The 144,179-nt window shown below is 37.7% G+C and overlaps 1 protein-coding gene across 5 annotated transcripts; it reads right to left on the reverse strand.

Moving 5' to 3' along the window:
* Positions 1-6,386: 6,386 nt before the first annotated feature.
* On the reverse strand, positions 6,387-100,043 carry LEPR (leptin receptor). 5 transcript variants are annotated; one of them, XM_070786396.1, is made up of 20 exons: positions 99,767-100,043; positions 79,583-79,638; positions 78,505-78,597; positions 75,688-76,017; positions 72,966-73,089; positions 52,451-52,659; positions 47,859-48,004; positions 43,918-44,062; positions 36,983-37,273; positions 36,706-36,823; positions 33,814-34,013; positions 31,266-31,414; positions 30,037-30,196; positions 29,837-29,919; positions 24,590-24,806; positions 22,680-22,862; positions 21,182-21,277; positions 19,282-19,384; positions 18,355-18,430; positions 6,387-8,596 (listed from the first exon to the last, which is right to left on the reverse strand). In XM_070786396.1, exons 3-20 carry the CDS (start codon positions 78,527-78,529, stop codon positions 8,579-8,581), a joined length of 2,673 nt encoding a protein of 890 aa, XP_070642497.1. In that variant the 5' UTR covers positions 78,530-78,597; positions 79,583-79,638; positions 99,767-100,043; the 3' UTR covers positions 6,387-8,578. The 5 variants fall into 5 exon arrangements, with proteins under 5 accessions (XP_070642497.1, XP_070642492.1, XP_070642496.1 ...); XM_070786391.1 differs by lacking the exon at positions 78,505-78,597 and having other exon boundaries at positions 99,767-100,042; XM_070786395.1 differs by lacking the exon at positions 78,505-78,597 and having other exon boundaries at positions 79,583-79,654; positions 99,767-100,042.
* Positions 100,044-144,179: the final 44,136 nt, after the last annotated feature.

Here is a 144,179-nt window from a genome sequence, read left to right on the forward strand (position 1 = left end):
CATACCAAGAACTGGAATAAAAAATAAATATTAAAGTCTTTAAAGGCAAAGACAACATCTGTGTAATTCTCACTTAATTTTTATCCAGTATCAACAGTTCAGTTCAGTTCAGTAGCTCAGCCATGTCTGACTCTGCAATCCCATGGACAGCACCACGCCAGGCTTCCCTGTCCATCACCAACTCCTGGAGCTTGCTCAGACACATGTCCATCAAGTCAGTGAAGCCATCCAACCATCTCTGTCATCCCCTTCTCCTCCTGCCTTCAATCTTCCCCAGCATCAGGGTCTTTTCCAGTGAGTCAGTTCTTTGCATCAGGTGGCCAAATAATTGGAGTTTCAACTTCAACATCAGTCCTTCCAATGAATATTCAGGACTCATTTCCTTTAGTTATATTAGTTAATGAGTTCCAACTCATTAACTGGTTGGATTTCCTTGCAGTCCAAGGGACTCAAGAGTCTTCTCCAACACCACAGTTCAAAAGCATCAATTCTTTGGCACTCAGCTTTCTTTACAGTCCAACTCTCACATCCATATATGACTACTGGAAAAACCATAGCTTTGACTAGATGGAACTTTAATGGCAAAGTAATGTCTCTGCTTTTTAATATATTATCTAGGTTAGTCATAGTTTTTTTTTTTTCCCCAAGAAGCAAGCATCTTTTAATGTCATGGCTGCAGTCACCATCTGCAGTGATTTTAGAGCCCAAGAAAATAAAGTTTGTCACTGTTTCCATTGTTTCCCCATCTATTTGCCATGGAGTGATGGGACCAGATGCCATGATCTTAGTTTTCTGAATACTGAGTTTTAAGCCAGCTTTTTTACTCTCTTTTTTCACTTTCATCAAGAGGCTCTTTAGTTCCTCTTCACTTTCTGCCTTACCCTTTCTGATAAGGGTGGTATCATCTGCATATCTGAGGTTATAGATATTTCTTTGGGCAATCTTGATCCCAGATTGTGATTCATTCAGCCTGGCATTTCACATGATGTACTCTGCATATAAGTTAAATTAGCAGGGTGACAATATACAGCCTTAACATACTCCTTTCTCACTTTGGAACCAGTCTTTTGTCCCATGTCCAATTCTAACTGTTGCTTCTTGACCTGCATACAGATTTATCAGGAGGCAGGTCAGGTAGTCTGGTATTCTCGTCTTTTGAAGAATTTTCCACAGTTTGTTGTGATCTACACAGTTAAAGGCTTTGGTGTAATCAATAAAACAGAAGTAGATGTTTTTCTGGAACTCTCTTGCTTTTTCAATGATCCAGCGGATGGTGGCAATTTGATCTCTGGTTCCTCTGCCTTTTCTAAGTCCAGCTTGAACATCTGGAATTTCACAGTTCACATACTGGTGAAGCCTGGCTTGGAGAATTTTGAGCATTACTTTGCTAGCATGGGAGATAAGTGCAATTGTGGGATAGTTTAAACATTCTTTGGCATTGCCCTTCTTTGGGATTGGTTGAAAACTGACCTTTTCCAGTCCTGCAGCCACTGCTCAGTTTTTCAAATTTGCTGGCATATTGAGTGCAGCACTTTCACAGCATCATCTTTCAGGATTTAAAATAGTTCAACTGGAATTCCATCACCTCCACTAGCTTTGTCTGATGCTTTCCAAGGCCCACTTGATTTCGCATTCGAGGATGTCTGGCTCTAGGTGAGTGATCACACCATTGTGGTTATCTGGGTCATGATGATCTCTTTTGTATAGTTCTGTGTATTCTTGCCACCTCTTCTTAATATCTTCTGCTTCTGTTAGGTCCATACCATTTCTGTCCTTTATTGTGACCATCTTTGCAGGAAATGTTCCCTTGGTATTTCTAATTTTCTTGAAGAGACTGCTAGTCCATTCTATTGTTTCCCTCTACTTCTTTGCATTGATCACTGAGGAAGGCTTTCTTATCTCCCCTGTTCATTCAAATGGGTATATCTTTCCTTTTCTCCTTTGCCTTTTGCATCTCTTCTTTTCACAGCTATTTGTAAGGTCTTCTCAGAAATCATTTTGCCTTTTTGCATTTGTTTTTCTTTGGATGGTCTTAATCACTGCCTCCTGTACAATGTCGTGAACCTCCATCCATAGTTCTTCAGGCACTCTATCAGATCTAATCCCTTGAATCTATTTGTCACTTCCATTGTATAATCATAAAGGATTTGATTTAGGTAATACCTGAATGGTCTAGAGGCCTTCCCTACTTTCTTCAATTTAAGTCTGAATTCTACTTAAATTTTATTAGATTACAGGTCAGATCTTTTTTTTTTAATGGATGACAATGTAAGGTATGGGTTAAAAGCATAATCACTAGCTTAAAAAGTTCTGGGTTTATAACTGAATTCCACTACCTATGATCTTGGGGAAAATTACTTAATCTTCTAATTTTTAAAAGGAATATAATAGTAGAACATGTTTCATACAATTATTTCAATAATTAATTTACCTAAAGTAAGGAAAGTATTGGGGCTTCCCTGTTAGCTCAGCTGGTAAAGAATCTGCCGGCAATGTGGGAGACCTGGGTTTGACCCCTGGGTTGCGAAGATCCCCTGGTGGAAGGTATGGCAACCCACTCCAGTATTCTTGCCTGGAGAATCCCCATGGACAGAAGAGCCTGGTAGGATGCATTCCATGGGAGAGAAGAGCCTGGTAGGATGCATTCCATGGGATCGCAAAGAGTCAGACACGACTGAGTGACTAAGCACAGCACAGCAGCAAGGAAAGTATTAGCATAGTGGTTCGTTTATACATAGGGAGAATGCTCAGTAAATGAGAAAAAACTAGTGTATATGCAAGAGAGAATGAGGAAGACAAGGACTCCAGAGTCACATACAGTATTATCTAACTATCTAATTGTATCAGAAAATGAGCATGTCAACATCTTTATAAAGAAGAGTTAGTGAAGTTAAAGTCACTTAGCCGTGTCCAACTCTTTGCAACCCCATGGACTATACAGTCCATGAATTCTCCAGGCCAGAACACTGGAGTGGGTAGCCTTTCCCTTCTCCAGGGGATCTTCCCAACCCAGGGGTCGAACCCAGGTCTCCCACATTGCAGGCAGATTCTTTACCAGCTGAGCCACAAGGGAAGCCTAAAAATACAGGAGTGGGTAGCCTATCCCTTCTCAGAGGATCTTTCCAACCCAGGAATTGAACTGGGGTCTCCTGCATTGCAGGCAGATTCTTTACCAACCAACCTACCAGAGAAGCCAAGAAAAGTTAAGGCAGACAGTATATTTTCACAAATACGTGTTGCTACCAAAATACTTGTGGGTATCATCATTCTAATAGGTAGTTTCATTCTATGGTACAGATCTTAGATTTAATATATAAAGACTGATTTCTTATGTATCTTCACAAGTATATCCCCTTGCTGTTGCTAAGTCACTTCAGTCGTGTCCGACTCTGTGTGACCTCATAGATGGCAGCCCACCAGGCTCCCCCGTCCCTGGGATTCTCCAAGCAAGAACACTGGAGTAGGCTGCCATTTCCTTCTCCAATGCATGAAAGCAAAAAGTGAAAGGGAAGTGGCTCAGTCGTGTTTGACTCTTCACGACCCCATGGACTGCAGCCTACCAGGCTCTTCCGTCCGTGGGATTTTCCAGGCAAGAGTACTGGAGTGGGGTGTCATCGCCTTTTCCGAGTATATCCCCTAGCCCAGGGCAATATCCTCTATTTATCTACACATTTAGCTGAGTGTGGATCACAGAGTAAGCGCTCAAGGTAAGTCTGTTAAATAAAAACACTTTCAAATCACACAGTCTAACATCACAAAATACACATACATCACGTACATTTAAAATGCACAAGGATGCCTATTGGATATGATTGTATGTGTGTGTGTGTGTGTGTGTAAATGAGCGCACAGTAAAGACAACTGAAGGCAAAATAACCACACCCTTGAAAATAGTTACATTTTCACAAGTGTTAATGTGAAGTCTTTCAGATGTGAATGTAATTCAGATGATTAGCTCCTTCTATATAGGTTCTATGTCCCCAAATATACTACTGTTGAGTTTATGGCTAGCTAGACAAAAGTCTCTGGAGACTGTCCCACTGTAGCTGATTAGCAAAATCATTAGAAGAGTCAGTCTACATTGTTAGGCTCTTGAAGGCTTTCTCACAACCTTTGTCTGTATTATTTGAGTGAGTATGGCTACCATTAGTTCTGGAACAATCATTTTCAAATTTGACTCTGTTTTCTTTTCTACTCTCCTAACCAATGATGAAATATATTAACCTTCATATGACTCATTTACATCATAAATCTTAGATATTTCCAGAATGAAATTAAACAGTTAGGTCACACATCTTGTTTTCCATTATTTTCTGAGTCTGAGTGGAACAAGTCTGAAATTGAGGCATGTAAGATACAAAAGTCTTCTGACCAGAAGTTCCTAAGTTGAAGTTATTTTCTACAAGGTGTGAGCAACTGTCCTGGAGGATTCTGATGTCAGTGAATAAACAGTGGGCTGGGAATGGGGACAACACTCTTGACTCATTGGTCAAAAACACATCACTCTCTCTCTTTTTGATTGAAGTGACTCCTAAATAATAGACAGGCCTTTCATTATTATTTTCCTCAGGGAAATTTCCCTCAAGTTTCAAAAGTTCATCCAGGCCTTCTGAGAACGGAAGGTGTGGTGAAATTATATTGGGATGTTGATCTGACAATATAAAAAATGCCTGGGTTTCTATTTCCCATGATCTCTTAGAGGAAGAATCCTTTGGTGGAGAATTGTTGCTCAAAAAGCATTTGCTGACTGAGCTATTTATAAGTCCTTGCTCCTCCTCAGTTTCACCTGATTTAGAGTTGCTGAGCAGGGTGGCATATTTAACAGAGGGCTGTCTCCTGCTCTCATCCTCACAGGTTATGTCTGTGCTCTCAGCCTCAGAGAATTGAGCACTGCTGCATTGGTCACTAATACAAATAGAACCCTTTTCAAGATCTGGAGTCGTCAAAAGTAGAGCATCTGTAGTTGCTGGCACCATCTCATCTTTATTTTTCCATGATGTATCAACACTGATATCTTCTGAAATGGTTTCAGGCTCCAAAAGAAGAGGACCAAAGGTCGTTGATTCTGTATGCTTGATAAAAAGATGCTCAAATGTTTCTGGCTAAAAGAAAAGACATATTTTAATCCTCAATTGTATTGATTTCTGTTTTGTTTTGTTTTGCTTCACTATGATATCATGGAAGAAATGGAAGTGTGAAAGTTAGTATGAAAGGACATAAATCAACCATAAACTAATTGATTTTGGACTGAAATAAATAGATCAAAAATCGTAAGGGACAGGTAGTATAAGATACTGTTTAAAAGAGGAATGAGAAAGACTTAAATTTGAGCCCTTCTGTTTCTATGATCATGGACAAGTACATTAACCTCTCTGCCTTTCAGTTTCCTCATGTGTAAAATTGTGTTCAATATATACCTTGTAGCTTTGTACAAGGAATATATTAGATAGTACCTGAAAGTGCATAGCTCTCAATGGCTTCCCAGGTCGTGCTTGTGGTAAAGAATATGCCTGCCAATGCAGGAGACACAATAGACGTGGGTTCGATTCCTGGGTCAGGAAGATCCCCTGGAGAAGGGGATCCAGTATTCTTGCCTGGAAAATCCCATGGACATAGGAGCCTGACGGGCTATAGTCCATGAGGTTTCAAAGAGTCAGATGTGACTGAGAACACTGAAATTAGAAAGTGTTATCTCTAGAAGAATTTCTAATGTTGTATAGCAAATTACACTTCCACAAACTGAAATCTCTTACATCAAGTTTAAAAGGTAAATTGATACAAAATCGAATGAGCAGGCCTTCCTTGGTGGTGCAGTGGTAAAGAATCCACGTGACAATTCAGGAGACACAGGTTCCATCCCTGATGCTGACAGATCCCACGCGCCATGGAGCAGCTAAGCCCGTGGGCCGCAACTATTGAGCCTGCACTCTAGAGCCCGGGAGCCACAACTCCTGCAGCTACTGAAGCCCGCTCACCCTAGAGCCCGTGCTCTGCAATAAGAGAAGCCACCGCAACGAGAAACCCTGGCTCCACAACTAGAGAAAAGCCCGCATGACAGTGAAGACACAGCATAGACAGAAATGAATAAATAAATGTTTTCAAAAATCAAAGGAGCAATACAACTTGGCTACAGATAGCTAAAATAACTACTCCATGACCTAATATATGATATGAAAGTAAACTATATGTGATCTTATCTACCTTACATCATACTAAAAATCTATTTATGACTATCAGAAAATAAGAACTAAGAATATCTATTTGTTGAAAACAATTAAGGTGAAAGAGATGATCACAGCCTTTTAAATAACCATTCCTTATAAATAACTTCACATAAAAATATAAACTATAGGACATGTGGAATGAAGACAAAGATGCAAAACAAATGTACATCATAGTTTTATAAGAACAGTGGTTACATTACAACAACAAACCCTGCTAAGCAGCTACAAGCAAGCATCTATGTGCAAAAAAGCTCAACTCATACAATGTAAACATATTGAAAAAATAAATGCAAAATAAACAAAACTGTAGACACAGCAGATTGAAAAATTAACACAACTAAATGAAGTACTATAGAAAATGTGTTCAATTTTATGCTATACATATAATTAAAATTTTGAACTTTATAATTCTTAAACTAATAGAAGGAATTCAGATATATTGCTTGAAATAATGATATAATCAACATTCATAATGGCAAATATATTCCATATAAAAAGACAATTCATTTAACATAATGTTGGACTCAATGAAATATATGGGTGATAATAACCATAAAGGAATAAATATACCAAATACAATGGAATAGATTTATACAGAGATTAAAATACTATATAATAACAAATACTGTATTAACACAAAGTTTTCTATTATTCTATGAACATAATGTGTAAAGAGAAAACTATTCCTCTTCCTGTTTTCTTTCTGAGAGAAATATATAATTAAATTTATATAATTTCCTTCAAAAATTTTTTGCTCATTTTATTTTTTCTTAAGGTTACTACTATATATGTATTGATTTTCTTAAAATTTAAATGAACCAAGAAATTAAGATCTACAAATAAAGGAACTACATACTATTAACATTGAAAACAAAAATAAGAATAGCACATAACATGCAAACTCACAGATGTTCTTCAAATGACATGTTTGACATATTTCATGCCCTCTAAAACTTCATAATCGGTAATTAATCTGTTATACCAAATAATTTACTTCTTCAAATGCATTTGATGAAAGAGTTCACTAATAATGGAAGACAACAACAACAAACACATATTCATATATTATTAAAGTATATTTTATCAATGGGTCACAAACATTTATTAAGAGTATGTTTAAAAAATCATTTCAATTACCATATGCATCTAATATTTCAAGATTTTAGAACAGTCTGAGAGCATATTAAATATGTACTCAGTTAGAAGGAATTAATATCCTTTCATATTTTCACACTTCAATTACATTCCAATGACATCTCTTAAAAGTCAATGAAGTGGGGAAAGGACTCTTTCTTCTTGATTTTTAGGGTTGTTTTTTTTTTTAACATTCAAATCAAACTGTAAATGAAATCTAAAAGTAAGTGATGCATATGTATCCTAAATTTAAATATTATTTGGGTTAATCAAGCAGAGGCTTTGGTTTATTTTGAATGTGAGCAGCATAGCACACAAGGTAATTCATAGCATTAATGGTGGTCTTTTTTTCAGGGAGGAAAGTCCTGGGTTTGCTTTGAGCTATTACTAAAAGCTCTAGAGTCTCCCTTTTTGCATCACCGCCCACTTCCCTGCCTGCTAGAAGCTTTTGGTGGTTCAGTGTAAATAAATTAAATTTATTCAAGAATTTCACAAAGATGCTGAATTGGAAGCTGATGTGTTTTCTTATCTGGTCAGTCTGACCTGGATATGTCAGGTCAACCCAAAATGAACTGTAACTTCTACTGGCCTTGACCAGAACAAACTGTCTTTGAACTGAAATGGAAGTTAGCATTTAGGCCATTTTCAAGGCTAAAATGAAAATTCCCATATGGATCAGAGTTAAATATATATAAGATCTCCAAGACATTATAAAGAATACCGAAATGGTTCAATTTATAGGCTGAAGTGTCTATAAAAGGATATAAAATGGAAATTTTTGGACATAAAATGTAAACTAAAAACTTTTGCTACATTTTATATTTAGAGTCATTGTATTTGCAGTTACAGCATTATCTACTATAAATTTGATGGTAACTAATAGATATGTGCTGAGAGCAACAGTCATATTTTTTAATGTTTTATGACCAGACAAAGGACAAATCAAAAGCCAGATATCATAAATACTACTTTTGAGATGACCTGAGAAGTAATCATACATCCAAACTGAACTGGACTGAGATCAATGTCTTGAATTCCAAATTTACCCATCTATTTTAAGTTCTAAATCAACATAATTCACCATATTTTAGTTCTCAATAGTTTCACCAATCTTTTTTTAGATTGTCTCCCCTTCTTCAAAATGTAAAAATCTTCTAATACTCTATAGAATGTTGGGAAGCTGGCAGATTGGGTTCATCGGTAGTGATCGTGATTAGACTTCAAAGAATGTCCGTTCTCTGTTCAGATAAAATAAAACAAAATAAGGAAGCAAAATAAAAAAACACTCAGAAAGCAAAAGATAAAAGAAATCAAAGAGATGTTCTGTCAGGGATGGGTTGTGGATCATAAATTCTTGTGTTAAACTACAGTAATGTATGTTTTTAAGAAAAGATAACATTTTGAACTAAGGTGGTCTCTATCATTTTCTTAATGCAGGCCTTAATATCACACTCTAAGGATAGCCTTAGCGATCCCAGAAAAGAAAATCTATAGAGGAATAATAGAATAAGTAAAAGCAAAGAAGAACAAAGAGCTGAGAAAATTAAAAGCAAGTGGAGGAAAAACAGCAAATATTAGAGAATTTGGAACAAGAAAGAGTAAAGTAGTAGATCTCTGAAAATAATTTTTTTCAATTAAAATAGAGAAGACTTGAAATAGTAAAGAAGAATAAAATTATCATGTTTTTTTTAATCTAGAAAAAAGTTCAAAGAAATCATCTGGTCCACATTTCTCCCTTTATTATAGACAAAGCGATCAAGGCTTAAAGTTGTACAGCTAACCAAAGTAGAGTGAGGACTCTGAATGTTTTTCTAACCAAACAATGTCTATAATACAGTGGAAGATGAAAGATATTTTAAACACAAATAGGGAGGAGAACATGTTCTTTCTTTTGCTTTTTCTATTTGCTGTGATAGATTTGAGCTGATTAATTTACCATCTCTTCTGGTTCATTATGACCCAAGGGCACATATATAGATATTAAGAAGGACAAGAAAATAGAGAAAATGGAAATCATATTTTGGGGGACTACATTAGCTCTTTCACACTTCTGCAAGGCTGTTCTAGTAATTTCAGGGACAATCTGCCTCAGGTCCATGAGAACGGTATTAGGAGTTTATGGGTTGCTGCTGCTGCTGCTGCTAAGTCGCTTCAGTAGTGTCTGACTCTGTGCGACCCCATAGACAGCAGCCCACCAGGCTCCCCCATCCTTGGGATTCTCCAGGCAAGAATACTGGAGAGGGTTGCGATTTCCTTCTCCAATGCATGAAAGTGAAAAGTGAAAGTTGAAGTCGCTCAGTCGTGTCCGACTCTTAGCAACCCCATGGACTGCAGCCTACCAGGCTCCTCCGTCCACGGGATTTTCCAGGCAAGAGTACTGGAGTAGGGTGCCATTGCCTTCTCCATTATGGGTTGCTAAGCTTTTTCTTTTGAGAACTAGAACAGGTGGTGTAATCTCGGATAGTCTTTGACTCAAAAGAAAAAAAATCCATTTGGTTTTAGTTTAAACACTCCAAAGTATTTAGGTTGTTAAGTGGGAGTACACTTCGTGGAAATAGACATAAATGTAGACAACAAAGGAGCAGGGTTAGATCACACGCAGACACCTCAAATGTAGATGGTTTGGATTTAGAGGAAGAAACTAACAGATTAGACAAAATGCTAAACAAAGAGGTTAAAAAAAGTTTTGAATTAGAAGCAAAACAAGGCTATTGACTTACTGCAATATGTTTTCCTACAACAAGAATTTCAACCTTTGTTTAAAATTTTTATTTTTAAACTATTTCAGAACTTTTAAAAAGATTTTGATTTGTTTCATTTATTTTATTGAAGTATAATTGATTGCAATGCTGTTAAAGATTCTGGTTTTTAAAGTATTGTGAGAAATGGTGTAGGAAAGTATTGTGGTTCAAGATGGCAGTTTGAGCATGCATGTTTCTTTCTTATCTCTATAGAGGCTCTGTTAGAATGAAAGTGCATGAATAAATCAAATGAGATAATCTGAGAAGGTTAAGAGGGAATGAGATCTCAAATTTCTAATAGATGGAAAACAAGTGGAGGAGTGTAGTAGACCAAAGGAGATGAGCTGCAGACTGAAATACCTCCAGGGTGGGCTATAGCTGAAGAGAAAGGCAGTTTGCCCTGTTGCATATACTGGAGATGGGGGGGAAAGTGAAAAGTGAAAGTGAAAGTCACTCAGTCGTGTCTGACTCTTTGCGACCTGGGGGACTTTACAGTCCATGGAATTCTCCAGGCCAGAATACTGTAGTGGCTAGCCTTTCCCTTCTCCAGGGAATCTTCCCAACCCAGGGATTGAACCCAGGTCTCCCACATTGCAAGCGGATTCTTTACCAGCTGAGCCACCAGGGAAGCCCTAGATGAAGAGAAAGACAGTTTGCCCTGTTGCATATAGTGGAGATCATATATCAATAACCTCAGATATGCAGATGACACCACCATTACAGCAGAAAGCAAAGAAGAACTAACAAGCCTCTTGATGAAAGTGAAAGAGGAGAGTGAAAAAGTTGGCTTAAAACACAACATTCAAAAAACCAAAGATCATGGCATCCAGTCCCATCACTTCATGGCAAATAGATGGGGAAACCATGGAAACAGTGACAGACTTCATTTTCTTGGGTTCCAAAATCACTGCAGATGGTGACTGCAGCCATGAAATTAAAAGACACTTGCTCCTTGGAAGAAAAGCTATGCCCAACCTAGATAGCATATTAAAAAGCAAAGACGTTACTTTGCCAACAAAGGTCCATCTAGTCAAAGCTATGGTTTTTCCAGTAGTCATGTACGGATGTGAGAGTTGTACCATAAAGAAAGCTGAGCGCTGAAGAACTGATGCTTTTGAATTGTGGTGTTGGATAAGACTCTTGAGAGTCCCTTGGACTGCAAGGAGATCCAACCAGTCAATCCTAAAGGAAATGAGTCCTGAATATTCATTGGAAGAACTGATGTTGAAGCTGAAGCTCCAATACTTTGGCCACCTGATGCAAAGAACTGACTCATTGGAAAAGATCCTGATGTTGGGAAGGATTAAAGGCAGGAGGAGAAGGGGGTGACAGAGGATGAGATGGCTGGATGGCATCACTGTCTCGATGGACATGAGTTTGTGCAAGCTCAGGGAGTTGGTGACGGACAGGGAAGCCTGGAGTGCTGCAGTCCATGGGGTCACAAAGAGTTGGACACAACTGAGTGAACCAACTGAACTGATATAGTGGAGATGGGGGGAGGAGTGAAGAAAAGGCAGGTAAAAACACAGGAAGAAATGAGACCTTTGTCTGAAAATAGAAAATTCTTTATATGGAATGGGGCTCTTCTACTCCCTCTACTACACATGGAAAAGGCTTCATACTCCCCACACTCAAATTGAAGATTTGTTCTTAAAAGTAATTGGAAAATTATCTGGGGAGGAATCTAGCAGCTGAGGAGTATTGGTGTCTATGAACCTGTCTTTCCTCATCTAGCAGAGCTCTTTCTAACCCATTCAGGGAAGCAATCCCTTTCTTAAATATGAAAGAAAAACAAAGGATTACCACATATGTGTGGAAAGTGTGAGATTTTTTAAAAAGCCAAGATAAACAGGAGGCGAATATGATCCTAGCAGAAACAGAGTTCAAGGAATAAAAGAAAAGAGAATTTTTAAAACAAAGAATGATCCTCTGAATTGGTATTTTTTAGTAAGAAAATATTGCATGCATAAAGTCAGAACAGGATACACTGAAAATTAATAGTTGGAAATTTACAACTATAAAGAGCAAATGTTCAATAGAAGCACTGAAGGAACAGGGTATGGCAAGGTCTCAAATATAAATTAAAAAAAAGACAAAGAAACAGAACATATTAGAGAAGAGATAAGAAGTATATATCTATGCAGAGGGTCCAACATCCATGTAATATATATTCTAGAATGAGATCCAAAGAAATAAGAGGAGAGGAAGTTATCAAAGAAATAATATAATTTCTTAGAATTGACAGGGGATTGGAATCAAAAGTGTTTTCAAACAAGAACAAAGTTAAATGAAAAAGAATCTTCCTAAATAGGTTTAGACCTATCACTAAAATTTTAGAACATCAATTACAGGGATAATATATTAAAAGCAAGAAAACTGCATGATACCAGTGAGGAGTAAAAATCAGAGTGGCACTAGACTTCTCAGAAGTGATACCAGATGCTACAGGATAAGGCAGGAATTGTCTCAAAGTTTTATTGGAAAGGCTTGTCAACCTAGAACTTGCTATTCCACCAAAATATCAATAAAGGAAGGCACAATAAAAAGAATTTCAGGCTTGGAGAGACTTCAACTTACACAATATTTCCTGGCAGGTTATGTAAGGAAGTAGTTAATCAAAAAAGAGGAAGAAAAGAGTCTAGAGAACAGTTTTCCACTAGAAACCAGCTTTCCCTTCTCCAAGGGATCTTCCTGACACCAGAATCAAACCAGGGTCTCCTGCATTGCATCCCCCGACTAGAAACCAATTAAGGGAAAATTCAGAGGGATGGCTTGTAGTAATGTTAGAAAAGGCCTAATCCAGATCACAGTAGGAGGATAGAGGATTTCCTGGACAGAGTGCCTGGGGAACAGGTCTCCAGTGAAGATGCACATACAATGACAGCACACAGAAGGTTAAAAAAAAATTAAGAAGCAATTAGAAGCTCTAGAAAAAGCAAAACAAACACAAAACAAAGCATAAAAATTAAAAATGAGGCCAACTAAAATTTCACAAAATTCAGATCAACAGGGTGGAGTGTTTCTAAAATATTTTTTTTTAACTATTTTGTGTCATTGGAACCACAAAGTGTGGTAATATAATCTCATTATATTACTTGGTTCTGCAAGGAACAATATTTATAAACTCATAACAATGAAAATACAGTTTATTGGGTTTTCATTTTTTAAAATTAACTCCAGACAAATTATCGCACAGAACATGCTATCGACCCTGACTTAAGTGAAAATGTAAAGTTACAGTTGACAAAGATTGGAAAGTGGAGAGAGACATGGAGGGAAAGGTAAGAATACTAATGTCTTTATTTTATTTTAATAAAGGGAGGAGGTTCTAAGAAACAGTCTCTATTTCATGGAACAACAAATGGAGTTTTAGAAGACTATCCTGAGATTATAGACTGATTACTGAAGGAACTGAAAAAAAAAAGTGACTAACAATATGATATGGAAATAGCATGGGGAAAGAAGGGGAAAAAAGTATGTGCAGAATTAAGTCCTCATTACAGCCAGAAATCACTAAATATTTACATCTCATAATGACATAAGTATCTTATTTTTAGAAATACAAAGGTGACCGGCCAGAAAAATTAAGAGCAAATGGCTGCACCATTTTAACGTTCATGTTGGCAGTACAGGAAAGTTCCAGTTTCTCCACATTCTCACCAACACTTACTACCTGTTGTTTTTATTATACCATCCTAGCTAGCACAGAGTGCTAGCTTGTGCTTTTGGTTTACATTTCCCTAATCTCTTCCTAATCACATTGAACATATATTCATTTTTCCTTATTGGCTATTTGTACATCTTCTTTGCAGAAATGTCTATTCGGATTCTTTGCCAATTTTTTTGTGTTAAGATATACATAAAATTTATTATTTCAACTATTTTTAAGTGCACAATTTAGTGGCATTAAGTATATTTAGCAATCCATTGTTAACATGGACTTGATGGGAAGGGTATCAATGTGAGTACAATGAACCTGAGTTTAACCAAGGTTTTCACATCTACAGGCTGTCTGATCAAGACAAGCTGCTGAACCAATCTGTGCCTCAGTTTTGTAATCAGAAAATATAAAGCTATTAGGTCTATGACCAAATCAAATAAAATAATATGAATATGAAAGTTTGGAGCAGATAGTAAATTGTCTTGTCCTCTTTAGAAATATAATGTGAATTATACTGTATTATTTGTCCCCAAAAAAGTACTTTTAGTTAGGAGATTAAAGTAGAAGGTGAGATTTTAAGAAGTTATTGAATTTTAGAAGATTCGATTTTTATCATCAGTAAAACCTTTGAAATTTTTTACATTCTTCTTTACTCTTCAAATATTCCTGATACATTCCAAAAACTGCTTTATTCCTAACTGAGTACCTGTTAAGCCAAGTAATAAACTGAGTACCTTGAGGGCTCGTTATGCTTAAAGAATATCTTATAAGATTTTAAAGTCTAATATTTGCAAAAGTAAAAAAAAAATCAGTCTTACAGATAATGTCATTCACCCACCCTACTTAGAAATTCTTCACTCTTCCTCAGTTTACCAGAACCTGGGGACATGTGGTGATATTTCTGTCTACTGCACATGTCTGCCAGGCGATCTGCTCTGGCATGATGCTCCTCCTCAGGGAGCTACATGACACAGCGGGGTAGCCTGTAGGCTAGAGTCACTGACTCAGTCTACATTCTTTTGTGTCCAGCATTTTCTGGAAAATGGAAAAACTTGATGCAGGGTCAAACTACATTTTGCTGAGGTGGGCCTGACCATTTCCCTGCCCTGGAAAATACTTAGAAGCCATTATTCCTGGTGGTTCATAGAGATTTCAGAGCTTACCATTTTGAAGACTGAGTGTTTCAGCTTCTCTGAGACAGTAGGATTGTTATTTCCAGAATGTATATATACTGACATGGTGAAGTATTTACATTTTTAGTTAGATAAGTACTTCGATTTTTTTTTTTACAAAATTCCTCTCATATTCAAAGAAGAAAAAAACCTCAATATTTAAGAAAATAGTCTCCTTTTTACTCTTTTGTCTTTTAACCTCCCTATTTTCAGTTTGTGAATGTGCTAAGGTCCTTCCTACCACAGGGCTTTGTTTTCACAGGTGGACTTGCCTGGGCTCTCACCCTCCACCACAAATCCTGCTTGATCACCGTTCATCTCCCAGATCTTAGCTCAACTGTCACGTTCTTACCTTCACTCACTCACCACCCCTGATCCCACATAATACACTCAGCACACTGGGTCCCTTTATTTCACAACACGTTTATCATTATTAGTGTTTGTAATAGTATCATAATATGTATTGTATATAACACATATAGTTATTTCAGTTATAAACTGATTAATCTTATCTTTCCCATAGACCGTACACTCCAAGAGTTTTTATTTTCCCACCATTTTAACCCCAAGGCCTAGATGAGTGACTGGCATTAGGATAACTATTCAATAAATATCCCTTGAATAAATGCATGGGATGAATTAATGATTGAACTATAAATGAATAAACAGTTTTAGAGAGAGAAAAGAAGACAAGCTCATTCTATACTGCTTTTAGCCAGTCATTCCTGTGACCTCCCTGTCACTGCCTAGATGGTAAGAACGATATCTTAAAAATTGTTTTCCTAGCCTGCAATGAAGGAGATGCAGGTTTTACCCCTGGGTTGAGAAGATCTGCCGGAGGAGGACATGGCAACCCACTCTAATATTCTTGTCTGGAGAATTATGTGGACAGAGGAGCCTGGTAGGCTACAGTCCATGGGGTTGCAAAGAGTTGGACACGACTGAAGTGACTGAGCTCACACATGCTGTCAAATAATGTAGCTACTAGTCACATTTGGATACTGAATATTGAAATGTGACTAGTCCAAATTGAAATGTGCAGGAAGTCTAAAATACATAAAGGATTTTTGAGGCTTAGTTTGAAAAAAAAAAGAATGTGTACTATCTGATTAATAATTTTAAATTTGATTGTATTTGAAATGATACTATTTTGGACATTGGATTAAATAAAATAGATCATTAAAATAAAAAAAAAATTGTTTTCCCAGAGCCTAGCAACATCCTAGACTTACACGTAAATACTCATTCTCATTATGTGCTTGTTGAACAAAGGAATGAATGAATGACAAATAAATATACATGGCTGAAATGTCACTATCACTTCAATAACTGTCACTGTAAGAATTCATAATGGAAGAGAAAGGAGAGGAATAAATATTTTACTAATTGAAAAAATCATCAGGTCTGTTTTCATGAAAGGAGATTCTGTGGCTTATAGTAAGGGCATAGCTGAGAAGTGTATGGGTGTGGGGCTGGTTAGATTCAGGCAAAGTGAAGTTTCTGTAAAGATAATGTATCCATGTAAGTATGTGAAACTACAGTGCTACCATGTCTGAAGATAAAACACTGTCTCTTCTGCTAAAAGATTATAATTTAGTTGCTTGCATTGTTTTGCCCACAATATTACTTATTTTGCTCACTCACTTGTTCATTGGTAAACTGTAGAGCAGTGATTTTGTTATTGCAAATCATATTCATTAGTATGTGAATGAAGTTAGAGGGTTGTAACCAGTATTTTTTAAATGAAATAAAATTTTGAAGATAGAGGACACTGCAAATGCATATTATTTATATCTATACATTTACTAGGTTGCAAGGTAAAGCATATTTCTCACCAAGGGTCATGGTCAAAAAAAGGAAAGCCAGAGAGAACAATTACTAATAGAATAGGCTTAAAAATTAGACAAATTAGTAAACTAAGTCAGACTCTAAAACAAGTTACCTAACCAGTATAAGCTTTAGGTTTTTTCCTTCTATAAATGGAGATGCTAATACTTATTACGTGGGGTAACTGAAAGAATAATAATGTAAAACATGTAAATATGCAATATAATGATAATTTATTGAGACACTACTATTTGGAAGTACCATCTTCTTTACTCCCTGAAACAACTCAATGAGGTAAGTTCTATTAAACCTCACTTTACAGGAGAGGAAACTAAGCTACCAAGAACTGAAATAAAAATCTTAATGAATGTAAGGATATGTATCTCAATGATCTGCACATAAATAAATGGACATATTATATCAGCATTTTGTTAATTCTTTTGTGAATCTTGACTTTAGTATTTTGCGTTTAGCAGGAGGAGCTCAATAATATATGTGGTCTTTAAATACAGCCCTAGAACTCAGAACACTCTTCACAATAAATAATGAAATGCTCTGGAAACTTAGAGGGGGCAGAATTTCTTCTGAACTACATTGTTCACAGAAGGTTTGGGGAAAGAAGAGCTTAAAGCAAACTCTTCACTGACATAGAGGGGTCTGTAGAGGTGAGAGAAATAGTGTCAGCATGACTAAGGCCCATGGACAGGAAAAATGGAATATATAAGTTGATAACAGATTGTAGACAGAAGTCATTGAGAACCAGCTTAAAAGGACTATACTTGATCTTGTAGCTAAATAGAAACCACTGAAGACGTGTTACCGTGAAATACGATGACACAATTATTGAGACTGAATAACCCCATATGATTATTGTTCAAAACATCGTTTAGATATTTTGCCATGAAAACTGAATTTTATTTTCCCAGTTTTATAGGTAGAAAGCCAACCCTGCTTCAAGGAAAACTTGGGAAATTAATGATATATTTGTTAAATTCTAGAGTTTTCTGAGAAAATCTATTATAGACATAAGTGCAAATTATTAAAGTTGACTAATTGTTTCATAAGTAGCTTGAAAGGAGCTATCTTCATAAATGTAAGCTTTACTATGATAATTGCATTTTCAGATTGTGGCGTTTTAGGAAAGGATTATGTACTTTTTAATTGATTTAAGTAATTATGAAGATAATTACAAGGGTTAAAAATATTGATTCCAGCCTTTTCCAAAGAACAATCAATTTATACCCAAAAAGTATATATAAATATTTGTTCTTCATCAGATTTGACCCTAACATTCTAATATTTGTTTTATGATATACTATGACACAGAAGAAAGGTATGTATATTGTTAATTCAGATGATAAACTTTCTATTGAATTTTGTTTTGTCCTGGTTTCAAATCCCTGCATCTTCCTATCCATGAAAATAAGTAACAAATTAGACAGATTCATATTAAGATGAATTGAATAAAATAAAATTTAAACCTTATCCTTAAAAAAAAAGTTTTGAACCTCAAAAATGTTTGAAGTTCTAAAAGGTATACAGCATCTAAAATGAAATATTATATACTTGGGGTTTAAAAAAATTGAAAAAAGGACCTTCTGAAAATTAAGTCCTTGTGCCCAGGAACAGTTCTTGGGGTTTGGAACATCTTCCCAAAACAACTTTTTCATTCTACAAAGGATAAACAAGGCATTAGAATTAGAGAACATTCACATTGAAAATGTTAACAGTTTATAAGCGACCAACTAGAAACTAAGTCTACCAGACTGGTTATGCCACAGTAGGATCAAATTTCCTTTCATATGCCATCACAGGAAGATTTCTACCAACTTTATGTCTAGACCAAAGTTAATGATCACTATAATAATAATTAAAAAAATAGCTAACATTTATTGAAAACTGTATGCCTAGCCCTGTGCTAAATACTTTGCACAGGCCCCATCAGCTCACTTGATTGGAAGATGAATTCAGATTCTAAAATCACTTTTCCCTCTTCACTGCTAGAAGACAAAACTTTCTGTAGAGATTTGCCACATGTGAAATAACCTCAGTGTTCTGGACCTCTCAGCACAGAGTGATGGCGCACATAAAGAACCATTCAAGCAGTTCAAATGAGACAGAAGGGAGCCACACAGTGCTAAAATTTAAAAAGCGTAATGTTTACTAACCATAAGTGAATTTACTGTTCCAAATAAATTTTCGCAACTAAAAGTCCTCAACCTAGATTTACAATTCTGAAAGCCATTCCTGTCACCTCTATGAATATACTGCCTAGGCTTTTCTGTTATAAGCTTGTTATTTCATGAATGTATATAGTTTTATTAAAAATCTAATTTCTTCCCTGAGGCTTATGTGTGCTAGCAAAATGCAGTGTGGATTCCTGAAATAAGGAATCCTTTTTCTTCTTATGCCATCTTATTATATACTGAATACATATAAAATATTTAGCATATTTTAGTGTTTCTGATTTGGGTTTAAAATGGTTTAAATATGCTTGAGATTTTTAACACCACATACAATACCTTTGATGTGACACTGACAATATTCCAAGCAATAAGATTGAGGAGGAAATTATTATTGGCACGATTACATATAGATCTGCATCATGCTGGTGTTTTTCATCATCTGAAAAAGAAAAAAAATCACACAACTCAAAATCTTGAGGAAGTAAGTAATTTCTGTATCAAAAATCATAACATACCCTTTTCTGATTTCATCGTAAATCTGAATGACCTTTAAAGATACCAAAATCAGAAAGACATAAGCATAGCTTTGATCATAAAATAATTACTATTTTGTTCAGAGTTATGCTTCTTGTAATGTAGCAAACCATTTTCTCAAAAGTATTTATTTGCCAGCTCTCTCCATCTGATCACTTTTCAATTATATGAATCAAAGTGTCAGTTAAAGTTGTTATGATGGCTCTCTGCATCAGTCATCTGCTTCTGGAGAAGGCATTCTACAAGACCCATCAACTTCTATCTTGTTCACTTCAGACACATTGACTTCTTTGTTGCTTCTTGAACCACCAAGCATGCTCACTCTTCAGGGTCTTTGCACTTGCTGTCCCCTTGCTCAAATGTTCTTCCCCTTTGTCCTTGCAGGACTTACCACCTTCTTAGAGAAAAAGACCATCATTTTTGGCCACCATTACTGCTCAGACAGTAAAGAATATGCCTGCAGTGTGGGTAGACCTGGATTCAATTCCTGAATTGGGAAGATCCCTTGGAGAAGGAAACAAACGGCAACCTACTCCAGTATTCTTGCCTGGAAAATTCCATGGACAGAGGAGCCTGGTGGGCTAAAGTCCATTGGGTCACAAAGAGTAGGACATGATTGAGCGACTAACACACACACTAAAGCACCACATTTTAACTCTATCCCTTCATTTTACTTTTATTTTAATTTCATATACTTATTTCTATATGAGACTATATTATTTGTTTATTGTCTGTCATTTGAGTACTGGAGTTTAAGCTCCATTTAGGGCACAGACTGATGTTCAATATTCAATCCCCAATGCTTAGAACAGTGTTCAATATATATTTGTTGAACAGTACATGAATGAAGTTATATATAATTATTTTACTTCTAAAACCAAGTAAAATATTTCTCTCTTGAAACTTCATTATTGGGTTGCTTAGATTTTAAAACAACTTGAAAAATAATAGTAAAATAAAAATCTTCCCGCTCCAAGTACAGTAAGATGAGTTAGAAATATGACACCCAGTGAACTTTCTTCTATACCTGTCTCTCCAGTTTTATTTTCAGAAAAATTTTCCTTAGAAGATGATGAAAATTTAAAGACTCCATAAGTATGTCAAAGCTTATTGTTTGGGGTAGGTGTGTTTATATTAATTGTGCAGCAAATTAATATTTTTCAATTAACCTTTATGATGATATACTTTGTGGCATAGCTGGGTATTTCCATTTTTGTTTCCATCAACTTTCTGATGTGAAGAGCAGACTCATTAGAAGAGACTCTGACGCTGGGAAAGATTGACAGCAAGAGGAGAAGTGGGTAACAGGATGATATGGTTGGATGGCATCACTGACTCAATGGACATGAGTTTGAGCAAACTTTGGGAGATAGTGAAGGACAGGGAAGCCTGGCGTGATGCAGTCCATGGGGTTACAAAGAGTTGGAGACAACTTAGCGACCAAATAGCAATCAACTTTCTACCCAATTTGAGACTGAAAGTTTTACTTACCAATACAGAAACACAATATCGTGCCTGATTATTCTTAATGACACCATGGAACCATATACCCTTAATACAGTCACCCATGACACATCTACAGAAGACTCTGGGCTCTTCCATGATTCCATCAGAAAGAGAATAATCAGATGGCAGCATTATTGCTAACGAAGGAAGAAACCACATATCTGTGTAAAAGGAAACTAAAAGTAAAAATTTTTACCTTGAGCAAAACTATTAATTATCTTCGGTTTCCCTACTCCTTCCGTAAATATTGGGTAAAGACTGAACTGATATTTCTCAATGGGGATAAAATAATCTGAGGAGAAAAAAATATTTTAAAGAGTCATCCCTACTGAATTAATATTAATGAGTGAAATCTATATAAAAGTTTTAAGTGACTCATATTTTCATGCATATAAAACTGATGATTCATTGATTGAAACTGGATTGAAAACTGATGACTGCTATCTATGGACTGAAATATAATTGGGGAGTTTCAAAGAGAATCTGAGCACTCTAAATTCTCCTAGTAACACCAATAATTTTCCAAATAATGTTTTAAAAATTTTACCCAGAGATAGAAAATTGCAATTTTTCAAAGGCATGTTCCAGCGACAGTCAGTTTGTTCAAGTTCGGGCTGTATGAGCTGTTCCATTTCCCTTTCCTGGACAATCTGCTCTACCTCTTTTCCCACCAGATCAAAGCCAGCAATATTCCCTTTCCATAGGAATTCAGTTTACTCAGCTTCTCTATTCAAGGGAGTTGGGAGATTAAAGTCTTAGGAAATCCTATGTAAAGAACTTGGGAATGGGGACCAGGAATCTTTGTACATATCCAGGTGGCTAGATCTACGGAAGATGACCATCTCCATAGCAAAGCTCAAAATGGATCTATCGGTGATCTATCATTTTCACAAATGCTAATGACACACAAATATTACTCCACGAGAGATAAATCCCTTTGAAGCATAGAGTAACCACCTGGACAACAGTAATAATGAATTGAATGTAGTTCTCCATCAGTCATTTGTTTCTCTTTACTCTGATGCTAAATTCTAGGGTCTTGGAATGAAAAGTATGAGCCTTGGGATAACACTGTAAATAGCACTACGGCAATCCTTAGCGTCCCTGCTTAAAGCTTACTCAGACTTGGAGATTCTGTACTGTGCGCTTACATTGTGTACTTTATTCACCTTACAGGATAACTGGTCTACTTTTGGGAAATTATTCATCAGACCTTCAGCCTGGCCCTCCCACTCATTGTTAGTGGCATCATAAGTTGGTATACAATTTGGGAAAACAATCTGGCAGTAGATATCAAAAGCTCTTAAAACTCATTTTTTTTTAAAAGGTTAAACTGGATGCAACATAAAAGTTCTCAAATAAATAAATGGTTTAAGTATATTTTGTAGTAAAATGCTATATAATCATTAATGATGGTTAAAGGATTAGAGATAAAATAGAAACATGTTTGTGATATATCAAAGGAACCAACCAGAAGAAAAGTTATAAATGATACAATATGATTACAACTATAAATATTTAAGTGAAAAACAAATGAAATAGAATTAAATGCTGGTGACAAGGTGACAGAATTAAAGGTAATAATATGGATTATCTATATTTTTGAAGTTTCCATTAACTGTGTTATTTGAATTAATAATCTGTAGAGTCATATTAACTCATAGGAAAAACTTATCAAAATACAGTAAGCTTACCATGGACATAATACTTCTTAACAGAGGAAGGGATTCTAAGCCATTTAATTTCACTGTCTTCATTAAGAATTTTCCACTCAAGAATAAAATACATCAGATTGTAATCGCTGGGTGACAGCATCCAGGAAAGAATTACACAACTGCTGTTTAAAGGGTAAGCACTGAGTGACTGCACGATATTTACTGAGGGGAAAAGAAGAAAATTTATTTTTAACTTCAAAATGAATGAAAATCTCCAAATTGTCTTTAGAAACATAAAACTTAGTGAAAAAGGAAGAAGGAAGAGAAAGCAGATATTTACACAAATAAATATAAAACATGGCAATTATTTTTGTATCACAGAAGTCATATAAGCAGAGAGATGTGGAAATACATGCTATCGATAAATAAGATTCTACCTAAAATCCAGATTGGATATGGTCAAAAGATGTTCTCTTCTGTAGTAATGTACATGCCTATTAATCATCCTAATTCCCCCTAACTCTTCTCTCCCATTGATGGAATCATGCTTTCAAAGTATAAAACTAATCATTTTAACACCCTCTGTACAGAGTCCCACTTCAAAACCTCCAGACTTCCACAAGTGAGGACAAAATTCTCATCATACCTACAATGCCCCAAGGGCCGTGTCTCAGCACATCTGTCGGCTTTGCTGCACACACACACACACACACACACACACACACACACACGCATGCGCGCACGTGCGCCCCTGGTGATCCTCCTTCATGTCCCCTCCTGGACCGCAGGATTTTCGGTCAGACTGTTCCTCTCTCAGGGGAGCTCTTCTTCCCACCTTTCATGGAAGTTTAATTCCTATACCGCATCCTCAAGAAAACTTCTCTGACCCTCAATACTGGTTTAGGCTCCTATATTTTTTCTTTTATAAAATTATATTCCTTTCCTAGGAACATGCATCTCAGTTTGTAAATAGGCATTAACTTATACGATTATTTGACTAAAGTCTGTCTCATCTCACATATTAAAGTCTGTGAGACCATTATAATTTTACCCACATTCGAATTTCTACCACCTAGCATAGTGCAGCATTAAACAAATATTTCTATTAATAGAACATATTGATTGAGAATATTTAAGTGTAAAATACAGTGCAAATGCTGTGAAACTTACATAAAGTTTACACTATATGTACACAAGTAATTACTATACAAGGCAGGATATAAAATACCATAGAAAAGGTAGAAAGTATTCTGAGAACTAAAAAAAAGGATAGGACACATCTAAGTAAAGCAATAAGCAAATATTTCAGGAAGGTACATGATTAGTAGAGGGAAGTGAAATTTGAATTTTTCATTAAAAATTATACTTTGAATATACTATACAAGCTCCTATATAAAGTGGTTCTTAATTCCTTGATTAATCAAATATATCAAAATTAATATGAGGGTTCATCACATATTAAATGAAATACAAGTTATTTTCAAATCTAAGCAATTACTTGTACCTATCTAATGTTATACTATCACATATATATATATATATGTAGTATATATGACACACACATGTGTATTTTACCTATTAATATATGTGTGTGTATATATATGGACTCATTATATGCATATGTATATACATATATAAAGAGAGAGAGAGAGATTCATTCACCTACAACCCCCATTGGCCCAGAAGTTTTAAGTTTTAGATTTATCAGAACATTCACATTTATTACAATACTATTTCAACAATGTTCTACCATGTGAAAACCCAAGGACCACATCACATAATCAGGATATACACTTACATTGTTTTTTAGACAAAACAGAGATAAAAGGTAAAAAAGAGACTGATTCAGGGAATTGTAAGCTTCTTGGAAGATCATTTAGAATGGGAGGGGTTTGCAAAGATTAAATATTAAAAGGAGCACAGGTTTAATACCCTATAACTTTTCTTACCTTTGCTGATAGCCCGTGAGAATGTTAAATTAAAATTTGCAGAAGAAGCACCAATTGAATTGATGGCCAGCACCATAACAGAATGTGCTTGCTCTGTCCAAAGGAAAGTGAGTTTAGTGTGGTTTCCCACATCTTCCAACCACGTTCCATTGTGGGAAGTATGATGTTTTACCACATATCTTCTTACACTGCACAATGAGTCATTTTTCATCAGGGGCTACAATAAACACAAAAGTTGATTAGCTGAAGGGCTACAGTGCTTTTTATACAAGCCAAGCTCCTGGAACTCTGATTAAACATTTCCCATTGGTAGGCAGGGGCCAGACCAGAGCAACCTCTGATGAATTCAAGGCTGAAGTGTGGGCTGCTCTGACAGTCTCCCTGAAGCTGTCTGGGTGACTATGGAACATGGGAAACTTGTTTTCTCCTTATGGATTTTTTTTTCTTTAAGACTCAGAGAATAAATCACTTGAAGATAATGAAGTATGGATTATAAATAGGATACTTTTCTACCAGGAAGTTTCACTCTAATTTTAGAGAAAAGAAAGACTAATGGGGAGTTGAGCATTTCTTCATCTAAAAAGCAAAAAAAAAGGAGTAACCCTTTGTTTCTGTAAAGCAGAAATGAGAAAGAGCTGAAAAGAAATTAATCACCACTTCTATCAATCTTAGTAAGACTGGTCATTTTTTTTTCTTCCCATGACATGCTGACACTACAAGTCACAGAGAGCATCAGGACAGTGTACAAGGCACCCCAGAACATCTGTCTTGTAGTTAAAAAAATCATACCAGGTCACCGAGATGCCAGTGTAAAATACATTCTTAGTACAATTCTATCCTTCCATCCTACAGAGCATTAACAATACATCCCACTTTGCCATCACCTTCACCTGTTTCAGGTAAGATTTAAGTGCTACTAATACCTTGTCAGCCTTTAGCAAGCTTGACACTACACAACAGACTAGAGCAGTGCTTCTCATTTTTTGTCATTGAGATTCTTCTTCTAAAAGTCAGAAATTGAGAAACATAAATACAAACACACATAACTATATCCCTGCAGGTCTTGGAAGAACCTGGGTAGGTGGTGAGAAGATATTAGCAGCCACTGCAAGAAATAAGGGCTTCCCTGGTGGCTCAGACGGTAAAGTATCCGCCTGCAACATGGGAGACCTGGGTTCAATCCCTGGGTTGGGAAAGTCCCCTGGAGGAAGGCATGGCAACCCACTCCTTGCCTGGAGAATCCCCATGAATAGAGGAGCCTGGCAGGCTACAGTCCATGGGGTCACAAAGAGTTGGACACCACTGAGCGACTAAGCACAGCACAGCAAGAAATAAATGAAAAATCATACCTATGTTGCATTTTGTTTTTAAACAACCTGTCAGTTTTCATATACAAATGTTTACTTTTGTAACCCTCAAGTAAAATTGATGGTAAACTTCCTTACTTTCTAGTCCTGCAAGTTACTCTAGGCTCATCTTGTGTATTTCCTGCCCCAGACCTATTACCAAGCATTTTTTCACAGAGCCTTAGTTTCTTTATTGGAGAATAGTACTAGAAACAAATCTGAGAATGTTGCTTACTACCAGAATATGGCTTTCTCGGTTGACAGATTAAGGAAATGCATGTGTGTGTATTATATCTATATACACACATATCTATGAAAATTTCTCAATCAATAGCCAGACAAAAGAGAAAAGAGAACTATAATTACAAGCTGCAATGGAAACATAATTAACCTAACAATATAAAATAATTACATACAATTTAGGGGGTTAAGCAGAGTGATATGGTAAGTGGAAGTGCATACATGCATATGTTTTCATCCGCCCAGCCAGTTTGTCTTTTGGTTGGTGCATTTAACCCATTTACATTAAGGTAATTATTGATATGTATGATCTATTACCATTTTCTTAATTGTTTAGGGTTTATTTTGTGTAGGTCTTTTCCTTCACTTGTGATTCCTGCCTAGAGAACCTCTTTTATCATTTGTTATAAAGCTGACTTGATATTGCTGAATTCTCTTAACTTTTGCTTGCCTGGAAAGCTTTTGATTTCTCCATCAAATCTGAACAAGAGTCTTGCTGGGTAGAGTATTCTTGGTTGGAGGTTCTTCCCACTGAAAATTTCTATGTGAATCTATCTGTATCCATATTAAGCTAAACATGAGTTCATACCCTAGCCCATTACCACATGGATCATTCTTTGCTTATCTATAATCAGTTAAACAGTAACAAACTTGAGTCCTTCTTACCACCCATCATCCAGTACTTAATTGTTCAATTCCAATTTATATATCTAAGGAATGATGCTAAAGCTGAAACTCCAGTACTTTGGCCACCTCATGCAAAGAGTTGACTCATTGGAAAAGACTCTGATGCTGGGAGGGGTTGGGGGCAGGAGGAGAAGGGGATGACAGAGGATGAGATGGCTGGATGGCATCACTGACTCGATGGACGTGAGTCTGAGTGAACTCTGGGAGTTGGTGATGGACAGGGAGGCCTGGCGTGCTGCGATTCATGGGGTCACAAAGAGTCAGACACAACTGAGCGACTGAACTGAACTGAACTGAATGATACCAAAACTGTTAACCCATACCTTGTGAGAAAAATGACTTTACCAACTAGAATACAGTGGTTATGTATAGTTCCTTTTGACTTCATTCTTAAAAATCTACTCATTAAAAAGGTTGCCTAGGCCTGGACCTTTTTTGCCCAACTCCTTCAGTGAGGTTGTTTCATACACTTGTAGTACAGTTAGATTCTCTTGTTGCAGCCTGAACTCCATTCTAGGATTCTCCAGCCTCCTAATGATTTCTCTTTAATTTGCATACATTAAGGTTTTCTCTTTATGCTATAGGGTTTTATGAATTTTTAGAAATACATAAGGCTATGCAGCACTTAGTAGTGTTGGAATTATACTGTACATAGCCATTTCATATTGTCTTTTTAAATTTAGTCATACTAAATTTGAGGTTCCTTCATGCCTTTTTATGACTTTGATAGCTCATTTCTTTTTAGTGCTGAATAATCTTCCATTCGGAGAAGGCAATGGTACCCCACTCCAGTACTCTTGCCTGGAAAATCCCATGGATGGAGGAGTTTGGTAGGCTGCAGTCCATGGGGTCGCTAAGAGTCAGACACGACTGAGCGACTTCACTTTCACTTTTCACTTTCACACACTAGAGAAGGAAATGGCAACCCACTCCAATGTTCTTGCCTGGAGAATCCCAGGGACGGGGGAGCCTGGTAGGCTGCCATCTATGGGGTCGCACAGAGTCGGACACGACTGAAGTGACTTAGCAGCAGCAGCATGTACTCACTAGGACAATATTATACCAAATAATTTCACCATCATAAAAAATCCCCTGTTCTTCACCCATTCAAACATTTCCCCATCAACCAAACACCTGGAAACCATTGATCTTTTTGCTGTCTCTATAGTTACATCACTTCATGGGAAATAGATGGGGAAACAGTGGAAACAGTGTCAGACTTTATTTTTCTGGGCTCCAAAATCACTGCAGATGGTGACTGCAGCCATGAAACTAAAAGACGCTTACTCCTTGGAAGGAAAGTTATGACCAACCTGGATAGCATATTCAAAAGCAGAGACTTACTTTGCCAACAAAGGTCCGTCTAGTCAAGGCTATGGTTTTTCCTGTGGTCATGTATGGATGTGAGAGTTGGACTATGAAGAAGGCTGAGTGCCAAAGAATTGATGCTTTTGAACTGTGGTGTTGGAGAAGACTCTTGAGAGTCCCTTGGACTGCAAGGAGATCCAACCAGTCCATTCTGAAGGAGATCAGCCCTGGGATTTCTTTGGAAGGAATGATGCTAAAGCTGAAACTCCAGTACTTTGGCCACCTCATGCAAAGAGTTGACTCATTGGAAAAGACTCTGATGCTGGGAGGGATTGGGGGCAAGAGGAGAAGGGGACGACAGAGGATGAGATGGCTGGATGGCATCACTGACTCGATGGACGTGAGTCTCAGTGAACTCCAGGAGTTGGTGATGGACAGGGAAGCCTGGCATGCTGCAGTTCATGGGGTCGCAAAGAGTCGGACACGACTGAGTGACTGATCTGATCTGATAGTTACATCTATCTTTTCTTGAACGTCATCTAAGTGGAATTATAATGTAGCCCTTTACACAGGCTTCTAGCACTTAGCAACATTCATTTAAGACTCATCCATATCTTTTGTGGCTTTATATTCTTTTTATCACTGAATATTATTCCCAGGCAGCACTAATGGTAAAGAACCCGCCTGCCAATGCTAAGAAATGCAGGTTTGATCCCTGGGTCAGGAAGATCCCCTGGAGGAGAACATGGCAACCCACTCAACTCATTGTTTTCCAGAGAATCCCATGAACAGAGGCGCCTGGTGGGCTACAGTCCATAGCGTTACAAAGAGTCGACAGGACTGTAGAGACTTAGCACACACACATTATTCCATTATATGAAAGTACCAAAGTTTTTTTATAAGAATCTATCAAACTATATTCCAAAGTGGTTGTGCAATTTTGCATTATCGCCGGCAAAGAATAAAAGTTCCTGTTGCTTCACATTCTAGTCAGCAATTTATTGTGAGTTTTTTGGATTTTAACCACCCTAAAAAGTATGTATTGTGTCTTATTGTTGTTCTAGTATGGATTTCCCTAATGACAAATGATGTTTGTAAGGACTGAATGTTTGTATCCCCTGAAGATTCTAACAAAAAATAATACATTCACTTGGGACAGAAATCAATTCATTTGGGAGAAAGAATGCTTTCAAAATTGCTAAGTTCTATACTCATTGTTTTTAGAAATATCTGTTGTATACTTGCCATCATACAGAAAGAACAATCTCAATGTCCTTGAGGTATGTAGGGAAGGCCATGTTTACTCTGGTTAGGATTAAACACTAATGGAATTTTTTGGACTTGAAGGAACACTAGATAGTATCCAGTCCAATCTTATGTTGATAGAGATGAGGGAACTGCGGGTGAAAGGTCTAAGTGACTGTCAACATAGCACTGATTAACTACACCATGTCAAGCCAAAAACAGAATTAAAGTCTCCAAACTCCAGACCAGTGCTTCCTCCACTCTACATCTTGACTCTCTGTAATCAACATCTTCAAACAGAAATAAATTTGGGATTGCAGAGTTTACAAAAGATGGTATTATTGAGTAAATCTTTTTACAATGAAGCAAATCTTTCAGGATACAAAAGTAAAATTTTAAATAACATAAAAATCAGGAATACCTTCCAAAGCAAAGTGACATTTCTCTCTTTTTTAGTGGTGTCTTCACTAATTAGTCTCCAAAATTCAGGTCCTCTGATAGGAACTGCAAAATGACAAGGAGCCCAAGTTGTACATATGATCTTAGAAGGATTATCTTTCAGTCATATTTGAAGCACATACTTAGGCATTTTTAAGACACATTCACAAAATCTCTACAGACCTTTCACATCCATGACAACTGTGTGGGCTGGAGTACTCCAATTACTCCAATATCCCAGTCCATCTAGCCTCTTACAGCGCACCTGGACAGTATAGACTGCACAGAGGTCTGGCACTGGGAGACTGGCAGATTTTAATTTTGCATCATATACCTCAAACATCTGTAAAATAAGTCAAATCATTAGACACATATGTAGCTAAAAACCCTGAGGTGCATTTTATTTTACACTCTAACACTATTCCAAAACTAAGAGAGAACTGACTTTGTGTTTTCTGACTTTAGAAATTTACTAGGCTTGCAATGTGAGTTCCTTCAAGTTAAGGATTGCCTCAGCATCTTGTTGTTTCCATCTCATGACAAGACCAGGTAGGACAAGAGTTCTCTTGCAACCTCACTTCCCAATCACCCTCTTACCCTAGTGCTAACCTCTGTCCACAGACTTTTAATAATTTTAACCTAGTGGTTAGATATGGCCTACTCTACAGGGCCTGTCTGATATTCAGTCTCTTCAATAAGTAGGTAAACTGTCACATTCAGCTGAAATCACTGTGATCTAGACATAATGGGAGCTCCTGCTATTTCTAGGTTTTGCAGGCTGCTGTCAGAAAGCCGAAACACAAGGGGTATCATATATTCACTTGCCACTGTGGGTGTCATTCCGGTTGTTTGATAAAAGCAGCTTCCAAACTGTGTCCCATTGAATATGTGTGTTAGAGGAAAAGAGATTCCTTGGTAAAATGAGTTTGAGAAACAGGATGAAATGAAGTCACAAGTGTTTCTTAAATTCAGGACTTCTCCAAACCTTTAACATGCAAAGTATCATGATGCTACACTAGTGATGCAAGGTTTCCTAGACTTTATTTAATGTGATCTTTGTTCAAGAAACATTTTATGGGATCAATGTTCTATAAAACACACCTTGGGAAATGCTCAGTCACAGGACATTTCATTCCTTGAAAGGGTTAGCAGCTCAATGGATAGAACTTAGGCAAACTCCGGGAGATAGTGGAAGACAGGGAAGCCTGTTGTGCTGCAGTCAGTGGGATTGCCAAGAGTTGGACATGACTGAGCGACTGAACAACAACAAAAATTTAACAAAAAGAACTACAGAATACAGGAGGATGTATTTTTATGCCAGTAAAATAAATCTTATGCAATAAAATTCTTAAACAGTTATAAGAAATAATATTTAGTGAGGCAAGCTGAAGAAATTTCCAGGTAAAAAATACCTTCCATTGTACTTGTTTTCCACTTAAACCATAGCGAATCTGGAACTGAAGATTATTCTCTGGGAAGACCGGCTTTTCCCAAGATATTTTCAATAATCCAATTTTTACAGTAATTTCTGCTTTCACACTGGATGGAGGCAGTGGTTTCACTAGAAAAAAATTTAAAGTATTATGTAACAGTAATTTAAACAGTAACAATGTTTTTAAATGTTATTATGATTTTATAATCTTCCATTGTGCTTCCCAGGAGGCTCAGTGGTAAAGAATCCAGCTGCCAAGCCGGAGATGGAAGTTCAATCCCTGGGTCAGGAAGATACTCTGGAGAAGGAAATGGCAACCCACTTCAGTATCTTTCCTGGGAAATGCCATGGACAGAGAAGCCTGACAGGTTGTAGTCCATGTGGTTATAAAGAGTCAGATACCACTTAGCAACAATAACCTTCCATACCTTCTATTTATAAAGCAACATCTCTTTCTTAAAATTTTCTCATTCATTGTCTCATTTTATTCCTTACAACTGTATGTGATACATAAGAAAAAGATTATGTCTATTTTGCAAATAGAGCTATTGATTGAAAAAAGGTCAATTCATTGTCCATGTCACTCTCCAAATTAATAGTAAGACCTGATTAGAAATGGAGCTATTGTCTCCGCATGCAAAAGATACCATACTGAACACATAAGAAATTTAATAGCAAACTCTGTTCTATATAGAACTTTAATTAAAAGCAAAAAACTATACAGTGCATCCATTTCCACACATGTGGTTTCAAACTTTTCTGCTGTTTGTTAAAAGGTATTTTTAGGTTAAGGTCAGAGGTAGTCTTGCAGAGTAAAGCCTTGGTTCTCTACAGTCTGAGGAAAATAAGTTTTTTAAAGGTAGAAACAAAGGCAAAGAGAACCAGATGGCAAGAGATTTTTTAAAAAATAGTAAAAGACATTACTCAAACTCAATGTATTTGGGAACTAATATCTCAAAGCATAATCACTATAGTGTGAACATTTGAAGCTCCAGATTTCATCCACAATACTTCTTCAGACTGTGGATAACCAAAACTCCTAAACTTTTCTTATTATTACTCAGTATCTCATGCTTATTCAGTTCTTCATATGTCAAGAAGACATTCTTCACCAACCAGTATGATGACATATTTTTCCCCTTTTGAAAAGGTATTAATAATTCCTCCTCAAGAAAAGAAGTATGAGCTTCCAAAAGACCCTTAGGCATTAAATCTGTGATTGCACTTGACTGAATCATGTGCACATCACATCTATATATTCCATGAATGCCTAGTTTGTACAAGGAATGATTTGAAGTACAATAGTTCACGTGATCCCCAGAATACCGACCTTAGGGAAGAAGGAATTTTCTACATTTTATACATGATTAAATAGTCTCGGAGCATTTAAGCAACTAGCCCAAGTTAACAAAGCTAGTAAAATGAGGAGCTGTCATTCCTAAAGTTGAATTTTCACAGTGTCTTCTAGTATATAGTAGGCAATATTAAGTCCAACTTAAATGCCTTATATTAGTACTGAAAAAAGTAACATCAAAAACTGTTCAGATATCAAACTGAATCCATGTTGCAATTGTCACATAATAGATGCGAGGGTGTATCTGTGCATGTTTGTGGGGAGGGGTGTAGAAGAGTTCTTTGCTACCCTAGAATATTTAGTATCAGATAAGTACTCCTTACGATAAAATCACTTAAAATGGAACCAAACTAGTGAGGGGCCTGAAGAGGGCAGATCAATTAATTGGGACTTCATATTGAAAGAAAACTTTTTTGATTATGACAATTTCATCCTGTATCTAATAAAATTTAGATTTGAAGTCAGATATGTATTAATTATCTGAAAATACAATGGACCAATATTAATTTTTGGTATAATTTCCCAACAAAATAGTATACAGCATCAAAAGATACTCTACTGTCTTTGCCAGAGAATCATAAATGGGCCATTTTTCAAAGATTTCACAGTGATACTTGGAGCAATATACCAAAATTTCCAAGGGTTCTCTTTGTCCTTTGAAATAAAAATAACTTTTTAAAATACTATGGCGGATGTCATCGTCTTGATTATTTTCTCTTTATTTCACTTGAGTTATTTTGAATCCTTCTGCTTCCTACCCAGCCTTACAAATTTAAGCTTTGAGTTATGACTACTCAGATTTCAAAAACCATCAGAACATCCAATTAAACTTTTAAATTAAAAACATCAGATGTTGCCATATGTATATTGAGAAAAAACATAAAATAGTGTATTATTTAGAATAATATTAGTACCAAATTTCAAACCCAGTAACCAACATAACTCAGCAAATTATGTGCTAAACATATTCCTATTGTTAAAAATTGTGCTATAAGTAAAATAAAAATTGTAAAATTGTCTAAGGCTGATTGCCTTTTCAATCCCACTGCAAATAGGAAAATAATTTTTTAATCTAGTGTGATCAGAAAATAGCAAAATTCAACTGTTACCCTGAATCAGTCTGAATCCAAATCTGCTAATAAAAATGAAGACATACATATAGTTTTTGACGTACCCACAGAATCAGGAATGACACAAGCTGGTGGAGAGTCCAGTGAGCCCAACGTGTGATTAATTCTAATCCACATTGTATAGCCAGATAATAGAAAGATTGGCTGAAATATGCATTCATAAAAACCATCTCTCTGCAAGTGGCAATCTTTGGGTTCAGATACAGGATGAATAGACGGAACATCAGAACAGTACAGGCTGCTCCTTAAAAGATAAAAAAATAATCAATAAGTATACAACAATGATGAAAGCAATAAGATATCTGAGAAGACTTCTTTGTTGTTTAAAATACACAGTTTTTGCTCCATCTAAAAGTAGTTGTTCTTATTGAAAAGGCATTTTTGAATTCCCAGCTATATTACAATCTTTCCATTAAAATAGAAAACATTTATTAAATATTTCGCTTGACAGTAAGTGCGTATGCAATTCAAGTAAATGACAATTTTCTAATAAGGAGAGAAGGATCCAATTAGAGACAGGACTTACACCACTTTGGAAGCTATGCTAATATAGCTCAGTGATTGAATTTTTAAAATAAAGATCATAAGTGGTAATGGGACATTCCTGAGATGGAAAGAAAGATAAATTCCTTGCACTTTAAATTCTACCACAAATTGAAAACATAATTGATAGTAAATTATATCTTAATTGACATTTCCCTAATATATTCTAGTTCAAAGCAATATAATTAAAATAATACCAATTCTTGACTTATATATGGATCGTATAGTCAGGTGAGCTTCCCAAGTGACCCAGTGGTAAAGAATTCACCTGCCAGTACAGAGGAGACATGGGTTCAACCTCTGAGTTGGGGAGATACTCTGGAAAAGGAAATGGCACCCACTCCAGTATTCTTGCCTGAAGAATCCCATGGGTAGAGGAGCCTGATGGGCTACAGTCCATGAGGTTGCAAAGAGTTGGACACAACTGAGCATGCAGGCATATAGTCAGATATATCACTTATTTTCTCAGAGAAGAAAATTAAGAAAATATTTTTATCACCACATCCTAATCAACACTATACCTTAGAGAATATAAAGCATTTCACCTCTTCTTTGAAATAACTCTTCTGCCATTATTTGCTTTAAATATAGTAGTTAAGTGCTAAAAGTAGCAGTTACTATTTCCTTAGGAATGGGGGTAAGGAGGTTACGTGAAAATGGAAAATCAATATTCTTTTGTCCCTTATTTTCCATTTTTTGTGACACCTTTTTCTTCCTATTTCCTCAAAATTACAACCATGTGTGAGTTTGTGTATGTGTGTGTGAAAGCCTGTGATGGGTGACGTTAGATGAGAGAGTGGGATGAGGAGTCATCATCTTGTACAAAAGCACATTAGCAGTCCGCTTGGAATTCAAAGATTAGCATCGTTATCATTATGATAGATACAAACATTTATTGAATATTTACCAGAAGACATCATATCACTTAATTATAATTAAATAAGATATTATTAATTTTCACAGAAACCCTTCAAGTCCTATTATTTGTTCCATTGTACAGATAAGGAAAATGAAGCTTAGAGAGGTTAAAAATCTTGACCAGCTAGTTTCATGGTTCTTCTGAAAATACTAGGAAGATAAATGACTCAAATGCTTAGAGAACAGTCATCCACAAACGCCACTGAAAATGTCATGGAAAGAAAGTAAAGAGATTACAAAAGTAATGTGGTATACAGTGAACATTCTATTGATTTTAAAGTACTCATATCAGGTAAGATGAAGACAGCTATTATTCCCACATGAGAGATGAAGAAATTGCCCTGTTTTTTCTAATACTACGTAAGAATAGATTGGTAGCAATAGGAATAGATCAGAACACATTATTTGAGAAAATGGATTTTTCAAGTAGAAACTTTAGATTTTAAGAATAAATGAGCACAAGATATAAAACTAAAAGTCCTGATACAAATGGAGACAGGGTGTTTAAGAGTATACATGTCCTTGATAATTACTAAAGAGTATTATAAAAATTAAAATATGTCTATCTTGTCCTAATTGACACATTTTAGATAAAAGCACTTATAGAGAGAAGGAGAATACTATAGGAAGACAATAAACTTGAATTCTTTTTAAAACATAGAAGGGTAAAGAACAAATGAAATTACTCTTTACTAGAATAGTTTAATCATTGTGAAGTAAACAAAGTTATGGTTACCAAAGGGGAAAGGAGGGAAGAAATAAATAATTTTGGAGTTTGGGATTAACAGATACATACTACTATTTATAAAATAGATAAACAACAAGGATTTACTATATAGCACAGAGAACTATATTCAGTATCTTATAATAACCTATAATGAAAAGAATCTGAAAAAGAATAGATACACACACATATATATAGACATAACTGAATCACTTTGCAGCACACCTGAAACTAGCACAAGATTGTCAATCAACTATAGTTCAATTAAAAAAATAATCTTACCTATTTATAAAAACCATTCATATTGTCTCTCACAATCTCTGTGCCACTACCTCCAATTTTTTCTAAAACCTTAATCTTCAGCAAATGATATGAGGCTTCTATAATCCTTCATATTTTCCTCAGTCAATTCTCCAAGTCAAATTAAAAATGTATAGACATTAGTTTTGGGGATTTCATTCATTAACTACACATTAATTATTTCTCCACATTAAATGCAATTGTGGAGAATTAACTGATCATCAGGAAAAAACAATGACATAAAAACAAATTACAACTTTTTTTGTGTGTGAATTTTTTCAAGAATCACCCATTTATTTAACTCCTCAAAAATTTCCTAATTAAGTATATTCTACTTTCCTCTTTCAGGAGGAAAGAGGATACTACAAGAGTATCACTATCATGACATTTTCATAAGAAATGTTTATCTCACCATATCCACAGAAAAAAAAATAACAAAAATAATACATACCTATGATACCTCAGCTGCAAATTGCTTCCTGCAAGTGATTGGATTGCATTGGGTGACCATCTGCAAGTCATTTTAGTTAAGTACCCATCAGTTTCACATGATATATTGATATTGACATCTATTTAAAACACATTAAAATATTACTATAAAGCAAAAACACCAAAACATTTTTTAATGAAAATACAATTTCCTTAGCATCTTCAATGGAACTCTAAGATAGAGTCCATAATAAAAGTGTACCTCATGGGAAAAAAGAAGACAAGCCTGGGCTTCTTACCAATCACATATAACTCAGCATAGCGATGGTGGCACTCTTGCTCATTGCAGCAGTACACTGCATCATAGGTGAACTTTCCTCGGGGTTTGGTTGCATTCAAGTTGGGAAAAGTAACTTTGCTAATATGGTCATCCACAACATCATACTGGCTTTGAGGAATTTTCTCAGCTAAATTCAACCACCAAACAATCTTTTTTGAGGAAACGATCTTCTTTTCATTTTTATAGATACAGTGAAAAGAAATGTTAGACCCAACAGCTGTCAGAATTTTAGGTGGAAAATATATGACATCTGTAATGGGGGAAGAAAGATATGATATGAGATCAAGAAAGAAAACATCACGTAAGTAATTGATACCACACAAAAAGGATTCACCAGGCATTCAGGATTATACTGCCCCAAATAAAATGAGTGTGCTGAGAGACTGCAGAACTGTAGCTGTCCATTCATGTATAGTTAGTAAGCATCCCAAGCATTCTCATTCTCAAATGACTTGAATGCCCATAAATGCCTTCAGAATTTTCTAAGAACAGAGATTTATTCATTATAAAATATGTTTTAGTGAATAACTGTCACTTGCTGATAGGCAGAAAATTAGTGAAAATGAAATATAGTCTAATTCTACCATGGCATGTCTTCCATCAGACTCTGCTTTCAGAATCAGCAAACTTTAGGCAGGTTCTCAAATCAAATCCCTACAAAGCAAAATCCTGAAGAATAAATGGTGATAGCCCTTCTCGTATTTGAATACATGAAAATTTCAAGTAAGCGAGTAGAGAAATAAGCTTTAAATATGAAAACTTGTTAGGAAACGTAAAATCAATGATGCACCAACGCAGACAAAACTGCAAATACTGTTCTGTAACATCATTTTAAGTATTCAGTGCCAGTGTCGTGTGGCGAGGACAAGGGGAATCAATATTTCTCTAAAATATTATTCTTAACACCTATGCACTATTCCGTAGTACTGTTTCAGTCTCCTATTACTGGAAACATTTTCTTTTTCTTTGTGTGCTCAGTCGTCTCCGACTCTGTGACCCAATGGACTGTTGCAGGCTCCTTTGTCCATGGAACTCTCCAGGCAAGAGTACTGGAGTGGGTTGCCACTTATATTCCCGATCCAGGAATCAAACCCATGTCTCCTGCACTGGCAAGTGGATTCTTTACCATTGCGCCACCTGAAGCCATAGTTAAGTCTCTATTTTTTAATTAGAAACAGAATAAAAGTAAATGAATGTTTACACAGGAACAAATTATTTCTGCCATAGTGCATTACGAAAACAGGATATTTCAGTTGTAAAATTTAAGGTAAGCTATTTTCTGCTGAGGGAATATGAATATCTGTTTCCATATATATCCTTTGAATTACCCTCAAAACAAATCCAAAAACTTTGATTAGTTCTTATTATTTTTCTCTTTTCTGTAATAGCATGCTAACCTCCGAATCCATAGAAGATATTTGCATTTGCTATGTCTACAGTCAAGTATAAACAGGAAAAAACTTCATGGCATGAAATTACTGGACAGAAGTTAGGCCTTATATTTATGAATCTCACCTAGGGCGGCACTCAGGCTTCACTGGTAATTACTTACTTACCACACACCTCATTACCAACTGCCTCAAAAGTCTCAATTCAGTTTTTTAAAAAAGAGTACAAATAAGATTTCCAAAATTAAATTGACGCTTTAATTTGAAAGATAATAAAAAGCTCAAAGCATTTCACTTTGAAATTGAAGCCTAAGACTTAATTGAAAAACAGGATTAAAGTCACAGCATTTTCATGTAATTAAATGCTAAAATAGCTTTAAAAACAAGTTATTAAAAACCTGATGATCTATAAAATTTACATTGAACAAATGTGAAATTGATATGTGCTGACTGTTTAATTTTTAAAATAATATAAATATATCTATCTTTTATTCTCATGTGAGATACTACTATACAACAGTTTGTAAATTAAAACAACAATAATGATTTTCTTCCCATGACCAAATATCAATACCTTTACAGGATCTGCATTAATGAATTCTATTTAAAAAGGAAATTCTATTGACAAATATTAGTAAATTACTCAAAAGAACATAAATCATGAATCAAACATTTTAGATAAATTATTTTAAAATGCGTGTCTTTATCATAGCTCCATAAAATAGATTTTTTAATTCTTGGAGCAGATTACCTATTTTTCTTTAAGAAAAAAGTATTTTCTCTAACCTGGTATAAGAGCTGCACAAGAAATGTAGATATTATCTAACACGTGTTTCTCCTCTTCTTTCATAGCAACAAGAATGCAGTTAATAAAGTTACTACAGGAATTCAGCACTTCCAAAATTGTTTTTAGTATGTAAATTGCAATATTCATAAGTTCTGGGAAGGTCCTGGGTTTTCCTTGAAAAGCATCTCCCAGCAGCTATAGAGAAAGAACCTATTAAATTCACTCTAAAAGAATCCATAAGAATTCCTTGACTAGGAATAGTCAATGCTTCATTAACTATGCACTTGGTAGGTACAGCTTAAATGCATTAATGAATAAAATGTAGCAGTTACAAAGGTCCTGAGAATTAGTATTCTGTCTGCAGCAATATTTACATCAAGTAACCTTTAAGTGTTTGGAAATAATAAAACAGGTGTGATAACACATTCTAAGTAAATTAACGCCTCAATCTCATGGAATGTTGCTGTTTGCTGGACAGTGAACAATGGTAGTGAACCTAATCATATTAAGTAACTAGACTTAAGGGAGAAGGATTCGAATCTCTTTACACAGGAATAGGAAGTCCCCAAGTTTGGAGACATACTTTGCTGTTGCACAGCTTTCAGGAAATAAGTCTCAAGTGTGGTGCGGACATTGCAGCCAGCATAACTCAGCAAACCTAAACCAAAAAACCTAAGCAATGCTAAAACCTCATTTACCAGGAATCATGAAGGAAATGAGGTATTCCAATAAAATGCTCTATATAATTAAATTTACTGCTTACTAGCTTTGAGGGTCAATTTCTAGGGCTACCAGAAATCTTGTATAATTATACATTATGCACTTAATTGCCTTACTAGTGGTTATAAACATGAACTTTGGAGTTAGGCTATTTTGTAATTGTATCAACTGTTATAAGTACTTAACTCTATCTAATTCTCAACTTCATTTATAAAAGAGGGATAACAGTACTTATCCCACAGGTCCTTGAAAGGATAAAATGTTAGTACGTGCAAAGCACATAGTGCCTGAAACACAGGAAGCACTCTTTAAGTGTCAATATTATTATTTAAGAAGGAGTTCTCAATCTACTTCTACCTTTTATTTGTGATTTAATACATATTACATCATTACAGCAGATAATACTGGAATAGGAAAATGTGCTTGGGAGATGCTAAAGTGTATAAGCTCTCCTCCCCTCTACCTGTGTCCTGCTGCTGCTGCTGCTAAGTCGCTTCAGTCGTATCCAACTCTGTGCGACCCCATAGACGGCAGCCCACCAGGTTACCCCGTCCCTGGGATTCTCCAGGCAAGAACGCTGGAGTGGGTTGCCATTTCCTTCTCCAATGCATGAAAAGTGAAAAGTGAAAGTGAAGTTGCTCAGTCATGTCCAACTCTTAGCGACCCCATGGACTGCAGCCTACCAGGCTCCTCCGTCCATGGGATTTTCCAGGCAAGAGTACTGGAGAGGGGTGCCATTGCCTTCTCCACCGGTGTCCTAATCTACTTTCTATTTGACAAGTTTCTGTCTTTCCCTTGATAATCAAATGGTATCACTCATGGCATCTGAACTATCCAAGTTGGTTACATTAGTAAGCTTAACCTCACACTCTCTGCTACATCAACAAATTCTGGCCTTTGAGGTAGCTGTTTACTCACTGTCTGCATTCATTCCTCATTTTCAGGTTTTTCTGTTTGGAATGTCAACAGTCACTAAAGGGACACATCTGTGTTGAATAAGTAAAAGGCTAGCTATTAATGGTAATATTGTTTCTTGGTATCCAAAATCACTGCAGACGGTGACTGCAACCAAGAAATTAAAAGATGCTTGCTCCTCGGAAGGTAAACTATGACAAACCTAGACGGCATATTAAAAAGCAAAGACATCACTTTGCCAACAAAGGTCCATATAGTCAAAGCTATAATTTTTCCATAGTCATCTACGGATGTGAGACTTGGGACCATCAAGAAGGCTGAGCGCCAAATAATTGATGTTTTTGAACTGTGGTGCTGGAGAAAACTCTTGAGAGTCCCTTGGACAGGAAGAAGATAAAACCAGTAAATCCTAAAGGAAATCATTTAACTCTGAATATGCATTGGAAAGACTGATGTTGAAGTTGAAGCCCGAATACTTTGGCCACCTGATGAGAATAGCTGATTCACTGGAAAAGATGCTGGGAAAGAATGAAAGCAAAAGCAGAAGCAGGTGGCAGAGGATGAGAGGATGGGATAGCATCACTAACTCAATGAACACGAATTTGAGCAAACTCTGGGAGATAGTGAAGGACAGGGAAGCCTAGAGTGCTGCAGTCCCTGGAGTCACAAAGAGTTGGACATTACTTAGTGACTCAAAATGAGTTATGCAGCACCAAGTGATTTTGCTCAGTCGTGTCCAACTCTTTGTGACCCCATGGACTGTAGCCTACCAGGCTCCTCTGTCCATGGAATTTTCCAGGCAAGAGTACTGGAGTGGGTTGCCATTTCCTTCTCCAGAGGATCTTCCCGACCCAGGGATCAAACCCAGGTCTCCCACATTGCAGGCAGACGCTTTACCATCTGAGCCACCAAGGAATTTCTTCAGTGACTGAAGAACAACAATTATTGGATACTGCACAAGCAAATAAATTAGCAATGCTTCTTTTCAACAAAACATACCTTTATTACCTTCATGTAAACAAAACACATAATATTTGCCTATGAAAGGCCATATACATGCATACATATGTGTTTTATAGTATATATTAAAATATCTGGTTTATTATGAAAGCATAAAAATGATACAACATATTAGTAAACCAAGCAAATTTAATCCTACAGATACTGATATGAACTAGGAAAGAAATAGAAGTATAAAAGGGTTTAATAGAACTAGAAATAGTTCTATTAAAGCAAAATAGAACTAGAAATATGTCCATCGGAAGGTCTAAGAACCTAAGTTGAACAACCCAAAATAAAATTTTATATGAAATGTAATACAAGTAGTTATTATTCTGGATCAAAGATTTCATTTAATCCAACTGAATACATAACATTGCTAAGAATCATTATAGTAGGAAGGTATAAACGTATAACTTGAACATCAGAAAACTTTAAAACAATCATGATTCTTTTAGAATTTCCCTTTTCTTCAGCGAGGGTAGGTTCTCAGATCTTATTAAGAAGAATAACAGCAAAGAATGAAGCCATTTTCTTGTGGAAGAGAAACACTTCACCAGACAGCAAAATACAGGTACAACTTATAGGCCATTCAGAATGGGAGCAGGGGCTGCTGCCTCCACCTCCCTTATCAACTTCCCTACCCCACCACCCACTTCCCCCAATCCCACTGTATAAAAACCTCCATGGGACACTCATTGAAATTCGATGCTGTTAATTCACTCCACTCTATGTATTTCACAGCTGGTCATTAAGACCTATTAATCAATGATATATAATTCAAGATAGAACAAAAGTTGAATTTTCAGCATCCTATGACACACACTGTGATACTCAATAGTGATTTGAGGAATAGAGATGAGAAATCCCTGCCTTCTAAGTCTGTTCACTCAAGGTTCCTGACTTTTCAAGTGAGAATTAATCCCTTCTAATGCTTAGCACTTACTCTAGCTCTTCTCACAGTGTTATTTATGCTAAGCAATTAGATAAGTATCATGTCAGCCTCTAAATTTCATTAGACTTTGACATTCTAAATATTGTTTGTCAATTTACAAGCTAGATATTTATAAACTATGATCCATTATTTCACAAGTGCTTACTAAGAGTCAGGCACTGCAGTAAGCACTTTATGTGCATCATTTCATTCTATCCATATAAAAACTCCTTATTCTATAGATGAGGAAATTGAGGTATAGGGAGGTTAAGAAACTTTCCAAATAAGGGGGGTGGGCAGGACTCCTACAAAATTCTGTCAGACTCCAAAGTCAGTGCTTTTAAACTACTATTGATACTTACTTTTTAACAATCAATGCTTTTTAAATAATAAGCAATTAATAAATAAGCCTGTTTAGTGTTTTACATGTTTTACACGTTTACATGGTTTAATGTTTACATGGTACTTGCTTTCTCCGTGTATCTACTATCAACCTGAACAAGTTTGAGTGGGAATAACTTTGCACATTTGATAGATTGAAAACTAGTCAAAGAACTATGAACTGCCTTCCTGCATTCACAGCCTGGCTTGTGCCAGGGTTACCACCGTTAGACTCCTGGGCCTCTATGTAAAACAATGCACCTCAACTCCATGAGGAAGCTGTGAATAAATTGCAGTTTTTCTGACGTTAAAGATTATTTTAAAAACATGAAAACTGCAAGTAAAAGCTTTGCAAAGCGAGCATCTGGAGTGAAAAGAATTGCTTAATTATATAACATATATAATATTCAAATAAAATTTTAATATTTAAAACTTATACCCAATAAGTATATCTGATTTTCAAGTGTAAATTCAGGAAACATCAGTACAAGCAGTGTTCTGAATTTACAAATTTGGAACTTTTATATCAACTCTGTCTTTTGAGTAAGAAAGAGTAATTCAGCAAGATACTGCTATGAATCCATATAAATGAGGAAGCTCTCATACAACTTTTCACTAAAGGATGACCTTGTTCAAAGTTTAAATTAGAAGTTAATATGGTGTTCCTCCTGTTGATTTATCACCACAAACTTTAAGACAAGTATAATATGCCAAAGGCAATTCAGGAATCACACTCCCCTGTGAACAGAAGTGACTCTTAACAAACCTACCTTGTGTAGTAAAGGTAAGAAGGGCACTCCAATCACTCCAGATTCCTAGGCCATCCAATCTCTTGCACCTCACCTGTGCGCCATACGAAGACCCAGGAAGCACACTGTCTACTAGCAGAGACGTAGCTGAGACAATCTCATCAGTCTGTTAAATATCATTTGAAAACATCAGAGCATTAGGTTGATGTGAAACCTTTACCAAAATCGATTACAAGCAGGTCTCTACAAATTTCAAAGAATTAAAATCTTACAGAGTAGTTAGCTGGCCACAGTGGAATTTAACAGAGATCAATAACCCAGTAACACACGTTTGACTGACATTAGTCAATAGTATTTTTAAAAGCCTGTAAGTTCAAGGGAAAAAAATCACAGTGATAATCAGCATATATTTTTAACTGAATGATAATGAATATTGACTTTTCAAACTTTGAGAGGAACAGCTAAACTCAGTGGGAAGCTTCAAGCCTTTGCTGACATCGATAACATACAAGATATTAATAGACAACAATGCACAGAGGGACATCCTTGATCATCCAGTGGTTAAGAACCTGCCTGCAACGCAGGGGACACAGGTCTGATCCTTGGTTGGGGAAATAAGATCCCACATCCCATGGAGCAACTAAACCCACACAGCACAATGAAAGATCCCACGTGACACAGCAAAGATCCTGCGTGCAACAGTTAAGACCTGACGCAGCCAAATAAATAAGTAAATATTTTTTTAAAAGATGATGCACAGGGTAGGCATAGAGCTATAAACCTTCCTAGAGCAATGGGTCACAGAAGGAGGGCATGAATAATTTTAAGAACCCTGGTCTGATGATCAGCTGTGTGGGTTAATTGCTCAGTCGTGTCTGACTCTTTGCAACTCCATGGACTGGAGCCTGCCAGGCTCCTCTGTCCATGGAATTCTCTAGGCAAGAATACTGGAGTGGGTTGCCATTTCATTCTCCGTGATGATCAGCTACAGTCAATCAAAATACAGTTTAAAAACCAGAGTGAAAACATCTAAGAGACATAACTTCATAAAACAACCAATGAGGTATTTCAAAATTATTGAATTTCCTGGCCCATTTGACTGTGGGGCAACACAGACTAAAAATGGCAAAAAGCCTCAGCAATACATTAAACAATATCAGATCGCCTATATTTAAAATCCTGAAGTCAAGTGGCATTACGAAGCATCACGATGAACAAACCTAGTAGAGGTGATGGAATTCTAGTTGAGCTGTTTCAAATTCTAAAAGATGCTGCTGTTAAAGTGCTACCTTCAATATGCCAGCAAATTTGGAAAACTCAGCAGTGGCCCCTGCTGGAAAAGGACTGGAAAAGGTCAATTTTCATTCCAATCCTAAAGAAGGGCAATGTCAAGAATGTTCAAACTATTGCACAATTGCACTCATCTCACATGCTAGCAAAGTAATGCTCAAAATTCCCAAGCCAGGCTTCAACAGTATGTGAACCGTGAACTCCCAGATGTTCAAGCTGGATTCAGAAAGGGCAGAGGAACCAATGATCAAATTGCCAACATCTGTTGGATCATTGAAAAAGCAAGAGAGTTCCAAAAAAAAAAAAAAATCTGCTTTATTGACTATGCCAAAGCCTTTGACTGTGTGGATCACAACAAACTGTGGAAAATTCTTCAAGAGATGGGTATACCAGACCACCCTACCTGCCTCCTGATAAATCTGTATGCAGGTCAAGAAGCAACAGTTAGTACTGGACATGGACAAAAGACTGGTTCCAAATAGGGGAAAGAGTATGTCAAGGCCGTATACTGTCACCCTGCTTATTTAACTTATGTGCAGAGTATATCATGCAAAATGCAGTGCTGGAAGAAACACAAGCTGGAATCAAGATTGCCAGGAGAAATATCAATAACCTCAGATAGGCAGAGGACACCACCCTTATGGCAGAAGGTGAAGAAGAAATAACAAGCCTCTTGGTGAAAGTGAAAGAGAAGAGTGAAAAAGTTGGCTTAAAGCTCAACATTCAGAAAACTAAGATCATGGCATCTGGTCCCATCACTTCATGGCAAATAGATGGGGGAACAGTGGAAACAGTAAGAGGCTTTATTTTGGGGTGCTCTAGATCACTGCAGATGGTGACTGCAGCCATGAAATTAAAAGACACTTGCTCCCTGGAAGAAAAGCTATGACCAACCTAGACAGCATATTGAAAAGGAGAGACATTACGTTGCAGACAAATGTCCATCTAGTCAAACCTGTGGTTTTTCCAGTAGTTATATATGGATGTGAGAGTTGGACTATAAAGAAAGCTAAGTGCCAAAGAATTGATGCTTTTGAACTGTGGTGTTGGAGGAGACTCTTGAGAGTCCCTTGGACTGCAAGGAAATCCAACCAGTCAATCCTGAAGAAAATCAGTCCTGAATATTCATTGGAAGGACTGATGCTGAAGCTGAAACTTCAATACTTTGGCCACCTGATGCAAAGAACTGACTCACTGGAAAAGACCTTGATGCTGGGAAAGATTGAAGGCAGGAAGAGACAAGGATGACAGAGGATGAGATGGTTGGATAGCACCACTGACTTGATGGACATGTATGTGATCAAGCTCCAGGAGTTGATGATGGACAGGGAAGCCTGGCATGCTGTAGTCCATGGGGTCGCAAAGAGTCGTACACAATTGAGCAACTAAATTGCAAGTCTTAGAAAATTAGCCCAGATATAAAAAGACAAGTTTTCACCTCTAAGTTATATAACAGTTTTACAAATTAAAATGCCAAAGTTATGACCCATGAGGCTCTTGACGACTCCTCCTTCTCTCCTACCCCTCCACTACTGCTCTTAACTTCACTCACTGCCCTGACCTCCAACTTCCCATCCCTAAGGTCCTCTAAATCGCTATTTCCTCTATTTAGACCCTAATTTCCCTGCATCACCACCTCCTTCAAATCCCTGCTCAAATATCACTTTCTTAAAGAGATCTTCCCCTCCCTCTAATTAATAATACAACCCAGCCTCTACCACTTGCGACTGCAAGCTCCCCTATCCTGTTCTTCTAGTGTATCCTGAGTTCTTGGCACCTAGTGAGTGCACAACACTTTCTGAAAAAAAGATTTGACAGACTATACTATATAAATCCTGGAGAAGGCAATGGCAACCCACTCCAGTACTTTTGCCTGGAGAATCCCACGGATGGAGGAGCCCGGTAGGCTATAGTCCATGGGGTCGCTAAGAGTCGGACACGACTGAGCGACTTCACTTTCACTTTTCACTTTCATGCATTGGAGAAGGAAATGGCAACCCACTCCAGTGTTCTTGCCTGGAGAATCCCAGGGACGGGGGAGCCTGGTGGGCTGCCATCTCTGGGGTTGCACAGAGTCGGACACGACTGACGTGACTTAGCAGCAGCAGCAGCAGCAACTGTATAAATGCATGGAGTGCATGTAAACAAATATATTGAGTAATAAGAAAAAATAAGGATGGCATGTAAAATCAAAAGCCAGAGAAGGTCTTTAAGTGAAAATACTATGATTACGAATTCAGTAGTTCTGTATCTGGACTTCTTGTAGTCATTAGTCGTGTGTGTGTGTATGTGTGTCTGTGTTAACGAGACAAAAGACAATCTAATATACTAAGCTTTTGGAAAAGGAACTTTTTCTGGCAGTAAATTCTAAGAGAAATTTGCCAAGCTTATCAAAATATAACACAGATCCACATGTAAGAGATATTTAGTAACACTGAACAACTTTTCTAAAATCATTTTATAGAAGATGCAGAAATTTTGCGTACATGCTCATTTCTTTTGCTGATCTTGAATGAAAGCTTGAATGTACGATATTGAAGTATGACTGAATCTCCTCAAAAACAGTATACACATTTGATAGACAGAGGCATTCTCTATGGGACTTGGAGGGCATCTCACCTTTTCTTTAATTGCTTCTCAACTTTTCATTTTATTTACTAAAATATACTTACTTTTCTTATATATTTTGTAGAATTCTCTGAATATTGCACTTGATATTGAAGTTGAAATGGTACCAGTGTTGGGCTGGACCACGAAATCTTTAAACTACCAGTGTCTGTGATTTCCATACGCAAACCTAATGGTGGATCAGGCTTCACTTAAGGAAAAAAGAGAACACTTTTAAGTCAAGTTATTTTCATGATAATCATAAAATGAAGTCAAAATGAATTTTAGCATATCCTATTCTTTAACCTAAGGAGTCCTTATCCAAAGGCTAATTACAGAACCAAAATATTCTACTACTGTAACTTACCAAAGCAATCCATGTATTTTTGTTTCCTTCTCCCTACTTGGTAAAAACTATAAATCATAAAATGATGTTATTTTGACAAATGTGATTCCTGCTATAAAAAAAAAAACGCTGCTTAACTTTATTGAACCTAGATTTTCCCACACTTATTCGAAGCCTCACTTGATGAAACCCACTGTTTTAGTGAATGACAAGAAGAAAAAGCATTTTGCAGAGCACTACTTGGAAAATACATATAAATTTTGTATGCAATAATCAATGCATATAAGCATGCAGATTCATGTAAATCTGTATGTAAAACAGTAAACATTAATTTTTGAATTCAACAAATCGAGACATACCCACTCAAATAACCCATAGCATACACAATTTACATGCAGTAAACACAACATTAGCAGGACTTGGCTTGTCACCAGAAATGGAGATAGAGTTCTTATCCTAATGGTGTATTTAACTCACCATCTAATTTCTGAGTTTATTTGTCTATGTGTTTTATGTATGCACATGCATTTGTATATATACATTTGTGGAGATTTATGTCTGTGGAGTTTAAAACATACAACAAACTTTAAGTCATCTGTAGAAACAACGCAAACATCTTACAATAAAGAGCTGATTGAACAAATAATAGTTCATACCCTAAAAAGTAATCTATAGTCATTAAAATCATATTAGAGAACAACGTTGAAAAAGTTTAATATTGCTAGTTTTGAAAGTTTATTAAGCAATGTGAAAGTGAAAGTGTTAGTCGCTCAGTCGTGTCTGACTCTTTGTGACCCCATGGACTATACAGTCCATGGAATTCTCCAGGCCAGAATACTGGAGTGGGTAGTCATTCCCTTCTCCAGGGGATCTTCCCAACCCAGGGATCTAACCAGGTCTCCTACACTGCAGATTCTTTACCATCTGAGCCATCTTAATGGGCTTAAAGGGAAGCCCATTAGGCAATGTATTTACTTGAATTCATTAAAATTTGAACAAATAAAAGGATATGTGTAAATATGCATTAAAATAGAAAAAAATGCCAAAATAGTAGAAAATAAATGATGCATTTTTCTTCTGTGTGCATCTCTATGCTTTCAAGATTTTTACGATTAACAAGAGTTACTCATAAACATAGAAATCATCATTACATTGAAATATATACTGACATGTATTTTATTCAAAAAAAATAATGGCACATTAATATTTTCCACATTCCATAATTTCAAGAATTCAGTCATAGTTTTTTCCTTTTCCTCAAGTCAAAATTAATGAAGTTTTACTCTCTGTGACATAGTACAAATTTTAGTTACTTTAAAGCAGGAATGGCTAAACTCTAAAGTCTAGAAGTAACAGGTGAAATTCATGACCAAAAAGAGAAAACAAAATAGACACCAAACAGAAGTGAAATCATAAAATTATAAACTATTTTACATTTCTTATATGCATACACATATGCCTTTGTATTAGAAATCTAACAATAAATCTTTCCCTGGATCCCCTAGGTACTCAGTCAGAGACCACACATACTGGCTTCTTTCAGGGGAAAATTCCTCCAAAGAGCTGGCATTACTTACTCTCCATTTTGCACCCCATTTTCCTAACCAACCTATTCTGATCAGGTCTTCCTTCTTGCTAGTCCACTGAAACTACTCTTACCAAGGTTACTACTCTTTGCTGAATCCAGTGTCAATTGTCTGATTCATTTTGCTCCATCTCTCAGCAGTGTCCCAACTGCTTATTCTGTGAGTAGCAGACAAGTAGAAATACTTTGTCCACCAGGTTTCCAGCCGTCACATTCCTTTACTCCTCTTCTCTCTGATTGCCTCAGTCTTTCTTTCACTGGACTCTAAATATGTGACCTCATACAATCCCATAAACATCTGATGCTAGAAACTCCCAAATATATATCTCCCTGAACTCTAGAATCATATATCTAACTACCTACTCAACGTCTCTTTGATTTCTAATAAGCATCTCAAATATAATTCGTCACATACCTAATTATCTCCAATATCCCCATTTGGTAACACTATTCTGCTACTAACCAGGTCCAAGCCTAAGTGTCATCCTTGACTCCTCTCTGTCCTTCACACTCCATACCCAATCCACTTCAGTCTGCACCATCTCCTGAAAAGTGAAAGTGAAAGTCACTCAGTCGTGTACGACTCTTTGCAACCTCATGGATTATACAGTCCATGGAATTCTCCAGGCCACAATACTGGAGTGGCTAGCCTTTCCCTTCTCCAGGGGATCTTCCCAACCCAGGGATTGAACCCAGGTCTCCCACATTGCAGGCGGATTCTTTACCAGCTTAGCCACAAGGGAAGACCAAGAATACTGGAGTGGGTAGCCTACCCCTTCTCCAGTGGATCCTCCCAACCCAGTAATTGAACTGGGGTCTCCTGCATTGCAGGTAGATTCTTTACCAACTGAGTATGAGGGAAACACCATCTCCTAATAGATCCCAAGCCTGAACATTTCTTTACTTCACTACAGCAACCCCAAGCCAACTGGACAACTCTAGCAGCTGCCTATCTGACTCCTCTTCCATTCTTGCAAGTATCCTTTTTCCCTTCCCCATCAATTTATTTCTTCAATAGAGCATACATTTTAAACATGTGTATGAGCACGCATGTGTGCGTGTGTGTGCCCACACACACACACATACCCACATGTCTGATCACATCACTCTCCTGGTACAAAAGCTTACACTGCAATTAGAATAAAATCCAGACTTTGTAACCATAGCCTGTGGTATGATCTGAATGCAGATGACTCTCTAACCACATCTCTGAATGTTCTCCTACCTTAATTACTCCAAGCAAAAGGCTCTTGTCTTTGGTTCTTCCAAATTCTGAGCTCATTCTATCCCAGGAATTTTGTGAGTGCTGTTCTTACTGTTTAGAGCACCTTTTGTTCTGGATTTTTGCATAGTTATCTCTTTTTTTTTAAGTTTAAAATGCTATTTCCTAAAAGAGGACTTCCATAGCTGAAATAATAGACTCCTACACCTGATAGTCTCTATCGTACAATTTGTCTTATTTTATTTCTTTCAATTTTGGGATCTTAATCACATATACCCAAATACAAAAAAAGATTTTTTTCCCAAAAATTATCTGAAATAAGACAAAATTTTTAAAGTTTCTTATAAAGTCTATCACAACACCTTGTCTTAACTACTTTATTTTTAAAAACAATTTAATTCAATGTTGGCTCTAAATACTTCTTAAAAATCACTTGATAGAACTGGTTTTAAAAAGAGAAGATAATGACATTTTATAGATTTTTTTGTTTTTTCCCTATGGTATAACATCATGACTGAATTGCTTGGATATCATAGTAATCACATGGAAATCACAAATATATCCCTAAAAGACAAGTTATTTAAAAGTCCTAATGTTAAATATGACATCATAGGTAGATTCAAAAAATGCTATACCCTTAGTACTTAAAAAGAAGTGAGGATGAAGTTGTAAGGAATATGGTGTCAGATGTCTGAAAAAGTGGTTCCAGTGATGGCAAAAACAATGATGCAGAGAAGCACATAAAGAATTTGCAATAATTATTTCAGGAAATGTAAAACAGTAACACTATTAAATTATGTATCATATGTAACATAATTTAACACATACACACAAAACTGAGTTAATAAATTAATAATTTAGCATTCATCTATATTATTCACATTGAATAATGTAATTGAATACACTGAATATTTATAATTATATATTCAAGCTGATGAAAGAAATCTGGGGAATCTTTGCACTAATAATGTGGGCACTTGTCTATTATATAAGTTTTTCTTCTAATCAGATTTGTACAGCCAATTAGTTTGCTTATGTTTATATTGTTTTTCTCTGCCCAGTATTGTCTACCCCTGCTTTGTGAGGCAGGAACTTTGTCTCACTCACCATTGTTTCCCCCAGCTCCTAGATCAGTGACTGATACCCAGGAGTCTCTAAAAAATATTTATTGAAGACATAAAGTCAGGTAAAAAAGAGCTTTTAATTATTTTCAGAAATAGTTATCTGAGATGTGAAAAAGTCATAAACAAAACATATCCATTAGACTGACCTAGGATTTAAAGAAATCAAACTGTTTTCAAAATTAATTTGTTACAATTGCAGAAATATCTATACTGTTGTTAAATCATTCTAGAAGCTGCTTTTAATACCCCTTAGGACTACATTTATCATCATTACAGTGTCAGTCAAAGTGAGATAAGCTAATGAAACATCTTGTAAACAATTTTCAGCCTGTTTGAATGACTGATGTTTAAAGATATTATCTTTCTTAGGCACAACTTACCAACATTAATGGGCTGAGCTGACATTGGAGGTGAGTGAAAAACTGCTCCACCAGATGTGATTTTCAAATACATAAGAAGGGTGTCATTGAGCTTGGCTGTCGGCACAGGCACATGACATTCACAACATTCATGAACACTGCAGTTGCACTGAACAACCTGAAAACTGTCTTTCTGGGGGAGCAGAGGTGACTCTTCTAACACGTCAAGCCTATATGAGAAAAGAAGAGCTACGTATTAACATAGATGTGAAAGCACTAGATATGTTTAAAATGGAGGACACAAAATCCAAACTGAGGTAAACTGTTCTGCACACCCAGCTTATAGAGCTTCTCGGGGGGAAAGCTACATTATAGCAGAGACAGAAAGATAAGGGTTAAAGCAAGTTAGCAATCAGTATAAGTTAGAATCAATAAAGCAAGTTAGAAATAATATAAGCAAGAAGACAATGAGGCAACAGTGAAGTACTGAAAGAAAAATCGTGATTTTTAAATCCTATATTCAATAAAAATATCTGTCAAAATAAACATGTAATAAAGGCTTTTTACAGACACACCAAAATGGAAAGAATTTATCATCAATCAAAGTTGCAAAAACTTCCTTTAGAAAAAAAAATGCTGAAGGAAGTCCTTCAGACAAAAAGAAAATGATAGCAAATAGAAGTCTGGTTCCACACAAGGAAATGAAATTTAACTTAAAGGATAAATATTTATTGACTAATTAAAGCAAAAATAATAACCATAAAGTGTGGGGTTTATAACATAGGTAGAAATAAAATGTATGACATTAATACCAAACTTGGGGAAAGGGGAGACGTGTATATATACAGCTATAAATTTCTTCCACTATACATGTAGTGGTGAAATGTCAGTTGGAGGTATAACATCAGTTCGGCTATATTAAGTTAAAGACCTATATTCTAAATCCTAAAGCCACCACTAAAATAATAAAACAAGAAGTCACAATAAGCTACAATAATCAAGCCAAAGGAGTACGAACATAAAGAGAAAAAAATAGATTAATGGACAGAAGAAACCAACACCTATATGGACAATCAATTTTCTACAAAGGTGCAAAAGCAATTCTGTGGAGAAAGAGTAATCTTTTCAATAAATTGTGCTGAAACAGTGGGATACCTATACGCCCCCCTCCACACAAAAATTCAACTTTAATCCACACCTCACATAAGATTCAAATATTAATTCAAAATAGATCATTAATCTAAATGCAGAATTTAAAGCTATGAATCAGAAGAAACTTTGGGAAAAAAATTTGTGACCTTGTTTTAAATAATAATTTCTTAGATGCAACACAAAAGCACGAGTCACAAAATTACAAATTGATAATTTGATTTTTATCAATATTAAAAACTTCTGTTCTTCAAAAGATACTATGAAAGATAAAAAGATAACAAAAGGGTCAATCAAAAAATGGGCAGAAGATCTAAACAGACATTTCTCCAATGAAGACATACACATGGCCAAAAAACATATGAAAAGGTGTTCAACATCATTAATTATTAAAGAAATGCAATGTATTTGATTAAGATATTGGCTACATAGGTGAACATACTTCCCAAAATTCATCAACCTTATATTTAAGGTGCATTTTATTATATGCAAAATTTACCTTAAAATAAAAATACTGTGCCAAAAAAGTGTTTTTGAAAATTTCAAAATGCTATACACTCATAAAATTCCATTTTGAATTGAAGGTAGAATGACTTAGTACTTTCAACTTCACCTAAACCTTTAAACAATTCCAATAAAATGTGATTTTTAAAAATATCGCACCATGACTTTTATGTGTTTTCAAATATTAAAAGTTTTTATCAAAAGAGTATGGAACAAATTAAATAAATTGCAGTATTTTATGTCAGAAATATGCTTGCAGCTTATATTGTGTTTTGACTGAAAAACTTCCAAATTTTAAGGCAAAAAAGAACTGAACAGAAAACATATTCCCCACCAATATTTTTAAGAGGAAATTCTGGTGATTTTTTTCTTTTGTAAAATAAAAAGTTAGAATTATACTCTTACTTTAGATGGTCTCACCAATGCCATTTTTTTCTAAATACAGTAGATATTTATATAGGGCTGATTCCTAAAGAGATTAACTCTCTGGTTTCTCTACCACTTCACTGCTGTGTTCTATTTAATCAATCTCATTTTCATTTACTTTATAATTTCAGTATACACAAAAATATGCATAATATATATTTATAATGATGATATATAATGATTATGTATTATAGAATACATGTACTATACAATATATATCATAGTATTTCATAATTTATAGGGTTTTTAGTAAAAATCTCCACACAGTAATTTCCCAAATCATTCCAACAAATAATCCCATCATGAAACTCAGGGGTGAGGAAACTGTATCCCACAAGCCAAATACAATTGCTTTTGTACAGCCTATGAGCTAAGAAGCATTTCTTACATTATCTACTGGTTTAAAAAAAGAAGGAAGAATATCCCACAATCATGGAAATTATATAAAATTCACATTTAAGTGTCCATAAACACAGTCACGCTCATTCATTTACTAATTCATTCATTAGTAACTATGACCACAAGGTTGTGATACAGAGAGAACGGAGAGTAAAGCCTAAAATATTTATTATCTTCACCTTTTAAAAAAAAGATTTTCTATCCCAGCTATAGGCCAAAAACATTTCGTACTCCCTACTGCTAACTACCAGTATACCAGACCACCTGACCTGTCTCTTGAGAAATCTGTATGCAGGTCAGGAAGCAACAGTTAGAACTGGACATGGAACAACAGACTGGTTCCAAATAGGGAAAGGAGTACATCAAGGCTGTATATTGTCACCCTGTTTATTTAACTTATATGCAGAGTACATCATGAGACATGCGGGGCTGGATGAGGCACAAGCTGGAATCAAGATTGTCAGGAGAAATATCAGTAACCTCAGATATGCAGATGACACCACCCTTATGGCAGAAAGTGAAGAAGAACTAAAGAGCCTCGTGATGAAAGTGAAAGAGGAGAGTGAATAAGTTGGCTTAAAACTCAACATTCAGAAAACGAAGATCATGGCATCTGGTCCCATCACTTCATGGGAAATAGATGGGGAAACAGTAGAAACAGTGATAGACTTTATTTTGGGGGACTCCAAAATCACTGCAGATGGTGATTGCAGCCATGAAGTTAAAAGACGCTTACTCCTTGGAAAAAAATTTTGACCTACCTAGACATTATATTAAAAATCAGAGACATTACTTTGCCAACAAAGGTCTGTCTAGTCAAGGCTATGGTTCTTCCAGTGGTTATGTATGGATGTGAGAGTTGGACTATATAGAAAGCTGAGCACTGAAGAACTGATGCTTTTGAACTGTGGTGTTGGAGAAGACTCTTGAGAATCCCTTGGACTGTAAGGAGATCCAACAGTCCATCCTAAAGGAAATCAGTCCTGAATATTCATTGGAAGGACTGATGTTGAAGCTGAATTCCAATACTTTGACCACCTGATTCATTTGAAAAGACCCTGATGCTGGGAAAGATTGAAGGCGGGAGAAGGGGATGGCAGAGAATGAGATGGTTGAATGGCATCACTGACTCAATGGACATTAGTTTGAGTAAACTTCAGGAGCTGGTGATGGACAGGAAAGCCTGGCGTGCTGCAGTCCATGGGGTCACAAAGAGTCAGACTCGACTTGGGCGACTGAACTGAACTGGTGACTACTTGATGAAAAAAGGACACAAAAATATAGAAACCACATTAAATATACCATCAAATTTCACTATTTAGCATATCTATAATGCACACAAAACATCTTGAGGATCACTATCTACTTCAATTTTTCAAACCACTTTGCTGCTGCTGCTGCTGCTGCTGCTAAGTCACTTCAGTTGTGTCTGACCCCATAGACAGCAGCCCACCAGGCTCCCCCATCCCTGGGATTCTCCAGGCAAGAACACTGGAGCGGGTTGCCATTTCCTTCTCCAATGCATGAAAAGTGAAAAGTGAAAGTGAAGTCACTCAGTCGTGTCCGACTCTTAGCGACCCCATGGACTGCAGCCCACCAGGCTCCTCAGACTCCTCCATCCATGGGATTTTCCAAGCAAGAGTACTGGAGTGGGGTGCCATTGCCTTCTCCGTCAAACCACTTTATGAGGGAACTAATATTACCTATTTTACAAGTAAAAAACTGAGGCTCAAGGAGAACATGGACTGGAATTCATCTCAAGTCTCATGCTTCCATGTTCAGTACTCAATTCATTACATCCAAGATGCCTTATGATCACAAGGTAAGTTCACTGTTACCATTATCATTTTACTTAAGGGATTAGCAAAGATTTTAATGGCCACAACCAAAGAATAATTATAATCTGAATTGTTAATATTTCAAAAATTCAGAAAATTAGAAAATTATAGAATTATTTTCAATTATTTTTTCCTTGAGGAAAACACTAGATATTTCTCACATTTATTAAAGCAGTTTTTCCAAGTTTGTGCGAAACCTGGACTATACAGCCTTGTTACTTGTCAAAGTAAGCATAACAACTTCTTTTATCTTCCAAAAGATTTTCTAAAGTTTTAAGTATTTACATACATCAAATGATACTTCAGGGACTTCCCTGGTGGTCCAGTGGTTAAGAATACACCTGCCAATGTACGGGTCATGGGTTCAATCCCTGATCTGGGAAGATTCTACATCCCATGGGGCAACTAAGCCTGTGTGCCACAGCTACTGAAGCCCTCATGCTCTGGAGCCCATGATCTACAACAAGAGAAGCCTCCACTCACCACAACTAGAGAAAGCCCACACTTAGCAGCAAAGACCCAGTACAGCCAAAAATAAAATAAATAAATAAATAAAATTATTTCAAAGAAGAAAACAGAGTTTTAAAAGGTACTTCAAAATTTTGATAATATCAAAGTAGTGTAAATTATCAAAATTTCAAAGTAGTGTAAATCAAAATGGTGATCAAAATTTTAAAATAAGAAAGCAATACATTGGATTAAAATAATCAAAACTTAAGAATTTCTGACATTCTTGAAAAACGTTTATTCAGCAAAATATTTTATGCATTTGCCAGTACTCACACACATAAATTTAGTGCCACTATTTATTTAATCCCTCTATATATGAGGACTGCAAGGAGATCCAACCAGTCCATTCTGAAGGAGATCAGCCCTGGGTGATCTTTGGAAGGACTGATGCTAAAGCTGAAACTCCAGTACTTTGGCCACCTCATGCGAAGAGTTGACTCATTGGAAACGACTCTGTTGCTGGGAGGGATTAGGGGCAGGAGGAGAAGGGGACGACAGAGGATGAGATGGCTGGATGGCATCACTGACTCGATGGACGTGAGTCTGAGTGAACTCCGGGAGTTGGTGATGGACAGGGAGGCCTGGTGTGCTGCGATTCATGGGGTTGCAAAGAGTTGGACACGACTGAGCAACTGAACTGAACTGATACTTGCAAGTGAAAATAATAAAAAAAGTTGTCAAATAATTTTAAATTTGGTTTCTTTGCAAATTTCACAATTCAGGCAATATTTCTACTCAGAAGCTAGGTATATAATTAGTACTGAAATTTCATCTTTTAGTCACAGTGGTTTATAGAAAGCACATTCTATCCTCTGACCTTTGGTCATGTTACTTATTTCCCCCCAAAATTTTCTATCAATATTTTAAAACTTCTCTAAGAGAGATCTACACTAAATTATTATAGGAGTAACACCAAATGAGTGTTCTTTACTGTGACATAAACTGAGAGCAAAACATAGTTGGTGAACCATTAAATAACTGGAAAATTTAGCATTAGTTTTGTGAATAATTTAATCAAGTCACATTTTAAATCTCAGACTGGTAACCTATACAAATGTTACTCCCAAAAGTCTACTTTACCCATCAAAAGGAATTTCAAAAAACAGGTTAGCATCCCAGACTAGTTTCATCATAAAAATCACCTGGCACCTTTTAAAACTAGATTCCTGGACGCTCCATGGAATTCAGTATATCTGGGGCCAAGGAATCTGTTTTTAGTAAGTGTCATAGACCAGAGGTTCTCATAGTATGGTTCCCAAGCCAATAAGATTAGCATCATCTGGAACTTGATAGAAATGCAAACCCAGCCCAGACCTCATGAATTAGGTCCAGGTGAGAAGCTGACAAATTTCATCAAGGAGACAAATTTAAGAAGCATTCTGTATAACACAAAGCACTTGTCAGTTGTACGATATTACCAAACAAATGGAAAATCAACAAGGAGGAGATGAAGGAAGAAAAAAAGAAAAAAGAAATAAAAAAGGAATACAAACAAAAGCAAAGGGACCTAAATATATGTCAAGTTAACAACATAACCACGTGAAGTGGAAGGGGAGGGGATACCCTAGTTAACTGCACAGAATCTCGATCATGCAACCTTCAGCATTAGCAAAGGCAAGGTGAGTCAACACAGACACTGCGCTCTAGTCACTGTACGCCGGACTCTTTGTTTTCTACAGCAGTATGGCTTAGCTATTCCAAAATTACTTTGTGTGTATTTTAGGACTAAGCAACTAGATAACGTATTGTTGGGAAGCAAGATTTCTCACTTCTAGAAAAAGGTGTTTGTTGTTGCTCAGTCACTAAGTCACGTCCAACTCTTTGTGACCCCATGGACTGCAGCACACCAGGCTCCTCTGTCCTTCACTATCTCCTGGAGTTTGTTCAAGCTCATGTCCATTAAGTTGGTGATGCCACCTAACCATCTCATGTTCTGTTTCCCGCCTTCTCTGCCTGCCCTCAATCTTTTCCAGCCTAAGAGTCTTTTCCAATGAGTTGGCTCTTCACATCAGATGGCCAAAGTATTGGAGCTTCAGTTTCAACATCAGTCCTTCCAGTGAGTATTCAGGGTTGATTTCCTTTAGGATTGACTGGTTTGACCTCCTTGCTGTCCAAGGGACTCTCAAGAGCTTCTCCAGCAACACAATTCAAAGGCATCAATTCTTCAGCACTCAGCCTTGTTTATGGTCCAACTCTCACATCCATCCATGATTACTGGAAAAATCATAGCTTTGACTCTCTGGACCTTTGTTGGCAAAGTGATGTCTTTGTCTTTTAATATGCTGTTTAGGTTTGTCATGGCTTTCCTTCCAAGGAGCAAGTGTCTTTAATTTCATGACTGAAGTCACTATTGTTACAAGAAAAGAAAAGCACTGCTAGAATAGATCCTGCAGTTTTGAACTAGAACAAGAGATATCAGTATGAACACACGCTTTTTTGTTATGTATATACAGAGAGATACAAAAATATAGATTTCTGAGTATTATGTGTATTATGCACATTGTGTGTGTACGGTGTGTATGCATACATATAACAAACTCTGTAACTAAGGGGGCCTAGAAACAATGCCACTCAAGGAACAGTGAGCATTTAGCCCCCAGACACCACTTTGTGAACATCATTCTCCAACAAAATGGAATCAGGGCTCCTTGGAGAAATGGCCGATTCCAGTGTCAGAGCAGGAAAAGCATAAAATCAACCTGAAATTTCTTGTAGTGTTAGAAAGTAAGGAGTCCTATTTAAAAAAAAAAAAAAGATAGATGGAAAACATCAAAAGGACACAGAAGCCAGTTTAAATAAGCCCCAACTCGGCAAATGTTGGACAGTGTGATCAAAAAAATAAATAATAATAGTAACTAAATAGCTCATCAAATAAAATAATGATTTGTATAGCTCATCAAATAAAATAATAATCTGTGAGTCCATCTTGATGGGAAAGAAGGAAGGAAAAGGAGAAGGGGAAGGAAAGAAAAAAAGGTAAGAGCAAAAGAATGGAAAGTACTTCTCACAGAGCCTAGTATTGTGGCTTGCATACAGCTTCTTGATTAAATAACACTATGTCTAAAGAAACACTATGCCCAAAGAAAGGCAATGCCAAAGAATGCTCAAACTACCGCACAATTGCACTCATCTCACATGCTAGTACAGTAATGCTCAAAATTCTCCAAGCCAGGCTTCAGCAATACGTGAGCCGTGAACTTCCTGATGTTCAAGCTGGTTTTAGAAAAGGCAGAGGAACCAGAGATCAAATTGCCAACATCCACTGGATCATAGAAAAAGCAAGAGAGTTCCAGAAAAACATCTATTTCTGCTTTATTGACTATGCCAAAGCCTTTGACTGTGTGGATCACAATAAACTGTGGGAAATTCTGAAAGAGATGGGAATACCAGACCACCTGATCTGCCTCTTGAGAAATTTGTATGCAGGTCAGGAAGCAACAGTTAGAACTGGACATAGAACAACAGACTGGTTCCAAATAGGAAAAGGAGTTCGTCAAGGCTGTATATTGTCACTCTGTTTATTTAACTTCTATGCAGAGTACATCATGAGAAACGCTGGACTGGAAGAAACACAAGCTGGAATCAAGATTGCCACGAGAAATATCAATAACCTCAGATATGCAGATGACACCACCCTTATGGCAGAAAATGAAGAGGAACTAAAAAGCCTCTTGATGAAAGTGAAAGTGGAGAGTGGAAAAGTTGACTTAAAGCTCAACATTCAGAAAACAAAGATCATGGCATCCATTCCCACCACTTCATGGGAAATAGATGGGGAAACAGTGGAAACAGTGTCAGACTTTATTTTCTGGGCTCCAAAATCACTACAGATGGTGACTGCAGCCATGAAATTAAAAGACACTTACTCCTTGGAAGGAAAGTCATGACCAACCTAGATAGCATATTCAAAAGCAGAGACATTACTTTGCCAACAAAAATTCCTCTAGTCAAGGCTATGGTTTTTCCTGTGGTCATGTATGGATGTGAGAGTTGGACTGTGAAGAAGGCTGAGCACCAAAGAATTGATGCTTTTGAACTGTGGTGTTGGAGAAGACTCTTGAGAGTCCCTTGGACTGCAAGGAGATCCAACCAGTCCATTCTGAAGGAGATCAGTCCTGGGTGTTCTTTGGAAGGACTGATGCTAAAGCTGAAACTCCAGTACTTTGGCCACCTCATGAGAAGAGTTGATTCATTGGAAAAGACCCTGATGCTGGGAGGGATTGGGGGCAGGAGGAGAAGGGGACGACAGAGGATGAGATGGCTGGATGGCATCACTGACTCGATTGACATGAGTCTCAGTGAACTCCAGGGGTTGGTGATGGACAGGGAGGCCTGGCATGCTGCGATTCATGGGGTTGCAAAGAGTCGGACACGACTGAGTGACTGATCTGATCTGATGTCTAAAATTTCTCAATTAACACTGAGCACACTTGTTTACTTTACAAATAACGCATGTTTCTTCTCTCAAAATTTTAGTTGGTTCTTTTTTATACTGTCAATTTCTCTTATTATATTCATATTTTCTTTATATCCTTGAGTACATGGAGGATATCACTACTAATCATCTGCTGGTTCTATCATCTCGGCCATTTCTGAGTCCGCATCTATTGTCTATTTTTTTCTTTTTCTCTGGGTTATGGTTTACTTTTTCCTGTCCTTCATATATGCAGAATTTTTCACAGGATGCCAGACATGGTGAATATTACATTTTTGAGTGTTGGATCATGCTGTTTTTTCTTAGAGAATGTTGAATTTTGTTCTGGCAATTGGTTATTTGGGTGACTTAAGTGTGAACCTTTTAAGCTCTTTAGGGGGAAATGTAGATCAGCCTTGACGCTAGGGCTAATCTGGCCACTTTTTTTAAACTTTTTATTTTGGGTATTGGGGGATAGACTATTAATAATGTTGTGATAGTTTCAGATGAATAGTGAAGGGACTCAGTCATACAAAGACATGTATCAATTCTCCCCCAAATTGGCTTCTCATCCAGGCTGGCTGGACCGATTTTAAAGTGTGGATATTATGGGGTTTCTGCTGGTATTCAACACTTCAGTAGCTCAGTCATGTCCAACTCTTTGCAAACCCCATGGACTGCATCATGCCATGCTTCCCTGTCCATTACCAACTCCCTTGAACTTGCTCTAACTCATGTCCATTGAGTCAGTGATGCCATCCAACCATCTCAACCTCTGTCATCCCTTTCTCCTCCTGCCTTCAATCTTTCCCAGCGTCAGGGTCTTTTCCAGTGAGTCAGTTCTTCACATCAGGTAGCCAAAGTATTGGAGTTTCAGCTTCAACATCTCTCCTTCCAATGAATATTCAGGATTCATTTCCTTTAGGATTGACTGGTTGGATTTCCTTGCAGTCCAAGGGACTCTCAAGAGTCTCCTCCAACATCACAGTTCAAGAGCATCAATTCTTCAGCACTCAGCTTTCTTTATGGTCCAGATCTCACATCCATACATGACTACTGGAAAAACCATAGCTTTGACTAGACAGACCTTTGTCAGCAAAGTAAAATCTCTTTTTAATATGCTGTCTAGGTTGGTCATAGTTTTTCTTCCATGGAAAAAGTATCTTTAATTTCATGGCCACAGTTACCATCTGCAGTGATTTTGGAGCCTAAGAAAATAAAGTTTGTCACTGTTTCCATTGCTTCCCCGGAGAAGGCAATGGCACCCCACTCCAGTACCTGGAAAATCCCATGGACCGAGGAGCCTGGTAGGCTGCAGTCCTTGAGTTTGATAAGAGTTGGACACAACTGAGTGACTTCACTTTCCCTTTTCACTTTCAGGCATTGGAGAAGGAGATGGCAACCCACTCCAGTGTTCTTGCTTGGAGAATCCCAGGGACAGGAGAGCTTGCTGGGAGGCCATCTATGGGTTCGCACAGAGTCGGACATGACTGAAGTGACTTAGCAGCTTAGCAGCAGCCATTGCTTCCCCATCAATTTGCTGTGAAGTGATGCAACCAGATGCCATGACCTTAGCTTTTTGAATGTTGAGATTTAAACCAACTTTTTCACTCTCTTCTTTCACTTTCATCAAGAAGTTCTTTAGTTCTTCTTCACTTTCTGTCATAAGGGTGGTGTCATCTGTGTATCTGAGGTTATTGATATTTCTCCTAGCAATCTTGATTCCAGCTTGTGCTTCATCCAGCCTGGCATTTCTCATGATGTACTCTGCATATGAGGTAAATAAACAGGGTGACAACATACAGCCTTGACATACTCCTTTCCAAATTTGGAACCAGTCTGTTGTTCCATGTCCAGGTCTAACTGTTATTTCTTGACCTGCATACAGATTTCTCAGGAGGCAGGTAAGGTGGTCTGGTATTCCCATCTTTTGAAGAATTTGCCAGTTTGCTGTGATCTACACAAAGACTTTAGTGTGATCAATGAAGCAGAAGTAGATATTTTTCTGGAACTCACTTGCTTTTTCAATGATCCAACAGATATTGGCAATTTGATCTCTGGTTCCTCTGCCTTTTCTAAGTCCAGCTTGAACATCTGGAAGTTCATGGTTCACATATTGTTGAAGCATGACTTGGAGAATTTTGAGCATTACTTTGCTAGCGTGTGAGATGAGTGCAATTGTGCGATAGTTTAAACATTCTTTGGCATTGCCCTTCTTTGGGATTGGAATGAAAACTGACCTTTTCCAGTCCTGTGGCCACTGCTGAGTTTTCCAAATTGGCTGACATATTAAGTGCATCACTTTCACAGCATCACCTTTTAGGATTTGAAATTGCTCAACTGGAATTTCATCACCTCCACTAGCTTTGTGCATAGTGATTCTTCCTAAGGCCCACTTGACTTCACATTCCAGGATGTCTGGCTCGAGGTGAGTGATCACACCATCATGGTTATCTGGGTCATGAAGATCTTTTTTGTATAGTTCTTCTGTGTATTCTTGACACCTCTTCTTAATATCTTCTGCTTCTGTTAGGTCCATACCATTTCTGTCCTTTATTGTGCCCATCTTTGCATGAAATATTCCCTTGGTATCTCTAATTTTCTTGAAGAGATCTCTAGTCTTTCCCATTCTATTGTTTTCCTCTATTTCTTTGCATTGATCACAGAGGAAGGCATTCTTATTTCTTCTTGCTATTCTTTGAGACCCTGCATTCAAGTGGGTATATCTTTCCTTTTCTCCTTTGCCTTTCAACAAGGACTCTCCAAATCTCTTTATAAGAAACTAATTATTCCTGGCCCTGTGTGACTTCTGGGAATTCCTTAGCTTACAGTTCTACTGACTTCTTTTTCAAGAAGTTTTCTTTCCCAAGATCATGGATGGACTGGTATTTAGACAAAGAATCAAGGCAACCCCGATGCTAATTCCCAAAGAAAGGCAATCCCAAAGAATGCTCAAACTATTGCACAATTGCACTCATCTCACATGCTATTAAAGTAATGCTCAAAATTCTTCAAGCCAGGCTTCAACAATAAGTGAACCATGAACTTCCAGATGCTCAAGTTGGTTTTAGAAAAGGCAGAGGAACCAGAGATCAAATTGCCAACACCCAGTGGATTATCAAAAAAGCAAGAGAGTTCCAGAAAAACATCTATTTCTACTTTATTGACTATGCCTAAGCCATTGACTGTGTGGATCACCACAAACTGTGGAAAATTCTGAAAGAGATGAGCATACCAGATCACCTGACCTGCCTCTTGAGAAATCTGTATACAGGTCAGGAAGCAACAGTTAGAACTGGACATGGAACAACAGACTGGTTCCAAACAGGGAAAGGAGTACATCAAGGCTGTATATTGTCACCCTGCTTAATTAACTTATATGCAGAGTACATCATGAGAAACACTGGGCTGGATGAAGCACAAGCTGGAATCAAGATTGCCCAAAGAAATATCAATAACCTCAGATATGCAGGTGACACCACTCTTATGGCAGAAAGCGAAGAAAAACTAAAGAGCCTCTTGATGTAAGTGAAAGAGGAGAGTGAAACAGTTGGATTAAAGCTCAACATTCAGAAAATTAAGATCATGGCATCTGGTCCCATCACTTCATGGCAAATAGATGGGGAAACAGTAAGAGACTTTATTTTTTTAGGTTCCAAAATCACTGCAGATGGTGACTACAGCCATGAAGTTAAAAGATGCTTACTCCTTGGAAGAAAGGTTATGAGCAACCTAGACAGCATAGTAAAAAGCAGAGACATTACTTTGCCAACAGAGGTCTGTCTAGTCAAGGCTATGGTTTTTCCAGTGGTCATGTATGGATATGAGAGTTGGACTATAAAGAAAGCTGAGTGATGAAGAATTGATGCTTTGGAGAAGACTCTTGAGAGTCCCTTGGACCGCAAGGAGACCCAACAGTCCATCCTAAAGGAAATCAGTCCTGAATGTTCATTGGAAGGACTGATATTGAACCTGAAACTCCAATACTTAGGCCACCTAATGAGAAGAACTGACTCATTTAAAAAGACTCTGATGCTAGGAAAGATTGAAGGCAGGAGGAGAAGGAGACGACAGAGGATGAGATGGTTGGATGGCATCACTGACTCAATGGACATGAGTTTGAGTAAACTCTGGGAGTTGGTGACGGGCAGGGAGGCCTGGCGTGCTGCAGTCCCTGGGTTGCAAAGAGTCATACTTGACTGAGCGACTGAACTGAACTGTATGCTAATTTCTCTGTACCTCTCTACTTTGAGTATTCTGCTCCATTAATCAAGCCCAATTTTATTCTGAACTCTTCTCTCTTGTCTCCTCAGTTCAGCAATATTGTAGGGTTCTGTTTGAGTTCCCCCTCCTTGTATCATGTCCTGGAAGCTGCCTCCAGCCCAGAAAACGTTAATAATATAGAACTTGCTTTGTTTCCTTCTCTCAGGAATCACTGTTCTGTTTTGACTTTGTCCATTATCTGAAAATAGATGTTTCTTCTTTTATCAGGCTTTCTAATTGTTTATAATAGAGGAGTAATTCCAGAATATACTATTCCCTTATGGCCAGAAGACAGTTTTGTTGACCTTTTTATATTAACTTCTGAAGACTGTATTCACATAGTTCAAAACTTGGTTTTCTTTAAAGGCAGTAGTGAAACTGGGTAATTACTTGGTGGAAATTTGTGACCAAGGAAATCTATGTTTTAAATGGGAGTTATTGATTTGGTGTGTGTGTGTGTATATATATATATATGTGTGTAATTAAATGTTGCTCAGCCATAAAAAGGAATGAAATTGAGTCATTTGTAATGATTTAGATGAAGCTAGAGTCTGTCATACAGAGTGAATTATGTCAGAAACAGAAAAATAAATATTGTATATTAATGCATGTATATGGAATCTAGAAAAATGGTACTGATGAACTTATGTGTAGGGCAGGAATAGAGACAGACATAGAGAATGGACTTGTCGACACAGGAGGGGAAGGAGAGGGTGGGATGAATTGAGAAGCAACACTGACATAAACACACTATGATTGGAAGCTAATGGAGAAAAGATAATCTCTTTAACAAGTGGTGCTGGGAAAACTGGTCAACGACTTGTAAAAGGATGAAATTAGAAAACTTTCTAACACCAAACACAAAAACAAACTCAAAATGGATTAAAGATCTAAATGTAAGACCAGAAACTATAAAACTCCTAGAGGAAAACATAGGCAAAACACTCTCTGACATAAATCACAGCAGGATCCTCTATGACCCACCTCCCAGAGTAATGGAAATAAAAACAAACCATCTCTTGAAACTCTTGGCCTGAGTGTATACCAATGTTTAGACACAGATGTTAGCAGTTATTCAGCAACATGCAACATGCCCAGGAGGTCATATACTGGGTTAGTACAGACCATGCTCATACGAATCCAAACCAGGAGAGTAAGCATTGTGGTCTATACCTTACTGAGTTAAGGACTTGAGGAACAGGTACCATTAAGACTCATTTTACACAGGATGAAAATGAAGCACAAGGAATCCAAAAAATGGTTTAGGGCCATGCAGCCAAGAAGTTCCAGAATTAAGTCACGGGTCTTCTGCTAATTTCTGCCCCCACCCCTAGCTCAGGGTCCTGGTAGGCAAAAAATCCCACTCCAATGATTCATTGGAGCTTGGGCACCAAATGAATACTAAAATGGACATCTGCATTAAAGACATGTTAAAGTGCCAAAAAATAGATTTATAATATGCTTTTCACTTGATATTTGAAAATGTTACACTTCATACATTAAAAATCAATGGATTGGTTAAAAAATAAATAAATAAATACACTATCATGTGTAAAAGAGATAGCTAGTGTGAAGCTGCTATATAGCAGGGAGCTTAGCTTGGTGCTCTGTTATGACCTAAAGGGGTGAGATGGGGAGGTGGGAGGAAAGCTTAAGAGGGAGGAGGTATATTTATAATTAGAGCTTATTCACATTGCTGTACAGCAGAAACTAACAAAACATTGTAAAGTAATTATACTCCAATTAAAACATAAATTCAAAAGTAAATGAGAGTTATTGCAGCATATGTATTGGCTGAGAGGAAAACTTGATGATGCAGGAACGAGAGGAAATAACTGCAAGAACAAATTCCTTGAGTGACAACAGGGGATGGGACTCAAAACACAGAAGAAAGGGTTCATTTTATATTGGAGCACATTAGCAGTTAAAGATGACAAGGAAAACTGCACAGGCACAGACATCAGCAGGATGATAGATTTTGGTGAGAAAAGTGAAAATGAGAACTCGCACCCCCACTCCCGTTTTCCCAGTGGAAACCAAAAGCAAGATCATCAGTGAGTTTCTCAGGCTCCCTCCAAGGGAAGCCAGCTGCCATAGTGTGATGTGCTCCATGGAGAACCCATGAGACAAAGAACTGGGGGAGGCTTCCTGTCAAAGCCAGGGAGAGACAAAGGCTTTCTGACCAGTGGTCCCTGGGGACCTTGGAAGCTGAGGGAGTGAGCTCGCAAACAGATCCTCCTAAAATTGAACCTTAAAATAACTGCAGTCCTAGCTGACATCTGCATGGCAGCCTTGTGAAAGACACTGAGGCAGATGTCTCCAGATGTTGCAGCTGGGTTCTGGACCCATAGAAGCTATGAAATGATGAATGATTTTTGTTTTAGGCCACTAAATTTGGGGTAATTTATTATATGGCATAGATAGCCAAGGAAGATACCAGTACCTGGAAGTGGGGTGCTGCTATAATACCTAAAAAAGTGGCTGTGGCTTTCAAACTAGGTGATGGAGAGAGGCTGGAAGTATTTGGAGAAGCATGTGGAGAAAGCGTGAAATACCTTGAATAGACTGTTGGCAGAAACCTACATTTTAAGGACACTGCCAGTGAGGACATGAAAGGAAGTGGGAAATATGTGATTGGAGACTGGAGGAAATGGGGTCTTCTTTATGTTGTGGCCGAAAGCTATGTAACACATCTGCGGTTCTGTGGACAGAATAGAGGGTGCCTACTGAACTGGTGATCTCTCTCCAGGCAATTTCCAAACAAGTGTTGAAAGTGCCTCTTGTTTCTTCGTGCTGCAAGAGGAGAGATATTCCTTGAGAAAGGGCTGTTAGACAAAAGAATTTTTAATAGTACTTGAGAGTTGTGACATTCTCAGCCTCTCCAGTTGGCAAACAATGTTAGAACTATGAAATGGCTTCTGAGCAAAAATCAAAGGGAAGGCAGGGAAGAGCTTATTTCTAAGAGCTCTATGGGCTTTTATCTAATAGAGTGAATCCTAGTAAGATTCCCAGGCTGCTGTGTGATCTTGTGAGAGAAACACTTTGGCTTAGACTGCAGGAGGCTGAGGTAATAAAGGGAGTAGGCCTAATATGAGGGGTTGGGGGAGAGGTGGTCAAAGAGTAGGATCCTTGAAACTGAAATTATAAAAAAGATCCAGTTTATCAGCAGTGGCAAGATCCATGAGAATTGGTGAACTAGATGTGGTGAAAACAAGATGAGTCAAAATAAAGCTTTGAAGAAATTGAAGACCATTCAGGTGGGTGCTGAAATCACTGAGAATGCTGACAGAGCGATTCTGAAGAGACAAATAAACTGGGTGTTAGCAGTTACAAAAGTCCAAACTCCCTCGTCACCCTTGCCTATTCATCCACCTTGCTTTCTCATCATTCCCCAGCTTCCCAACCACACATTTGGGAATTTCAAGTTCTCAAATGTCTTTATTTGACTGTGTTTTATTGAAAATGCTCTTCACTCTCTCTGGTTCATTCTTCTCTCCCCGCTTAGAATCTAAACAGATACTTCTAGCATATGTTTCTGCAAGTCCCCATAGGTATTATATCACAGCATTTTCAAACTTTATGTTCTTTATCTTTACTATTAGGTCCAAGAGGGCAAAGGTTGAGTCTGAATTGCTTAACGCTGTTCCCTATACTCAGTTCAGTGTCTGATGTACTCATAGGCACTTCACAAAGGAAGAAGAGGATTTCCTTCCTAGGTTTAAGGGAAAATTTCAAAATAGCAAATATCTGTCATGCTGTACTTTGGATTCTCTGACAAACATTAATATCTGAGTTCAAACAATGCAAGATTTTAGTTCCCTTTAAATATATACTTATTTACACACAGAAGAATTTGAAAGAGTTCTCTTGTGAATTCTCTAACGCATCAGGGAGGTGCTTTTGATGAAAAACTTTTCTATAGTAATCATCATTATAGATTTCCTATTCCATAGAGGTTCCATCTGTTATATTGGTCAGTTCTTCCTCCTGAGCTGAAGAGTCTTATTTAAATTATTTGGAGATGTATTGCCCAAAGATGTACACAAAAATACCATTCAAGACAGAAACAGCATGTGAGAGTTGGTAAAATGGACATAGTAACCAAATTATACAGTGAAGACTACAAATAAAGTGGCAAATGGGAATTCCCTGGCAATCCAGTGGTTGAGACTCCACACGTCCACTGCAGGGGACCAGGGTTCAATCCTCAGCTGGCAAATAAAGATCCCACACACCACATGGTATGGCCAAAAATAATAAAAATTATTTCTTTTAATAAGTGGAAAGAAAAGAAAAACAAGACATTTCTCAAATGGTATGTAATAGGACACGTTTTCCTATATTCATATTTTTAGAAACCTGAGTTCAAAATAAAAGAAGGTTAAAAGAATGTACTAAATTCATCATATGAGCAAGTTGAAAAATCTGTTTAATATTATAATTTTCTCATTTTTCTGGGTCCATTTAGAAGAACAGACCAATGACCACTTAGCTGACTAAAGTTCAAATTCTCAGCTATTCCTAATTTACTATGCAATTTTGAAGTGCTCTGATATATTCATACATAGAATATATCATAGAATGCAGACCTCCAGACATAACTATGGCCCACACATTATAAAATATAAATCCTTACACATTGTCATAGAGCTATCAAACTGGGCACATTACCCTACCTCACTGATAAGATTTGAAATTCTCTCAAATGGCACCTAGTGAGACTTTGATCACCACCAAAGTATTCAGATCATCACAAAAATGTACTTCATTGTAAAGGAATTAGCTTCTCTGAGCTAAAATGTGTTTTGGTTAAATAAAGCAGGAAACTTTATGCCCCAGAGGTCAAATATATCTTCATCAACCACAATGCTTCCTTTCTTCGCTCAAGACCCAGAAGTTGTGGTGAGTCTCCTTTGCTCTAAGACCAACACTTCATCTGCGCTCTTTTTCTGGAATTTGCCTATTCAACTATTCACTCTCTGTCACAAATATTCAGTGTGTCCCCTTCTACCATATCTTCAATTTTTCTCTCTCTGCTGGGTCATTTTCTATAAACTAGAAGCAAGCTCATTCTTTCCCATCCTTTAGATGTTCTCCTTTGGCTGAGCATTGCCTATTACTCCTCCACCTTCCCCATTTTACTACTCAGCTAAGCTTCTTGGGCCTCTTGAGATTTGCAGCCCAGTCATTTCTGTTGTGGACATTTATCTACTAGCTGCCCCCAGCATCTGCCTGGAAAAACTACTCTTCTGGTAGACTGAAACACTGGCAGATAGATATAGCACATTCTCACCAATCAGATACGCCCAATCAAGACACTGGCCCTAATGAGACCTGCACTTGTTAAAGCAGCAGGGGTTTGCAGGGACTTCTAGACTTATCTAGTGATCAGCATCAGAGGTGAAAATTATCACACTCAATCTCCAGATGAGACAGCAGGGGGTGTCTTATCTGTTCTACTCCTAGGGTGACTTTAAAAATTAGTTCAGGGAACCCCCTGGCCGTCCAGTGGTTAGAGACCAGCACTCCCACTGCAGAGGGCACTGGTCTGATCCCTGGGCAGGGAACTAAGATCCTGCAAGCCACGTGGCAGGGCCAAAAGAAAAATCAGTCCAGCCATTTAACGTAAGTTGTAAATATTAACTACAGTCTGATAGTCAGTAGAAAAATAAGGATGATAGTAGCTTTGCTTCTTCTAAAATTTGTCTTATTTACCTTTATACAAGAAATTTTTCATATTTTGATTATTAGCTCACACATCCTTGAAATCTCAACTCAGCTGTCTCCTTCCTAGGGAAACCTTCACTCTTCTCTTTCCCCACCAGTACACTAGACTTCCCCACCTGAGGCTCTCACATCAGTCTTGTGCTCCCACATCAGTAATCACTAAAACTCAAATCCTATTTTGAGACATATTTGTACATATCTGTCCAAATCACTAATCTATGAATGGCTCAAGAGCAGAGACTATAACTATTCTTTTTTAAAATATAAGACAAAATACATTTTCAAAATTAAAAGCATGAGGCAAAACAAAGAATGATGTTGTGTAAGGTTAATGGGAAAGTATATCAAGAAGATGTAACAGTTATGAACATAGATCTATCCAACAATAGAGTCTAAAAATACATAGGACAACATACGGCAAACTAGTGAGAAGAAATATATAAATCAACCATTCCAGTTATCTTAAAAAGTTGAAGTAAAACACACATTTAGCGAAGTGTCTGAATACATCCTTTTGTTGACATCTGTGTTCTTTAAATTTTTTTACTGTGGTAAAATGTACACAACATATACCATTTTAAGTGTACAAAATTCAGTGACAGTACATTCACACTGTTGGGTAACCATCCTTACCATTCAACTTCAGAATTTTTGTCATCTTCCCAAACTGAAACTCTATACCCATTTAAACACGAATTCTTCATTACCCCTCCTCTAGTCCCCGGCAGCCATCATTCTGCTTTCTGTCTCTATTCATCTTTATATGGACAGTTTCTAGCACAGCACAGCCAAACAATTTTATTTTAATTCAAATAGGAATAGTAGGTATTATCACTGGAATTATTAGAAAAATTTGAATGACCTATTTACTGTAAGAATTGTAAGTATGGCTGTTCAAAACCACTGTTGTGGCTTTCTACCGAGCACAAACATATATTAGGCACACACATTTTCAAGACAATAAAAAGATCAAATATGAGAGAAAAACCTGCCAGAAAAATAAATATAAACTTTCCCCCTTTCTTCAGTCAAATATCTAAGACTCCTGAATTGAGTTTACACTTCTTTGCAAATATATGCCCATCCACATCTACAATGTCTTGCTACCTGAACCAATATGAGGAGAAAAGAGAAAACCAAATGGGAGGAGAAAATCATACAAAAAACACAGAAATGTACACTGATATAAAAGGAAATATAGGGATAGGAGAGCTTTTGTAATCTACTTCTGTATATGGAAGCTCTTGTATTACAGAAAAAAAAATTGTGTCATGGGAATGTCAAATTTTATTTATTTGGTACTTACAGAACATATAAAAGATGGACCTTAAGGTCATAATTCTTGAAAGGATTCTTAAATAATGACTCAATATTACAGATGAATAATTTCAAGTCCTCTTTCATCCAGCACTGTATGTTCCAGTTTGCACCTGAATTAAAAATAAACTAAATTAAATCTGAAAAAACCATTCTGAACAGCCCAATGAAAGGGAAGGGCTAAATTAAATTTACCAGTGTTCTGATACAACTACCACTGTCCATTCTGAGAGAAAAAGAACAAGCTCTAATTGGTCATATGTCTGTGCCCATTTAGTTCCTTTGGCCTTCAGTTTCCTTCTTCATAAAGCAAGAGAATTAAATTCAATTATTGTTTCTCAAATTTTTTAAAATCTTGAACCACTTATGTAGGACAGAAGACCCCAAAACTCACCTAGTTCAGTTCATCCCCACTTTCCAAGAGACAAGAGACCATGAACTATCAAAGTACAGCAAATTTAGTGTAGCATTTCTGTGTCTGCTTTAGCGGTAAAGCATGGTGATTCACACTGGAATCACCAATAAGATGCATATCTTAAATTTTTGTTATTATAATATTATAGGCCCCACATACAAATAAGGAGAGTATATTTCACTGTATACTGAAAAATTCACCTGATAAACTATTGGTGATTTGTAATTTAGAAAGCAGGCACAGCAACAGCTAAAAATTATGACTAATTTAATACAACACCAAAAGTATCTTAAGCAATACTAACATATTTCCCCATTTGGAGAATTTCTAGCTAGTAGTGACTTTGCATCAGTTGAGCCTTATGAAGTAAATAGCCCATGTGGCAGAAAATTACATGGAAATCCTCAGTAACCACCACTTAACCTAGTAACTTTAGTTACACAAAGTTAACTCAATAAACTAACTAGTTAATAGCCCTTGCTGCTAAGTCACTTCGTGTCCGACTCTGTGCGACCCCATAGATGGCAGCCCACCAGGCTCCCCCGTCCCTGGGATTCTCCAGGCAAGAACACCGGAGTGGGTTGCCATTTCCTTCTCTAGTGTGTGAAAGTGAAAAGTGAAAGTGAAGTCGCTCAATCGTGTCCAGCTCTTCTCGACCCCATGGACTGCAGCCTACCAGGCTCCTCCATCCATGGGATTTTCCAGGCAAGAGTACTGGAGTGGGGTGCTACTGCCTTCTCTATACATAAATTAAAATCTGCAGCATCATAATCATTTCACTTGATAACTGAAAAAAGTGCTAACATTTTTTGATCATTTCAAGGCTAGTCACAAGGACCTTCACATTTTAAGTCCATTCTTAATATATCCAACAATCACTGGAATGGTGAAGTTAAGCTCCCTTACAAATTAAAAAAAAGTGCTTCATTTAAAATTAAATGCCTAAAGACAGAGACACTAGGAAGTATTTGAAGAGAAGTTGCTCAGTCGTGTCCGACTTTTTGCGACCCCATGGACTGTAGCCTACCAGGTTCCACCATCCATGGGATTTTCCAGGCAAGAATACTGGAGTGGGTTGCCATTTCCTTCTCCAGGAGATCTTCCTGACCCAGGGATTGAACCCAGGTCTCCTACATGGTAGGCATTGTAGGCAGACGCTTTTACCGTTTGAGCCACCAGGGAAGATCAGTATTACCTCTAACTTGTTTTAAAACTCTGATCTTACTGAACAGTTATGCTTTATCCTTACTCCTAACCTGATCTCAACAAACTATTTCTTCCATCTAATCAGTGGTGCTTTGGCACTACAAGGGACATGTGGCAAAGTTTGGAGATCCATTTTGATTGTCACAACTGCTGAGTAAGTGTTACAGGCATCAGCTGGGTAGAAGCCAGGGATGCTTCTAAACATCCCGTGCTTGAGCTTAGCAGCTCAGTTATGTCTGACTCTTTGCGACTCTATGGACTGTAAACCGCCAGGCTCCTCTGTCCATGGGATTCTCCAGGCAAGAATACTGGAGTGGGTTGCCATTTCCTTCTCCAGGGAATCTTCCCAACCCAGGGATCAAGTCCATGGCTCCTGTGTCTCCTGCATTGCAGGTGGATTCTTTACCACTGAGTCACTGGTATAACGCACAAACCAGTCCCCCATAACCAAGAATCACCTGGCCCACAATGTCAAAAATTTTGAGGCTGAGAAATTCTGATGAACCCTACACAGGAGTACTATATTGATATATGCCTTTATTTTCATATTATAGATGTTTATGGTGCTAAGTCAATTGTCTCTGTTCTATTTAGCTCTTCCAGAAGGCTTGGAGATAATTTTGTTGTTTATATTTCCAGATGCAAAATTATTAATTACACTAGCTACATTCAGTATACATTACACTTAAATAACAAGAAAAAAGTGATTTAAAATATATGCATTGGCTACTCAGATTCCTTACTTGCTTCAGAATTTAATTCAACAGGATTATCTGCCATTTGATATTTTATCTATTTAAAAAGAATAAGATACACTTTTTATTTTAAAGCAAATTTAGAAGACTATAAAAATATATTTTAAGGTTAAAAAATTCCCTCATTTACATTTTTATTTCCATGGGACATAAAATAACTGGGGACTTATTAGTTTGGTCACATGATAATCCTAATTTTATCACTAATATAAAATGGTAATATTTACTCAGAATCACATCCAGAGACATCTATTTCACACAAGTTTCAGAGAATGAAAATATTTTATCCAATATAGTTAAGTAACAACTAATGCTTGGAACATTAAAATACTTACCTGTTTGCTGAAAAACTAAAGAATTTACTGTTGTAACAAATGCCTTCCCTTCAATGTCATCTGTATATACAGAGCAGTTTTTATCTTCCTCGCTCCAAAAGCAACAGTGGAAAGTTGTTCTGGATGATAAGTTAGATAAGTAGGTACCACTTGAATTAAGCTTAGTTTCAACAACTGCCTCATAACGTCCATTCAAATTTGAAGTGTTCTTTGAGATTCCAGGAGGAAAGAGGAAGTCATATGTTGTATTTGATGGCATGCAAGACAACTTAAATTTCCAGGGAGTAATTGGATATGCCAAGTTAAATGCAGTTATTACATAAATAAATTCTGTTAGGACATTTAAAAGACACAGAGAAAAGCAATTAATCATTTTGATTAAGATATCAATAGGAAGTATCTAAGAGTAAATGATGTAGTTCTCAATAGTTATTATTAAACTTTCTAAGTGCTCAATCAATGCCTAATGCATAACTCGGTGCTTCCATTGAACACTGTGTTATACTTAAGAGGGTACATTTACTTATGGAGATAACTTGACTCTTTAGCAACCCTTTTTGGAAATTCACACTTCATTTACCCCATTAATCTAACAATTCATATTTATATTTTAATGAAAGTAAATTACAGCTAAACTCAATTTCCTTTACCAAAAAAATAAATAAATTACTCTAATGGACTTCCAGCCTAATGGCATCTGGATGTGCAATTATATAAGCAAATATTAAAGGGCTGTTTTAATATTTCTTAAGGAGAATAATGCCAAAATGTTAACACTACTTTCAATGAGTGATTTTAGAAAGGGTCTGTCTTCAACATCAGAACAGCTGGATGATTTCCTGAATATGCCCATGATTCTCCAGATATACAATATCACGTAAGATATGTCCTTAGTATCCTCCAATAATTGATGAACAATGACAGACTTCTTACAGGAAACATTCACTGCTGATTAAAGATAATGTATCACTCACCCATAAAATTAAGAACAATTTTATAAACCTGTACCCTTCCAGAAAACCTTAAAAGTGATACTTGTTTTTTAAATAATTGTTTGAAAATAAAATAATTAATTCTCCATAATTCTTTCTTTTACAAGTTATTCTAATCATCCAACAATTGTGTTGCCTCATATACAAAGCAATGCAGAATGAGAATTCTAAGAATTTTGCATGGCGTCTATAGAGTGAGACCTTTGAAGGATTATGGTAAATGTTAAAATGTAAGAAAACAGAAATTTTTAAAATCAGTTCACAAAAGTGCTATTCTAAATTACAAAAGTAATACATGTAAAAATATTCAAATACACAAGTAATGACTCTTAACTTTGGTTTCTAGAGCATTCTATAAATATTAATAGAAATATGTATCAGATATAAAAATTAAGGCAAAAAGGACTATCATGAACTAATTTTATTTTTCCCACACTGAACAATTAGGTATCATAACATCATCAAAAGTGAATCATCACTGCAATTGTGATCCTTTGGACTCAATCCTACTAACACGTGTTTTTGAAATTAGAACTTCTCACTAAAAAGAAATTAGGGTGTTTCTTTCATTTTACAAAATAATAAATACTAATTAAAAACATTATATTCTCTAGCTGCACATGGAAGATTCAGTTGACTAAACTGAAATTAGCCTAAAATCCTCAAAGTATTTGAAAATTAAAATGTAATACTGAATGTCACATGGTAACTACTGAATCAGCTTAATTAAAAGATGATTCTATTTTGTTTACATGCTTCCTTTGCAAATGATATTTCTTTCCCCAAAAATGAACCCTAAATGGCAAGGAGTCCAGAATATTCATCTGAAGGCGTAAGTTTATGTTATCATATGATATGTATTGTCATATGTTATACATTAAGGACCCAGACATCTTCTGATTCACAAAACTTGACCAAACCACAAACCTTTTGAAAAACCAACGTAAAACATTACCATGGAACCTAATAAAAATTAGAAAATATAAAAGAGAATGTTATCTTTCTTTGATAGTCCCTTGTGGTCCAGTTTTTCTGAATTCTGTAACAGTGGAATTATTCTGGATATTTTCTGTAGCTACATAGCTGGCTACAATGACAAACAATAGTATGTGTAAGATAGAAGAGCCATAGGAAAGCTTCTCAGGGCACCTTTAAAGACTAGTGTAACCAAAGAGATGCTCAGAACCAGTTGATACACATGTAATGGTTGCTAGGGGGGAAAAAAAGGGTTTTCCTAAAGACAGCCTGACTTTAGTTTCAAAGACTTGGAACACAATCTAAATTAGATGATTTGAGTTTAAAGAAAATAAAAATATTTCTAGAATGCTGTAAGAAACCATTGAGAACAGTACAATGCACGGGTTCAGGCCATTGACCCTCTAAGCAGTGGAAAATTTGCATATAACTTGTAGTTGGCCCTCCCTATACACAGTTCCTCTGTATGCACAACTTCTCTGCATCTGCAGATTCCACTAACCTTGGACCCTGCAGTACCGTGGTATTCACTATTTTTAAAAAATCCAAGTATAAGTGGACCTGAGAAAACCACAGCTATATACTCAAAAGTTACTGGCATTGTGTGACTACTTTCAAACAGAAGCCTGTCATGCTTCACAGAAAGTTAAAACACAAGATTTTAAAAGAATGCTTTCTCTCCAGGATATTCCTGCAATAAGTAGGAGGAAGACTAGTATACATTTAATTTTTGAACATAATCTTCTGGTGGTAGTCAACGTGGGAATTCCCAAGGCATACACAATCCATTGATAATATCCCCTTATAACATTATCTTGTTATTGTTTACCAGAATCATAATGGGGAATACCTTTTAAATGACATTTCTTTTCCATTTTAGAATAAATCTGTTATTCTATAGGATAGCCATTTATTTTAAATATTATCGCCAAGTAAACCAGTCCTAGATAAAGAGAATTAAAGTTTTGATGATCATCTGATACATACATATTTGTAATTTAATAATGCTACATTTGCTAAATAAAATCAAAATATTTAAATGTCATTATACCTTATTTCCAAGTAAAGGAATGATAATGCATATCTTTGGCAGGAATGCAATCAAATGTGTATTAATCAGTCATGTCTGACTCTTTGTGACCCCATGGACTGCAGCCCACCAGGCTCCTCTGTCCATGGAATTCTCCAGGCAAGAATATTGGAGTGGGTAGCCATTCCCTTCTCCAGGGATCTTCATGACCCAGGGATTGAACCTGGGTCTTTACTGTCTTAACTACCACTTACATACTCATGTTGGACTGCAAAAGGCAAAAAGCTTGGAGGAGATTTCACAGTACCTATCAAATTCAAACTTGTATTTACTACTCAACATAGAAATTCCTCTTCATAAATTAACCTATAGAAATACTCTCCCAAATACACAAAGATGTATGTAATATGAATTTCAATGTAGCATAATTTATTACAGAAAAAGAAATGTCTAACAATGGGAATTGTTCAAATAAGTTTATAATGTAAGGTATATTCCTAAAGTTCATTGTTATGCAATCATTAAATAAATATGTATATTAATGAACACTAACAAGAAAAGTTATGAGGATAAACTGGAAAACTGTTAAGCAGGAAAAAGAAAAATACAGAATAGACAGACCAATTCTATTTTTGTGACTGGAGATATGAATGTGTGTGTGTGTGTGTGTGGTGGGGGGAGGGTATGTTTCTGGAAGGATACCCATCATACTGTTTCCAGGAGGCTGGGAAGAGTATTCATTTTCACACTTCTATTTTTGTTTGGTTTGCATTTTTAATCAAGGGCAAGAGAATTCCTAACTGGAAATGGGAAATTTAGTCAGCCAATAAACGAAACAACATCTCTAAGGGTAAAATCTCTACCTCATATATGGACATTTTAAAAGCAAATAACTTACCCCAATGTAACAAAGCCACACAGAATTTTTGACAAATCATCTTCAGAGAAGTACACCTAAAAAACAGTAAATCTAAAACCAGTACACACACAAACTAAAAAAAATAACATATACACAAGCCACCTATGGGAAAATATAAAAGGAAAAGGATTAAAATTAAGAATTATTTAAACTGTAATCCGATAATAATACTCTGGATCAGTATCAGCATTTAACAGTATTTACATTTACAGAATGTAAAACTGTAAGTTTTAGGTTCATTCCTATGCACATGCTATTTTACAGAGTTAAAACATAAGCAATACATTCATTTATGGCTTAATCAAAAAAATGGCAATGTTCCTTCATTACATGACAAATCAGGACAGGTATCATAGATGAGACTGAATTTTTAACTAAACAAAAAAAGCTTACAATGCCAAATAAATATGTACAGCTGACCTAACATCATAAATATCACACTCTTCATTTTTGTGTGTGTGTATGTGTGCTCAATTCTTAAATTCCTTTCATTCCCTAAAGTCTTTATCTTTATTATGATACCACAAAGTTGGATGATTATAGCATAGGTAATGAACTGCATATTTATTTCCAATGAAGAGAAATTTTTGCAACATGGTTTTGGAAACCCCTGTCGCAGAGTCAGGCATGACTGAAGTGACTTAGCTCACACACAATATTCACATTAGCAACTTATCGGTAATTCAAGGAGAGTTTGATGGCTTCATATATGCAGATGATAGGGATGACTTCAGAGACAAACTTTCCCATGAATTCTATCCAATTTGAAATATACCACGAATAAGATTATTCTTACTACTATGTCATGAAATCGAATGAGAGTATAATTTAAATACATTTACCTTAGATTTATAAGGAAACATTAAAGGCTTTTCATGTTCCAGTCTTTTTTATTATCTCATATTTGGGATTCAGTTCACTATATGAAAATTAATCTGAGGTAAAAAGCCCTGAATTAGGTATCAGAAGTCTTGGATGCCAATCGAGGCCCTTTTGATTAATCAGGTGTAAGACCTGGGACACCACTATTCTTGATCTTGATCTCAGCTTCCTTATCAGACTGAAGGACCATCCCTACAATCCCTTTCAGAGCTGCTTATGATTCTGAGAGGCTTTAGTTTTTTTGTTTTTGTTTTTTTTCTTTTTTGGGCTTCCCTTGTGGCTCAGCTGGTAAAGAATCCACCTGCAATGTGGGAGACACGGGTTCGATCCCTGCGTTGGGAAGAGCCCCTGGAGAAGGGAAAGGCTACCCACTCCAGTATTCTGGCCTGGAGAATTCCATGGACTGTACAGTCCATGGGCTGGCAAGGAGTCGGACACGACCGAGCGACCTGCACCTTCACAATCTGTAGAGTTAATTATCATTCATTCTCTACCCTTAGAATCTGTAATACTGTACTTGAATAGTGAAATAATCCCTGGGAGCTTTCTGAACATTTTTAGTACAAAATCTTTGCTTAAAAAGGGGGAAATAAGTCTCCTTTAAGAATACATTACTTTTATTTGGAAAATACAACAGCAGTAATTGTTTTATTCACTTGTAACAATTTCACGATCCTAAAACTTACATACCAATGCATCTTTCTGTCTGGAAATCCCACTGCCAGGGAGCTTGCTTACATGTTTTGCAAGGAAGAGAACAGAAGGAAGTAGATATTTATTATGTTAAGCCCTGTGCTGCTGCTGCTGCTAAGTCGCTTCAGTCGTGTCCGACTCTATGCGACCCCATAGACGGTGGCCCACCAGGCTCCCCCGTCCCTGGGATTCTCCAGGCAAGAACACTGGAGTGGGTTGCCATTTCCTTCACCAATGCATGAAAGGGAAAAGTGAAAGTGAGGCTTTAGTTTAAAACAGAAATCACAGCTTGATCACAAAGAATATTATAAAGTATTAAGTGAGAAACACGTCTTATAAGTTGTATCTGAGAACTGGTAGCATGTGACAAGCAAACAGAAAAACACGCTTGTTTAGTTCACAACTTAAATGACTCTTAGGAAAAAGATGGGTGAGTATTACCATTTTGTAGTCTGGTAAATTTGTTTGTCAGACTCTGAGTTTTTCACCAGAATTTTGGTTCTTTACACACTTGATCCCACAATGTATCTTAAGGATTTCTAGAAACCAATTCAGTGTGGCATCTTCATTATCTAATGGTATTAAATGTGTGCAAAGTCCTCCCAGCTTTTTTTTATGCTACCTCTTTCTGATACAACATTGTCTCATAGAATAAACCTAAAGGCAATTTCATAATCAGGGTATGTCACAAATACACATATCACTAGACTAAGTGTTTTGACTGAGCTGACTAGTGACTAAGTAATTCAGTCCAATAATCAATTTGACTCACTTTAATTCAACTGATTCACTGAGTTAAGTGACCAAATAGATCATATTGTTCTTCCTTACATAAGATAACCATTCTTTTATTTAAACACATTTGCATAATTAATTCCTCCCCAAGGTAGAGAGTGGGGAATAAGATCAAGTGATTCATAACCAACCAATAGCATTTCCAGAAAAACAGACTAAAGAGAAAATAATCAGTGAAATAATATAAGAAAATTTCCCAGAACTGATGAGACTCAAGTCTTTAAACTGGAAAAAAAAAAAAAAAAAAATCTAGCAACTTCCAAGGAAAAGGAATGGAAAACAAAAATCCATTCCTAAACATACCATTTAAAAATTGCAGAAGAGAAAGGAAGAGTTTCCAGAGAAGAAAAAAATAACCAAAGCAATGAGAACCTAATTAAAACAAATGTTTCATCTCAAAACACAGAATTACAGAAAGCTATCTAGAATGACGATGGAAAATTATTTGCAGTTTAAAATTCTATTAGCCAATCAAGAAAGTATCTGAACAAAACAAATAAATTTAAACAACACAATGACTTAGAAAATTTACATCCTGTGAATCTCTTTCTCGGAAGTAACTTTATGATGTATTCTAACAAAATGAGGAGTAAACCAGGAAAGGACTGGGGATTTGGGATCCTGAAAAGCTTGTCTACAAGCCAATTGATGGCTCTGCAGTCTTGAGAATGACCTGTCCAGATAGCAGATGGAGTACAGGTGACCCCTGAAAGGAAAAGGCCAGGATAAAGGAAGGCAACTCAAAACATACTACGATTCTGAAGCTGCAAAAATTTGAAAATAAAACAAGAAATCAGAATTACACAAGGGAAAAAAGAAAGTCATAGTCTAAATTTGAAGCCACCAGTCCAAATAAGAATATGAGTTCAAAATAGACTTCAAAACAAAGAATGGAATGGATTCCAAAAAATAAAGAGAATGAGTAAAACACTGAAAATTAAGAATTAATAAATAAGACTCATAAATCTTCTAGAAGAAAAAAATAAGTTAGCTGGAAAAAAGCTTTATAAAAAGTCCTGATCTAAATATGAACTCTAATAAAATATGGCACAATTTTAAGCAAACGCTGGAATTAATCCATTTGAAAGAAGGAAGATCCCTTTAACCTTGATTCTAGGAATATTCTCCACTGGGTGGCTTAGAAGTCATACTGAGCAAAATATGATTCTAGGACTCTTCTTGGTTCTGTGATGAGTAATACAAAGTTCTAAAAGCATTAATGCTGCTATTTATTGATTTTTCCATTTTTTGGCCTAATCAATAGACAAAAATGAAAGACTTAATTACAAATATTAAACATAAATATCATCAGTATTCTCACTGTACAGTTGTCAAAATTATAGTAGTATAAAAAAATTGGGGTGGTATAATTATAAAAGGAGAGATGGTGAGAAGGCAAAGGGTGGAAATAGCCCAACCTCTTGAAGTAATGAGTCAAGAGAAACTATCTATAGTGAATGAAACAAAAAAAGGTTGTGGAATTTAAATGTAACCAATAAAAGATATCAGAAAATTAATATAATTATAATGGAGGAGAAAGAGAGAAAGGTGAAATTATTAAGATAAATTCCTTCCTACCATGGTATCTATTTAAAGGTTATAAATGAAAAGAAAAAAAGTCAGTATAAGCATATTATTTAGCCTTACAGAGTTAGCCAAAGGAAAAGCTAAAACCAAAAATGGTTCAAGTCAGTTGTTCTCAAAACCAGGGATAACAAAGTGAAGGGAGTGGGGTAAGGGACTGCTGTGCTTTATTACAGTAAGTTTCTGTAACTGTGTGCATGGATTATTTTCATGCAAACTTATTATTTTGTCCTTTTAATTAAATTAAAAGGTGCTATTGGATTTCAAAGAAGACAGCTACTAACAAAGACCTAGGAACTAATTAGAGGTTCACAGAAGTGCAATATTAGTTGAATTCCAAGAAATACAAAGGGAGAGAGTAGTGTCATATTTCTTCTAAGATTCACAATATTTTAACACCTCTGACAGCAGGATCTTTGCTAAAATCAATGTCATCTTATAACCACTTATGGCTTGGTAGCAGCTGTGATCTAGTTGTCACTGACTGCATATATACAAACTGGAGCACTTTCCTAATGACCGACTAGACAATTTTTAGCCATCAATATTTCAGTCAACAGACTATTTAAAAACCTTTTGAGGAAGGAAGGAAGATGAGCCTTGAGTATTGTCTGAAAACCTTTTGTGGACATCTTTTACTAAGATCAATATAGAGTCAGCATAAAATTTGTAAATAGACAAACAGAAAATCTCAGAAACCATGGTGAATCACTCTTTTATGAAGTTCAACATCACAAATAGTCTTGATAATCCAGGGAATGGTACCATTTAAGAAAACAGTGACATCAACAACACTGAGTTGAAAAGTGACTCAGAAAAACCAGATTCTGAATATGAAAAAGAATTCCTTAATGGATTTCTTTGACTTTTATTTTCCTTATGAAAGTGGTATGATATAAACAAAAATCTTTATCTAAATCATTCTAAGAGTCCTTTCAGTAGGTATAAAACTAAAATTCTAAATGATAAGAAAGCATTGTAAAAATAAATAGGCAGAGTTTTTCCTTTCTTAGCTGTACAAAAATGGTGGTGTATCTTAAAAATCCACGATGTCTTAGATTTAAAGAATTACAACCAGAAAGAGTGCTAATTAGTAGAAACTGAAGATTACTCTTAATTTGGATAAATCATAACAGATTCCAGAGAGGAGTGAGGATTTAACTGCCCTTTGAAGAATGAGGAGGAATATGATGCATATCATAAGTATCATTTTACAAAAAGGTTTTCCTATAGAACCTTTGAAATGTTAAAACAAAGGTCAGCCAAAGGTATGGGTAAAAGACCATAGGAACTCTTGTGTAAGAGCTGATTTGCAGGTTCAGAATAGTATTCGTCAAAAGACCAAGAAACCATTTTCCCAGATGACTACTTTTTATAGAAGGAACATTTTTACATAGTTTGTCCTGTGTGAAAAGCTGTTCTTCCCCAAAGCAGACTTCTAACCAACAGTGTTACTGTAAAATACCCAGGTCACTAGAGAAATACTCAACTACCTCCTGGGTAGTCACAATCCTAACAGGTAACATATCAACAATATAACCGGGCTTCCCTGGTGGTGCTAGTGGTAAAGAACCCGTCTGTCAACGCAGGGGACTTAAGAGATGTGGGTTTGCTCCCTGGGTCGAGAAGATACCCTGGAGGAGGACACAGCAGCCCACTCCTAACAGCAACTATAATTATCAGGTGCTTATTATGTATGTGCCAGTATGTTTTCTCTATGTGTTTATGCATAGACACATACACTCACATGTGTATGTGCTATTTTTTCTCTTTCATCTCCTTCATGCTGAAACCAGTCTGGTTCAAAAATATTGTTGGTGCATACAGAAATCCAATTGTTTGATTATCTTCTAGGTTGAGACACCCAAATAACAGCTGCTAGTTAAAGTGAAATGAGAAAATATAATTCTGAGAAAAACTAAGTTGTCCTATGCCTTCACTAAACGGCTATTTGGTAACAGCTGTTCTTACACATGAGTTCACATTTTTAAAGCCTATTATAATACTATTATAGATGCTCCTGAGAATCTGTACTTGGCTCACATCTTTAGCTATTATCTAGCATAAACAGATAGAGCACTTATATATTTCCATAAACTTTATAGAAATTATTAGCCCAAGAGTAGAGTCAGTCAGTTACTCTCTCTCTCTCTTCTCTTCATTCCCTCCCCTCCTCCTTTTCTCTATATCTGTCTCACTCACTATTATATACACACACACACACATATATATACACAGATTTTTAAGTCTGTGCTATTTCTGGATTTTCTAATTGGCAAAGACTAAAATTAATATCAATGCCACAATGCCACTTTAGAGTGTCTCCAGCTGGGTCATTTTTATTTACTAGTCCATATAACCTTAGTTTGAATTAAAGAGGTCCATAGGTACCAGATACCATACTTGATCTTAGCCAAAAGACCAAGAAGCAATCCAGTAGTCATGTATGGATGTTAAGAGTTGGACTATAAAGAAAGCTGAGTGCCCAAGAATGGATGCTTTTGAACTGTGGTATTGGAGGAGACTCTTGAGAGTCCCTTGGACTGCAAGGAGATCAAACCAGTCAATCCTAAAGGAAATCGGTCCTGAAAATTCATTGAAAGGACTGATGCTGAAGCTGAAAGTCCAATACTTTGGCCACCTGATGTGAAGAACTGACTCTTTGGAAAAGACCTTGATGCTGGGAAAGATTGAAGGCAGGAGGAGATGGGGATGACAGAGTATGAGATGGTTGGATGGCATCACCAACTCAATGGACATGAGTTTGGCAAGCTCTGGGAGTTGGTGATGGACATGGAAGCCTGATGTGCTGCAGTCCATGGGGCTGAAAGGAGTCGGACACGACTGAGCAACTGAACTGATAGGTACCAGAAGGGGTTTCCCTGGTGGCTCAGTGGTAAAGAATCTGCCTGCAATGCAGGAGATGTGGGTTTGATCCCTGGGTCAGGAAGATCCCCTGGAGAAGGAAACAGCAACCCATTCCAGTATTCTTGCCTGGGAAATCCCATGGACAGAGGAGGCTGGTGGGCTACCACCAGCCTCCTACAGTTTGTGACCCCTACCGTTCATGGGGTCACAAAAGGATCAGACATGACTTAGAGACTAAAACCATCACCACCATAGGTACTAGGAATTTTCACTCAAATAGTTCTCAAATGTGTGACTCTCTCCTTAAAGACCATCCATGGTCCACAGACAATGGTTCCCATAACTCTATTCTCTCCTCAGCAAGTCTCCATGCTATGCTAACAGAGTTACAGCTTTAACCCAGTCAACTAGACCTCCCGAAGACACCAAAGCCAGGCAAATACTGTCCCACACTGACAGTGGTCTGTATTCACTTCAGAAGACATTTTATTGGTATCATAAAATTGTATAAGTGGGGTGAATCTAGCCTAGCAGTTCTATGAAATAACAAGTGACTTGCTGACTTTCATTCAGTGAGAATCAATATCCACAAAAATTTCACATAGCCTACCTTAGACATTGAGTGTTTGCATTCTGGAAAAGATTTTAAACTTATGAGTTCATAGCACTTAAATTTGACATTGATGTTTTACTACAGATTCAGCATTTCTGTGTCTGATATTTCTTACAAACACAAAATCTCACTTTAAAATATTACAATGGCATTAATCACATGTTTAAGCTCAGAAATATGGATTTAAGAGTTACAGGAGTGGATATTTCTGGTTTTCATTTTAAAGCCAACAGGAAGCATGAGGATAATCATAAGTCAGAACAACCTTAAAAAGGTTGTTAAACACATAAATATGTATTTTAAAACATCTCCTTAATAATACCCTATAGAAACAGAAATATAAGTGAAGAGAATCACTCCAAATTAATGAAAGTTTCCATTCAGCAGGAATATATAATAATTTTAAATGCATACATATAGTATAACTTCAAAATAACATATGCTTATTACAATGTAGCTTCAAAGTACATTGATATATGGTGAAAACTCAGAGTACCACAAGGAAAACAACAGATATCCACACACATGGTAGAAATTTTTAATACTTTCTCCTTAAAGAATGAATGGATGGGGAATGAAATGGCAATCCACTCCAGTATTCTTACCTGGGAAATCTTATGTACAGAGGAGTCTGGCGGGCTATAGTCCATGGGGTCCCAAAAGACTCAGACAAGACTTAGCAACTAAACAATAAAATGATTGTGTGCTACAGTTACATTTTTAAGTGCGTGCATTTGAACTGATAAAACAAATTTATATCAATTTATGTATAGAAACAAAAAAAAATAGAACAGCAAACATAAATACATGAGGATATATGACTGAAATAGTATTAACAAATGACACTGAAACAAAAACATTAACAAATTTGACATACATTGAACTCAGCTCCTCCAAACTGTAGATGGCACATTATCTTTAATCACCAGTGAGGTGTTTACAAAATCTGACCACATACAAAGACATAAGGCAAGTTACAAACAAATCCAAAGACTAAAATCATACAGATACAGACCACATTCTCTGTCCACAGTGTTTTTAAGGCAGGAAAAAAAATAACAAAAATATAACTACACAAATGTCATATATTAGGACAATAAAAATTGTTTTTGGTAATCTACAGGGCAAAAAAAGATAGAATCAAAATCAAAATACATTTTAAACTTATGATAATGAAAAAAGCATCTCAAAACTTAATTTCACACAGATAAAGCAGTATTGAGAGGAAAATTCAAAGTCAGAAAGAAACATCATTCTTAATGTGAAATGATTTATTCTGTGAGCACTTCAAAATAACATTATACCTGAGGTGCTAGGCAAGGCAGAAAGAGAAGTGGGAAAAGATTAAGGATTATAAAGAAAGAAACAAATTGCCATTATTCACGAATGACAATAAAAATGGACAATCCCAAAGAATCTATATGTAAGTTGTTAAACTTAGTTACAAAATTTAGCAAGATTGCTGGTGAAAAACATAAAACCAAGTGTTTTAAATACTTCCCAACTTTTTATATGAGGCCAGTATTACTCTGACACCAAAACTAGACAAAGACATCACAATAAAAGAAACTACAGACCAATATCTCTCATGAATATAGATGCAAAAAATACTAGCAAACCAAACCCTCCAATGTATAAAAAGGATTATACACTGTAATCAAATATGATTTACCTCAGGAATGCAAGTTTCATTTAAAATATGAAAATCAATGTTTGATCAATCATAATAATAGAATAAAAGACATGACAAGTCAATAGCAAAAGCATTTGACAAATTCCAATGCTATTCCATGACAAAAAGATTCAACAGGACATAGAACTTCTCCAACTTGATAAAGCTGCATATGAATAACCCATAGTTTACATCATTATTGTTGCTATTGCTTAGTCACTAAGTCATGTTCAACTCTTTGCGACCCATGGGCTGTAGCCTACCAGGCTCTTCTGTCCACGGAATTTCCCAGGCAAGAATACTGGAGTAGATTGCCATTTCTTTCTCTAAGGGATATTCCTGACCCAGGGATAGAACCCACTTCTGCTTGTCAGGCAGATTCTTTACCACTCAACCACCAAGGAAGCCCCGGCTAACATCATACTTAACGGTAAAAGACGGGCTGCTTCCCTGCTGAGTGAGCAGGATCAGATAACATTATTCACCTGCACTTTCTATTCAATTAGAGGTTTCAGCTAGGGCAATTGAGCAAGAAAAAGAAATAGAAAACATCTAAATTATAAAGAGAAGTAAAAGTATCTTTATTCTCAAATGACATGATCTTGTACATAGAAAATACTAAGGAATTCACACACACAAAAATATTTCTGTTGTTCAGTCATTAAGTCATGTCTGACTATTTGCAACCCCAGGAATTACAGCATTCTAGGCTTCTTGTCCTTCACTATCTCCCAGAGTTTGTTCAAACTCATGTCCATTGAGTAATCAAACCAACTCATCCTTTGTCGCCCCTTCACCTCCTGCCCTCAATCTATCCCAGCCTCGGGGTCTTTTCCAATGAGTTGGCTCTTGGCATCAGGTGGCCAATGTCCTGCAACTTCAGCACCAGTCCTTCCAATGAATATTCAGGGTTGATTCCCTTTAGGATTGACTGGTTTGATCTATTTGCTGTCCAAGGAACTCTCAAGAGTCTTCTCCAGCACCATAATTCAAAAGCATCAGTTCTTCAGCGCTCAGTCTTCTTTATGGTTCAACTCTCACATCCATACATGACTACTGGAAAAACCATAGCTTTGACTAGATGGATCTTTGTTGAAAAGTAATGTCTGTGCTTATAATATACTGTCTAGATTTGTCATACCTTTTCTTCCAAAGAGCAAATGTCTTTTAATTTCATAGCTGCAGTCACCATTTGAAGTGATCTGGAGCTCAAGAAAATAAAATCTGTCACTGCTTCTCCTTTTTTGCCATCTATTTGCCATGAAGTGATGGGACCAGATGCCACAATCCTAGTATTTTGAATGGAGAGTTTTAAACCAGCTTTTTCACTCTCCTCTTTCACCCTCATCAAGAGGATCTTTAGTTCCTCTTCACTTTCTGCCATTAGAATGGTATCGTCTGCATATCTGAGACTGTCGATATTTCTCCTTGCAATCCTAATTTCAGTTTGTGATTCATCCAGCTCAGCATTTCACATGATGTACTCTGCATATAAGTTAAATAAGCAGGGTGACAATATGCAGCCTTGACATAAACCTTTCCCAATTTTGAACCAGTCCATTTTTCCATGTCCAGTTCTGTTTCTTCTTGACCTGCATACAGATTTCTCAGGAGGCAGATCAGGTGGTCTGGTATTCCCATCCCTTTCAGAATTTTCCAGTTTGTTGTGATCCACACAGTCAAAGGCTATAAGGTAGTTCATGAAGTAGATGTAGATGTTTTTCTGGAATTCCCTTGCTTTTTCTATAATCCAACAGATGTTGGCAATTTGATCTCTGGTTCCTTTGTCTTTTCTAAATCGAGCTTGTATATCTGTAAGTTCTTGGTTCATGTACTGCTGAAGCTTAGCTTGAAAGATTTTGAGCATTACTTTGCTAGCATGTGCACTTGTGCAACAGTTTGAACATTCTTTGGCATTGCCCTTCTTTGGGACTAGAATGAAAACTGACTTTTTCCAGTTCTGTAGTCTCTGCTGAGTTTTCCAATTGTTAACATACTGAGTGTAGCATTTTAAGAGCATCATCTTTTAGAATTAAATAGCTCATTTAGAATTCCATCACTTCCACTAGCTTTGTTCACAGTAACGCTTCCTAACGCCCACTTGACTTCAGACTCCAGGATGTCTGGTTCCAGGTGAGCGACTACACCATCATGTTGTTCAGATCATTAAGACCTTTTTGGTATAGTTCTTCTGTGTATTCTTGCCACCTTTTCTTAACCTCTTGTGCTTCTGTTAGATCCTTGCTATTTCTGTATATGTTCAGCAAGGTTGCAGAATACAAAATCAATACACAAAAATCACTTCTATTTATGTGCATTAGCAATGAACAATCTGAGACAAAATTAAAAGACAATTTCATTTCCTATAGCATTAGAAAGAATTAACTACTTAAGAACATTTTCAACAAAAGAAATGCAATTATTTATACAATGAATACTATAAAACATCACTGAAAGAAATTAAAGAATACCTAAATAAATGGAAAAACACCCCATGTTCATAGACTGAAAAAACTTTTATTAAGATGTAATACTTCTGAATTTGATTCAGTATAATCCCTTCAAATTTATAGTGACATTTTGTATAGACATTGACAAGCTGATTCTAAAATCCGTATGTATTCACAAGGGAATAGGTAAAACAATATTGAAAAAGAAGAACAAAGTTGGAGGATTCACTTCTGATTTCAAAATTTGCTTCAAAGCTACAGTAATCAAGACAATCAAACTAAGACCATGGCATCCAGTTCCATCACTTCATGGCAAATAGATGGGGAAACCATGGAAACAGTGACAGACTTTATATTCCTGGGCTCCAAAATCACTGCAGATGGTGACTGCAGCCATGAAATTAAAAGACGCTTGCTCCTTGGAAGAAAAGCTATGACAAACCTAGACATAAGACATTATTTTGCTGACGAAGATCTGTCTAGTCAAAGCTATGGTTTTTCCAGTAGTCATGTACAGATGTGAGAGTTGGACTATAAGGAAAGCTGAGCACCGAAGAATTGGTGCTCTTGAACCGTGGTGTTGGAGAAGAGCCTTGAGAGTCCCTTGGACTGCAAGGAGATCCAACCAGTCCATCCTAAAGGAAATCAGTCCTGAATATTCATTGGAAGGACTGATTCTGAGGCTGAAACTCCAATTATTTGGCCACCTGATGTGAAGAACTGACTCATTGGAAAAGACTCTGATACTGGGAAAGATTGAAGGCAGAAGGAGAAGGGGATGACAGAGGATGAGATGGTTGGATGGGATCACTGACTCAATGGACATGAGTTTTAACAAGCTCCAGGAGTTGATGATGAACAGGGAAGCCTGGCATGTTGCAGTCCATGGGGTCACAAAGAGTTGGACACAACTGAGTGACTAAACTGAACTGAACTCAACTGAATCAAGACAATGTAGTACCTCATAAAAGGACAGAAATAGAGCAATGGAATAAAGCTGAGAATCCAGAAATAAACCTTTTAAATGGTTTTTAACAAGACATCTAGACATAAGGAAAAAATGGTCTTTTCTATAAATGGTGCTGTGACAAGTAGATATCCAGATGCAAAGGAAATTGGTCCTTTCCTTCACTCTATATATTCAAAGTAATCAAAAACCAAAATATAAAAGCTAAAACTATAGTATTCTTATAAGTAAAACATAGAAGTAAAACTCTTCAACCCTGAATTAGGTAATGGCTTTTTAGATATGATACCAAAATTAAGTATAAAAATAGATTAACTAGACTTAATTAAAATTTTAAACTTCGGGGTTTCAAAGGATACCTTCAAATAAGTGAAAAAGCCACAGGATGGGAGAAACTATTTGAAATTCTGTATCTTAAAAGAGATCATACACTATATAAAGAACTCTCATAACAACCACAAAAATAGACAAGCAATCCAATTAATAAACAAACAAAGAACATTTCTCAAAAAAGATATATAAATATCTTTTCATGGCCAACAAGCACATGAAAAAAAATGCTCAAGATCATCAGTCATCAGAAAATGCAAGTCAAAACCATGAGTATCACTTCACATTCACTATGATATCTTAAAGCTTTGGGTGGTAACAAGTGTTGACAAGGAGATGGAGAAATTAAAACCCCTATTAATACATTGCTGGGAATATAAAATGTTGAAAACTTCTTTGGAAAACAGGCAGATTTTCAAATGTTAAACATAATGTTGCCATATGACTGAGCAATTCTACTCCTAGGTATATACCCAAGAGATGAAAACATATGTTCACATAAAAACTTGTATGCAAATATTAGTGACAGCTCTATTCATAATAGTCAAAAAATGGAAACTACCCAAATATTCATCAGCTGATGAGTGAATGAACAAAATGTGGTGTATCCATATAATAAAATATTATTTGGCCATAAAAAGAATGAAGTATTTCCATGGAATCATGTTTTCAATGTAAACCCCAAGAAAATGTTTTTTTATGATTAAAAAAAAGAATGAAGCACTGATCCATGATACAGCATGGATATATCTTAAAAATAGCATGCTAAGTGAAAGAATCTGTTCACCAAAGCCCCTATGATTTTATTAATATAAAATGTCCAGAATAAGCAACCCATAGACACAGAAAGTAAATCAATAATTTCCAGGGATCAGAGAAGGGAACATAGGGAGTGACTGCTAAGGGGTATGGGGTTGCTTTTGGGAGTGATAATAATGCTTTAAAGTTAAATAATGGTGACGGTTACATAACTGTGTTCATGTACTGAAAACCAGTGATTTGTACACTATAAAAGGAAAATTTTATGATATATGAATTATAGTCCAATAAAGCTATTGTTTTTAGAGGTCAAGTTTATTTCTCTATGGCAGTAGCAAAAAGACAATGAATTTTTTGAAAAGATATCATTTAAGATAACTTCAAAAATATGCAGTTTCTGTAAATAAATAGAACAAAATGTTCAAGGACTCCTAAGAGAAAAAGTATACTATTATAATGGTTATAATATTGTCATGTCAGAGAAGATCTAAATATATTGAGAGACAGTCCTGTATTCTAAAACTGAATATTTACAAAGTATCAATTTCCTTTTAATTGTTTATAGACAAAATAATCTCAGTGGAATCTCCATTAAATTCCTAACAAACTTTTTAGAACTAGATAAGCCGATTTGAAAAACATATATGGAAAGATAAAGGGTCAACGAATGCTATAGCACTCCTGAAAAAACTGGACCAAGAGGGAGGATTTACTGCCCCACTTACCAGATAGCAAGACAATTTAAACCTGCAGTAATTAGAGAAAGAGACATAAAGAACAAATACAATGCTCAGAAACAAACCCACACATATGTCAACACTTGGTATTTGAAAATACCAATAATAAGTATTTCTTGTTTTAAGCCACTAAATTTAAGGGTATCTTATTAAAACAAAAACAGATAACCAGTATTCACCTTTATTTTTCCTTTTAGCACAGAAGATTAACCTTCCCTGTCTCCTTGAAGTTAGGATTTCTTTTGCATCTAAAACATGAGTGCAAATCATTCATGTCACTTCCAGATGGAGGCATTTAAAGTTAGTTCACAATTCTCCACAATTTTCTCCATACTACATCAACTGAGAAAGTCCTGTGTTCCAGATTGTACAGAATGATAGCAGTTTTCCTGAATTTAGACTTCTAAGTTTCTGAAAATAGTTGTGCTGGAGAGATGTCCTAAACCAGAGGAAACTTTACTTGAATGACAAATAAATCTTTAGCACATTAAGTCAATGAGATTTGGGGATAATTTGTTACCAAAGCATAACCTAGCCTATTTTTACAGATACTAGGCTCCATCTCACTAGTAATTAAAGAAACAAAAGGCAATGAGATAATACATACCCACCAAATGGGCAAACATTAAAGTTTCTGATAACACTAAATTTTGGCAGAGATGTAGAGGAATGAAAGTAGGAATATAAATGGGTAGAAACATGCTGGAAAAGCATGGCATTGTCTAACAAAGCTGACATCTGCAAGCCCTGTGATCTAGTAATTTGACTAGGAGTTTTATACTCTAAAGACACAGAGGACAAGATGGTTGGATGACATCACCAACTCAATGGACATGAGTTTGAGCAAACTCCAGGAGATAGTGAAGGGCAGGGAAGCCTGGCACGCTGCAGTCCATGAGGTCACGAAGAGTCACTGAGCAACTGAACAACAAAAAGAAACTCCTACATCTAAGGACCATGACATTTGTAGAAGAAGAATCATAGGTGGTTTATTTATGACAGTAAAAGAAAGGAAAGGAGGGAAGGAAAGAGGGAGAAGAGAGGAGGAGGAAGGAGGAGAGAGGAGGAAGGGAGGAAGGACAAAGGGAGGGAGGAAGGGAGAAAAAAAGAAAAAGGAGAGAAGGAAAGAAAAAAGGGAGAGAGGGAAGGAGAGGGTAGAAATGATCCAAATATCCTTAATCACAATGAGTAAAAAATAAAAGTATTATTTTCATAAAACAAAATATATCCAATAATAAAAATGAACAGTCACTGTCAGCAACAGCATTCAATCAACAACAACAAAAAAGTTACTAAGCTCCCCTTACATGCTTGGCTCTGTTTCAGGTACTAGGGATATAACAGTGAATAAAACAGGAAAAAAAAAAAATCCACCCTCATGGAGTCTGCATTCTAATAAAAATAAGACAGGAAAAAAATGATTAATAATAAGCCAGTAAGTATTTTTAAATGTGGTAAGAACATGAGGAAAAGCTAAGGAAGGGGAGAGTGTTTTGCAAGGTAAGATGTGCAATTTAAAATATGATGACCAGAGTAGACCTCATTGAAAAGGAGACAACTGAACAAAAATTTGAAAGAAGTGAAAATAATAGATTAAGTCATGTGGATATCTGGGAGAAGAGCATCCCAGTCAGAGCAAAGATGGTCTCTGATATACTCAAAGAATAGCAAGGAGACCAGCGTGGCTGGAACTGAGTGAATAAGAGAAACAGCAAAGAAAATGAGATCAGATAGATAAAAGGGAGAGGAAAAAATACGTAGCACTTTGTAGGTAATTCTAAGGAACATTTGAGATTGGAGATTCTGGAGGAAAAAAGTGACAGGATCTGCCACATGTTGTAAGCAGAGCTCTGATTACAATTTGAGACTGGATTATGGAGGGCAGAGGATGAAAGCAGGGAGACCAGTTAGGAGGTCCTTACAATAATCCATGTGGGACATGACGGCAGCTCAGGTTTGGATGATAGCCATGGAGGTGATAAGAGTAACTATATTCAGGAATTATTTCGAAGATAGATCAAAGAGGACCTCCCGACATATTACATCTAAGATATGAGGGAATGGGAGATATCAAAGATGACTCCCAGGTTTTGGCCTGAGCAGCATGAAGGATGAAGATAGGGAAGGCTGCAGAGAGGGCTTGGGTGAGATGAAGATCCCATTTGGAGCATGTTGAACTGGAGATCTCTGCTAGACATCCAAGTGGAAATGTTGAGCAGGCAGGTCTTTATAGACATAGAAGTCTAACGTTCAGGGAGATAACTCAAAGTTTCACCTACCATTTTGGAGTCATCAGTGCACAAATATAGAGATTGCATGAAATCATCAAAGAGTATAGACAGAAAAGAACTCCCAAGAACTAGAGCTGAAGACAATCTAAGGTTAAAACCTCTGAGAGCAGAAGAGAGACCAGCAACGGGGACAGAAAGTAATGGCTTGTGAAGAAGCAGGAAAAATCAAGAATACATGGTATCCTGGAGGCCAACAAGGAAATATCAGAGAGCAAAGGGTGATAACTGAGAGTGCTATCAACAGGGGACGTAAGATCAAAGGTGACAACTGACCACTGAGTTTGGGAAAGGTGATGTCACCGGTGACAGTGGGCAGAGTACTGAAAATGAGAGTGACAGAAGTAGGTTTAAGAGAGAAATGAAAAGGAATCAAATGATAGGGAATATAGACATCTCTTTTTAGAAGTTAATGCTTTAAAAGGGAGAGGAAATGGCTTAGTCTCATCAACATAATGTTAAGCGAGAGAATCTATGAAAGGATGCCTCCTGTGTACATATAATTTTTTAAATAAAAGGAAAACTGTGATTAGGAAGGAACAAGAAAAAGGTTTCTGGGTATTGGCATGTTCTCTTATTTGTATGGTGAATAATGAGTATTTGCCTTGAATTATCTGTTACAATTACAAAACAGTTACAATTACAAACCAGTCAATCCTAAAGGAAATTAGTCCTGAATAGTCGTTGGAAGGACTGATGTTCCACCTGATGCAAAGAACTGACTCACTGGAAAAGACCCTCATGCTGGGGAAAATTGAAGGCAAGAAGAGAAGAGGACGACAGAGGATGAGATGGCCGGATGGCATCACCAACTCAATGGACATGAGTTTGAGCAGGCTCAAGGAGTTGGTGATGGACAGGGAAGCCTGGCGTGCTACAGGTCATGGGGTCACAAAGAGTCGGACACAACTGAGCAACTGAACTCATTGGCTACAGTGATTTGCTATATTATTTGTAAACCAGTACCAACATTTGTTTTATGTACTCTTCTCCCTGCATATGTCATAGTTCAAAATATTTACAGATTAATAAGATCATGTGTGTGAAAAGACAATAATATCACTATGGAGTTACAGAAGTTTTAAAAAATACTTGAGAAGGATAAATTATAACCAGACCAAATTTGAATTGAAACACCAAAAGGTTATATGTACTAGGTCTGTCCAGGAGGTGAACACTTGTAATTTAATTAAAACTGGAATTTGTAAATCACATAAAAATCTTGAATTAGAGCAGACTATAAGCCCTTTTCTTCATTTTTAACTCCACAGGACATATTTTTTAGTATGCATTTGGCTCTCAGTATGAAAAATGCGGTACAGTATCTGCCAAGGCAATTCTTTCCTTTCTCTGGATATTTTTTAAGTTCTATTTCTAAGACCCCCCTTGGGATACTGCCCTTCACAAACACAAACCTTTTAGTTACATAACAGTGATCTAACTGAAGACACGGCTGTTTTCTCTCGGTAATTTCATTACAAAAGAGAAGTAGAGCTTCTGCCAACGAGAATGGCCCTCCCAAACCATGAATGAGTTGGACTGTAAGCAGATCCATCCACTGTTTTCAGTTGTTTTCCAAGAGACTAGAAGCCAGGATATTTGAGTTCGACGGCTCTCTGTTCATTCAACAACCAATTTCCTTAACTCTTTGGGTATCTCTTTCAAAGGCGATGATCGTTTACTTCACCAGAGACTATGATGGAAGACAAATGCCTGAATAATTGATGGCACTTCCAGTCCAAAGGTGAAAAGGCAAGGAAAATAAATTTAAATGTGTTTATTAAAGAGTAGGTACATACTAAATCACTTCAGTCAAACCTGACTCTTTGTGAGTCTATGAACTATGGCCCACCAGGCTCCTCTGTCCACAGGATTTTCCAGGCAAGAATACTGGAGTAGGTTGCTGTGCCCTCCTTCAGGGGATCTTCCTGACCCAGGGAACTACCCATCATCTCATGTCTCTTGCATAGGCGAGCAGGTTCTTCACTGCTAGAGCCACCTGGGAAGCCCTCATAAAAGACTGCTTCAAATTTATTCCACTCTCCCAGACAGAATAAAGAGCATGTGCAGGGTGTGAGCACATTATTTTATTTTAGATCAACACCACCAAAAAGAGCCACAGACATTTATAAACCTATCCTAACTACTGATAACTAAGTCTCAAATAATTTTGAATTAACAAGTAACAACAAAAGCTATCCTAACATTCTGTCTGCTAAAACAAGTCAACAGTTGGTTGTTGTCTGCTTTTTATCAAAAGGAAATAAAAATATCAGTGACACTTTATAGAACACACTTCCTGTACAACTTTGAGTGTGTGTGTCAATTCCTAATTTCAAGCTTATCTGTTTAGTTAACCTCTGCTATTTTTCTGGGATTCATTCCAAGACAACTAAAAGGCATTACTAAAATTGGCATCTATACTATTGAGCTTAATTTCTGACAGGCTCTAAAGTGTTCTGAAACCAATTTTTAATATTCTGCACACAATATCATGCTAAAAAGTAACAAACACTTCAAGAACAGTAATTGACCGGAAAGGTGCAATTTTTGTTTTCCTCCAAAACAATTTTTATTTCCTCCAAATATACCACACTGAAAGTGAATAGGTATTATACTAAAGCCACATGTTTTTGTTGTAGTGTTGCAAATATTAACTTCGAGTTGAATGTGATTCTTTAAGCTAGACTGAAAGATGATCTAATTATTTACATATAAACTATATATTTCTAAGCTAAAAAGTGCTTTTCTCTTCAAATTTTGGTTGCAAAGCCTTAAACGCATAAACCATAAGTGCATATTACAAAAAATGCCAACATCAATACAGATTTTTTTTAATTTCATGAAATTGTAAAGCTAGTAATGTTTGTAAATGTTAAAAAGTCAAAGAATTATAAATGTTTAAGCTGGGAAACATCTTAGATATTATCAAGAGGCCCTCAGAATTGTAATGCAACCCTCTAACTTGACAGATGAGGAAACAGAGACCCAAAGAGGTTAAATGAACCACAGCTGTCACGGTAAATACAAATTATATCAAAAGCCAGATTTTCTGACTCCCAGTGCAGAGCTCTGAAAGAGCATTTGTCTCAACATACTTTAATATTTGAGGAAATGAAGGTTAACAGAGGACACTCAGGCAGCCCCTCAATATAAAGAATCCCCTCTGGCTTAAAAGAGCCAGTCTCCTCTAGTCCTTGCAAACCCAAGTTCTAGAAATAGCACCCCAAATAACGACTTTCTCAAATGGCCTCATCCTACCTGGGGTTTCCAAAGTGATTCCTACCTGGGGTTTCCAAAGCGATTCCTCAGCTGGGTCTCTTTTTCTCACACCTACAATCTCCCTTAAATAAGTGCTTTGGTTGGGATTGGGTTTTGTTGTTTTGTTTTGCTCTATTAATATGCTTGGGGAGAGCTTAGATGGTGGAAACATAAGCTCTGGGCTAAACCACCCCTACAGCACATTTGTTTTTCTTTTGTCATCCAAACCAACAAATCTTTCCTCCTCTGGGCCCCAGGGCTTACTGGTTTCCGTCGCAGTCCCTTCAGTTTCCAAAGTAGCGAGGAGACCTGGAAAAGAAGTTGGCCGGATGGCAAGTCCTTTCGGGGGCGCCGGGCAGGTTCGCGCCCAGGCTGGGCCGACTGCCCTCGGCCGCGCGCCCCGATGCTCCTCGCCCAGGGTTACCCCGGAGCGCCTGCCCCGGGGGAACCAGAGTCCCCGCCGACCCTCCAGTGACGCCGCCGGACCCGCCCGGGCCTCCCGGACCCCAGGTGGCTCGCGGGCTCCAGCCACCCGCGCGCGCGCCCGAGCGCCTGGCTCCTCGCCTGGCCAGGTGCAGGAAGAGGGAGCGGTGGGGGTGGCGGAGAGAGAGTTGGATCCCACCTCGAGGCCCAGGTCCCACCCAGGCGGAGGCGAAGATGACGGCGGCTCGGGGGCTCGGACACCTGCGTCGCTCGCGCTCGGACGGCCGTGGGCTCTGCTGTGGGGCGGCTCCAAACTCGTCGCGGAAGGTGCCGGGAAGCTCTCCGGAGAGAGGAGGCAGCGCAGTGTGGAAGGAGGGGCCGACGGGGAGCGGAGGGAGAGACGGGAGTCGGAAGAGAGAGGTCGGGGCAGAGCCGGGTGGCCGCCTGCGCGCCCAGCGCCCTCCGCCACCGCTTCCCGGGCCAGAGGAGCGGCCCCCGAGCCGCCAGGGCGGCCGCGTAGGTGACGGGGGTGGCAGCGCGGATGCGGCTGCCCCTGGTGGCGGGCACGAGGAGGAAAAGCGAGGGGTTTGGAAAGAAGGACCCTCTGCCCGCAGGGAAGCCTAGAGTCCAGGCAAACCCACGAGAAAGGTGGCACAGCTACTTTACCCAACAGTCAGCTGCAGTGCCCACACTGAACCGCGGGTCTCAGACCCTGGGCTGGGCATTGGGATTCCCTCCGTCCCTCCTACTTCCAGACTTCCAAGCCTTTGTGCATCAGGTGTGCAATATGCTACAATGAAGATCTCCATAACTGAAGGGTGTGGGAAAGAAAAGCGAAATGGAAAGATCAGAAGCGGTGAGGTAGTGAGTTTCCTGTCACCAAGAATGATTCAACCAAGCACTTTGGCCATGCTTGTCAGGAAGGCATGATTGTTTCTTTTCAACCTTGAAATTCAATGGCGTATGAGGTAGTAAGTTTAAGAAAATCCGTCCTTGACCAGTCTGATTCCAACCCCAAAGTAATAAGCACTTTTTTGTTCTCCACTCAAAGTGTTCACTCACTGATTTGTTTATTTATTAATACATTTTTTTGTTGAGACTCTACAGAGTGACGCACAACATGCTAAGTGCAGTTATTGTGTTCCTTGAACTTGAAGCTATGACAAGCAAATATTCATCTAATTACCAATTGTGATGAGTATATGAAGGAAACCAACAGAGTGTGGAAGAAAGAATAAAAGGGAGTAGACTACTCTAGATTGGGTGAATGGCTCATTTTCAAAGGTCTCTAGAAATGAACTTGCCTAACACCCGCACAGGGTAAGGCATCAGAGACACAGAGACAACTTGGCCCAGAGACCAGTAGAGCCAGGAGCAATGCCTCCCTGCTCCCGGACCCAGCCTCTTACTTGGCCAATGCCTGGAGCTTTGTAAATGGAACTTTCCCCAGAGGGAAATATCCTCCCAGGACCAGTGTCACTTTAATGGAGACAAACATTTTCATTGGATGAAAACAGAATTAGAGTAGAGATACTGACTTCCCCAAATTGTTACAAAATAAAACAATACAATAGGATCCTAAATTATTTGATATGAACTAGCATTTTAGTTTTCTAGGATTACCTTAACAAATGATCACAGACTAAATGCTTAATACACCAGAAATGTATTCGTTCACTGTTCTGGAGGCCAGAAGTCCAAAGTCAAGGTGTTACCAGGTCCATACTCCTCCCAAAGCCTTAGGAGAGAATCCTTTCTTTGCTCATTCAGCTTCTGGTGGCTCCAGAACTCTATTGGCTTACAGCTGAATCTCTCCAGTCTCTATCTTCACATGGCCTTCTCCTCTGTATCTGTGTCTTCTTTTCTGTCTCCTATAAAGACATTTGTCTTTGGATATGAAAACCATCCAGATGATCAGGATGATCTCAACTCATCTTCACTTGGGACTTCCCTGGCAATTCAGTGATTAAGAAGCCACCTTCCAATGCAGGGGATGTGAGTTCGATCCCTGGTCCAGGAACTAAGATCCCACATGTCTCAAAGCAACGAAGCCCTCTTGCAGCAACTAGAAGACCCAGCATAGTCATGCATACACACACACACACACACACACACACACACACACACACATACGTGTTTACCTATTTGCTCAGCAAAGACCCTTTTCCAAATAAGATCATATTCACAGGTACTGGAGTTTAGGATGTGGACATATGTTAGGGAGAAGCCACCACTCAACACACTAAAACTAGTTAACTAATAGGTACCAAAATTGTCTACCGTGGTATCACAGTGTCATTCCAGGACCACCATTTAAAATTGTATCAATACTAAGTATAATGAATTATTTTAAGTGAAATGCTAAAAATAAGTGTCATTAAACCTGGGTTCATGAGGAATAACTGTTGTAAGGAAAAGAAGTTCAAAGGCCCAAGCCTTTATTTCATGTTTGAGTCACAGGCAATATTTGAAGGCCAAGCATAGATTCCCCATTGTTAAATTAATATATAAATACATCCCACATCCATATGTATGGATTTCTGATACTGTGATCCAATACTGAATGTCTACAAGGCAGCAAGCTCTGAGTAATGAGCTCCTATGGAGCTTACAGTCTAGGTTAGGGGACACATTTGAATCTCATTTCCTCTGGCACCATGTCTGATGCATATCTGAAGCTTGATAAAGAGTTGTTGAATAAATAGATGAGTAAAAATAAATCACTACCCATCAACTAAGCAATTATCACCACAGTGAAAAACATCTCCATAATAAGAAGATAGGATTTACTATTGCAAAACAGATTAACACCCTGACTCATTCAGTATTTTCCTAAGTGAAGGAAAAAAATCCCTAAAAAGAAATATTTGATTTAAAAAAGAACATAATGAGCTCACCTATCTCATCTTAAAAAAAAAAAATCATTATGTGACTATTTACACAGATACAAATCCTGCTGGGAACCATCATAACTGAAGTCATAGTTAAAATGAATAAAATATTTTGTCCAAGTATCTTGGTTGATAGTTTCAACTATTAATTTCATTATACTGATGAATCACTTCTTTTTTCTTTTTTGATAATATACATGTTTCAATGCCATTCTCCCGAATCATCACACCCTCGCCCTCTCCCACAGAGTCCAAAAGACTGTTCTATATATCTGTGTCTCTTTTGCTGTCACTTCTTGAAACTCTTTAACAGTGATTTCAATGATGCCACTCTCTGCTGATTCACCTCTTCCCTCTTTAGGTTTCCTTCTTATTCTTCCATTCTTACAATTATAAACCATCAATCAATGTATTAATATCTGCCAAACTGAGTCTCATTCATTGATTTATGTGGGTCACAAGCCCACATCTGAACCAGTCATGGTGGCCAATGACTTGGAATATGATGACCAGACAGGTGTGAGTCACCTGTGCACTCCTGGAAAACAGGAAATGGGAAAAGAATTGATTTCACCCTAACCAAATAACTTAGAGTGTTCGTGCTATTCCATACTGAATGTTCTTCCTCCATTCTACAGCACCTTTCCCTCAACCATTACCTACTGTCATCATCTGCTGGTTGAAATCTTAACCATACACCAAGATCAACTGACCAATACACCAACTTAATGGACCCATCTTGAGTCAGTTAACTGACCCCCAAATTGGAACTCATCTATTTCTGGCCCATGATCATTTGGAAATTTATTTTGTCTCTTTTATAATGAAGCACTCTCTGATTTATCTAGTGGTTAGTTGTATATGTATCTATATAAAATGCCCTGAGAGCCAAAGTTGTGTCTTACAAATTTTTGATTCTGTTTTTAATCAGCCATGTGTATATCACGTTATCTTGGATGTAGAAATTACTCAATTAATATGCATTAGCTGCTACTGCTAAGTCACTTTAGTCATGTCCGACTCTGTGCGACCCCATAGACAGTAGCCCACCAGGCTCCGCTATCCCTGGGACTCTCCAGGCAAGAACACCGGAGTGGGTTGCCATTTCCTTCTCCAATGCATGAAAGTGAAAAGTGAAAGTGAAGTCGCTCAGTCGTGTCCAACTCTTAGCGACCCCATGGACTGCAGCCTACCAGGCTCCTCCGTCCATGGGATTTTCCAAGCAAGAGTACTGGAGTGGGTCGCCATTGCCTTCTCCAATATGCATTAGACTGAAGAATAAAAAGCAAATCTTGTAATTTTCCATTTGCATAATTAAAAGAACAAAAACAAAAAAAAATGCTTGTTTATGATAAGTACTTCACAAAGATTATGTACCTATTGCACTGTTTAAAATTCATATACCAAAGAGAATTTTATTCTAACTGTCCATGGCATACGTATTATAGGAGTTAAATACGTAACACAGTCTCAGTGGATTTTAAATGATAGAGGCACAGGAAAAAAAGATGAAAAATATACCAAAATGTTTCCAGTAGCTATCTCTAGATTATCTAATTTAGGAGATTGTTTTGTTGGCTATTTGTCCCTTTCTATGGATGTGAGAGTTGGACTGTGAAGACTGAGCGTGGAAGAATTGATGCTTTTGAACTGTAGTGTTGGAGAAGACTCTTGAGAGTCCTTTGGACTGCAAGGAGATCCAACCAGTCCATTCTGAAGGAGATCAGCCCTGGGATTTCTTTGGAAGGAATGATGCTAAAGCTGAGACTCCAGTACTTTGGCCACCTCATGCAAAGAGTTGACTCATTGGAAAAGACTCTGATGCTGGGAGGGATTGGGGACAGGAGGAGAAGGGGACGACAGAGGATGAGATGGCTGGATGGCATCACCGACTCAATGGATGTGAGTCTGAGTGAACTCCGGGAGTTGGTGATGGACAGGGAGGCCTGGCTTGCTGGGATTCATGGGGTCACAAAGAGTCGGACACGACTGAGCAACTGAACTGAATTGAACTGAACTGAAGTTATCTAAAATGATCATATGTTACTTTCATAGAGGAAAAAGTTATTAGAAAATATCTATGTAAGATCATCCATTCTTTGAAATCTATTCCTGGGAACTAGAGTCATTCAGATACTCCTTAAGGCCTGGGACAACCCAGGTCCAGTCAGGTGCTGTTCACTGGCCAGCAGGCCCTACCTGTAACTCATCTAAATGAGCTCCTAATCTATGGGAACATCTTTTTTTTTCTCCCTCTCTCTTTAGAATGCTGCCAACATAAATAAGGGAAAATTACATTACTCCTGACTACAGAAAAAGGTATATAATACCAATGGAAATCATAGCAGCTATTTAGTCTTATTATTTTTTTTTACACAATTTTGAAAGGGTACTTTCCACTTAGAGTTATTACACAGTACTGGCAATATTCTCCATGCTGTATAGTACATTCTTGAGCCTATCTAAACACCCAGTATTTTCACAGCAGCCATTTTTGTTTGTTTGTTTTCTGGCCATGCCATGTGGCATGAAGGATCTTAGTGCAGTGGAAGCATGGTATCCTAATCCCTGGACCAGCAAGGAATTCCCTCTCAGTGGCTTTTGAACTGTGACCAAGAATCGAATTCTAGTTGAAAGGTAAATCGGTCAGATTATTTGCTTACAATTTACTACCAAGAATAAAACTTCTTTCATTCCAATCTTAAAATTTATAGCAGAACCTGGACTAAAATATGACTTTTCCTCAAGGAATTTATCTTTTATTACATTAGTTCAGTATTTCATGCTATATCTTCATATTTATTAGCTATTTACCTCTCTACCAAAAGTGGGCATCAAGGTATAAGAAAAATTACAAAGTTCTTCAAATTTCATGCTTAATCCAAAGTAATTATTATTTCTTTGACCTGAAAGACTACAAGTAAATTAAGAGAATAAATGTCGGGAAATTACTGCCCGACAGTTGCCTGAAAATGCTGCTGTGAATGAACTAGAATCATTTCAGAATCATGCCGCTGAATGAAATTTTCATAGAAATGCTTTTCAGATTTAAGTTCCTATGGATCGTAAGAGAAAGTGGTCAATATCTCTGATAATCCTGATGATTGGTACAAGCATGTGCACTCAGTCGCTCGGTCGAATCCGACTCTTAGCTACCCTGTGAACTGCAGCACACCAGGCTCCTCTGTCCATGGGATTTTTTTCAGGCAAGAATACTGGAGTGGGTTGCCACTTCCTCCTTCCTGACCCACGATCAAATGCACGTTCCCCTGTGTTCATTGGCAGCCAGATGGTTTAACACTGAGCCACCTGGGAAGCCTGGTGATTGGTTCCCATGTGCTATGGTTTTCACATAGCACAAAGCACTTTGTTCTCTGGATGAGGGTAACGGGATTTGAGAGCAAAAAGCACCAGGGAATGTTCGCTGGCCTATAAACCAAGTCTCATAGTTAAACTGATGCAAAATTTACAAATTTTAAATGAAAAGACTAAGTGTTGTGGGAGGTTTTGTCTTTTTTTTTTTTTTTTTTCCAGAGGCCTGGTTCTAACACTAAACTATTAGGCTGTAAATGATGAAGTATCCTGTTCATTATTTTACTTTCCTTGATCATACCAATGTGGCATTAAGGAAACCTTTATTAGCATCGTCCTACCAGATTAATAGGGCTTTCCGGGTAGCTCAGTGGTAAACAAGTCAATGCAGGTGACACAGAGGACATGGGTTCAATCCCTGGGTTGGGAAGATACCCCTGGAGGAGGAAATGGCAACCTACTCCAGTATTCTTACCTGGAAAACCCCATGGACAGAGAAGCCTAGCAGGTTGCAGACCACAGGGTTACAAAGAGTCGGACACATCTGAGCACAGAGCACGCACAGATGCCAAACTGGTACCCAATACAGATTATAGAGGATATGCACTATTTCATCAGCCACCTCCCCTTCTCCTCTTCTTCTTGTCAAAGAGTCTCCTTTTGGTAGAGGAACTGCCTGACTCCAGGCACGTGGATCCTGTTGGGGCTGCCAGTTACAGCAAACTGGCTTCCAAGGCTACAGAAGCATGTCGTCCAAGCTGGATCTATGGTAGAATCTTACACTCCTGGCTCTATAATTGGTCACTGAGGTAGGACCATGACTAGAGGAAGGCCAGTCAAAGTTGTCCTCCTGAGGCTTTGCCAATAAAAGCTGGGATGGGTCTCTGGGGTGGGAGTCAAAGGGAAGATGAAGTGCTTTGTCCCCTCAGATATGACTCTGTGTGGTTGTGAGCTGCATTTGCCAGCAGCCAGACTCTCTACCATAGGAATAAGTACAGTCTGCAGTAGAAGACAGAATTTGAACTTTAAGCCATATAAGCAGGTATTGAGAAAGTATGTCAATTTTTTTTATGCCAATGAGCTTAATTTTTTCAGTGAAATCCTGTTTTACCAATTGATAGAAAGAGTTGGACGCAACTGAGAGACTTCACTTTCACTTTTCACTTTCATGCATTGGAGGAGGAAATGGCAACCCACTCCAGTGTTCTTGCCTGGAGAATCCCAGGGACGGGGGAGCCTGGTGGGCTGCCGTCTATGGGGTCGCACAGAGTCAGACACGACTGAAGCAACTTAGCAGCAGCAGCAGCAAACCTCAGTGAATGCCAGGTCCTATTTCTTTTTCTTAACTTCTAAGCAGGGGATAGTGGAGGGAAAGGGAAAGCAGGGCCCAGGGTGAACAAAGGTACTGATTCTTGTCATCTGTTGAATTTAGCATCTGACTCCCTCTTGTCTGTTTTTCAGGTGCTGATCTGCATGGGTTCATGCCAAAAGTCACTTCAGGATTAATGACTCTCCTTATTTGCCCCAGAAGCCTTTCTGAAGTATGCTGAAGTGTTCACCAACACCTCTCTGGGCTATACTACCGTGGTGAGGCTTTCCAGGGCACAGAACCATGTGTGTGCTACTCTCAGGAATTATCCTACTGCTCCTATACCTTAAGGGAGTCAAGTTGGAACTTTACAAAGCTGCTGTAGGTTTGACTTCCTTCATCACACAGCCATTCCTATGTACTGTCCCATGCTGCCTCAAGTTGCCAACAGCTCTAGGGCCTTCTCTCCATCCTGATCTCTACCTAGGTGTTAAAGGGTGGTGGCTATTCCTACTGTGTGATTCTCTCAACTCTTGGAGTTCCCCTAGATTCATTGGGAGTGTCTGTCACCACTCCGCCATAGGATTCAGTCCTCTGATACAAACTTCACAGGATACTTCAAAATTTTTGTTTCAATTATAGATTGGCTGTACTTGATAGGACGAAAAATACTCAATTAAAATACCAATAAACACAAATGGTCACTGTGTGCTGCTTAGTGATGGAATCATCTGTGGGTGCAGGGCCTCTTTCTCCATGGTACACCAGCCTAGCTTTCCTTGCTTTCCTCTTGGCATTCTTCTTCTCCCCCTAACTTGGGAATCAAGATTGCCAGGAGAAATGTCAATAACCTCAGATATGCAGATGACACCACCCTTATGGCAGAAAGGGAAGGAGAACTAAAGAGACTCCTGATGAAAGTGAAAGAGGAGAGTGAAAAAGTTGGCTTAAAGCTCAACATTCAGAAAACTAAGACCGTGGCATCCGGTCCCATCACTTCATGGCAAATAGATGGGGAAACAGTGGCTGACTTTATATTTGGGGGCTCCAAAATCACTGTAGATGGTGTTTGCAGCCATGAAATAAAAAGACACTTATTCCGTGGAAGGAAAATTATGACCAATCTAGACAGCATCTTAAAAAGCAGAGACGTTACTTTGCCAACAAAAAGGTCTGTCTCATCAAGGCTATGGTTTTTCCAGTAGTTATGTATGGATGTGAGAGTTTGACTATAAAGAAAGCTGAGCACCAAAGAATTGATGCTTTTGAACTGTGGTGTTGGAGAAGACTCTTGAGAGTCTCTTGGACTGCAAGGAGATCCAACCAGTCTATCCCAAAGGAGATCAGTCCTGGGTGTTCATTGGGAGGACTGATGCTGAAGGTGAAACTCCAATACTTTGGCCACTTGATGCAAAGAACTGACTCATTTGAAAAGACCCTGATGCTGGGAAAGACTGAGGGCAGGAGGAGAAGGGGACAATAGAAGATGAGATGGTTGGATGGCATCACTCAATGGACATGAGTTTGGGTAGACTCCGGCAGTTGGTGATATTCAGGGAGGCCTGGCATGCTGCAGTTCATGGGGTCGCAAAGAGTCAGACACAACTGGGCAACTGAGCTGAACTGAACTTGGGAAAGTTTTCTTAGTGCTCAGAACTTGAATTGGCTCCTGGTATCTGTTTCTGAGACTCAAACACAGTCTGCTATAACATCTCCTTCTATGGCAATGGACGTAACAATGTCCGTGAATGGAAGAGGGTTAAGGGGTAAATACTGGGGAGAAAACATAGCAGGTAATATATCAAACGATTCCTCGACAGAGGCCACATGAGGGAAAAGTGAGTCTTGATGGTACCTAACTCCTGGTCCTAGGCTCTGGGTGCCTGCATGAGTGCCTGCTCTCATTTTCCTGAACCCCCACTGATCAATTTTCTAAGTCTGGAGCTACTGTGGGATCTTTCCTTAAGTCCCTCTTTTTACTTGAGCTAATTCAGTTGTAATTAGCTAACCCAACATAATAGCCAACAGGAGGGATTTTTATTTCATGGAATCAGGTAAAATTGAATGGTCAAGTAACAGGAAGAGCAGACATGTTGCCAGTCTTCAAGAACCCTAAAACCATCAGTAACTTCTCAGTCTCTTCTCTCTGCTTCCCAGCATGGGTGGGCTTCGTTCCCTCTTACCAGCTGAACCTCTCCACAAGGTAGAAAACATAGTTACTGACATAACCAGGCTTTTCATCAATAAGTCTTTACCACCAGATAAAGGATAAAATATACCAAGGTTTAAAGTTTCTATATTAATTTGTTTCAGTAGTAGAAATGTAAAGAGAAAGAAAATCCTTGAGTTTACCGATTCTTGTTTCATGCTATGTAAACAATAGATTGGCTCTGGATTTTAGCTGTGTGAGAAAAAAAAATTCCTCTCTATGACAAAGCTATTTGACCTTTCTAAAACTCCATTTTAAAAGTATATAAAGGAAAGAATGAATTTTAAAAGATTATTTTGTGTCTTTCTTGTGTTAAATGCAAAAGAAAGTAATGAGTATAAAAACAAAACCTATGGCTAATTCATGCTGATGTTTGACAGAAAACAACAAAATTCTGTAAAGCAATTATCCTTCAATTAAAAAATAAATTAATCAAAATAAAATAAAAATTCTATTAAAAGAAAAAAAGAATGATTTTAAGAGATGAAAACAAACAAACCAAAAACCCCAAACACGTCAGTGCCTTCGCAGTCGAAATTAAATGTGATAAAACACAGCAGAGAAGGATATCTCATTCCCAACACAGAATAATTTTAAAGTCAAGGAGACTGAACTGTGATAAATATATACCCTATTTCCTCTACCAAGAACAGGGCACTTCAGAGATTTTGTTTCAGTTATAAATTGACTGTTCTTGACATTATGAAACACCAGTAAACACAAATGTCTAATGACAGTTATGTGTTGCTTAGCAATGGAGTCATCTATAAACGAGCCTCTGTAATTATTTATAATAAAAAAAGAATTTGAATAGTTTGAATCAGATGTTTCTGGATCTATGAATTTAGAAGTTCTAGGTCACTCTCACCAAAACTCCACAAATGATGGAAGAGTCTTTTCAACTTCTTGCTAAAACTTCCAGATGCACCCATATCTTTTCCTCTAGCCCTTCCTCAATCAGATCTCCAATGACATGCAATACTGACAGATGCAGAAAATAACCACTTCAGTTTTTATAGTTCCTTCTGTTTTCCCCTGATACTATTTCCCTCTTAACCAGGAGTGAGACCATCAGTAGTTATACAAACAACTGAACCCCAGTAACTTGAGTGCCTGCCATGACAACTTTCACATTGGCGTCTTTCTCTAGATTTGTAAGATTCTTGTGGTAAAATGAGTTACAGCTGAATTCCCTGAATGTTTCAAAGTCAAATACTCATCTAGATCAATGGTTCCCACACTCTAGATTTCAAAAGTGAAATTTCAAAAATGTGTGGTGAACCAGCATATGTTTGCCAACTTTTTCTTTGCCAAGTAAAGCTTTAGGGAAAATAATGTATTCTCCTAGCCACATCCCTTTACAAAATAGAGGACAGTTTAAGGCCAATGTAGTAGGCAGACCATTATCTCAACTTTTTTTTTTTAAGGGAGTGGTCATCATTTCCAAGTACCAAGAGTAGACAACGATATACTGATTGTTTCCATCATAATTCTGACAGGGCACAGATGGCACTTTCTAAGGGTGAAAGTAAAAATATTTCAGTGAAGAGACTATTTATAGAGGTGCAGGCAAATTTTTGAAAATCCAACAATAAAAATTGTGAGTTACCCAGAGACTAGCCACAGCAGGAAGCCATTACTTCCTTGGGGCTTGAAGGGCTTTAAGGAAAGGGAACAGTGTCTCCAGAGTTAAGTGAGAGCTGGAGATGACAGGAACTGGACTGACGACAAATGCAGCCACTGCTAGAACTATGATGAGGAAGGGAAAGAATGGGGCATACAGTACCCTATCCATCTCCTCCATCCTGCATGAACCTAGATGTAAGTCAGAGGGCATGGGACCCTGCATATTGCAATCCAGAGAGTCAGCCTCAGGGAGCACAGAATAGGTCAAAAAGGGGTGGAAAAATGGATCCACTAGAACATCATGATATACTCTGGTGAGAGGGATTGAGACCAGATAGAGGAAAGAGTACACACGTGAATTTTTTTTAATTTCAATTTCAGTAAAATTACAAGAGAAATTTTATTTTAAGATATAATATTGTTTGTAATTATATGCTTGATATATTTGTCAATTAGTGGCTCCGTGGTCAATGGTGTAGCATCAAGTGGTGCTCAAATGGGCACCTTGTTCCAGTACTTTATTTTTATCACATTCGTTATTAAAAACTCAACCTCACAAAGCTATAAACTAGAAGGAACACTTTTATTTAGTTTGGACCATTTTAAATGAATTGAGGAATGCCAAAATATAGCCTCCATGCCTCAGAAACGTCTGCCCTAGAGGTTCCCAAACTATGCTACATATCGTTATCACTTGGGATCTTAAAAAAATAAAATAACGATGCCTTGCTCGCACCCCAGATATTCTGATTTAGCACTGTAGGGTGAAACTTGGAATAGGAATTTTAAAATAAATGTTTGCTTTTGGCTTTAGGTTTAAAGAAAAGTTATAAAGATAGTAGAGTTCCAATATACCTCATACCCACTCTTGCCTATTGACATCTTACATTCGTATGATGCATTTGTCATGGTGAATGAATGTTGATACACAATATTTTTAACTAACGTCCATACTTCATTCAGATTTCATTAGTGTTTAATTCATGTTCTTTTTTGTTCCAGGATTCAATCCAGGGTTTGACGTTACAATTACAATTAGTCACCATGTCTCTATTAGCTCCTCTTGGCTGAGACAATGTCTCAAAGTTTTCTTGTTTTTGATGTCTTTGACAGTAATGAGGAGTATTTGTCAGATATTTTGTATAATATCTCTCAATTCAGATCTGTCTAATATTCTCATGCTTAGACCATAGTTATAGGTTATGTGGGGAGGGAGATCACAAGTAAAAGGCTATTCTCATCACATCATACCAAGAGTATCTACTATCAACGTGACTTACCACCATCCTGAGCACCTGGTTGGTCAGATTTCTCCACTATAGAGTTTCCCTTTCGGTCCTTTCCATACTGCATTCTTAGGGAGAAAGTCAACATGCACAACCCACACTTAAAATTAGAGAACTTTAGAATGGATACATGTATATGCATGGCTGTGTCCCTTTGCTGTCCACCTGAAACTATCAGAACATTGTTAATCAGCTATGCTCCAATGCAAAGTAATAAGTTTTTTTTTTTAAAAAACTAGACATTTGTTCCACCACCTTAAGAACAGAGGATCTATGCAAAGTATTTGGAATTCTGCATGGGAGATTTTTCTATTCTCTCATAATTATTTACTTAATCACTTATTTATATTGGCACAGGCTCATGGATATTTATTCATATTCTAGATTATAATACCAATGCTACTTTATTTATTTTGTTGCTCAAATTGTTCCATTGGCCATTAGGAATTCTTCCATTGGCTCTTGTCCCCCTTGGTAAGTCCCATTACTATGGGTATTCTTTTTTTAGCACTTCTATACTTCATAGCACTGTAAGATGCTCCCAATTCATCTTGTAAATTTCCTTATACTCAGCCATTTCTCCAAGGATTCCTGGTTCTTTTTACTGGAAAATTAGTCTTAGAATCAATTATATAGGTGATAGATGTGACTTTGCTTCTAGGCCATTTCAGCTGACAAAAAAATAAAATAAACGTGTGTGTGTCTCTGTGTGTGTCCCCATATGTATACGTAAACATCTCTGTGTTAAGGTAAGCATGAGTTAGTTCATACTTAAGTCTCCAAATCTAATCCATATCCATAGAGATGATTCCTGCCTCCTAGACTTCCTTGCCTATAAATTCTCACTCCAACAGTAAGAAACCTGGCTCCTACTACTGACATCCAGTTACTTAATTTTTTAATTCCATTTTATAACTACAGTAGTTTCAGAATTGTCAACCCATTCACCCAGGGAAGACTTCATCAACTAGAGTACAGTGTTTATGCACAACTGCTTTTTTAAAACTCTTTTCCAAAGTTATTTAGGTTAGCCAACTTTTCCCCTAACCCTTACCCTGAGGTTTTATTCATACATTTATAACATGTATTATTTTTCCATGATCTGTATTCCACATGAGATTCTTCAAACTTGTAAATTTTTTTAAATCCACATACATTGAGGCTCACTCTTTGTGCTGTAGAATTCTATGTGTTTTGACAAACGCATAGTGTCAGGAAACACAATTACAGTATCACACAGAATGATTTTGCCACCGTTATTCTCTGTACTTAATGGCAGACCACTCCAGTGCTCTTGCCTGGAAAATCCCATGGATAGAGGAGCCTGATGGGCTGCAGTCCATGGGGTCGCAGAGTCGGACACAACTGAGCGACTTCACTTTCACTTTTCACTTTCATGCATTGGAGAAGGCAATGGCAACCCACTCCAGTGTTCTTGCCTGGAGAATCCCAGGGACAGGGGAGCCTGGTGGGCTGCCGTCTATGGGGTCGCACAGAGTCAGACATGACTGAAGTGACAGGAGGATTCTCTGTACTTTACCTATTCAAATTTCCTTCCTCCCAAAATTCCAGTAATGACTGATCTGTTTATTGTTTATATAGTTCTGCCCTTCCAGAATGTAAATAAAGTCATGGAGTATATAGCCCTTTCAGATTGGCTTCTTTCACTTAGAAATATGCAGTTAATTTTCATCCATATCTTGTATGACTTGATAGCTCATTCTTTTTTACTGCCAAATAGTACTTCATTGTATGTTCGTGCATAGTTTGTTTATCCATTTACCTATTGGAGGACATCTTGGTTATTTCAAGGATTTGTTGATTATGAGTAAAACTGCTATAAAATTTCACATGCAGGTTTTTGTGAGAGAATGAATTTTCTTTCTTTACTGTGGACCATTTTTAAAGTCTTTATTGAATTTGTTACTATACTGCTTCTGTTTTAAGTTTTGATTATTTGGGCTCAAGGAACCTGAGATCCTAGCTCTCCGACTAGGGATCAAACCCACGCCCTCCTCACTGGAAGGTGAAGTCTTAACCACTGGACTGCCAGGGAAGTCCGTGGACTTGAATTTTCAAATTAACTAGGCAAATCCCTAGAAATCAATTTCTGGATCATATGGTAACATTATGTTTAGGTGTGTAAGAAACACCACAATACATCCCATAGCTTATGTTTCAAATTTTGAATTCTTCAGACAACTTAGCTACATTTTTCAGTTTTGCACAACCCCTTCCAGAAAGAGAAGAACATTGTGAAAACACAGCCATTCTCTTTGGGAAATGTACTGTATTCTTGGATTGCAATTCATTTGCCATCTATTCCCTGCCTTACCCCCACCCCCTCCATTTATCCTATCTCCTAAAATACAATGTTTCATTATTACATTTAATAGCTTTCATTTTCCCACTGGTACCAGAGGACATCAGGTGTGTTTTGACATAGCAAAGGAAAAGTACCTTTTTGAACTATTTATGAAGTGCAGCTACTCAATGCACATTGGTTTCCCTTTTAAATTATAGAATCACTTAGTGTTTCTCTGTCACACACTCACAGGTGACCGTTTAACCGTGAGACCTATGTGAATGAATCAGGCAATTTTCTAATGATGTTGAATTGGGAAGAAAACGTTCCTGACTGCAAGTTTATTGTATCAAAATAAAGATATGAATTTTTTAAGAAGGTACTCTTCTGTGCCTGACAACATAGGAAACAAGCTATTGTTTGATGAGCTTTTAGAGAAATCCTTGATTTATTTATTTTTAATAGTAATATAATAAAATCAAATGTATACCTGCACATCTTGGGTATTTAAGGAAATGATCAATGTTATTGCAAGTAACTGGCTGCCATTTTTAAGAATCTAAATTAAACCCCAAATTAGAGAACCACAGGATTAGGAAACAAAAGCACAGGGACCAAACAATTGCCTTTCCTCCTTCTGTTTATATAATAAATGCATTTAATGTTGCCATGGCAAAGGAGCCAGTCTGTTTCCCATTCCTCTGTTTTTTCCCTTTATTATACCCAACACAAGAAAATGTCATATTTCACCTTCTTTTTTGGATCATTATGTTTACCCGTCTGCTCTACACTTACTACTCTCCCCAGTTTTTTTGATAGTTAATACTTAGCGAAGAAGTAATTTCAGATGAAGGAAGTGATTTCAGTAGAGTTAGAGGAATCTGGAAGCAAAGACTGATGGCAAGGAGATAAGGGGAAATACTCAACCGTTTATTTAGCCAGGAGACCAACCCAAACCTTGAAAAGCCCCTCAGATTCCAAAGGGAAACTTTAAAAACGCCCTTTAAAGCAAATTCCACCTTGTTGATATTGCTTTCCAGGTGGTGCAGTGGTAAAGAATCTGCCTGCCAATGTAGGAGATGCAAGAGATGCAGGTTCAATTCCTTGGTCAGGAAGAGCTCCTGGAGCAGGAAATGGCAACACACGCCAGTATTCTTGCCTAGAAAATTCCAGGGACAAAGGAGTCTGGTGGGCTACCGTCCAGGGGGTCTCAAAGAGTCAGACATGACTCGTGTGTGCACATACGCACCACCTTGATACGGTAAATCAACTTTGTCAAGGTCTGTTAGGACTTTCTAAACATAGTTATTTTCTTTTGTCATTATTAGGCTGAGCTCATCAAAGCATTAAAGGAATCAGTAATACCACTACTTTAAAATAATCACACCATACATGGAGTATTCTGCCCAATGCATGATGCCACATCTTGTCACAAAGAATAACACACTCTCTGTGACAGGTAACGTGTTTTCAAAAGAGTAATGTGTTTTCAAAAGATGGCAACCAAAGCCTACAATCACATTCATTCCCTCATTCATTCATTAATTTTGTATATTAAAAATATTTATTAATAGCATATTATGTGCTGAGCACTGATCTAACTTAAAAATTTTAAATATATATATTAAGACATTATCCCTTCTCTCAAAAAGTTTCCATTCCATTCCTGTCATACAAAACATAGTTAAATAAACAGGGTGTTTTTAGTTTAGAAAAGAGAAGACTGAGCTTGAAGAACTATCCCTGAAAAGATAACAAATTTAGGAAAATGCCACAATCTGTAGGAAACCTACTGATGAGAGAAGTGGTTTCATCCTGTTTATATGCCCTGAAGCTTAAGTGTGTAAATAATCAGCTCAAATGTCCTTTCTTGTTCATTGCATTCTTTCAGTCAAGGGCAAAGGGAAGAGGTAGCCTGCCATTCCTTTCATAAATGCTGCAGTTACAGACTAATATTAATTCTCATTCAAACAATCCTGCAGGACAAATGTACTTTGAGATAGCTCAGGACAGGAAGAAGGGTCCCAGGTTTCACAATCTGAGAAGAGTCCAGTCAAAGAACAATTTGGATTCTGCCTTCAAATATTTGAACAGATGTCACGTGGAATAAAAAAGACTGAATTTATATAAAATTGCAAGAAACAAAATTGAGACTAATGAGTGGTTACCATAAAGAATAAACTTTCAGATGGATACTATAAACAAAAACTTTAGGGCAATAGTTTTCAAATTTTAATGTGCGGATGAATCACCAAGGGATTCTGTTAAATGTAGATTCTGATTCAGGTGTGGTGTGGGACCCAAGATTCTTCATTTCTAACTAGATTCCAAGTTGTGCTGATGCTCCTGGTCCTAAGACCACATCTCATGTATCACTGCTCTAGAGTTCTCTGACAGTGGAGCTCATTAAAAACAGACTGGGTTGCCAGACACTGCAACTATTTAAGGAGAAGTTGAATAACTATTTGTCAGGAATACAACAGAAGAGATTGCTGTACCACATGTGAGAGTGGGCTAGGTATTTCCTTTTGAATCTAAATGGTTTGATTCAGGTTTTTTATAGAGGGAGAGGGTGGGAAGATTTGGGAGAATGGCATTGAAACATGTAAAATATCATGTATGAAACGAGTTGCCAGTCCAGGTTCGATGCACGATACTGGATGCTTGGGGCTAGTGCACAGGGATGACCCAGAGGGATGGTATGGGGAAGGAGGAGGGAGGAGGGTTCAGGATGGGGAACACATGTATACCTGTGGCAGATTCATTTTGATATTTGGCAAAACTAATACAATTATGTAAAGTTTAAAAATACAATAAAATTTTTTAAAAAAAGAAAATTTTAATCTAAAAAAAAGAACTAATTTTACATGTGATTATTTCTTCTAAATATTAAAACTGCACATAGATAATGAAGAAATTAAAATAATTCTTTTCCTCCCACTTCAATAGATGTGAAAACAGAAGATCTTAGACATTAAATGACTTGCCTAAAATTCATTCTTTCATATAATGAATTTATTGACCACTTAGTGAATAGTGAAGTCACTCAGTTGTGTCCGACTCTTTTCGACCACATGGACTGTAGCCTACCAGGCTTCTCTGTCCATGGGATTTTCCAGGCAATAGTCCTGGAGTGGATTGCCATTTCCTTCTCCAGGGGATCTTCCCAACCCAGGGATCAAACCTGGGTTTCCCACATTGTAGACAGACGCTTTACCGTCTGAGCCACCAGATATGTGGGCTGCTCTGGGGTGGAGGCATAGTCTTGGGTGAGTTGGCTTTCTCTCTACAACGTCTCTCTACAAAGTCTTAGGGTTGGATTCAGCTGTGGGATATCAACACTCCTGGAACCTGGAGAGATGAGAGTCTTGTTTATCAAGGTGTAATCTGAGCAAAATCACTGCAGATGGTGACTGCAGCCATGAAATTAAAAGACGCTTACTCCTTGGAAGGAAAGTTATGTCCAACCTAGATAGCATTTTGAAAAGCAGAGATATTACCTTGCCAACAAAGGTCCATCTAGTCAAGGCTATGGTTTTTCCTGTGGTTATGTATGGATGTGAGAGTTGGACTGTGAAGAAAGCTGAGCGCCGAAGAATTGATGCTTTTGAACTGCGGTGTTGGAGAAGACTCTTGAGGGTCCCTTGGACTGCAAGGAGATCCAACCAGTCCATTCTGAAGGAGATCAGTGCTGGGTGTTCATTGGAAGGACTGATGCTGAAGCTGAAACTCCAGTACTTTGGGCACCTCATGTGAAGAGTTGACTCATTGGAAAAGACTCTGATGCTGGGAGGGATTGGGGGCAGGAGGAAAAGGGGACAACAGAGGATGAGATGGCTGGATGGCATCACCGACTCGATGGATGTGAGTCTGAGTGAACTCCGGGAGTTGGTAATGGACAGGGAGGCCTGGAGTGCTGCAGTTCATGGGGCTGCAAAGAGTCGGACACGACTGAGTGACTGAACTGAACTGAACTGAATCTGAGCGATGTACCACGGTGTCTACTACAATCCACATCATGTGCTGCTTGAATCTATTTGCTTCATGTAATAAATTTACCTCACCTGGGAAGAGCTCTTCCAGGATTCTGGTTAGTCTTTTCTTTAGGAAAAACTTTCAAGAAGGGTGGTGGGACAAACTATAGCTCTAACCATTGCAGCTGGTCTCTGGACCACAGCTGATTCTTATCATTACCCTCCTCTACTTATTCTCAATTCCCTTACTCAACTAGCATCTCTGCTAATCTATGTAGCTAAACTTATGGGTGACTCAGACTTGTGTTCTTGATATGTATGAGCCCCTGGTTACCATGCCCTCCTTCTCAGGCCATGGATACTTTAGTTGACATTTACTGTGAACGTAGGCAGGAGAGCATCAGGAGACAACTCAGTGGCTTATCTGGGTGCTAAATTTATTTTTCCTATGTCAATATCAAAAGTCCCACCATTTCCAGGCATTAATCATCCCTACCAGGACAGTGTCTTGTTTTTGTTGCTTGTCTCCTGGTAGGAGGAACCTAAAGTAGCCAGAGCTAACTGAAGCATAACATTTAGCGAGATTTGCTGAAAAATTGTTCCACACATGATATACAGGAACTCTAGCCCCGTAAAATCATAAATTTACCAAATCGATTACTGGGAGCAACAGGAAACTGGAAAATCCCTGCTTCTATCTCTTGCTTCTCATGTCTTCTACCATTTGGGGACACAGCACTATATAACAATCATTAGTACAGTGGTGTGGTGGTTAGTGGTGATTTAGTCATCAAGTCGTGTCCAATTCTTGTGACCCCATGGACTGTAGCCCACCAGATTCTTCTGTCCATGGGATTTCCCAGGCAAGAATAGTGGAGTGGGTTGCCATTTCCTTCTCCAGGGGATCTTCCTGATCCAGGAATCAAACCCACATCTCCTGAACTGCAGGCAGATTCTTTACCAACTGAGCCACCAGGGAAGCCATTAGTGCAGGGGGTATATCAGTGACCACTGGAGGCTATCCAGGGTATATCCCAGAGGATAGCACTCCATCCTTGCAAAGTATCATCTCTAAGCTGTCACCACAGCTGCCCCTTGAAAGGCCACTGCATCACTTCATCAGGCCAGCAGCTTCTGAATGGCACAGAATGTGAAAGAACTAAGGGCCCCATGGTTACATGCCCACCTCCACATCTTCTTTACTGTAAAGTGCATCTATTAATCCAATGTAGTGTTTTATCAGCTGCTGTGTCAGTGTATGAAAAACTCTCTGAGCCCTCATAGAGTGCCTCACTATAGGCAGGAAAAGCGGACCAATACCTGCCTATAGTCTGTCAGCCAGTACCACTATATGTCAACTACAGTAAATATGTAGTTGTTATCCTTCTAAAGTGAAAGAACTACGATATAATGAACTGACCTTCAAGTCTGTGGTTGGTCTCACAGAGGCATGGCTGCACAGCACGCTCTTTATGAAAAGCAGTGGTTAGGGAAGCCCTAAATTGAGTGTGGAGACAAAAATGAAAATACTAGAGGAATTTGAAGTTTCTGGTACATGTTGCTATGGAAAATATGAAAAACAGCCCAAATCTTAGCCAGATCAATATAAATTCTCACACTGAAGGTCTACTTATTATAGTTGCTAGTGCCCAGTATAACATGCCCAGGGTTCAAGAAAAAAATTACATGACAAATAGCAAGATAAACACAGTCTAAAGAGAGAAAACAATTATCAGAGCCAGACTCAGATATGACACAAATTTTAAAATTATTAGAGAAGAATTTAAAACAACTATGAATAATATATTAAGGGCAATAAAGGAAAAAGAAAAGCAGAAGTCACTAATATAAGTAGGGAGATGGAAACTCTAAGAATTTTTTTAAAGGCTAGAAACCAAAAACACTGTAATAAAAATGAAGAATGCCTTCAAAGGGCACATCAACAGACTTAGCCAAGCAAAGAATGAGCTTGAATACAGGTCAATAAAAACTCCCTAAACTGAAATTCAAAGAGATAAAAGAATGAAAAACTAGAATATTTGAGATCTTCTGTAGGACAATTTCAAAAGGGTAATAATTGTGAAGCTGTAACAGGGGGTAGAGAAGAAAGAAATACTGGAACAGAAGACATTACTAAAGGGTAAAAATTTTCCAAAAGTAATGAAAGTCATCAGACCAAAACACAGGAAACTCAGGGAGAACATCAAAAAGAAAAGTTTTCTTAAAAAAAAAAATAGGCAGATCATATTCAAACTACAGACAAGTGAACAAGACAAAGACAAAATTTTTTAAAAAGCCAAAAGAGAAAAAACAATCTACCTAGACAGGGAAACAAAAGTTAAGAATGACAAAGGACTTCTCACCAGAAGTCATGCAACCAAGAATGAAATGAAATATTTCAGTGTTGAAAATAAAAAACCAAAAGCCTAGAATTCTATATCCAGTGAAATTATACTTCAAAAGTGAAAGAGAAATAAAGACTTCAAACGAACAAAACTGAATGAATTCATCTCCAGTAGAACAGGAGATGCAAAATAATGTTGTAACAAGTTCTTTAAGGGAAAAGGAAAATTATATAGGTACCCCCATTCAGTAGAATACTATTCAACAGTAAAAAGGAATGAGCTATAAAGTCACAAAAAGAACATAGATTAATGTTAAATGTATATTGTTCAGTAAAAGGCAGTCTGAAAAATTTATATACTGTATTCTAATTGTACGACATCTGGAAAAACCAAAAGTATAAAGATGGTTAAAAAGATCAGTGGTTCCTAGGATTCAGAGGCAAAGGCAGAAAAAATGAATAGGTGAAGCACAAGGATTTTTTTAGGACATTAAAATTATCCTTTACAATATTGTACTTGTGAATATCATTTGCATTATGCATTTGTCAAAATCCAAAGAAATTTAAGCATAATAAATGAACCTTTATGTATGCAAATCTTAGAAAATCATTTAGGGAATCTCAAAAAGGAATTCAGAACAAAAATAATCTAACTACATTACAAACATATGAAACAATCTCACTGAAGGGATTTAAGGAGAATGGTGCAGCCTTAAAGCATCTTTGCCAATGATACAAAAGGAGGCTTGTATACAAAAGGCTTAATACAAAAGGCAAAAGAAGTTGAGATGAACATTGTGCTCTACCTGATAAAGCTGTATCCTGGGGGAACAGTTGAGCAATTCTGAAACTACTCTACATGCTTGCACTATGCATTAGTTGCTCAGCTGTGTCCAACTCTTTGTGACCCCATGGACTGTAGCCCACCAGGCTCCTCCATACATTGGATTTTCCAGGCAAGAATACTGGAGTGGGTTGCCATTTCCTTCTCCAGGGGATCTTCCTGACGCAGGGATCAAACCTGGGTCTCCTGCATTGCAGGCAGACTCTTTACTATCTGAGCCACCAGAGAAATCCACTCTACATGTGTACTGAAACTAAACAATTCAGTAAATGTACAGCAGATGGTGAGAGCCAGGCTTCTCGATGTCTGAGTGGGAAGTAACAGACAATAAAGGGGAGAAGACTAGGATGATCCATGTGTTAATGGATTAGAGCTGGAGACATTAGTACAAACTCATCTTTAGCTTAATACACATATAGGTGGATACAAACAGGAATATTTATAGATATAAGTATACTGGACTGATGCTGAAGCTGAAGTTCCAATACTTTGGCCATCTGATATGAAGAGCCGACTCATTGGAAAAGACTGATGCTGCAAAAGACTGAAGGCAAGAGGAGATGGGGGAGACAGAGGATGAGATGGTCAGACGGCATCACTGACTCAGGGGACGTGAGTTTGAGCTAACTCTTGGAGACAGTGAAGGACAGGGAAGCCTGGCATGCTTCAGTTTATGGGATCACAGAGTTGGTCATGACAGCGGCTGAACAACAACAATAATACACAATGTTGGCACACACACATATATTTCCTTGCTCTGTCAGCTGAAACGGCCTAGAAGCCATGACAACCCAGTAGCAATGAACACACCTAGCACCTAGATCTTGGTTTCTGATGCATGCGTGCATGCCCAGTCGCTCAGTCATGTCCCACTCTTTGTGACCTGATGGAGCTCACCAGGCTCCTCTGTCCATGGTATTTCCCAGGCAAGAATCCTGGAGTGGGTCGACATTTCTTCCTCCAAGGGATCTTCCAAACCCAAGGATTGAACCTGCTTTTCCTGCATTGGCAGGGGGATTCTTGACCACTGCACCACCTATTCATCCTTGGAGAAATGAATAGTTCCAGAGCTGGAGTGGGAAATGTATAAGATAGACCAGAATATTTTATAGTGCCAGAAAGTAAAGAAGTTCTAAAACAAATAAACCACAAATCCCACAATGATAGGAGCAAGTCAAAGAGAACCAGGAGCCCAGAAGTCAATGAAAAAAAGCTCCCAGTGGCCAAAAACGGAAAACCTGAAGCAACAAAATAAGTAAAGTAGTAATGGATTATAAATCAGAACACAAAATAAACATCCATGAGTCCATACTGATAAAAATAAATGATTGAACAAATAAATTAATGAGGGAGAAGAGACAAATCTACCCTGCAAAAGGACTCTAATAATGTATGTAGAAATGGGACATAATTCCCCACTTCTTAAGTGTAGGCTGCACATAGTAACTTCCTTCCAAAGAGTACAATATGGAAAGGGGGGAAAAGAGTAATTTTACTATTGAGAAACCTGTCTCAACCAAATGATCAGGGTCAACATCCACACTGATTAGTCATGTGGAGGAAAATCACGCTTCACCTTTGTGATCTTCCCCCAAAAAACACACACCTCCAGTGTAATCATGAGAAAAACATCACACAATCTCAACTGAGGGACATTCTACAAAATACTTATCCAGTACTTCTTATAACTGGCAAGATGGTCAAAAATAGTCTTAGAAACTATCACAGCTATGAAGTCTAAGGACATGTGACAATTAAATGTAATGTGGTATCCTGATGGTATTCTGTAACAGAAAAGGGGCATTAGAAAAATATTAAGAAAATTTGAATAAAGCAAAGAGTTGGACACGACTGAGCGACTGATCTGATCTGATCTGATCTGATGAACTTAATTATAATCACGTATCAATATCAGTGCATCAATCGTGACAAAGGAGCCATACGAATGTAAGATCTTAGTAATAAAGGAAATGGGGTACAAGGTACATGGAAACTCTCTGTACTATCTTTGTAATTTTTATTTACACCTAAAACTGTTCTAAAACAAAAGGTTTTTTAAAAAACTAAATTTCTTCCGGGAAGATAATTACCTTTTTAGTAAAAACAAACAAAAGCTATTTGCCATTATAATTATGGAATGATAATCCCAAGGCATGATAGATAGAAATTTGGACAAGATAAACAGAGGACAAAATTTGGAGGGATTGTGATATGCCAAGAACCAACTTGCAGAAGCAGAGTAAGGGCCCAGAGATGAGCAATAAAGAAAGTGGAAAGAAATCAGTGATATGCAGGAGACTGGAAACTGAAGTCAGTCCCCCAAATATTTCCAGTGGTGAAAAATGGTTAAGTGAGTTTAAAGACAAGGTACATAATATCTGATTTTTTTTAATTTTGTACCATTATTATGTAAAGTAACCTCCACCTCTGTGTTATCTCTTTCTCCATTCAAATATCTCTCCTGGACAGCTGTCTTACATAAGTGGTATTTTTGAGAAATTAAGGAAAATGAAATGCTTTGAGGCACATGTTGGATAGAAGATAGAAAACAACCACAAGAAGCAAAATGCAAATAAGAAAAAGAATCCAGAAGCAGGAAATCAGAAATTAGAGCTATCTGTAAGAGACATAAGCCCTCTGAGTGCCTTCAGAGATATGGATGGGGACCAGGGAGATAATTGCTGCTGCTGCTGCTAAGTCGCTTCAGTCGTGTCCGACTCTGTGCGACCCCATACACGGCAGCCCACCAGGCTCCCCCATCCCTGGGATTCTCCAGGCAAGAACACTGGAGTGGGTTGCCATGTCCTTCTCCAATGCATGAAAGTGAAAAGTGAAAAGTGAAAGTGAAGTCATTCAGTCGTGTCCGACTCTAGCAACCATATGGACTACAGCCTACCAGGCTCCTCCGTCCATGGGATTTTCCAGGCCCAAAGTACTGGAAGGGGGTGCCATTGCCTTCTCCAGGGAGATAACAGGTTTCCCTAAATCTGGAGAGAACCTGAGTGACGTGTACAGTATAATTCTGTGAGGCTATTATGGAAAGAAACACATTCCTAATACAGTGTAAATTCAGAGACTTTTTTTTAGAAAACAGGAATCATGAAAGAATTTGTCACTTGGCAAATTTATGAGTGAAAAATATTAAGCTCCAGTTCACATCAACCACTTCAAACAAAAGGAAGTTGCAATTTATGTGTTACCATCTTAGTTACAATAATAATATGCCAGCACAGAAACTTCCTTTCAATTATGTTTCTGGCTTCCTGCCTCCTTAAAATAAATAAAACAGCTCTCCCACCTCCCAGAACAAAAACAGCAGTGCCCTGTAACAGTTAAGGCAAAAAGCAAAACCTCCTAAGCAGATGCAATACTGCTTAGTCCAACTTCAAACTGTTGATGTTCATCTCCCTGGCTTACATAAGAGGAAATGTTTTCAAGATGCACTCTATTTCGTTATGGCAGAATCCAGATCTGTTAGCAGGGTTTGTCAGAGTTTCCTTGGAGAGCACATTAGATGAGAACATGGGGGAAACTTGGGTCAATTCAACTTCATGAAGCAATTGTTCATTGATTATAATAGACAGTTTGATAGAAAGTCAGTAACACAGCCTTGTTTTCATGAACTTTCGGTCTAATAGGCAAGGTAAAGCAAGCAAATAAATAGCCATACAAAAATATAAAGAAAGTCTGCAAGATGAGAGTTCTGGAGATTGGTTGCACAACAATATGAGTATACTTAACACTGCTGAACTGTACACTTAAAATGATAAAGATGGTAAATCTTATGTTACATGCTTTTCTCACAATTAATAAAAAGAAAAATGAGTATGAGAAAAAGATAACTTATTGACCACTTCCTCACCTTGGGGAAATAGAGAGTGGAAGGTCAGCGTTGGTTTGGCTCCAGGCAAGATTGGATTTTGAAGTGATTGAAATAAAGGCAGAATCTTTACCATGAATAGGGTTTCCCTTGTGGCTCAGCAGTAAAGACCCTGCTTGCAATGCAGAAGATGCGGGTTCAATCCCTGGGTTGGGAAGATCCCCTGGAGGAGGAAATGGCAATCCACTCCATTATTCTTGTCTGGAAAATTCCGTGGACAGAAGAGCCTGGTGGGCTACAGTCCATGGGGTCACAAGATTCAACTAAAGACACACTACTGCTACCTATGAATATCCACTTAAAGAAAAAAATAACACACAAACTAGTTCAAGTTCCACTAAGAAGAATCCATTATCAAATGCAAAAAGAACACGTAGAAATACCTAAAAACCAGAATTGGTGTGGAGGTACAGAGAAATGAGGACAGAGATGGGCAGAGAACTGGCAGAGTCCAAGGAGAATTGGCAGAGAACAAGAGTGTACCAGAAATGAGAGAAAAAATGCTGGAGCAGTTGCTAACAACTGCTTAGGGCAGGTCTAGCTCCCTTTCTAGGTTGTTAGGTAAGCAATTCAGAATGTTTCAAGAGGGAGTCTGGGCAACTAGATAATAAAAACAAATGCTGGAGAACAAATCCCAAAGATCAGCCAAAGAGGAAGGAGGAAGATCAGAAAAATCTTCCTGAAGAAAATGATCATTAAAGTGAGCTTTAAAAGTGAACGGAGTTTGTCATATGGGATGCAGGGGTAGAAGGGTAGGGGGAGAGTGGGTGAATTCATATGAAAAAAAAAAACAATGTTACCGCTGAAACCAGGAAAGGCCAGGGATCGTGGTAGCATACCTAGCAGATGAATGGATTTATCCAAATGTAGGAAAATGAAGAAAATAATGTGAGATGACCCTGGAAAGAAGACTAGGGCCACACACTCAGTCTTGCAAGTCAGAATGAAGCATTAAACAAGATTAAACTGGCAGTAGTGTTTTTAATGTAGTGTAGGAAGAGAGACAACATAAAAAAATCTATTTGAAGGATTTTGCAGTAACTCAGTTAAGAAGATTGTACCTGACATAAGGTTTCATCTTGATTATTGCTGGTATTTCCGTTTGCTAATCCTTAATACATAGTATGTAAATAATAAATATTGTTGAATGCATAAATTAATGCAGAGTAAACTTTTTTTTTCAGAGTAAATTTAATCAGGGCTTCACAGGTGGCTCAGTGGTAAAGAATCCCCCTGCCAATGCAGGAGACACAACAGATGCTGGTTCAATCCCTGGGATAGAAAGATTCCCTGGAGTAGGAAATGGCAACCCACTCCAATACTCTTGCCTGGAAAATTCCATGAACAGAGGAGCCTGGTGGGTTACAGTCCATAGGGTTGCAGAGTTAGACACAACTGAGAGACTGAGCACATCAGGGGCTCAGTACTAATTCAATGACAAACACTGAATGAAGGAAGTAAGAGTGCTTGGGCTAAAATAACGACAATGGTAATGGAAAGTGGGGAACAAATAGAGAAAGGACTGACAAAATCAATATAACTTAATATTAGATTAGAAGTGGAGGAAAACTATATGAAATTAGGAGTTTGGATGCTTTGAGAAGGAAGGAAGAAGATACTGTCTTCTACCTCTACCTGTGAGTAGAAAAGATTTTACTGCCAGTCTTTCTCATTAGAGGTAGAAACTATCGTTGAGCTTGGTAAACACCCACAGCACAGAAAGGAGCATAAAAGTAGATAATAATTGACATGAAATTGAATTTGCAGATTGGCTAGTTGGACTTTGTCAGGTGCCCATAAACAGTGGTCTTAGCTTCCCTAAGAACCTATCCTTTTAACCTAAAAGGATTCTAAACAACCTCAATGCTTCATTGAATAGATAGCTTAGATCCCACTCCTTTTTTTCTTAACAGAAAATAGAAAAAGGAAAAAAAAGCTAATTAAATAGAAATGTGGCCTTATAGCTCATCTCACAATTTTAGAAGCAACTCATTTTGCTTTACTCCTAACAGATACCTTCTAAAAGGCAAAATACCAGTAAAAATTAAACTCAAAATTCCCAGCTCACAACATTTCCATCTCTGTCCTGATGGGTAGTAAAACAAGCAAGATGATCTACATACTCACTACTGTCATATCTGGCTATTTACTAAAAAGGCTGCTTGTTCTTTTTACCAGAGATTCCCCAAAACAGTCAGTCAGGGAAGAAAGGAACTCTCTCCTAGCAGAGAAAATGTTAGAGAATGAGTCACATTGATAAATCTGACAACAGTTCTCTTTGAAATCTTAAACTAAAGGACAGGTAAAGGATGATATTTGGTTATCTTAATAGTCTATTATTTATTAATAGCAAAAGTGAGTTGCTTAATGAGATATTCACCAAGAAATTGCATCTCTTGCTTCAGAGTAACATGAGAATTTGAGGTTTTTCTGAACTTTAACAATCTAAGCACAAACAGACACAGGCCCATTAGCAGGAAATGGGACCTCTTCTAAACTCTTTGTTCTCCTTGATAAATTCTGTGTTAATTGGAAATTAATTGCTTGTACCATTTACCATAAAGAGATTTTTTTTTTGGCTGCACCATGCTGGCATGTGGGATTGTATTAATAGTTCTCCAACCAGGGATCAAACCCACATACCCTGCATCCGAAGTGCGGAGTTTTAACAAGTGAACTGCCAGGGAAGTACCATAAAGATATTTTTAAGTACCTGGCAAACATTAACCACTTAACATCTGAACAAGCAGCAGCAAATTCTGAAAGCCAGGCTGACCTCCCTACCAACAGTAAGACTTATTTGGAGTAAGGAAACAGAAGCACATCACATACCTCTGTGTCCAAATGTGTATTGCTCAGCCAACAGTTTTTATCTTGGAGTGGTAACTTTGTGATTATCTGGTCTATCCAATTCCCTGTTTTCCAGTGTTTGATCTTTATTATTAATTATTGATGGGCATCCAGATTCCTCAGCCTCCACTACAAGTTCAGCCCAGTATTTCAAGAACTTGATCAATTATTTACACTTCTGATATCAACTGTATCATCACAGTCCTTTCTGATTCTTAGTTTAAGTCTGAGGAAACTCACTCAAGCAAGAGGTTGGAAAGTACTTACACTAGTCATCCTAGAGTTTATTGTTTTATTGCTGTTGTTGTTCAGTCGCTGTCATGTCTGACTCTTTGTGATCCCTTGGACTACAGCACATCAGGCTCCTCTATCCTCCATTATCTTCCAGAGTTTGCTCAAACTCATGTCCATTGAGTCAATGATGCTATCTAACCATCTCATCCTCCACTGTCTCATTCTCCTTCAATCTTTCCCAGCATCAGAGTCTTTTCCAATGAGTCAGTTCTTCACATCAGGTGGCCAAAGTATTGGAGCTTCAGCTTTAGCATCAGTTCTTACAATGAATTTGCAGGATTGACTTCCTTTAGGATTGACTGGTTTGATCTCTTTGCAGGGACTCTCGACAGTCTTTTCTAGCACCAAAATTTGAAAGTCTCAGTTCTTTGGTGCTCAGCCTTCTTCGGTCCAACTCTCGCATCTGTAAATGACTACTGAAAAAAACCATAGCTTTGACTATATAGACCTTTATTGTCAAAGTATCTCTGCATCCAACAGGGTGCAAACTTAAATACAAGCATTTCAACCTTGAAAGACTTAGCAGTTGGCTAGTAATAACTTTTTTCTTAGATCCAAGGATTTAAAATAAACAGGATGGGCCATTTTCTACAAAATGTTTAAGAAGGGATAAAAGATTATTGTAGAATTATCTGGGGCCTTCAAAATGTTCATTGCTAAGAACTGCTATTTCTCTCTTCTCTTTCCTCTAAATACCATTCTGGCCATAGCCCAGATTAAAACTACCAAGACTGAAAGTAGAAACATTGGGAAAACCCATGGTGCATTAGAGAAAACAGTCTCTCTACCAAGAAAACAGAAATTTAAGAAGCACAAGGGAATTTTTTCTCACAGAAGAAGCCTAGGATAGTCCTCATAGGAGAATTCATATTATCCCAAGAATAGGCCTCTAAATAAATTGTATGACCATTGACAAATTTTTAAGAATTTTTAAAGTAACATAAGAACTGTCGGAAAATGAGCCATGCCATTATAAAATGCTTCTCTCAGTCCTTTATCTCACAAAATGTTTACTATATTTCTCTTTAGGAGCATTGACTACAGACATTGTGATCTATTAAAGGCTTGCTGGTGCCAGGCAGTATGCTAACTATTTTAGAAATATGAAGTCTTTCAACCCTCACAGCAATTCCTATAAGTTGGTAGTGTCAATCTCATTTTAGATATAAAGAAACTGAAATGCAAAGAGAATAGAATTTCAGAAAGGTTGTATGGCTAAGAGCTGACAAAGGCAGGATTCAAATCTCTTATCCCAGAGCCCTAACTGCTTTCATTGCTAATGAAAATGGAGGATGAACCAAGCACAAGCTTGAACACCACACTACCATTTAGACTACAAAAAGTTTGCTTCTTCATGTCCCTTCTTACCCCTAAAACTGAACCTACCAGTGATGGGGGCCAAGAGAGTCCCATACAGATTGAAATTTCAGAAAAACATCTTGGATATGGGTGTTGGTTAATTTGCTTAAAATAAATAATGGGATGGAGGGAAGTTTAATGGGAAGTTTAAATGGGAAGTTTAATCTTTGGTTTTATTCATGATGCATAATCAGAGAGGAAAAAGTCTTTAGTACTACATCTGCTGGTCCATAAATGTAACCGGATTAATTTCCCTAAATGTAATTGAAGTTTCCTCACTGTTGGATTCTGGTATAATATAAACCTTACTGAGTTTTTCCTTAGCTATGCATATGTATTTACCTAGAAATGTATATGAAATATGTGAGTGAGTGAAGTCACTCAGTTGTGTCCAACTCTTTGCAACCCCACGGACTGTAGCCTACCAGGCTCCTCTGTCCATGGGATTTTCCAGGCAAGAATACTAGAGTGGGTTGCCATTTCCTTCTCTAGGAGATCTTCCCGACCCAGGGATTGAACCCAGGTCTCCCTCATTGTAGGTAGATGCTTCACGTCTGAGCCACCAGGGAAGTCCTGCAAATACATGAAATATGTGTATATATATATATATATATATATATATGTGGAGATAGGCAATAGGTCATAGCACTTAGTGGTAGTTATCTGTGTGTACGTGTGTATGCTCAGTTGCACAGTCATGTCTGACTCTTTGTGATCCCATGGACTGTGGAATTCTCCAGGCCAGAATACTAGAGTGGGGAGCCTTTCCCTTTTCCAGAGGATCTTCCCAACCCAGGGATCAAACCCAGGTCTCACGCATTGCAGGCAGATTCTTTACCAGCCAAGCCACAAGGGAAGCCCAAGAATACTGGAGCGGGTAGCCTATTCCTTCTCCAGCAGATCATCCCATCCCAAGAATCAAACTGGGGTCTCCTGCATTGCAGGTGGATTCTTTACCAACTGAGCTATGAGGAAAGCCCAAGACATTGACAAGCTGTGGGACCAAATTGACAACATCCACTATATCATCAAAAAAGCAAGAGTGTTCCAGAAAAACATCTACTTATGGTTTATTGACTACACCAAAGCCTTTGGTGGTGTGGATCACAACAGACTGTGGAAAGTTCTTCAAGAGATGAGAATACCAGACCACCTTACCGGTCTCCTGAGAAATCTGTATGCGGGTCAAGAGGCAGCAGTTATAACTGGACATGGAATAACAGACTGGTTCCAAACTGGGAAAGAGTACATCAAGGCTGTGTATTGTCACCCTACTTATTTAACTTATTTGCAGAGTACATCATGTGAAATGCTGGGCTGGATGAAGCACAAGCTGGAATCAAGATTGCCCAAAGATATATCAATAACCTCAGATATGCAGATGACACCACCCTTATGGCAGAAAGTGAAGAAGAACTAAAGAGCCTCTTGATGAAAGTGAAAGAGGAGCATGAAAAAGTTGGCTTAAAACTCAACATTCAGAAAACTAAGATCATGGCATCCGGTCCCATCACTTCATGGGGAATAGATGAAGAAACAATGGAAACAGTGACAGACTTTATTTTTTTGGATTCCAAATCACTGCAGATGGTGACTGCAGCCATGAAATTAAAAGACGCTTGCTCCTTGGAAGACAAGCTATGACCAACCTAGACAGTATATTAAAAAGCAGAGACATTACTTTGCTAAAAAAGGTTCGTCTAGTCAAAGTTATGGTTTTTCCAGTAGTCATGTATGAGTGTGAGTTGGACCATAAGGAAAGCTGAGCGCCAAAGAATTGATGCTTTTGAACTATGGTGTTGGAGAAGACTCTTGAGAGTCCCTTGGACTGCAAGGAGATAAAACCAGTCAATCCTGAGAAAAATCAGTCCTGAATATTCATTGGAAGTACTGATGCTGAAGCTGAAACTCCAATACTTTGGCCACTTGATGCAAAGAACTGACTTACTGAAAAGACCCTGATGCTGGGAAAGATTGAAGGTGGGAGGAGAAGGGAATGACAGAGGATGAGATGGTTGGATGGCATCACCTACTTGGTAGAAATGAGTTTGAGCAAGCTCCAAGAGTTGGTGATGGACAGAGAAGCCTAGCGCGCTACAGTCCATGAGGTCGCAAAAGTCAGACAAGACTGAGCAACTGTACTGAACTGAACTTACTCCATGGTCTGTAGCCTGCCAGACTCCTCTGTCCGTGGAATTTTCGAGGCAAGAATACAGGAGTGGGCTGCTATTTCCTCCTCCAGGGGATCCTCCAAACCCAGGGATCCAACCCCAGTCTCCCGCAGCTCCTGCCTTGGCAAGTGGGTTTTTTACTACTGAGCTACCTGGAAAGCCTGTGTGTGTGTGTGTGTACATATATATATATATATATATATATATATATATATATATATATAATCACACATAACCCTCAGTTATGCACTATTTATTTACTACACCTTCAACAGCCAAAACTAAGAGAAAAACAGGAAATAGGCAAAATGTTCTCTTTGTACTCAAAATAGATTGAGTAAACATCATGTACTTTGAGCACTGCATTATCCCTGTACATGCCCACACTAAGAGCTTAAGAACTCTTATCCTTCTCGTTACTGCTCACAATCCTGGTATTTGGTAATCTGTTTGTTTGTTTTACCAGTGCTGATAAGAAGTGAATAGAAAGGGAAGATTATTAGAGGCAACCATCCTTGTCAGCAGTAAGAAATGGCAACTGACAGGGAAATAGCTGAACTATAAACAGTATATTCACATATGTGTGTGTGTGTTAGCCGCTCAGTTGTGTCTGACTCTTTGCAACCCCATGGACTTTAGCCTGTCAGGCTCCTCTGTCCATGGGATTCTCCAGGCCAGAATACTAAAGTGGGTTGCCATTCTCTTCTCCATGTTTGCATATAGTAGTTACTTAATATACTATTGCTGAAAGAATGGGTGAATGAGCAAACTTTCCCAAATGATCAAATACACAATCATTTTAGAAGCACTTTAAGTGAAAACACCTGGGCCTTTTAGTTATCTGTGTGCAGAATATGACTCAAGAACTGGTATTACAGAAACCTATGGTTACTGACTCAATGGACATGAATTGGAGCAAACTCGGGGAGATAGTGAAGAACAAGGAAGGCTAGCGTGCTGCAGCCCATGGGGTCATAAAGAGTCAGACACAATTTAGCGACTGAACAACGACAACAGTGGTTACCAGAGAGGGACGGAGGGGGAGGAATAAACTGGGAAATGGGGATTGATATGTGCACACTACCGTGGGCTTCCCCGGTGGCACTAGTGGTAAAGAACCTGCCTGCCAATGCAGGAAATGTAAGAGACCTGGGTTTGATCCCTGGATTGTGAAGATCCCCTGGAAAAGGAAATGGCTATCCACTCCAGTATTCTTGCCTGGAGAATCCCATGGACAGAAGAGCCTGGTGGGCTACAGTCCATGGGGTCACCAAGAGTTGGACACGACTGAGTGACTTAGCATGCACACATACATACTATTATACATAAAACTGGTAGCTCATGAGGACCGACTGTATAGCACAGGGAACTCTACTCAATACTCTTCAGTGACCTATATGGGAAAAAAATCTTAAAAAGAAGGACATATGTGTATATATAACTCATTCACTTTGCCATACACTTGAAACTAACACAACATTGTAAATCAGCTATACTCCAATAAAAATTTTAAAAAAAGAAGTAGTGTTATATTAGCTTGAATAAACTGTTCTATGCAGTGATAGTTTGGAAGGAATAGAACTAACCTAAGCAGCCTTTAATAAAGGGTGTGTGTGTGTGTGTGTGTGTCCCTCTGTCAGAGTGGGACAGTGATTACTGTAAGGATTCAGAGATCTCAAAAAGTGGAGACACCGACCCGTATAGAAACTGGAGCCTGTCACTGGGGAGCCACGTGGTTTGTAGGCAGCTACGCGGTCCTTTCTCAACAGGACTGTGTTTCTCCCTGTGGAACTACTGTTGCTCCTGGTTCTGCTCCATGAGGCGGTAACTAGCCTCAGTGCTAGACCTTTCATGTCCTCTCCCTAGATTTTGGTTTTTATTCCATATCCCCAGGAGAGGAATCTAATTGGCCCAAATGAAATCAAATATTTACCATTATTCCAAACATTTGTAGCCAAGTGTGATGGGGTCAAATGTTATCCCATAACTGCCAAAAGCAACCCTTAGCGTTTATTCATTCAATCACTCATTTACCTGCCTACAAATAATATGTGGTCCATGACCACCTAGAGATCACATTTAGGGAGAGTTAATAGTCATTTGTTATGTTTCACACTCAAAGAAATAGATTTCAAGAAAGTAGACCATGTTCATAGACGGGTTGCTAAGTCCATGAGAAATTTGGAAGCCATATCTTATGAAGAATTATTCAAGACTTTGAAGCTGTTAGTGTAGAAAAAGCATGCAGTTCACCAGGAAATGACATGAGTACCTACTGTATTTCCCACACCATTCTAGATGCTGTGGTTATACTGGAGCACAAAGTGTTAGTCTCTTAGTTGTGTCTGACTCTGTGATCCCATGGACTATAGCCTTCCAGGCTCCTCAATCTGTGGGATTCTCCAGGCAAGAATACTGGAGTGGGTTGCCATTCCCTCCTCCAGGGATACTGGAGCACAAAATGAGACCCAATTTCTTCCATAGGAACCTGCATCAGGATAGAAACCTGACTGTTCTCTTCAAAGCTTAAAGATTTGTCATATATAAAAGATATATTTATTCTATGCTGCTTTAAAGGTCAGAACTTATCAGGAAGTGAAAGCTACAGAAATGAGGATAGAAGAATGAAATAACTGTTAGTGGAGGTCAAAAACTGAAATGAAAAATGCATGCGATAGCACCTCCCTCCCCAACTCTCACAAGTGGCAATAACTATCAGGAATACTGTCAGAGTGATTCTGGCAGAGGAGAAAAGTTGAAACAAGATGCTGGCTAAGGTCCTTTACAACTCTGAGATTCCAAAATAGAGCATCAGGGAACAGAGTTCAAAATCATAATACCCACATCTGAACCTCCAGTTTATCTCATAGAGAGGGCTTCCCAACAGGCTTAATTATGTTGTTCCCTATCCTCATTCTTCTCTGAGGTACTCTCTGTACAGACAGAATTACAGATATGCTCAGCGACCCACAGTGGCTCCAAAAGAACATTTTTATGAGTAATGTTGTAGGCTGAGTGTACAAACTGGTAATAGAAGCACTATAGGATCTATTGTCACTAATCTGTTCTTTAGAAAACATGCAGAATGACGCAATTTCTAATCAGAAAGGGAAATAGGCTGTGTTTGTGTGTGTGTGTATGTGCCTGCAAAGGCAATAAAGGATTTACGTAAGCAACCTTGGAGACCATCTACGTCCCCCTAAGGTGCAGTGCTCTCCTATGGCAACAGTGGGAGGCACTAAATCTGAGACTTTACATGCAGACTTCAGTTCCACCAGATGTGAGTCTGAGTCCTGGTTTCCTCATCTCTATTCCATGCCTATTCCCTCATTTGTAAAATGGATATAATCACAACACAGATGATTTAAAAAGATAGTACATCTATGGCACTTAGCCCAGTTCGGTGCCTGGCCCATAGTAAGCACTCAAAATAGTCTAGTTACAAAATTTATGCAACAGTGAACATGCGGTCAGTGTTCTTTCTATGTGCCAGGCAATGTACTGACTACTTTGCCTACATTTTCTCATTGCTTTTCTCTGTTTTATAGATAAGAACTTTGAGAATTAGGAGTTAAGTAAATTGTTCAAAGTCAGATGGGGAGTGACAGAACTGGAATTTCAACCCAAGCAGTTTTAAACCAAGAATTTAAACTCAACAAACTACTAATTAGTAATTAGTATTCCAACTAATTCTGTATTCTAACTAATGAATACAGCTCCACCTCAAGTGTATCTTCTCTGCCTGGCTTCTTTAACACCAAGCTTGAGACTGAACTAGGACCTCATTGTTGTTTTAATTTGCATTCCCAAAATTGCTAGTGAGTTTGACTACATTTCACGGTTTTTGTCTTTCTCTCATTGATTTGTAGAAATAATGTGTATTCTGAATACCAATCATGCAATTAATTGCCAGATACACACACACACACACACACACACACACACACATACATTTGAAAATATGTACGAATGATATGTATCAGTTCAATTCAGTTCAGTCGCTTATTCGTGTCTGACTGAGACCTCATGTACTGCAGATAGTTATGACTAACCTAGACAGCATATTAAAAAGCAGAGACATTACTTTGCCAAAAAAAGGTCCGTCTAGTCAAGGCTATGGTTTTTCCAGTAGTCATGTATGGATGTGAGAGTTGGACTATAAAGAAAGCTGAGCCCAGAAGAATTGATGCTTTTGAACAGTGGCATTGGAAATTATTCTTGAGAGTCCCTTGAATTGCAAGGAGATCCAACCAGTCCATCTTAAAGGAGATCAGTCCTGAGTGTTCCTTGGAAGGACTGATGTTGAAGCTGAAACTCCAATACTTTGGCCACCTGATGTGAAGAAGTGACTCATTTGAAAAGACCCTGATGCTGGGAAAGATTGAAGGCAGGAGGAGAAGGGGACGACAGAGGATGAGATGGTTGGATGGCATCACCAACTCAATGGACGTGAGTTTGGGTAAACTCCGGGATTTGGTGATAGACAGGGAGGCCTGGCCTGGCGTGTGTGTGTGTATCTATGATGAAGTTACATATTAATATGCATGCACAATTGTTCAATCCTGTCCAACTCTTGCAACTCCAAGGACTGTAGCCCGCCAGGCTCCTTTGTCCATGGGATTTCCCAGGCAAGAATACCAGAATGGGTTGTCATTTCCTCCTCCAGGGGATCTTCCTGACCCAGGGATCAAACCTGCATGTCCTACGTCTCCTGCATTGGCAAGCGGATTTTTTACCACTGAGCCACCTGGGAAGCCCCACACATTAATATAACATACTGCATTACATACAACATTTGCCATAACAGTTTGCGTCAGTGTGATTTTATGAGACAAATAATATTGTATCAATTCTTTTATAAAGGAATTAAATGTTGTAAGTAGTTGTTTAAAATACAGTTCCCAGGTGTGTGTCTGTGTATAAAATTGCTATTGTAAATAGAATTGTACCTCTTAATTTCAGCCCTTTTTCTAAGTCTTGTTGCCATTGTACAAAAATACAATAGATTGTTAAATATTAATTTTTGCCAAACTTATCTAAACTTGTAATCAATTTTAGTAATGAATTTGTATTCTATACAAATTATCCTAAGTTTCTCATAATTATAATTTCATCTTTCCTTCTAATTCTTATATTTCTTTTTCTTGTTAGTATATTTTATTCTATTAGTTTTATTTGTAGAATTATTTTGAAAGATATGTATCTGAAAGATAATTTGTCTACAGTTATTATACTGAATTGCAAATATATACTTATATTTGTCATGTTGTACATTACATCCCTAGTACTTAAATTTATAAGTAGAAATTTGCACCTTATTGTTTTGAGCTCTATTTCCTTCTCTGTGCCTTAATTTTCTCACTTGAAAATATGGTGTTGGGATACAGAGTCTTCAAAAATCCTGTCTATTCTGACTTACTAAGATCCTGTGAAGCTATAGTAACACTCTGTATCATGCATCCTCTGGAAACAGAGAGCCTTTAAAAGAAGTCAGCATTAAACAAACATAAGTCTTTAAATCCCATGAAACAGACCTGGGCCTGGGACAAGCACGTTGTTACAAAGTTCTATTTGTCTTCAACTGGCCCTGCAAACATGTCGCTTTTGCAGTGTGTGTTTCTTTTTTCTTATGCCCTGTCTGAGGTTTTTCCCTCTGTCTTAGCTTGGAGCACTGTAACAAAATAGCATAAAGTGGGTGCCTTTTAAACAATAAAAATTTATTTCTTACAGTTCTGGAGGCTGGAAGCATGGGATCAGGTGTCAGTAAAGTCAGGCTCTGGTAAGGGCCTTCTGGATGACAGACGACCAACTTCTCCTTGTATCCTTACATGGAAAACAGCAGAGAATCAAGCTCTCTCAGGACTCTTAAAAGGACACTAAGCCCATTCACTAAGGTTCTACTCTCATTATCTCAGAAAATACTAATTACCTACCTAAGCCTCCACCCCATCGTACCATCACATCAGGGGCATAGGGTTTCAACTTAGTAATTTCAGGGGCACCTAAACCTTACTCCATAACACTTTCTATTTCAGATTCCTGGGTCCTTTTTCTTATCAATATGCTACTCTTCTCCAAATTGAGCTAATCCCTGTACCAATTAATTCGTTGACTATACTTTTGTACATTGTATGAATGTTTTAGTCATACTAATAAATCAAATTTTTATTACTCACTATACAATGTAGAGCATTGTTACCTGGTAAAAGACCCTTGTGTGTGTGTGCTAAGTCACTAAATTATGTCCAGCTCTTCATGACCCTATGGACTGCAGCCCGCCAGACTCCTCTGTCCACAGAATTTTCCAGGCAAGAATACTGTAGTGGTTTACCATTTCCTCCTCCAGGGAATCTTCCCAACCCAGGGATCGTGTCAATGTCTCCTGTGTCTCCTACATTGGCAGGTGAATTCTTTACCACTGAGCCACCTGGGTGGAGATCTCAGGCATCATTAAATAGGTGTGCAAAATATTTGGGAATGGAAAGAGGTTAAAAATAAATCTTACAAATCACACATTTGTAATGTCTCCTAACAAGATGAGGCTTTATCCTCTACATTATCTAAATCAGGACCTAACCTCATGATGGCAGAGTATTCTTTTTTACTAGGTTTGTGCAGAACCTACCATGAAAACAGTCAGTGACACTCTGGTCTAACCTACCAGAGTTCACGTCTTTTCTTTTTCATTATGTTAGCATAGGTTACACAGCCATCTTCACTTCCCCAAATCAAACTTAACTCTACTCCCTCACTTTGCCTTTAAAAATGCTTTGTTGAAACCCTTCAGGGAGTTTGGGATTTTTCTGAGCAAAAATTACCCACTCTCTGTGCATGGCTCTGCAATAAATCATTCTCTGTTCTGAAACAAAAACAAAACCCTCAACTCTACTACAACCTACTGTCTACCACAAGAATTCCAGATACTTGAAATAATTTCAAAGCCAGGAGTCAAAGGAAAATCTATCTGATCCAAAGCTAGTGTACTTGACAATTATTTAATTGCATGCATTGCAAATAGATGGGGAAACAATGGAAACAGTGACAGACTTTATTTTGGGGGGCTGCAGATGGAGACGGCAGCCATGAAATTAAAAGACGCTTGCTCCTTGAAAGAAAAGCTATAACTAACCTAGATAGCATATTAAAAAGCAGAGACATTACTTTACCAACAAAGGTCTGTCTGGTCAAAGCTATGGTTTTTCCAGTGGTCATGTATGGATGTGAGAGTTGGACTATAAAGAAAGCTGAGCACCGAAGAGTTGATGCTTTTGAACTGTGGTGTTGGAGAAGACTCTTGAGAGTCCCTTGAACTGCAAGGAGATCCAACCAGTCCATCCTAAAGGAGATCAGTCCTGGGTATTCATTGGGAGGACTGATGCTAAAGCTGAAACTCCAATACTTTGATGCGAAGAACTGACTCATTGGAAAAGACCCTGATACTGGGAAAGATTGAAGGTGGGAGGAGAAGGGGACAACAGAGGATGAGATGGTTGGATGACATCAACAACTCCGTGGACATGAGTTTGAGTAAGCTCTCGGAGTTGCTGATGGACAGGTTAAGTCTGGGGTGCTGCAGTCCATGGAGTCACAGAGTCAGACATGACTGAATGACTGAACTGATACTGATACTGATACTTGGGAATAGCATTTTCCAAAGTGCATTCAGCAAACATCTAGCCCATGAAATATAAATAGGCTTTGTGAAGTGCAGTTGAAAGATACTATGGCCACATAAATTTAGGATCCACTATGCAAAGCAAAAACAAACAAGTTTATTTAGTCCAGAAAATCTAAGAAATTGCCAAGGTCTTTTAAATATGCTCCATTTTTTCCAAAGGACATCTGTGAAAGTTTGGGTTAATCTATAGGAAAGAGTGATTCCCTCTCTATTTACTATAGGTGAAATGTACTTTCTAAATCTTGATGTTGGGCTTAGAGATATGACTTGCTTTGGTCAATGCAATGTTAAGGATATGACTAGAACAGAGACCTTAGATATTCTTGAACAGATCAATTTCTCTCTTTCACTTCTTTCTTTGCCTTGAGGACCTGTCCTGGTTGGCCACTTCTCCAGTATGATGACAAACAGAGAAGATCTGAGCCAAACCAGGCAGTAGCTTGGAACAAACTCTTGGTGACCAGAACTTTGAAACAGACCACCCACTGCAGCCTGGTCCAGCTCAGCCTCACTGTTGTTGAACTGCAGACCTTAAGCATGAAAATAAATGTGTATGGAGGATAAGCCACTGAAACACTGTTGGCAAACAGAGGTGTTCAAAAACTGACGGAACACCTCTCACTAAAGTAGTGTGTTATGCAAAACAGTTTGAGAAAATGAGCTCTAACACCCTTCAAATTCTTTCTCTACTGGGCTACCATCAGTCTCCAGTGTTTAAGAAAATTTGTGCAGCCTGTTAGATGCAATATAATTTTACAGTTTTCATTGTGATTCACATATATACAATATGCATGTGGGAAACTATAAAGTTCCTCACAGCAAAGCTTGTGAATTAGGATGAACCTCATTTCCCAACCAAATAGGGGGATCTGCAGGGCTAATAATGGGCAGAGATGCCTGTGGGACTCAGATCTCCTGAGTCCTAGCCTTGGTGCTTTTCCACTCAACTTTGCTTCCCCTCTTCATTTTTATAAAAAGCCCTTCATGATCTTTTGTGTAATGAGTTGCAAATATCTATTTTCAGATATAGGTCCTGATTTGGAAATTCTGTAATTAAAGAATGACTTCAAAACAACCTGCAGTTGAATACTATGAATGTGGATTGCATGTTTTGAACATTACTAATACCAAGAAGCCATCCATTTATTTAGTTGCACGAAAATAGTCATCCAATGTACTCTACCCAAAATGGTCCAAGTTACTCTAAAAGCTATTCTAAAGGGATAGAGAGCTGTGGGAAATGACTAAATAGCACTGAAAGCAGTACTCTACTCATCAAAGTTCAAAAATTAGTCAGTCTGGGTGGTGGTAGAAAGAAGTAAACTAAAAGAACCAGAACATAGTCCTAAACAAGTTCCCAAACTTACATGGACAAGTTATGTGCCCAAATGCTGAAACCAATAACTGGCTGGGCATGTTTTTAAAATATTCCTATTGAACTTGTTTGAGGGCAGGTAGTCTCCTGCAGGGCATTGCCCTCACCTGCTGTTGGCCAAGTGTTCCGAGGCACTGCAAGCTGCTTTAGGATTGCAAGGCTCCTAACTCCTAATACCCTCCACAGAGATCCTAGGAAGGATTCCAGCAGGGCCTCAAGGTCCTACCCAACAAAAATATCTAACGTGGACACTGCCTTGTACTTCTTGCAGGAGTGGAAATAGCATGGCATTTCTGAAGAACAATTTGGCAATTTCATTCATTCATCTATTTATCATTCGACAAAGACTATTAAGCCCTGTCTCCATGCCAGCCACTCTTCTAGGGGCTGTAGATAATGCAATGAACAAATCAGACAAAACTCTCTGCCCTGTTGGAGCTGACATTCTAGTGGCAGGGATGAGAGAGGCAGTGGGAAATGAGGCACTTTGGGGGAGAAAAATAAATGAATTAAATTGTCATTAATAAGTAGAAGGTGAGAAATTCTACAGAAAAAATAACTTAAGCATCATGGAGAAGGAATGAAAGCAGTCAAATAAATAGATAAATAAATGCTTTTTTTTTTTAAAGAAGGTGGGATTTGGGATAAATTTTTTTGTATGCTATATTCTATGTCTGTGTACTTGTGTGTTTTTTAATTGGAATTTTTGAGAATGTCAGATAACTCTCTTTTTTAAAAGCCCTCCAAGACAATTCTGATGCACAGTCAGATAGAAAACTGTTTCTTTCTCACCTTATATTTTAGATTCTAGATAATTAGATTCTAGGTAATTCTAAATAAAGATCTCAATAATTCTGAGCATACTGAATTCAATATTTTTAAATCAAATTTTATATACTTTAATTTTTTCCAATACTTCCATAAAATAGTGTTCTAAAAAGTCATATAAATATCTCATAGTGCATTGTGACAAATAAATGATATGAAGAGGTTGACAGCCTCCTCAATAAATGTTTAGTTGTTATTAGTGTATGACTCTTAATGGAGAATAAGCTATTTGACCCAGACTTTGAAAAAAGAATGGGATAAGGATGGGTATTAGTGAAAGTCGTCCAGTTGTGTCTGACTCTTTGTGACCCCATGGACTATACAGTCCATGGAATTCTCCAGGCCAGAATACAGGAGTGGGTGACCTTTCCCTTCTCCAGGGGATCTTCCCAACCTAGGGATCAAACCAAATGATGTGATTAAAGGTCAGATACTGGACTTTTAGGAGGGAGAAATGCCCGGCCAAAGACGTGGACAATGAGCTGATCGTGAGCAAAGGCAGCTCTTCCTTTCATTTTGTATAGAGTACGAGGCTATTAGACCACAAGTTTCTTCAAGTGCTGGGACTGCATCCACCTTGTTCACTGCTTTATCCTAGAACTTAGCACAGGACACAAAAGAGATGTACATTATTTGTAGAGTATTCAAAGTATTTTGACCACAACTAAAAGGTGTGTCCTCAAATCATTCTATGACATCAGTCATCATTTAAACAAGGTGCTAACAAGAGCCATGCTAAGAAAAGACATTAACCAAAATACACTCAAGCTATCAAAGTAAAATGTAATCATTCATTGGGTCTGTCTGAAATAAAAACTCATTTATTTGACATGGTTAGGAAATTAGTAAATTCTTTAGAATTAAAATATTCCTTTAATGCTAAAATGTTTAAATTTTATTTTAACAAAGTTATATGGAAATTATTAAATTTTTATTACAAATACTGTGGCATATAGAACAAAACTGAGCTTTTCCTTTAATGAATCTGAGTCAGTAACAGATTACACACTGTGAGCAGCAAAGAAAATACTTTTGGCTAATTTAAGCAAGAAAAGTACTTTATTGGAGTGTTTTAGGTTAGTACCCCAAGTTAAAGGGAAACTGGAAGACCAACCTTGAAGAGTTAGGGACTCTGCAGCTCAAAGGAAGCTGCGGTCCGTGTGGAATGGAAGAATGGACCGTCTATTCAGGGTACCACCACTGGATAAAACAGTTCTAACTTTGAGTCACTCTGCTCAACCCCCAAATTCCTGCAAGAAAACAATTCACCTGACCTGGCTTGGAACATATGCTCAACCTTATCCAGGAGAGGAGAGGACACTTCAGTGATGGTTCCACTGGAACTGAGTACAACTTGGGAATGGTAGATTTCCAAAGGAAAATCGCAGTAAAACTAGACAAGTAAACACACACAGGTCCAACACAAGAATTAGTGATCATTCTGCACATCCGTTACAGTGAAGTGAAGTGAAGTCGCTCAGTCATGTCCGACTTTTTGCGACCCTGTGGACTGTAGCCCACCAGGCTCCTCTGTCCATGGGATTCTCCAGGCAAGAATACTGGAGTGGGTTGCCATTTCCTTCTCCAGGGGATCTTCCCGACCCAGGGATTGAACTCAGTTCTCCCACATTGCAGGCAGACACTTTAACCTCTGTACTAGATTATAATCCAGTGATGTTCTTGAAACCTAGTCATCTATTCAAGACTACTTTTCCCCTT

The sequence above is a fragment of the Bos indicus genome, chromosome 3, assembly GCF_029378745.1.
Source record: "Bos indicus isolate NIAB-ARS_2022 breed Sahiwal x Tharparkar chromosome 3, NIAB-ARS_B.indTharparkar_mat_pri_1.0, whole genome shotgun sequence".
Taxonomy (NCBI): Eukaryota; Metazoa; Chordata; class Mammalia; order Artiodactyla; family Bovidae; genus Bos; species Bos indicus.

Bases quoted from the DNA above. Each gene is read 5' to 3' on its own strand.
- LEPR (XM_070786391.1), bottom strand. From the start codon at position 79,622: ATGATTTGTCAAAAATTCTGTGTGGCTTTGTTACATTGGG. The intron at 34,014-36,705 runs GTATGTATTATT...TTATCTTTTAAG, and splicing joins TTGCAGCTGAGGTATCATAG to GAGCAGCCTGTACTGTTCTG. The intron at 31,415-33,813 runs GTACGTCAAAAA...ATTTTTTTCTAG, and splicing joins TGTCATTCCTGATTCTGTGG to TGAAACCACTGCCTCCATCC.